The sequence below is a fragment of the Myiozetetes cayanensis genome, unplaced genomic scaffold (genome assembly GCF_022539395.1).
Source record: "Myiozetetes cayanensis isolate MyiCay16 unplaced genomic scaffold, myiCay2020 scf12, whole genome shotgun sequence".
NCBI classification, from domain to species: Eukaryota; Metazoa; Chordata; class Aves; order Passeriformes; family Tyrannidae; genus Myiozetetes; species Myiozetetes cayanensis.
In genome coordinates, this window is record NW_026086826.1 from 24,958,698 (window position 1) to 25,064,319 (window position 105,622).

Below are 105,622 nucleotides of genomic sequence, written 5' to 3' on the forward strand. Positions count from 1 at the left end.
GCCGGGGACATCCTGCTCTCCTCTGCTCCTCCCCGGGGAACAACCAGTGCCAGGAAACGCTGGAGATTGGAATATGTGGCAACCACACCCATCAGGCTCCTTCCATGGAGAGATGGAAGCCACATCCTGAGAGACCTTCACTGCAGAGGGAGCGTGGCAGTGCTGGGGGCACAGCAAGGAGCTGTTCCAATGCTTTCCTCCTGCTTCCCCTCGGCACACCCGTGTCCGTGTCCGTGCGCTCCCGTCACATCCTGCAGCGCTGCACCAATCACAGAGCACCCGGGGCTTTATTTAGAGAATACTTTATTAGTTTCTGTAATCAAACCCATGTAAATAAGACCGTACATATTTCATACAGTGCGTTACCCCTGTACAAATGGAAAAAAAATTAAGTTTAACATTTCTAGACCAATATGGCTGTTAATTTCTGTACAATGCCAACTCACACTACAAGTGGGATACTTTTTTCCAAAGTTGACATCACAGCTAGAGTTTCCAAAAATTCAAATTATATATATATTTATATAAAAAGATAACCAATAGCAATTCACTAGGCATCAATAGCAGCAACAGCCTTTCCAGCTTCTGCAGTCATTTGAACAAAATTATACACATTAGACTTTCAACTCTTCCTTCCAAAAAATGTAAAAAAAAAAAAAAAAAAAAAAGGAAAAAAAAGAAAAAAAATCCCAGAAAAAACCAGCAAATTCTGCTACTGATGTGGTACCTGGTGCTTTTTATTAGCTTTTTCAATCATTGTCTGGAAAAAAAACCTCTAGAATAACATTATTAAAAACAGCTCCAGTATAGCACAGTCACTACTACATATCATAAGCAGGTACAGGATATCTTACATTCACAGAAGTATCATACAGTACTGTCCTACAGCTAGAATACTAGAGGATACAATTAAAAAGGCATTTATTTGACTTGATTCTACTTTCCAGCACACTGTGGGCAAGGAGGTGGTGCGACTCAGCTCTGATATGAAAATGCACCTTTGAGATAAACTCTCGTTAATCAGTAAGGTTTCTGTAATTCTCGTGGCACAGTGTAAGTGCTCGTTGCTGGATCACAGACAGAAACTGGAACCGTTTAGAGACCACTCGCATCATAGAAAGACACCTGGACAGGGGTGAACGGAACAAACCTGACTATCGATGCAACGAACCTTTCAACTCCAGGGCTGAGAGCCACTGAGGGGGCAGCGGGTGGAGAGGACACAGGTGGCCAAGTAGCGTTTTCATATGGTGATCTAAATGCAGAATATTGTCATCCAAGCAGCAGCAGCCAGCAAAGCACTGCCTCCAGAGGGAAATCCAACACCACCAGCATCACTGTGTTACGTGAGGTTTGACCTCACGTGGCCAAGGCAATGTCGCCAGCCATGGATCCCTCTGTTTGTTACAAGATAGAAGCTTCTTAAGTCACTAAAAACTTAACACACATTACTTGGCCCAGCACCATCTTCAGAACTGCATGTTCTCCTACTCATGGGTTTATAAAAAGATAAATAGCAGCTGAAGATCAGAGCCTGAAGAAAATAAGAGAAGTCATCGTGTCAGCCAGGAACATGCCTCCCCACCACCTTCTTCCCTGCCGTTGCCACTTCTCCGTGTTTCTCACTGTGGGAAGCAGAAGGTGTGTAAGCCAAACCACGCGCACGTGTGGAACGTGCACACAGAGCAGCCTTCATGCTGAGAGAGGAGACACGAGCCCCCAGAGCCCAGGAGCTCAGCTGGGCACCCAGCACTTTGCACCTGGAACTGCTGATGGCTCCCGACCCCTTCAGGCTGCTCGGAGCCCCCAGGGAGAGCAGGCTGCTGCCTCGGCCTTCAGGCCACAAACTCATGCTGCTGACACCTCGCCCACCCTCCCCTCTCCCCCCTCCACGGGAACACAGCCTCTAAGATTTAGTTTCCTCGGTTTTGATTGCCTGAGGTTTGATTGGTCCAGTTCTGACAGGTTTCGGTGTGGCAGCGGGTGCAGGCGTGGGCTTCTCCTCTGTTTTGTCCTGGCAGACTCCTGAGGAGTCAGCAATTGCCTCGGGGGCTTTGCTCCCGTTCTCCTCCACTTTCTGGGCTTTGCCTCCTATGGGTTTGCTCTGTTGCTGCTGCTGCTCAGAAAAGAATCTCTGGGTGGACTGAAGTACCTCTGCTCTCTGCTTTGCCTTAAGAGAGGGAGAAAATAAGTTTACTGAAGAGAGAGCGCACTGGAATAAGAGTGACTTCACAAAAGTATTTCCTAAACAAAAGGGAAAGGACTGACCACAGTGGCCAGACTTTCCTAGAAAGGCACTGTCCATCCAGTTGCTTTCCAGATGTCACCATGGGTGCTTGGCTCCTCAGCAGTAGCTTAACTTTGTGCCTAGGCTTCCCTTCCTCTTCCTAATCCTGCCCCCAGGAAAAGAGGATCAAGAACAAGGGTCTGAAGCATTATCTAACATCTTTTTACGCCACTACTGTTGCAGAAGTATAAACAGTGCTGCCAGCAGGCTCCAACTGCAGCTCCCCCCTCAGCACAGGTCAGACGAGGGTGTGTGCAGGACACTCCCAGGGCACTCCAGCTGTCCCTGCTCCTGCACCTCGGAGTGCAGGGGCTCTCACAGCACCACGACCTGCTCTGAGCACACAGATTTTCCCTCTCCTGTGGCTCTGAACACAGACTTCAGGCTGCAGTGGGGATGCAAGAGAACAAGGCTGTGTTATATGTAAGCTGAAGCCTTATCTTCTCCCACTCCAAGCAGGCACTCATCCCAGGCAGCACAAATTACTGCCTGGCTTCCTTCAAATCTCTCCTCTGAATCCGGCCAGTAACCCTGCCCTGTGACATGTTCCAGTTCCCCTGTGCAGACCAGACCCTTCACACCAAGCACTTGGCTTTCCTGCCCACACTTGGGCAAAGCAGGAGTTCCAGAGTTCAATCTTTCAGAAGCTGCACAATGAAGCCCAATGCAGTCAAACACCTTTTCTTAAATTAAAAAGGTGTATCTTAACACAAGGAACCCCAACTGCACTACAGGCACTAAGCCATGTACCTCTCCAAGTATTTTATGTTGGGTTTTTTTTTTCAGAAAATGGAGTTGGGAAACACAGACACAACAACAGGGGGAGGACAAAACAGCAAAAGCCTGGAACAAGAGACCTTGGCTCTCACACTGTGTAGTTGCTCCAAGTAACTCAAGCAGCAACAGAACAGAAAACAAACCTGTGAACTCTGGTGTGCAAGACTGCAGCAACAGCCTCATTTTACTGGAGCCAGGTGGACACCTGAAATCTTTAGCCCAGATTTGAGCCATCCCCTGAGGTTAAGGCTGGATGACTTGATCACAAGTAACCAAGTGTGACAGAGTAACTCTCACTCCTTTCCACAGTGTTTGCAGAGAGGCTCAGGAAAGCAGAACTGTGTATTAATATTTGCTGAGACTGGCCAGATTCAATTGACAAGACAGAGCCAGGACAACACACTAAGCATCACCTGGTAAGTCTTTGCATGAACTGATGGTAGAAACTAAATGGACCAACTACCTACAGTTTAAGGGGCAATGAATTCTCCTACAGCCATGCATAACCAGGAACACCACATTCTCTTGCTTTTATACAACAGTGCATGTGTTACAGTGAATGGCAGTAGATGAAGGAGCTCCTCAGTACCATCTACTCAAGCAACTCACTCTGCAGCAAATAGGCTGAGTGTCCAATGGTGTCCCTACAGATGTCCCACACTGCAGCTGCCTTGGGAAGAAGAATTTGCCTCGACCTGAAGGGTCCCGAAGTGCTGTAACAAGTCTGGTGACTGTCATCACCTGCCACTGAAATGCAGCCCCCTGTTCTGTGCAGTGCTCCATGTACTGCATTCTTCCACAGAGAATTAACCACAGGCATTCCAAACCACCGGGAAACGACTCTTCAGAGTCCCCAAGCAGGGAGGCTGGCTGGAACAGGAGCGTCCACAGTCCACAGTGCTGCTGAGAGCTGGGGTGTGAAATGACAGGCAACAGCCAGGGGTGAGGCTTTATTGCCCATTCAAAAAAAAATCCAGGCTCTTGACACCTCATCGTCACATTGCCTCGGACAGCAGTTGCAGGTCTACAGCTGCGAGGACAGGACCACCTGAGAAAGGAAGCTCCCTACAAGATGAACAACAGGGCTGAAAGAAGGTCTGTGTTCAGCCCTTAAAAGCCCAGCTTTGTGTCCAGAGGCCTTTTCCTGAAGCCCTGATTTGCAGACACGTCCCTGCCCTAGAGCTGTCAGACTGAGCTGGTGGCAGCAGCTCTGCTGTTCACATACTGACCTTCACGTCTCGTTCAGCCTTCAGCGCAGCCTGGGCCTGACTGCCTCTGGCTCCAGGTACTGATCCACAAGGACCTCTGGCCACACGTGGTAACTGAGGGTGGCTCATAAGGCCTGTGGTCATCTGAGACGGCATCTGACTATGCAGTGCTACTGGCAGCCTCTGAACAGGCGCTGGGAAGGTGTTAGTATATGGGGCTCCTACCAATGGAGGGAGCAGGTTAGGCTGAGAGAGGATCTAAGTGGGGGAAAAACAACAAGAAGAGACAGTTCTCCATTAGAAAATCGCCAACCAGGTTGCACGTTGGCATTACCTTAAAGGGGGGAAAGCTGCTGCTCTGCTATGAAGCTAATGCCAAGAAAACAGGCCTTTTTGTTAGGAAAAGCCACGCTTGAACTCCAAGAAAAAGCCAGCCCTGCAGTGCTGCTGTGCCTGGAAGCAGCACCAACAACTTCAACCCAGTGTGTAACAAGGGAGAAGACCCTGGAGAAGACCCTCACAAGGCAGTGGAGGAGCCACTAGAGAAGGACAGGCCCAGAAAAGGTGATGTAGTTTCTGCTAGTGGCAATCCAGAAATCAAATCCACAAGTCCTGCAGTCCAACACTCCAAGTGCTAAAAGAAAGACAGAAATATCCTACATTTTTTAGCTGCTAGGCTACATTTCCCTAGCAGCCTGGTTAGAGACACCTGTAAGAGGGATGCACCACCCTTGTGAGTTGTGCTCCCTGGAATGCCAAAGCAAATCAAACCCTTTGCCATCAGCCCTGCCTTGTATGGACTGTCTGACCTCAGAGATCTTTTCCAGCCTGAACTGCTCCTTCAGTACTTCAGAGCTGCAAATCTGCTTTGTCTTTAAACATTTAAAATGTGCACTGGGACCCTTCTGAGACACGAAGCTCCTCCCCTTCCCCAACCAAATGACCTGTTTTTGCAGGACGAGGGGCATTACAGCTGCCTGGGGAAGCCAGAACACTGTTCTACATCATTCACAACTTGGACTGAATTCCTCAGCGGGCACAGAACTCAAACACCACACAATCAGCATTACTAGTGAGCAGGATAAGAGAGAAGTACTTTTTTGCTTTGAAATCAGCTGTCTCACGCCATTTCATTTTAAGGATGCCATTTTGTATCTCTCCACGATAAAGCCTGAGGAGACACAGTCAAGTCAGTCACCAGATCATATAGAGAAAAAAAATGTGTTTGTAGGAAGCCACGAATCACCTACCTGGGGTGCAAATTGTGCAGGAAATGGCTGTGTCATTCTCACAGCAGCAGCTGCTGACTGGAACTGCTTCTGGTATACAATGCTGTTCATTTTATTGGACTGATTGTTAGGACTTGTAGAACTGGCCCTAAGGGGAAGAACTCCAGTTAGAAATCACACTGCTTTCATTCAGAGGATGTTTCTGCCTTTAGTTACAACTAGAAATTCAACACTGGAGGGGTAAAAAAAAATAAATCTCTTAGAGAAGCTGGTGTGAAGCTTCATCTATATGCAAACAAACTCAGAACTTTGGAATACAAGGAGAAACCATAATCAGAAATATTCTGGATATGGAAAGATTCCAGGGTATATCTGTGTGAAAGAGACCTTTCCCCAAAGCATTCACAACACAAATACTGAGGTTAGAAAAGTGTGTTCCCCTTCCCATCCCTGCTGGCTGACACTCAGTCCTGCCCCTTCACACTGTTTGCTCTACTGTGGCAAGTTCAGAGCTTGTCACAACAGGCAGTGAACATATGCAGCTGCTTCCACTCTGACCTGTTGTCAAACCTTCCAAAATGCACTTGAACAGATTTCAAGAATCCACAGAAAATGCTCCCCCCGCCTGTTTTACTTGGCCAAGAACGTGACCCTCCATTAAAACTTCCAAGGTGTTGAATCACCATGAATTACATGAAGTTTGGAAGATTTTCTGGGGGCAGGGCAGCAAACAGCCCTCAGAGAAAAGAAGGGCTGAACAGCCTACTTAGGAAACAGAGCTTGAGCTGCAGAGCTCCCAGGCAGCTGTGGGTGATAGAGTTACTCAAGGTAAAGTGAGCAGTGGGGCACCAGTGGCAGGGCCACCAGCTGAGCTCCACACACCCCAGCACTGTGTAAGCTTGATGGAGGCTGTCTAGCTTACTATTGTCACTTGTGAGAAGCCTGTGGATCTTGCAACAACCCCTACCCCTTTAAACAGAACTGCTGCCACAGCTGCTGTCCAAGCCTTCAGGTGCTTTTACTTAGAAGGCCACAATTAAGATAAACTTAGAGTTCATCCCAAGGTCCATGTTCCCTGCCACTTCAGTGCCCTACTGGTACAGTCCCAGGTCATTCCACGTGATGTGTTTAGTTTCATTTAATCAAAAAATGTTTTTCACATTTTCCTTCAGAGCTCTGCACTTGAGTGATGTGATGACCTACTGGAATGCTGCTTGTAAGCTAAGATTTAAGCACTGTATTTTTTATCAGTGGCCCCTCACCTCATACCTTTCACAACTGGCTGCTCATGCATGACTAGGTACATTTTCTAGCTCTGATTTCAAGGAATTTTGAGCTTAAGGCAGATTTACCGGAAGGGACTGGAGGTTGGAGTAGTACTTCTGCCAGTAACTGGTGGTGTTCCAGGTTTAACATCAATGCCACCTCCAAAGGCCTTCAGGTCCATTTCTGATATCTGAAAAACACAGCAACTGACATGTTAATTCTAATTAAAAAAATGAGGTTTGCTAAGCAGCTGTTAGCTTACCTCAAGGAAAACAGGTAATTTAAGTGGAGATGAAAGCCTCACTGCAGAATGGCCTCTGATAATTAGGGCAAGCCCAGCACCACAAGCACCCCTGTGTACAATTTTCCTGCACTATCTGGCACTTGGTAGTGGCTTTCTAACTTGATCCTCCTGCATAAGGAAAGGGGATTTGAGAGTCATTTCATCTACTTGGCTCTAAAAAAAAAAAAAAAAAGACATGTCTGGAGTTTAAATCTCATTATCTGAGATTCCCATCTCAGGAACCATATGAAAATATTTAGCAGTAAACCTGAAAAATGCTGAAAAGAAAAATGCCATAAAGTAGTCCAGTTCTATTAAAAAAAAAAACCAAAGTACAGCAAAAATGGAGCTGTCATTCAAGGAAAAAAGATCTGCAGACTAACTGGAGCAATGAATCTTGCATGCTATATTGCAGATACACTGAACAAAGTAAATTAAGTCTCTGCAATACTGTATTTCCACACAGGGTCATGAAGCATTACAGTAACAATAAATTAGTTAAAAATGAGAGGCTGTTTTAAGCTTTCTTTAGCAGGAACATGATGGAACCCTTAGAGCAGAGCAGGAGAGTCATCTAAGGACACCAACCCGCTGCAGCTCTTCCTCATTTTTTGCTGAAACGAGGGATCATTTTCCAATGACAACTGTGGCAACAAACACGCTGCTGCTTGCAAGGTGGGCTCATAACAACCACAGAGGTGGAAAGATTTGGCCAGATCCCATCAAGCTGGAAAAGTGCCCGGTGCCCCAATCACCACATACACTGTGGGGGTGACAGGCTGAACACTTCATCGGGGTGATCTCCAACTCTGGGTGCCGTTACTGCCCAAGACATGGAATTAACGCTCCAGACAGGATTTTCTTATCACAGCTGTAGATCTCTGGAACATTTTGTACTCGAGAGCACCCTAAAATCTAGGCCACAGGCTGCAGGGATTTCAGGTGCAGCTCCAGAGGCAGATTACTCCCTGAGGTGGGGAAAGACCTTGCTGTACCTGACAGAAAACTCTGGACATGAACTCAGCTAAGGTATCACCCACTGCTCACCTGTGAGTTTACTGCAACTGTCTTGTGCTGCACACTATCCAAAAATCCCAAGTGCCTGTAAATCTGTGATTCCATCTAAGACAAGAGACCCTGTGATTGCAAGCCAGCTCCATGCATGTCTTCACTGGCAACTACCTTAGCAGTTTCCCCCCTAGATATTCAAGTTTCTTGTACTGTTTCAGTGCTATTTTCTTACTAGAGCAGTCACTCAGTTTTCCTTGGCTGCCAGATCAGCTTTCTTTTTTAATTACATATCAAAGGTTCTGTCTTGCATAAATTGCTACATTTATAATATGCAGTTTACTCAATTTAATTCTGGTTTAAGGTCAGAACTGATCAGAGTCCATTGAAGCCCCCAAAACTCCATTTTGTTGCACTGGAAGCTCTTGAACTCCCTCACAACTTGCTCTGGTGTGAGTCCAGAAACAAAGCAACAAACACAAGCATGACCAGAACGAGACACCAGCCCTGACAGTCACGCTGTTTGCCAGCTGCTCTAACAATGGTTCAGCACCATTTCCTACATGGCTTCCACATGGAATGCCCTCCTGGTCCACAAAGTCACTCAAACCAGGTATTCCTGCAGTGTGAATGGATCAGGAACAAGTTGGCCACAAACCCTTGGCTAACCCTTCACAAACCACACAGACCCAGGCCCTGAGGCACTAACATTGCCTGGCTTTCCTGCCTTCCCCTCCCTACCGTTTGGAGGCAGATTTTTAGATGTCAGTCAACGTGCTGGTTGTATAAACCTGCACACGGCTGTGCTTCCCAACAATCTGTTCGGCTGTTACCTTTCCAGTGGCAGCGATCATGCTGTGCTGAGTTCCCGCTGGGATCAATCCTCGGAAGGGCTGGGTCACTTGTGCGGGCCTGCTGAGGTTCTGGGCCGGGGCCTGTGGCGGGGTGTGCTGCAGGGGGGGCTGCAAGGACTGGGGCAGGGCGATCAGCGGCTGTGCCGTGGAGCCGAAGTTGGGCAAAGAGATCTGGGATCCCGGCAGAGGTACCGTCACCTGGAAAGAACACAGAGAATCACCAGTAACACAGACACAAAGGGCATTATTGAACTTTCATTAGTAGCTCTACAACTTCAATTTTATTCAAGGCTTAATGAGTTCATACATTTACCCAGAGAGCTGCAAGTAAATAAGTTAATTTATTGTTCGCTCTGCCTTTATAATCAATTCTAATGGCATTTGGGTCTTTGCTTTTCAGAAACAAAATTGTATGATATCCATCCTTGGAACATGATTTCACTGTATGAAGAAGTAAATTTAACTCAGAAAACAAAAGCAGAACGAAATAGCCAGTTGAGGAGGGGACTGGATTGGCTCAGTTGTTTACTTAGACAATTTTAGTCATCAAAGGACACTGTTTGGGATAAAAACTAGATTTAACTTTCCAGGAGTTCCAACAACCAGCAGTCTGAAGTTAAAAACAACCCCAACAAACTGCATCCTGTCCCTTGCTTGCACTCACAGAGAGTGCTGTGGGCTGAAAACACCACAGAGTGGTAAATGTGAAAATACCACAGCAGTGGCCTGACTGGCAGGAGTCACTGCATGTCCTACTCTGACAATCCGCAACCTGCAAAATTAGATTCTGAGTATGCCTAGAAAAAAGGCTTACTGGGATTCTGCTCTGCAGGATAACAGATTAAAAGTATAGAGACAGCCAGGACTGAACAGATTATAATCACTAACCCTTCTAAAAGATACTTAAAACTTTATGCTAGATTTCCAATAGAAGGGATCCAATTTTTTAAGACTCTTCTACATTTTTGTCTTGGCAACTTTTCATGTGTATGAGGTAGGCTATTATAATAAATCAGTCCCTCAGAAGCTTCTTAAGGCCATTTAAATAAAAAAACTGAACCAGAAGATGGAAACCATTAGACAGTGTCCTGTGAACATGGCAATGTTTGCACACAGCTAATTAACAGTTCTTTCACAAAAGAATTAAAAAACCTTAAAATCACTGGAGGTGTTTTATACACCTCCTGATGCAGGGTCCTGGTTACTGCCTTGGCTGTGCTGTTTCCCTGTATCATCCCCTACTTGCTGACTTCTCAGTTATTTTCTACACATTTGTTATCACGGGGTTTCCTCTCAGTGAGATCTGGTGGTCAACCTTTAGGCTGCACAAAGCACCTGGAATTTACCCCTCTCTCCTTTCAGCATCCCTGATACCTTCCCCCCACAAAGGCAGCATGTGCCTCAATCCATCAGCAACACCACTGTGCCAATTAAACCTCTGCCCATCACTGGAAAAGGAACTGTTTAAGAGAAGGATGCCAGGGACAAATGATCAACATGAACCATGGGCCATCCAACTTCTCAGCCACTCAGTTGGTTCAGGGCTGCTACTGTAGCTCTCCTTTGCCATTAACTTGAAATTCTTGCATTTTGGAAGAATTAAGAATTTCTCAGCCCCCACCTCTACCCCCACCCCACAGACACCATCAGCATGACATGCTTGTAAGAAGAATACAATTTAGGGAATTTACCATGCCATAGTTTACCTGCTGGAGAGCACTGGGAGACTGTGCAGTGTTGTAGAAATTGCTCTGGCCAGGCTGTTGAACTTGCCCAGAGTAGAGATTTGAAGCCTGAGTGAGTGTAGCTCTGGCCTGGGGACAGCAAGAGACACCATTACCCTGAGAGCATTCAGGAGATTCCAAGGCAGTTTGGGACATCCCTCTGGACACCCAGTGCAGCAGAAACCACAGCACAGGGAGTTGACAACCTGAGGGTTTCAGTTTGTGATAAAACTCTCATTTGCAGGTGTTGAATAGCCCTTTATCATCGACCATAACAGAAACTCAACCTGAAGCTCTAATTAACGACAGAAGTGTGAGGAGCCCTGTCATTTGGGGAACAGGCCTCAATTCAGAGATTATGCTAAAGTACCTTTATGAAATTAAAAGAACATTCTCTTCCAAGTGTTAAAATTTTCCTGTCACCTTGACTATTATCACACAGGTGGGCTTATCCTGATGTCCTGTATCAAACCACTGCACGAGTCCTGCCTTGGGAGCATCTCCTACCTGCAGAATGTGTGTATCGATGAGCTGAGAGCCTCCCAGTCCCGAGGCCTGACCAAGCTGATGCTCATACAGGATGGGGATAGGCTGGGTGTTGGAAGTCTGCTGGAATGCCAGGCTGGACTGTGCCTTAGCAAGCTCCTGGTGCTGGACTGCTGGGAAGTTGTGTAAGGCTGTACCAGACAGAACCACTGGTGATGGCTGAGACAAACCACTCTGCATAAAAGCTTGCTGAGATCTGCAAGGGATTGAAGCACCAAACATAAAAATGCTGACAGAGCTCAACAACGAGCCACCAAAAATTAGCACAGCTTATGTTCTTTAAACAGAATGCTTAGCTCCACTGAACACATTTTCACGTGAGAAAGGAAGGGTTTTATTCTATTTACTCTGTGCAGAATATAATAGATGCTACTATAGGCCACGATTAGGCTTTTTATTAAAATCCTAAATTACATTTATCTATTTACATGTGCATGCTGAAAGTTCTTGGATAAGTTAAGTGTAAAATACAGAAGCAGTCAGTTGTTCATGTGCTGTAAGGTAGGATGGCAGGGAAGCACATGTGAATAGCTCCACTTAGTCATAAATAAATTGCTTTGTTCTCTTGACTCCACACAGTCCAACTTTCAATAGTTGCAGATTAAATCACTGGATGCTGACAATTGTAGCTTCCAAATGAACATTTCAGTTTCAAAAGAGACCACACACAGCCTTTAATTTTAGCCAGATATCCAATGCCTTTGTCATCAGCATGGGGAAGCTGCAGTTTGGTTAAAGAGCAAAGACCAAAGTCAGTACAGCAAAGCACCACGGACAGGTTGCCTTAAGTCCATCTGACGTATCCATCCAAATAATCGTGATTTTTTAACTAAATGTCTCCTCTCAAAGTTCTGAGGCTCAGAGAAGAGTGTTCCTGATGTACAAACATTTTCTAGTTTATTATCTGGTGTGAGCACAGCACTGGTCCCGTTGATCTGTTGCTGTGGTGGCCGTGTGTGGGTCTGACACAACCCCTGGGTTACAACACCTGGACTGGCTTTGATTTGTACCTTTCCTTAACTTCAAAACCCTCTTACAGTCCTCCTCTGAGCACTGGAGAAATCTTTCCTGATTGTATGCAGAGGATTGCCTTCAGTGTAGACAGAATTTTTTAATAGTGTTTTTTCTTTTGTCCATTTTTCACTTTTGGTTTTTTGCTGTGTGGGTTTTTTTTTTTTAAACCAGCAACTTGTACCTCTCAAAGCTTATCCCCCTCTGCCAGAAGCATTTATTTAATCTGGAGCACATGCCAAACTGACTGTACTTTTGCAATTAGCCAACTGTTTGCAACAGCTTTTGTCAGCTGTGGCAGGACAAGCAATATTTGGTCCCACAAAGTCAGCCAAGCACAAAGTCAGGATACAAATGTAGTTAATTAAAACTTTCTGTGGCTTCAGTCTTCTACATTGCAACAAGTAGTTTTTTCTACAGCCCAGGCAAAACCCTCCAATTAAACTTCCAAAGAAACTTCCTCAAAGTGAAACCAGCAGCATTTGTCAGAATAACACTGCTGTGAGTCAGTTTTGATAGGAAGTGCGAGGAAGTTTTGGAAAGGCTTACAGTGGAAGTCTGGCTACCAATGCCAATTGAGAGATGCTGGTCTTACTATTATCTTTTGTAGCAAACACAAACGTTCTGAAGCGTAGCCAGCTACCCCCACACATCTGAAATTAAGTTTTTACCATCTAAGGAGTTCAAACTAGGATTTCAAAGTGTTTCATGACTCCAGTGTTGGTTTGATTAGAAAAGTGTTGAATTAAAGGGATAGAACTTTTCTGTTCTCTTAGTATGAAATACTGATGTTTTCAGCTTTTTAGCCTGGATTTCTAAAGATACAACTATCATGCATAATTTCTACAAGCAGAATAGACACACAATCTGCATACAGAGTTCTCAGACAAACAGACAAGAGAGATTTTGGAGAAGACAGGAAGATGAGGCAGCTGTGGAGCATAGAACACAAGTCTGCAGGGAATGGAGTTCAATAAATTCTGCCACTCAAAGAAATTTGCATACCCTACCTACCTATAAGGTTGTAAGGAGGAATTGAACAACTCCTGGGCTTGGGAAACAGCTGGTGCTGCTCCTAAACTGAGCTGAGCTTGGTGCTGTCCTTGCAGAGGTGCATAGATGGGGATGGGGATCTGCTGAACTGAAGCAGGCTGCATAAAAAAAAAAAAAATACCATTAAAAAGCCATGTAGAAAAGCTACTGTTCAACATGTGATTTGTGCAGCATTATGAAAAGTAAACAGAGAGCGTCAAATCCCAAGGCTGCAAGCAGAGATAATACTGCTGCCACTAAGAAAATTACTTTCCAGTTGAATTTTGCACTTTTCCTTGTGAATAACCAGCAGAAACTGGATGAATCATTTAGATTTGTGTACAAAACAACTGCACAAGATTGCATATCATTTTGTGCTACCAAAGCTGAGCAAGGCTGCCCTAACATGACCACAAACACCCCCTGAGTATGTGCTTTCACACAGATCTGTGAGTGAAAGCTGCTTTTCTCAACTTTCATGACAAATGCTTTAATTCTCAGCAACTGCAGAGACCAAACACCACCTGAGTGCCCCAGAATGAAAGAGCAAGGGCAGGCATGACCTCATTCTTTGCCAAGTCTTTAGTCCCACCCTCCCCAATAGAACTTTAAGGGTAATTTGGACAGGGAGGGGAAAACAGAGAAGAGGAAATCCCCAAATACCTGAGAAAGCCCGGGTTGAAAGCCTTGCTGTTGGGCCAGAGAAGGTGGTGCCAAACGTGCATGTTGGGTGTTGAACAGGTGACTTGTATCCATGTAAAATGCTGGGATTTGAGCTGTAGTACCTCAGGAAGAGCAATACAGTTAGTACCTGATTCCAAACATCTCTCTGCTAGAGAGGTTTTCATCAAGAGTTAGACATGCAGCCACTTCCCAGTGTGACAGCTACCAGAGAGCTTGGGAGAACAAACACGACTGGAGAGTTGGTGATCAACCAGCTCTGGTATCTTTTCCAATTCACCTCAGAGCCTATCAATCTCACATAGGCATCTTCAATCCCACACAATTTTGTGGGAAGAACATGTTACAGTGTCATGTAATTTAGGTTAACTCATGTAGGATTTTCTTTAAAGAAAAATTGTCACAATTCTAAACTCCTGTAGCATTTTAAGAAAGAAATCAAGATAATCATTCTTGCTCCTAAATACTGATCTACAATTCTGCAACAGAAAAATGGTGCATTAAGAGACTCAAATTTACTTTCCTCAATGAACAATCACGGTACTATTTTTGTACTTACTGACAAACTTGCAGATTTAGAGCAAGACACAATTAGTGAATATTTGCTACAGAATGCTCGACATCATTCTGTCTTTACTGCAGAGAACTAAATTCAACTCTGCAGCTTCAGAGCTCCAAAAAAGCAGATATGTGGCTTCTCGGGCACAGACACCATTACCTGCTGCAGACTGGGACACGTAGACCTGGGGACTCTGCTGCTGCTGGGCAATGAGGGATGGCATGCAGCTCAGCTGGGAGAAGTGACTGGCAGATGCCAGGCTGCTTGTCTGCAGCTGCTGGGGCTTCACTTTACAGATGTTAGGAGGGTCAGAGGTGCTGGCAGTCTTTGTGCTCAGTGAAGAGGTGGTGTAAGTTCCGGCTCCTTGGAGGGGAGAAGCAGGGGACACATCAGTCAGAGATGTTTCAAAGCCTCACCGGTCAGTGGCCCAAGTTTTGGGACAGCTATGCAAGCCCAGCACAACTGGTAAAAAACACTGAAACCCAACGACCATAATGTATTTCCCTTCTCAGCTACAGGAGCCCACAGAAGTACTGCAGGAGGTATCTTGGTTAGTTATGCAACAAAACACTGCAGTGGTTGAGTCCCCTGGCTGAGAGACCCCTTCAGCTGAGATTTGGGAATGTATTCTCATATTCCAAGGCATGAAGACTTAAGCAGGGATCTTTTGTTTGCTGCCCAGAACGAAGGTGGCAACCAGCACTGTTTGTGAAGAGCAGCTGGACATTTGCTCTGCCTTTTGTGACAGGGGTTTATTATGAGTTCTTGAGGCTTTAACTCAAAAAAAAAGCACAAAGGAAAGTTGCAATTAGCTGGATATCAGAACTACCCTCTGCTCCAAAATCTACTTCGCTCTTTCCTTCATTCAGCTGAACAGAATGAAACCAATAAGGCAGCCAAGAGAAGTTCACCTCCTCTTTCAAGTCCACATAAGTAGAGGCAGAGAGACATCTCTGTATAATTTTCAGCTGACTGAAGTGAAAGAGGTGAAGTATTTCCTTGTTACTTAAAAGGTATTTGGGAGGCTGCTGTTCAGATCTGACATTCCATACTAATGTAAAACTTGTGAGCTTTGCATTTAACGACTCCAAAGGGAATCCAATCCATTGAAGAACAAGGAACAACAGGACACCACGACCTTGACACAGGGTACCTGAGAGCGAAGTTGTGGGTGTCACTGAGGCCACAGGGATAGGAGGCATTGATGCACTAGAGAAGGAGCTGTAGGTGCCACTGCTTGGCCCAGTGTTGCCGCTGCTGCTGCCGCCGCCACTGCCACCAGCGATGGGAGAGGCTGCCGAGGTCACCGGAGAACTCTTCTCCCCCATGTTCGGGGAATTCTCCCACGCTTTGCGTGCAGACTCCATCTGTTTAAAAGAAAATAAGATTCCCTTATTTATTAAGAAGTTTCAACTAGTCAAGCAGTCTTCCTCTTAACAGTTCTTGTCACTCTAAAGGTAACTTGGGCTTCATGCGAGCCTCTTTCTGAACAGGCACCGTGGTCGTGCAACTCTGTTCATGCAAAAAGCATTCAGCCTGAAGTTGGAGCTCATCATCTGTTCCAACTGCACACGTGCACAGTTCATCATCTTAACACTCAATGCTCAAGAGGGGGTTCACTCACACTAACCTGGCTTGGGTTTGTTTGACATGAAGAGCAAAGACACAGTAAGCAAAAGAAAGGTAAGAAATGACTCAAATATTTCCATTGAGTCCTTTACTTACAGGTCGCCTGGGCCATTCAAATGAACCAGCCCCTTGCTTTCTGGGTAAACCATCCCCTTTTGAGTAACCACCAAAAATATCTAATGCACACTTCAGTAAACACGACAGTAGTCAAGTTTAGATTTCCAAAGCAACTGCTGCTCAAGAAGCAATCACGAGCTGGCACAGCTTGTGCAAGCCACTTTATATTAAAGCTAAAAATGCTTCGTGCTCCTCTGCTTCTGTAATAAATATGAGCTTATGTCTGCACAGCAAGGGAGATGAAACTTAAAATATTCTATACACAATTATATTCCAACAGAAGTGGAAAGAACTATGGTTTTACTGCAGCCAATAAAATCTAATTATTGCTACATTAGACACACAATACAGAATCTAAATTAAGACACTTCTGAGGGACTACTGAAAGGGAAATATTAATGCTCAGACTACACTCCCTAATTTAAAGGCTCAAACATGCTCCATGGATTTCTGTTCAATATTCAGCTGTCTCCAGTTGAAACCGAAAATTTGCCAGCAGAGCTGGATACTGCAGGCTGGAATCACTCACTTTAAGTTTCTCAAGGCCAGGTGGTGCCTTAATGGTGCATATAAAGGGGCAAATACTCACCAACATGTCTGACCTCACTGCCTGCATCAAGAAAGTCCCCCCTAACTGGGACCTGCAGTCTCTGAAAGTCCTACTGTCAACCTACCCTGCTTTACATGAGTTAGGCACAGCCTAGACAGGCCAAAGATGGCTGAGGTTATTTGCCTGGATGCTTCAGAAGTGACAACATACCAGAGAAATATCAAAAGAAGTGGGTCACGGGTATCAACACACACCCACGTGAAAAATGGGAATTCTGTATTCCTCAAGAGAGTAAAAGGTGGGGAGGAAAACTCAGCTACACATTGAATCCTTCAGAGGCAAGTCACCTCATTTCATTGTTGGGATCGTCTTCCCCAGCAGTCATTCCCTGTTTCTCCTACACATTCTCCTCCAAATTGATTTTGATTCTTACAGACAGGGCAAACTTCACCATTTATTACTAACCTGCTGTAAATTATGTTGCTTAAGTGAACTGCACTGGCACTAAGAGAAAGTAAGTACCTGTGAATGTGTGAACAGAGGTACAGAAACTTCTGCAACGTTCAGTGAGTTTCATGATGTCCTGGAGAAACCACTGATAGTAAAAGCTACACAATGCATTTTGTTGTACACAGAGCACATAACAGAGCCCTGAGTTTTCCAACAGCTTTGCTTTCTGAGAGCTTCTCAACAACCTCTACCTTCTTAAGCCAGAAAAAAAGATGCAAGAGGGATTGGTACACTGGGAATGTCTATGCAGCACCACCTACAGACCAGACATGAAGGAGTAAGAGGCTCTAAATTAAGTGAGGCTGGGGACGGAGCTGTGATTTCACTGCTCAATCAGTTATGGAAAAAGGAGGAGATCGTGGTTGTTTGAGGCTTCTCTTTATTGCTGATCCACTGCAATAATGGTCCAGTACCTGAAACCTTCACAGGAGATAAATCCCACTGTGCATATCCTAAAGTACACCAAAGTCTAAGTGATCAGAAAGTCAAAATGTGTCAGATTCCAGACCAGATGCTTACACAGGAATCTCAGATGAAACCTCAGAACGTGGAAGGTCAGGTAGCTCAGTTTAAGATGGCTTTGGACTTTTTGTCCATTTCCTCACCTACCAATAGCCCTACCAGCCAAGCCCTCAGGAGGATGTCTCTCTGAGTGAAGGTGTCTTTAGCAAAGTCACTCCAAGGAAGTGAGACCTCAACAAGCCTTCCCATATGAGCACCTTATACCAAACCATGGAGAATGATGCCAAGCAATGGGAATGATTATGGCTGAGTTCCCCACGGAGTCTCTTCACAGACAGTTCTCTGTGACAGGGGATGGAGGAAAGAGGAGGTGCAAGGAATTTATGGAGGCAGGACCTGGAGATTTTGTTCTCTTAAGAGAAGGAAGGAAATGCTTTACTCTCTCCTGCTCCAAAAGTATCTTTTCAAAAAAGCAAGGATTATACTGAAGAGGATGCCAAAGAACAGCTCTGCTCTGCCTGGACCAGATTGCCTGTTGGGAAGGTGACAGTCTCAGTGTGTGTTTCTAAACAAGCTTATTGCCTTCAGCATTTGTAAACAGAAGGTAGAGCTCCAGTGGCTGGAATGAGGAAATCAGGGAGAAGCTGTTTCCAAATGCTTTTCTGTTAAGATTTTGTTCAGAGGGTTCTTCAAGGTAGCCTCAAAACACGGATCTTTGACATCTTTTGTTACCCCACATCCAAAACCTGTCATCCACTGAGAAACCACCAACACCAGAGCAGCAGAAAAAGAAACTGCAGGATGAATGACACGAACACCACAGTTTGCTTCCCAATGGCATGTTGTCACACTCTTTGCAGTAACATTCCCACCTGTATCCCATGTGATTCAGACCTCCAGCTGCTAAACACTCACACTGCTAGCGTAGACAGTGCTTTCAGACGCCAGAAAGTCAGATTATGCTAACTTGTTACACAAGAATGCAACAGAAAACTGAGGTTTTGTTAAACTACTTGTCCCTCTCCAGTCCTCTCTCCGTTTCTGCTGGTCTATTGTTTTAGAAAGGTGTTATACTTTTTAGGAAATGAAGCATTAACAAAAGAAAAGCAAAGATTCAACAAGAGGACGTTAATATCTACCATCTGTAGAGAACATAAGCAAGCAGTTGTCAAATGACACCAGTGAGACAAATCTCACTGGCATTGACAGGCAAGTCTCTCCAAAGTGTTAGTTCTGCATCCAATCTCTAGTTTAATTACTTCTAAAAATTTAGAGAAACTAAGTTCAAGCATCACTCTTCCTCAATACAAGAAGCACCAACAAGGCTTCTACTGGTTCAGTCACCTGCAGTCACAATCACAAAGCAGATCTAGGACACCAAAAAAAAGAAAAAGACCAACAACTTCTAAAAATACAGTAGCAAAGCTAGAGCCCAACTCTGTGTTAGTGAGTTATACAATGCAGTCCAAAAACCTAACAAAATAGGAAAACACTATTCAAAATATTCTACACACTCGCTCCGCACTGGAGAGCAGAAACAACAGAACATTTATAACACAACCAAACACGTTCCTACTCCCGATCTAACTGCCCTTCAGAGACACCAACACACCGACTACGTTTCACCATTTGGAACTCGAGCCATCCAGCTCCAAACCACGTCATCACTGCACCAAGAGCTTACAGCCAAGAACAAATCGAGCTCGGCTTACCAAGTAACTCCTTAAAGCCCTTAACACCAAACCAGGCAACTTATTTTAAGCTAAACTCTCAAAAATCCTCACTGGATTCTGATCTGCCATGAGCACCATGGTACAATGCTAAAACACTGGGATCTTGGTTTTCAGGGCAGTGGGAGCCAAGATTGGTTGAGATGCCAAGTGTTAATGCAAAACGGGGTTAGAAATTTATAATTTAAATGCATCTTTCGATAGAGTCTCGTGTTTCAGCCATCCATTTATATGCAAAAGCAGTTCAGCAGAGGAAACAAAGGAAGGCTCTAAAAAAAAGGTTCACCAGCAAGTTCTCCATTAACTTTTTCCCCTGCATGCAAGAAAACGACCCTTAGAGGGTGTGGTACATACCTTGAGGGTGAGGTCGACGGTAGCGGGAGAAACTGGAGTTAGGCTGGAGCTCTGTTGTAAAGTCTCCCTCCTAGGGAGGGGAAGGGTGTGGGGCAGGGGCACCTGAAAGGCAGGCAACACACATCACATTCTAACTACGTCTACTAGAAAAGCCCCAGAAAGCAAAGCTCAAGCTTTATCAAGTGAGCTACAATTTCTTCAAGGCTTGAGCATTTGGCAGGGAGATTCTGATCAAATAAGGTGAAAATTTGGTAGGCAGGGAGAGGCCCTTCAGCAGGTGTCAAGATGCTTCTCATCTCTTTAAGAGGTTGAAGACTAAGGTTCTAAGGTGTTCATGTCCTCTGCATAAACAAACACCAATCGTCTGTGTTGGGATTTCATTTCCAGTACCATTTCAGTTTACTGATACGCAAAAATCCTCCCCAAGCCAAATCTGTCCTTTGTTGTACCAATACAGTACGTGGGGCTTCAGGACCTTGAGTTCTGAGATGTAGCTTGTGAAAAGAGGAAGCTTTTATAGACCTGCAAAGTCACAGGACCATGAAACAAACTAAACCAGATTTGCCATCCAATAACTTGAACTCGGTTATTTTCTCTTTCAGAAGATGAAAGATGTGATACTTGGGGAAATAAACTTGACATCATGCTATTGCTATCTTTGCCTACAAAAACACCAATGCATTTCCCAGAAGGTTCAAAGGAAATGAATCAAAAATACTGCAGTGGCCACTCTATTACTTCTAGCCATTCCTTCCTCCATTCCTAGCACAGCTAATGGCCTTCCACTGGATGAGATAAGGCTAATCCAAAAGACAGATACTGAAGCTTTGAAGCAGGGGATGGCACAGATCCTTTGTGGCCAGGAGTCCCTTAATTCCTGTGTTAGAAATTCAACTCCCACATCCACAGGAATAGGATATCATTAACACAAAAGAATTCGGTCTTGCACACTAACCACCAAAGGCACAGACCACAACACTACCACAACAGCCAGCAGAAGAGTAAGAAGTTCAACCAGTAACGCTTCAAAATGATGCTGCAGTAAGCTGAAAAGCATTTTCAGATGGAATTCACAAGACATCCTCATAAAAAACTGAGATCCTACTGTATGATTCTTCTTTCCCCAGGCTGTGTGACTCTCAGCTAATTCTATTTCTGCTACTCAAGCAACAAAAATCACAAGATTCAAGCTCCCTGATGTCCCAGCACACTCAAGTCACAACCCAGCTGGCTCTCTCAATCACTATGCCATGCTCACACAGTCAGGATCACTGGCTTTGAGGACTGCAAACATCTCACCTCCCCAGCAGCTGAACACCTGAAAGCCTCCTGTCTGCTTTCACAGACCATCCAGCTGCTCCCTTTACGTGCAGTTGCTGTGATTTCAGGCTACAGTTCAAAACTGCCCTGTTTGTAAAAGCCTTTTTTCAACCTCAGCTACAGAACTTTGCTACTGGTACCAGGGGTCAAGTCCCAGCTGCTGCCAAGAACACACTCCCTCATCATGCTTATCTTTGCTTTTTTAGAATTGTCCCTGCGAACATCTCCACTTTCTGTGCTCTTTAGCTCACTGTGATTGTTCAAAAGACAAGAAAATACCTGTAGAGTTCATGAGCAGGTACTAATCAACCCAAATGTCCTTCAGAGCAAGATTACTGGGTAACACAGAGCTAGTTCACATGAAAGGAACCTGTTGACTTGTTTACTGAAGGCACTTTTTTGGTGCTTTAAAGAAGTGTGAAAATATTTTCTTGTCTTCAAAGTCAAGATGATCACTGCAATAAGACTTACGTTCGTCACCAAAGTCTCCTCCATTTTTGTAGTGCTAGTAGCCACTGTGTTAGGATGAGAAGAAGGTGTAGTGTAGTCTGTTACAGACTCCTGTGAAGAAAAACAATTCCATTAAAATATCTCCCTTACCTAAATTAAGATTTAAATTTCTTGGACAGGTGGCAGCCTTCCCACAGGAGCTGTTCACCAAGCAACAGAAGATTAGAACCTCACACCATTTTTTTCTTTTTTTTTTTTTTCTCAGAAGGCATGTCTGGCAATCCTTATTGCTGACTTGCTACTGAGGTCAGAAGAATTCTTGGGAGATTACAGTTTGCCTCATGACCTCACAATGTACATCTGGAGACAAGTCAAAACACAGTCTGTAAAGCAAGAACATTCAGAGCAATGTACTGCCTGGGCACTTTAATACTGAAGTCTGGTGGTGCAACCACTGATCACTTGTCACCCAAGATGCTTTAGCCATCTGTGGGCACTTTTAGCCTACTTTGAAAGTAAAATATATTGGCTGAAAGCTTTCTGTAGCTTTAAATAAATACAGAAATTTCTTACTATGACAAGCAAGGCGCTCCAGATTAAAAAGAACACAAAAGGATGGTTGCAATTTGCAAAACAATTTTCTTTTTTCCTCTGAGTCTTGTCTCAGAAAGTCTCAAGATTCTCTGGATGGTGCAGGCTACCTCCTGACTTCTACACTGGGCAGTGACTTCAAAGAACAAAAGGACTGAGGTTTCCAGGCTACCCAGAGGTTCTCCTTGAAGCTGCTCTGTCACAGTGAAGTGGAGCCTCCTGTCCACAGTCCTGACCCTGCTGCAGGCAGTGACAAGTTGAAGATACGAGGAAAGGGCCTCCTTGAACACTGCCAGCCCTCAGAGAACGACCAACAGTGAACCCAGAGGGCACTGGCACTTCTGTGAGCCTGCTCAGGACTGGTCTGCAGTTCTCATCACTGTCACCTACTGAGCATGTTCTGGACAGGAAAAGAGGTGTTGGCACAACCTGACCCAGAGATTGTGACAGAGACATGGTGTGATCCTGGACTGGCCAAGATTAGCTCTCTACCAAGCACTGCAAACTGCAAAGTTTGACACGTCTGAAGCTCAGGAAAGGCTCTATCATCCCTTCAGAACTAAACACTGCAAAGGAACTGAAGGACAAATTAGCAGCAGAACTATTACTGAGTGCCTGGACTTGCCAGTACAGAATGATATTGAAGGCAAAACCTACATAATGCTTGTTTAATTGTATCCAACCGGTATGACAATAAGTTATTAAAACTGTGCACACTCAATTTACTCCTCAAGCCTACAGTAACGTTCCCTAAAAAGCAATTAAAGCACTGAGATACTGACAAATAACAAAGAATCTTCCTTAAAAGGATGAGCTCGTTTTGGTAAATGACCAGGACAAGCCAAACCATAACGGGGTGAGAGAGGACACAACATGAACATCAACTTACTTTTGTGTTCCTGAAGAGAACAGAGAACTATTTTCTCCATTTAGTTACTCCCTTTACTTGTTAAACTGGTGAAATGCAAGGAATATGATGCTTCCCACAATCCCAGCTACCAAACTGCAAGTTGCACATTTGTACCGAATTCCAACAGGCAACCTTAGATTGCATAAAACAAAGCAAGCACACCAAGCTGCTTTAATCACAAGGGCCTTCTAATGAGGTAATTAATTAACTGGTTTCTTGTTTTTTTTTAGGATGCGCTCCTGTGTTAAGAAAGAGGACGTTTCTACTGGAACATTGTTAAAGTTCCTTCAGGGTTTGGATGCCGTTTTTACAGGGTCTCAGCACTAAAGTTCCTTACAAAAGAAATCAGATCAAGACTAATGGCAGCTTTCTCACTTTGCAAACTCACAGCACAAAAACCCCTTCTTCACTAGAATTAATCCCAAAGCAGTGTAGCAGCTCTGGTGCCCTCGAAAGTGCATCCTATCCATCCTCTAAGGGTGTTCTGCAGGCTGAACACACAGATCAGACAATGCTTCAGCTGTAAGAACACCACTCCACACTCTGTAAGTTAATAACATCCTTCATGTCCTGGTACATTCAGTCCAGGAATCTGTTAGATATGGCTTAACACTACAAGCTTTTGTAATTCAATTAAAGTGATTCTCTTGTAGAACTTTTTGACTGAAAACCCCAACTGATTAATTCATTATAAACTACTAACAGGTAGAGCAAAAAGCTGTTCATGCTTTTTTTTGGAGTAATTTGCAAGTTATTTATATCTGAAGGAAAAGAACAGGCAAACCTTTTATAACTACCTACTTTTCTCTTAAGAAGATCACAAAACCTCAAGTGACCTGATGAACAAAGGACAAGGTAGATCTCAGAGTTGACCTTGCTGGAAAGGATCAGAGTATTCCACAGGATTAATTAGCTATTTGATTTGCTCCTGATTTGCATGAATCACCCAAACTACAGCTTGAAAGATACTCAAGATATTCATAAAAACAGCCTGTGTCCTTTTAGACCCGATCTCTGTAAGACACAACTACCTGTGAAGATGGTTCATTGGGGCCCACAGCCAGGGATTTGTCACTCCTGGGATCTGGAAACCTCAGATCTTTAGACATGGACAGGTGGGGAAAGGCAAGGGGTGAGGGGTGTTTTCAATTTAGAAATGTCCACATCAGATTGCCTTTACTACAAAAACACTGCAGAATCCAAGAGGAACGGCTGCAATTGCTCTGGAGCATCACACTCGTGTTCTAAACAAACCTCTCCCCAGTAGGAGCTGAGTTATATTTATAGTTTCTAAGGTAAAACAGTCCTGCATGTTTGTTTTGGAATGGGGCCCTCTTACAGAGCTTCTGAAAGGAGACAGCTGGCTTTTACAGACATTTAAATCATCAAATACCCCAAGTGTGCCTTCCTAGAAGCTGAGCAGTCATCTCTGGGAAGGATGTTAAAGAGCATCAAAAGAGAAGGTTTGCTAAAACTTCAACACCTGACACTGAAACAACAGGTTAAAGATGTCAAACTTCTTCCATCATTAATGAGCAACAGAAAGAGTACAAAGGTAAGAAAAAGCAGTTGCAATACACAAGAACTCCAAGGTCAGAACAGTATTTGAAACCCTTTTAAAAGCCACTTAAAGTAGCAAGGTTTACTGCAGGTTTACTCCTGCATAATCTAGATGAAAGTTACCTTATCCAATAAATTTGCAGGTTGTTGGATCAACTTCCAGAGAATTAAATATAAAATATTACTTCTTTCCTAGGAAAAAACCAATTTACTGATGCTCCAGGAACTACTCAAGACATAGGAATTCAAAAGAAAACAAACCTGGTGCTGTTAAGACTAGAATATTTAGGCCAATTGTTACAGGTTTCTTTTAGCAAAGAACTGATGAGGAAAAATTACTGGAAATTTTCATATACAACACAAACTGGAAAGTTTCCTTTCACTCTGGTCCTCCTTCCAGAAGACAGAATCTTGGTGCTTTAATTCTGGGGTAGTTCAAAGAACCTTGGCAAGCCATGTTTAACTAAGACTAGACAGGCAAAAAATCCTGACTCTCCTTCTGAATAACTCATGCTTTAAAAATACAATTGTAGAGAGTAAATTCTGCTGATTTTAGTAGAGTTACTCGATTATATTGAGTTAGCCTGCAGCAATCAAAGATATGTCTCCAATTCTGTGTGTGGCTTAGAAAAAGCATCTCCTCCCATGCTGGGCTCTGGTGGAAAGACAGTAAGAAAGCACAGGATGCAGACAAACAGCCTTCCCACCAAACACCACAGCAAGCTGCTGTTCACTGCTCTACACTTCTGATTCTCATACAAGATGGGCACTTTGTCCTTTTCTGGTATGAACATAAACCACTCAATCTACTTACAAGACAGAAACTGGTAGGAAGGATGAGAAATCCCAGTGCTGAATTTTCTCGAGTATTTGCCATTCCACTCAAAAATCAAGTTCACAGCTACCATGTTTGGACACAATTATCCTCCCTAACACTGTAACAACACTTCCTTGAGAGAACACAGCATCTTCTGCTTGCATGGCACCTTGGCAAAAAGCTGCCAAAGCTGCCCTGTGCTTTTGGTTTTTTCCAGCTGCGGGTGACAAAGATCAGTTGTGAGTGGTCCACATTTCAGATTCTTCAACTTGGAAAGGAACCTTTGCAGGGAATCAGTTTTCCTTAATGGCATCAGAAGATTTCTGATTAAGACTAAAATGACTGACAGAGCATGCAACAACCAAAACTGCTTTTTAAACAAATAAGCAGCATTCTTCCTTTACCAAAGAAGGTGTAACTGTTAACCAGTAGCTACTCAAGTGTGTGGCTCTTTTACATTTGAGAGATGACAGCCACAGCTCTTGCTCAGGACACAATGCTGCAGTCCCCACACAGGCCCTTGGGCAGAAAGGACAGCACCTCTGGGGATGTTTTTCAGCCAGTGCTATCAGTGCACACAGCTCAGAGCTGGGCTGTAGAGCAGTGAATACTGAGAGCAAGTCTCCATCTCGCTGCTGAACAGTTATAAAGAAGTCAGGGTAGTTCTGTGCAGACAACTACGATGAGTCCTCAGCATCCTGAAGGAGTTCTGCCAGGGATACCTTGACAGTGTCCAAGCCAAGAGGACCTGAAGAACAGACCCTTTAGGTAAACCGAACAAGCCTTATCTGATGCTTTAGCACTTTCCTAGCTTAGAGGTTTGTTTTTTCACAGAACAGAGCACTTACTTCACAGCTTCAAGTCATCCACGCACTCAACCAGCAATCACTCACACTACTGCACTCCAGTTCTCTGCTGGAAGTCATCCTGCATCCATCACATTTATCTGAGCTTACAAGCTCTGCCTACACCAGGCTTCAGTGGCACCACCACTGAGTGCTGGGATGGGAATCCATGTGGCAGGAGGACAGTGTGAAACCTCCCCAGCTGGGCTCTGCACAGGCTGTGACAGACAGCACATTTCCTACTGCTCTTGCAGAGCTTTATTCAAGCAGTACCAATAGGTCATATCTGCGGTTCAGCAGGCTCTGCTGTCCAGGTAACTACCACCAAGTTACAATTACCTCACTGCAATCACATTCTACACATAGTGCTCAGTAATTTGTCAATAGTTTCCTTACCTTTGTGTTTGTTCCAAACTCTGGAGCAGATACAGATATCATCGTTCCTATTTCCGTGCTCAGTTCACTCGTCGCTTTGGTTTCCTTTGTAGTGACAGGTTCTGGGCTTCTGACAGAGGTGGGAGATGGCTTCTCCTGTCCTTCAGGCTCTCCCTGCTGGGCATCCTTCACCTTCCTGTTCTTTAAAGAACGCTCCTTCCCAATAGGACCAGGCTTATACTCTTTGTTTTCTACTGGACTCAAGTCTGGAAGCTAAGTTAGTGTTAACTTGTCAGTGATGTTTTCCCTGCTATGTCCTAGTCAACAATACTCTGACATGCTTAAACTAAGTGTTTAAATATAACAAAGCTTTCCTGAAGGGCAAGCATTTTCTAACAGAAAAATCATTTTACACTACGTTGGCAATACGTCCCTCAAATGTGTTAATTTTAAACAGCAGGAATTTAAACCCTTGTTTTCGAGCAATACATTTTTTAACGTGAAGTGGTAGAGTTCAACTAAAATAAGATCTAGTTAAAATCTACACAGGAAAGTCAGCTTGACTGTCCTTACAAGGCAAACACACAAAAAAATACAGAAAAGCACAAAATACAGAAAAGCACCAAAAAAATACAGAAGCCACATGACTGTGTATACACACAGGTTATTTTCATTTCAGAGAATCAGGAATTTACGGGGCCCCAAGGAAACCAGAACCGAAGACCCTACCTTCATTTAGAGTTATCCTGACATATGGATGTTGGCAGCATTTTCCCCTGGGAACTGATCACTAAGGGGATATCCAGAAAAAATAAAACACCTACGCACAAGTGTTGCCTTCCATCGCAGACGGCACAGCTGGAATCGCTGCTGCAATTCCAGAGTTCCTTTCTGTGCAGCTAAACTAAAGCAGAATGAAGGGCCTCAGGGAGCCTGAATGCTCTGCTGTTTCAATAGCCATGTCCTTTCTGACTTCGCTTCACTACTGAGCAGAACAAGAATTCCTTAAAGGCAGTCCTTAAAATCCTATTCCGTCAGCTTTGCTAGTGGACAGGCAGAAGCTGCTGGTATTGTGTCTATAAACACAAAGCAGCTGTCTCAGCAGTAGATGAAGGCTCTCTACACTGTGATGGCTTTGGCAGGGTAGAGTTTCCCAAAGGCTTTGGGTACCCTCGGGAGGCCAGCAGAGACTGGCTTTGGGGGGGAGGAAGGAAACAAAGCAGGAGCAAATGCCTGAGCTCTGAAATGCTGCAAACAGGAACATCAGGCCACCTCACCCAAACAATTTTTGTCCTAATAAGTTTACAGAGGCTGAAATACTTCCAGGCACTTTAAGGTCACACTTAGAACGGTAAATTGCTTTGTTTCAAGTATGATCCTCCTACATTGCCCATATTAATTCAATGCCAACCTCCAATCCTGAGCATAAGCTTGTATTTAGGCTTCACAGCAAACAATATCACCACAGGGTGTGATGGGTGTGTAGGAAATGTTTGTTTGTTGGGACTTTTTTTGCCATCAAGACAGTCAAAGGACTACAGCCCCCTCATTCAAAAGTGCAAAGAAATGTTAACCTCCAATTAATTTACCATTTAGTCACACATGTCTTTCAATAAAACCTGCAGGGTTCTTGATATCTATAACCAAAAGCAGGAAAAAAAGGAACTTTCTACACCGTGCAGACTCCTTAATTAATTTTAGAGTCCAGTATCTGTAAGTGATTTTATGTGGGCAGTTTTAGGCAGGCTGCGGTAAATCTGAGATATGGGTTACTGCAATTCAGCAGCAGTTTTAACTACTGCATATTCTCTGCTGTATGGGTTTTATAGTTTGCAATAAAAGCCATTAACTGCACCATCCCACTCAGGGTCTCATCCAGCAGAAGATAAATTCATTCTGTGTGTGATCACACTTGCAGATTTCAGCTCTTTTCTGGGATGGGGGGAAAAAAAACAACCAACCACCAAAAACCAAACAAGCAACACAAAGAAACACCCAGTCTTCTCAGAAGACAAAAGGGCTTTAATTACACCAGGACTGCTGCCAACCCTCAGAAACCAAGAGGGACTGAAATGGTTGATTCTAAAAGTCACCAGCCAAGTTTAGCTGCTGTAACCATCTCTTTAGAGTTAGAAGCTGGTGCTGAGTGGTGGTGATGCCCAGATTACTGTGCACTGGAGGTGCAAATAACAGAAATGTAGGTTTCATGAACATGGAAGATCCCTGTTAGTGTAATCTAAATGACAAAAGGAGAAAGTATTCCTCCTTACGGGGGGTAATAATGGAAATGTAAGATGGTGATGATCAAATGGAACCCCTACACCTATGGAAGGGCAACCAACAACTTTTTTTTTTAAACCGACATAAGTCTGATTACCTAATTAGTATTATTCAGTTTTAGGAAAGATAAAAAGAGAATGCAATTTTTATGGGTCTAGTCCTAACTGAATTAATGTTCTGTTATTTGTAATCTCCTTTTGGCTGAACTTCCCTAAGTTTACAAGTTCGTACTGAAATTATGACCTTTTACCTTTTGTGCTTTGATGGGTCCAGCCCGAGGTTGTTTCTGTCTTTGCTCTTTGGGTTCTGGTAACTTGTCCGTGGACTTCTCAGAAAGTACAGGGCCAATTTCATTGTCACTGCCACTGGAAGCTGGGGCTCCAAACTGAATAGTTTCTATACCAAGATCCACTCCACCTTCTTGTCCAGGTTTTGTCCCCTAGTTGAAAGGTAAACATTTAACTCATCATGAAAAATTTCTGTATCAATACAATGACTGCAGTTCAGAAAAGGGCACAAAGAATGCTCAGCTGAAAACCACTAAAAGGGTACTTTTATCTTCTGCCAGCAAAAGTATTGTTTGTGACTGCAACAGATTTGCAAGAATAAACAATGTCTGAATGTACACTTCCTCCTCCTCAAGTACTGTATTGTTTATACAAGCTCAAGAAAAAAAACAGTGAAGAAATATGTAAACACGATCAAGAGGCACAAGTAGAGTATCAAAACATGCAGAGTCGGGTTCACAACATTCTCCTGGAAGTTCAAAACTTAATGCTCAATTCCAGAGGAACAGTAGTAAATTTAAAAATATTTCCAGATCTGCTATGCAGTTAAAATGGTCTCCTAAGACAGCTGTCTCACATTCCTGCAGTTTTTAACAATTAAGACCAAGAAAGTAAAACCACAGCACTTTCAATGTAAAATTTAGGACTATGCAAACTCCATGGGATAAGAAAAGATAATACAGTTATAAAGCATTTACTGCTTTTTGCATCTCCAATTTAAGGAACACAACAACATTTAGTTCCTTGGAGACATCCTGTTTGTCTACACTACCGAACTCTACACAAGTGTTCACATGCAAACTACACAGTGTTTTTCCTCAAAAAAATGCACTGAATAACAGCTATCAATAAAATCTGGGAAAGGCTGGATTTTTATCAACAGAACACTTTTCCCATGCACCAGCCTGTATCCCATGTTTCTGTGCTATCCCCTGACTGCATGGAATTTGACACATACAAGGCACACCTGAGTAAACTGACAATCTGTACCCAATCCCAGTGAGATATAACTTGGGTGAGCTTCACACACAGTTACTCTTCTTCCCTTCCTTCTTACCTCTGGAGATGTAGCTGAACCAAAAGATGTCAGAGGTTTGTTCCAGGCACTGACTGAAGGTGGCTGAGGTGGGCTAATGGGCCCCACTGACAAATTAAGAAAAGAAAGTTAAGCCCCCCCTCAGTGTTTCCAGATACATTCAACTAAAGCTATCAACTGACTGAGAATTAAATTACAGATGTCTTGATTAAATAAGCTTTAATTAACCTATTCAACAGTTAACTATATGCTACCAATTTAGCTGCTTTCAAGTGGGGCAATCATCATGTTTGGAAGCATGACCAAGCCTGACAAAACAGACTCCTGAAGGGAGTGACAGTTTGCTCACTGCTTGTGAATGAAGAACATGGTAACATAAAATACTGAGTAATATTATACTGCAAAACCCTCTTTTCAGCTGTTACCAAGCTGCACGTGGGAATGCTGCCCTCTATTCTCTGTGCAAAATACATCTGCAGGTAAAAACACACCCGGAGAGACAGGTGGCAATCAGCTTTCTCTAACTACAATGTTTGTCCCACGCCCCCACTCCCCCAAATCCAGAAGACACCACTTACATTTCTTGGAGATGTCATTCAGCACTGCTGTAGGAGGCACTTTGTTGTCCCACAGTTCAGTTCCCAGACCGTTGTGGGTCTGGGTGTTCTGCAGGACCTTGCCCGACACGGTGTACTCCGTGCTGGCTGTCCCTGCCGCAGCCTGGCTTTGTGTCGGAACAGGAGCCTGGGGCTGAGCTGGAGACTGTGCTGGACACGGGGGCTGTGTCTGGGCTTGAGTCTGAGCTTGTGCCTGCTGTGCAGCTGCAGCTGCTGCCTGTTGCTGCTGCTTTTTGGCAAATCTGGGTGGGAGCTTGGAATTCTGACCTCGGCCTTTTTCGCTCGATCCTTTCTTGGTCCAAACCTGTAAGCAGAAGCCCATTTCATTCTTACAGTTGACAGTCTGCACAGACACCAACTGCTCATCGCAAAAAGCAAACTGATTACCCCAATCTTAAGGAAGTTTATTTTTTTAGGAGTATTTAATCACAGTAACAACGATTTCTCATCCATTTTCCTTTTGGAATCAACCAATATACAAACAATAGGATAGATCTTCATCACAGTACGAAAAGCGGTGGTTTCAGTTTGCCAATTCCACCTGCCCGACAGTGCCCCCATCAAAAAGTACAGAATCTCAAGATGGTTAAATAAACATTAATTTTATTTACTAGATCCGAACAATTTTAATATTAAATGTAACTGTTTAGGTATATTTATATGGAGAAAATACAGTTTCTTTGGAAGGAAGATTCTGCACACTTTAACAACATTCCCAGTACTGCGAGTAGCATTTTCCCCACTATAAATGCTGGTCTTGTACCTGCACTGTTTGTTCTTCCTTCTTTCTGCGCTCTTCATCTTGCAAGCGTTTTTGCTGCTTCTTAGACACCACTTCTGTGAAACCATCATCATTCAAGTTAGATTGGGAGTCTTCAACTACTGTCACTTCAGGGTGATCATCAATGATCACAACACCTATAGGAAAAGGAAAGGTATAGATGCTGCTGTTTTAACAGCTTCAGGTGCAACGCACCAGGCCAAAATTGGCTTTGGAGTGGAAGCTACTGCCCCACAGACACAGATGGGAGCCCTGATCAATGGCAAACTTCTGCTTGCCAAGTGCTCTGCTGCTGAGCTTGAAGACAAGGAGTTAATATTTAAGAACTTGAAAACTAGAGGTTCCAGTACTAGATTCTCCAGGGAATATAAACTAAAACATAACAATGAATAATGAAAAACCTTCCTGGATATTGGCTCTAAGCTTATCGGTGACATCCCACTGCCTTTACTTAAGAAGGTTAACTAAATTATGAGAAGGTGGTGAACGGTACGAATGACGAAGTTAAGATTAGATGATTGTACAAAATTGTTTTTATCTGTACATAACAACATACAATGACATTTGCCAACTCTTAGAGGCACACATATTAATTAGATATGACAAAGCTAGCAATGCTCAAGTGTACAATTACTTTGGTGGTTTAAAAAAATCACCTTTTTTGTTAAGTTTTCAAACATTTAGCTCTAAATGCAACAAAACTAGCAAGGACTACCAAAAATCATCAGCATATTAGCAATACATACTTGCGTAATTATTAAGATCAAACTGAGACAAGGCATCCACTTTTTCCTTCGGTTTCTTTGGACCAGCCTTCGGTTCTTCTCTCTTTTTGCCACTTGCATCCTTGGTGCTCTTTTGTCCTGCAGCAGCAGCACTTCCATCCTCCTGATGTACAGAGTTGCCATTGGCGGGGTCAACACCAGCCACAGGGGCTGCCTGCTCTTCAAATGGCCTGTTTCAGGAAAGAAATTCAAAAATTAAGCCACAGGGAACACTCAGGAAGGACCCAACAGTCTAATTCAGATCCCTCTGTAGGCCTGTAAGAGTCTACTGTGCAACTTCTTAGTAGGATCCAGATTTTTACTTTCAGCTCCTCAACGAGAAGCTCAACAACAAAAGCTGTTTTGGGGAAATATCAAATGCCCTGTCAAACTTCCCATCAAAATCAGCACACAGGACAATAAAGTTTAACCTAAATGACGAGCATTTCTCAACATGCTTGTCTGTGTTAGGTGATTGAACTGAAGTGCAATGCAGCAATTCATATATTAACTGCAAAACTGCTCACATGAACATTTCTGCTTTCATCCAAATCTTGAGAACCATAGCTCAAGTCAGAAACAGCACTGCCATTTTTTTAATTAGGCATTTACAGCATTGTGCATACGAGAACACTGCTCTCAGCTTCAGGTTCCAAGTGTCTGTATACAAACAGAAAAAATAGAAAAGTACAGAGCCATGGGTGCATGTGTTAACCTTACTCTTTTTTCTACCATTCTACAAATCTAAATGAACTGCTTATGATTTGAAACCACAAGAAGTCAACAGAAGACCATGACCACGTGTGCCTCCTCACAGCAGCTGGTACTCACCCTCTTTTTCCACTTCTGGGAGGAGGACCACTCCGCCTTTCACTCCTGGGCCCTGAGAAATTCCTCCCTGGTTTAGCTGGCCCATTGTTGCCCCGTCTGTTTTGACGGTCTATTCCCGGTCGCTGACTAGAGAAGCTTCTCTTGGCTATTTCCCTTTTCGGAGCTCCAGCGTTTTCTCCCGCCTTGGCAGCCACCTGTGCTGCCGCGTCTGCCGTCTTCTTCTCATCCCTCTCCCGCCGCTCATTGAAGTCGCTGCTTTCCGAGGCTGTTTCCCACTCTTCATTTGCCTGATCTGAGGAATTCTGGTTGGACAAGTCTGGTGTCTTACTTCCTGACACATCCAGAGCAGGGTTGGAGGGCTCATTAACTGCACTGGTAACTGTGGCATTTGTTGACGAGCTGGTTACCACCTCACTTATCTTGGATGCGGCCTCTCTCTCCTTTAGACGCCTGAAGCGTGGTGGTTTATCTTGCCTTGGAGGCCGAGCAGGTCTTTGTCTTCGTGGCCTCTCTCTATTTGGATCAAACTTTCTCTCAAATTTTGGAGGTCTTTTATCAATTGGTATAGGACCGTAATGCTCATTCCGTCTTGGAGGTTCCCCATCTTCTGGTTTAATGACCTCTGTTTGCCTTGGGTTCCACTGATTGTCTCTGTAGGCTGGTCTCCTTATTGTGGATGGGCGTGGAGGACGCCCACCCGGATCCCGGCCACCACGTCTGTACATTCCCCCTCTGCCCCGTCTAGAAGGTTCCCCTTTAGGGAGAAATCCTGGTTTGGGTTTGTTGTCATCATCTCTTATGTATGTTTTCTCCAGAGATCTGTTGTCTACTCTGATATTGTTCTCAGGTTTGAATGACAGGGGCTTTGGAGGTTTCTTGCCATCAGCTCTTTCTTCTCTCTTTGGGTGCTTGCCCTTGATGACACTGTCTTTGTCTGACAGCAGAGTGTCACTTGCGCTCTCGTGCACCTCGCTGTCAGAGTCCGTCTCTGAACCGTGCTGGCGCCGCCGCTTCGGGATTACCTCAAAGTCAGAGCTCTCACTACGAGTTTCACTCTCTTCTCTTTGCCTGACAGGCCCTGAAGGCACATGGTCTGTTCTAGGCTTAGGATCTCTGTAGTGTGGGTACTCTCTATTATGGCCTCTACTGCCCCGACCACGCCCCCCGTAAGAACCCCTATAGCTACGGCCTCTGGAGTAATACTCGCCGCGACCTCTGCCTCTGTACCCCTGATCTGGGAACCAGTCTCTATCCCTGGCCTCTTTCCAGTATGTCCTAGGTGGTAAGCCAGGCTCTCTCTTTACTGGCCTGGTTTCTAAGCGTGGTTTCTCCACAACCTCCTTGCTGACCACCTTCTCAGGCTGCTTCTCCTCCTTCCCGGCAGGAGCGGGTGGCTGCGGGTGGGGCTGTGGCTGTGCTGCCAGCGGGGCGGGCAGGGGGGCAGGGATGGCCGGGGGAAGCTGGGGAGTGGCTGGCTGGGCAGCTGGGAGTTGCTGCTGGACTGGAGCTGTGGGGGGCTGCACCACAGCCTTAGCTGCAGGCTCGGGCTGACTGCCCTCCTGGTTCGCTGGGGTCGGAGCAGCATCCTGGGTTATCTTCTTAGCCAGAGGAGCGCTGCTGGAGGCAGATCTCTCTGGTTCAGCCTGTGGCAGTGGCACTTGAGGTGCTTCCTTTTTGTCACTTTTTTCAGGTTTGCTTGGTTTGTCACTAGCTGTCTTTTCTCCTTCTTTTTCCTTTCTCTGCTCACGCTCTTCTCTCTGTTCACGCTCTTCCTTCATATCTCTAAGCACAGGCTTTTTAATAGGACCTGATCTTCTGACTGGTCTATCACCACCCTCGTCTCTCCTGCCATAGCCTGGCCTAGGACCCCATCTTGTTTCAGACTTAGGTTTGAAAGTTTTCTCAGGTTTTGGTCCTTCTGATGTTCTATTACTGATCAAAATTTCTTTTTTCGGTTTGATTTCCAGTCTCTCAATTGTCTCCTTTGTCTCAATAGGCCTGTTATTTAATTTAGGGATATTTGCCACTGTTTCATTCCTCTGATCTTCTGATTTTAGAGAGTGACTTGAACCATGGGAAATGCTTCTCTTCAGTGAAGAGTGACTTTCCCCCACAGGCATCAATTCTTCTGGAGAGCTACGTGTAGTTTTCTCATTCACTCCTTCAAAGTTAACTGCTGTGTTAGGTGTGTCAGTTGGGAGAGGTTGTACGTCTTCCAAAGGCCTGCTTGGGAACTTCTGTACCTCCACCTCTCCTGATTCTCTGAAGAATTCTGTCTTTGGATGAGAGTCCAACTGGTTGTGTTCTACAGGATAAGCACTGGCAGGGACAGCAACTCGTTCTTGCTCCAAGTGTGTTTCAGGCCTAAGCAGAAAGCAATTAAGAACGTTAGTGTGGGGGGAAAAAAAATTATTCAACATATACTCACAAATCAAATAACTTTCTGTTCAGGAATCGTTCTAGGAAGTAACAGGCAATAATTTTAAATGAAGCTCCCAAGTATTGCCCAGACAGCAACAGCGCAAAAAGAATTTTTGAATACTTTTAAGACATAGAAGAAAAGCCTTCCTGACCATCCATCAAATAGGAAAGGTCAGAAGTGACTGTCTCGCTTTATACCACTTGAACTGAACACACCACTTTTGAAACAAATACACATCAGACAGAAGTTCTCTAATACGGGGTGAACTGAGAGCAGATGGAGAAAAGGACGACACTGCAGGAGTGTTCTACAAAACTGAAAATTCTAAATATGGCAGTGACCATTCATGAGATTAGGCTAAGGGTCCTAAACAAGAGATAAACTGTCTTTCTACACCACACTACAGAGCAGGGGTGTCTTCTGTTTCACACAACAGCATCAACTGCACTGCATCCCCCAGTCACAACTCCCCTCTCAAGCTGTGTGTGAAGAGCAGCCACAACCCAGTCAGATCAAACTGTGCTTTTACACAGCCAAGCGTGCGAGTCTGTGTGACTCAGGGGCAGTGGCACCCAACTCGGGCTTTACCTCAAGTCATCAGGTTCTTCCAGCACTTTGGGAGGAGAAGTGGATTGCTGAGAGTCGGTGTGGGGGTAGGGGTCTGACCCCCACATCATGCGGGGCTCTGACAGAGGGACCGTGTGCTCCCGTGCCGAGCGAGCCATGTGTTCAAAGGAATCCGAACCAGCTGCTGACCCCTCCATCTGGTCTCTTCTCATCAGTGGCTTGGGAGGCATAATTCCTGAGGCAGAGTTAAGTTCAACAATTGGAACAAGTTTAACAATAGCAAAGAAACCTACCTCAATACAAACACAGCCTATCAGGAGGTACAAAGCAATGCTATTCTCTCCCCTCCGCTCTCCTTTCCTGACCCTCCAGTGTCAAAACCAAATGTCTATTCTCTGCCAGCTGACCTCGGAATGACTAAATCATACTCCACACTCACACCCCATGCACCAACAAAAGGAAAAATCTGTCTGCTTTCATTGTAATGGGGAGAATCAGCTCTGCAGACCTTCATGGATGAAGTTTCTGCTTTAAGTTCTCAATGGCAAAAGGCAAGATGGGTGTATGCAGAGGTGATTTTTTGTACTCCATTAAGGACTCCAGCTCTCTTTCTTTTGTAACATTTTAAAGACATTCTGTAGCTTTAACTGACTTGGCTTAGCCTGCCATTTCCTCTGTTCACTCCCTGCACTCACTGAGGATATCCATTCCCTTGGTCATTAGCTGGGCAGGTATCTGTTACATTACATGATAGACTTCTATTATTTATGCCAAACAGCTTTCCGAACTGCAAATCAGATGGCCATTCCACAAATTAAAACAGACTTTTTAGTGCCAGGAATTTGAAATCATGAACTTATTAGGACTACAGAGTTGCCAGTATGTCATATAAAAGTAACAAAATTGTATGGGTTTTTTTAGAAAGAAAGCAATGTACTGCCAAGTGCTAACATGTAATGGAACACAAATGGTAAACACACTATTTCTCTCAGTTCAACCTAACTCATGCCAGCTTTGCTATCTGTAACAAAGTAAGGTTTATGCTGACATTCTGAATCATCTTAACTGTCACTAACGTGGCTGCAGTGTGATAGCTGTGATTTTACTTTACAGTCAAAGGGATACATTCTCATAGGACTACCATTTTAGCCACATATGATTAAAATCTATTTTGTCTCAAACAATAAAATAATGTAGGTTTCTTCTTAGAAACCAACCCATTCACTAAAGAAAGTGTGGTTAGGGAAAGGCTCCTATTTCAAACCCAAGTAAATTCAACAGTCGAAGAAATGCTTCCAGATTTACCAGGATGAAGAGGAGGCATGTCCATTGCAGGTCTCCCTGACATCATCCGGGGGTCCATGTAGGATTGCATCATGAGCCACCGTGGATCAAAGCCCATGGAAGCCAAATGCTGAGGATGTGGCTGCATGGGCTGGTAAAGGGGTCTGTGCTGGGGAGGTGGGACAGGGCCACTGGAAGGCTGGGAGGGAGCAGACTGTGGAAGGACACTTTGCTGCTGCTGCTGCCACTGCTGCTGCTTCATTTGCTCCTGCACATGAGAAAACAGTATTACAGGACTCTCTGTTAAGATGAAAGACACAAGCAGAACTCAAATAACCCTTGTAAACAAGTAGTACAATTATCTCTAGGACACTAAGCATTCTGAGTTAATTGCAAACATTTATCAGGATGAACCAGGAGAAAAGGGAGAAAACCAGACTGGATGATTTAAAACAGCTACAGCTTTACTGGTGTCCAGCTGAGACACAGAACAAACTGTACTTCATGCATGTCATTAATGCAAAGGGCTCTTCAGACCACAGGACCCAAGTTCAACTCACATTTGTGAGTGTCAAATCCTTCTAGGAAAATTGCAGAAACAGTGATCAGTCATCAGATCCCTGGTTTCACAGGCAACCACAGGACAATGTCAGTGTGGGACAGTTTTGCCTTCTGCTCACTTTTGTATCTTGGAAGTTTCAAGAAGCGTTTCATGCAATTCCTGCCAATACTATGGATGTTACAGAAGTTGGAAACCAACAACTTAAAGCTTTCTGAAACTCCTGTGGTCATGTTCTTACTGAGAATGAAGCAGAAGACATTCTTTAAATGAGTTTCCATCTTTTAATGAACTGGTTCATTACCTGCTGCCTCTGAAATCTTGGTGGCAGTGACTTCTGGAACTGTTTAGAATAGCCTGAGGAAACAGCAGGACGAGGTTGAGATCCCGAATCCGGCTCACTCTCATGAGCCACCTGTGACACCTCTTTCTCATTCCGACCACTGTCTTGTCGAGTAAAGACTGTTTGGTCTTCTGAAAAACAACAAAAACCCAACACGTGGGAGACAAGAATGAATCTTAAAACTATGACAACTTTACCACAATGTCAGATAAAGAATGTTGTCCTAAAATGTCTGCCTTCTCTAACCTCACAGGCTCAGTTTCTAAAATCAACAAAGGTAAAATAAAAAAGGTATGAACAACCCCTCAAAAGAGACCACTATTGTTAACAGATCTCTCAGTGTCCCTTTTAAACTCAAATACACTGGGTAATCAATCACTGACTGACATTTAGGTTGGAACTGTAACCTGATTTAGGAAGTCGTGTATTAATGATATCACAGTGCATTTGAATCAATTTTTTTTTTACAAACCAAGGCTTGGCTTAGAATTCATTTTATCCATTTAAAGGATAACATAACCTTACTAAGCACAGTCTAACGGATCTCTTGTGGCATTCAAGTTCCACTACAAAAAATGCACCATGTTTAAATAGCTGCCCTTTTGTGTCTACTTCTCTTGGCTTGCTGAAAGAACAAAATAGCTGAAATAATCTGCACTGCTTTTGAAGCAGCACGAGTGGTTGACCCTTCTTTAGGAAGAGAAGAAAGCCTGCTTTTCTTTCTGTATTCCTCAAAGTCCAGCCTAAATCACAGAACCTATTTTAATTTCCTAATCTTTTGAGGAGCTGGGCAAACAGGTCTAGCTCAAAGGACAGTTATCAGCTGTAATGTGCTGGGAAAATAAATGGTCTAGATGCACTAAGTTAATTAGTTAAGAAAATTAAGACTTCTAGACTACAACTAAGCTCTGTGACTCAGCTTAAGAAGGACAACTCCCACTTGTGTGCAAGGATACCTTTTTCTTCCTTGTTATTCTTGGTTTCACTTTCTTGTTTTTCTACTGCAGGTGTTGCCACAGGTTCTGCAGGCTCAGGAACCTCATGTGCTGGTTTCTCCTCTTCTTTCTCTTTCTCATCCTCCTTCTCTTCTTTCTCCATCTCTTTTTCTTTCTCTTTCTCCACTTCTTGTTCTTTTGCCTTATCCAGTTTTTCTTTTTCTTCTTTTTCTTTTTCCTTCTCCCTTTCCCTCTCTTTTTCCTTTTCTTTCTCCCTCTCTTTTTCTCGCTCTCTCTCCCGCTCCCTCTCCTTTTCCCTCTCCCTCTCTCTTTCCCTTTCCCTCTCCCGCTCCCTCTCTCTCTCCCTTTCTCTCTCCCTCTCTCTCTCCTTCAGAGGGTCTTCCCGGGAGGGTTTTGTCGCGCAGCCGAATTTCTCGTTTAACCGTTTGAGCTTTTCCGCACACGCCGCTTTCCGCTGTTCTTCCATCCTCCTTTCCTCCTCCTCCCTCCGCTTACGGGCGCGCTCAACCGCAGCCGAGATCTCGGACTGCTGCCTTCTCCTCTGCTTCCAGATCTCATCTTCATCTGGTACAGGTTTAGGGGGAAAGGGTCCCTGCCTTCCCATCTGGCGATCAGGGGGAGGAGGGTGCTGCAATATGAAAACCAGTGAAGTTGAACACGTGTTACGCCAACAGCCAGCTGAAATGTTACACTTCAACTACCTGTCAGCACATGTATCTGCATGGCACCTTTAAAAGTAAGAGCTGGAAGAAAAAGCAAAAGCAAGCCCCCACCTTCCTGATCCAGTTCAGACTCTCACAACCTGAGCTCAGAAGGGAGAGGTAAAGATTCAGTTGGGCTCATGTCACCCCTCCTCACCATCACCAAGGCAAAGCAGCAGTAAAGACGACAAACATCTTTTAGATTTGGTTACAGGCTGCTCTAAATCTCAGAGACTCGGCAGATGTCAGACAAAAATCCCCCAAGGAGCCAAAGAATTTCAAGGTAGCTCAGGATAACAGAGATTTTAGCTCACATTTCATTTGGGACTTCATCTCCCCACCTGTCTTGGCAGTCAGCCCTCAGCAACGTTCCCATTCTCCTGTCCTCTCTAGTTCCCAAATGGGGCTGGATAACTAAAAGCTTTTGAAATTCCTGTGCATTTCACATGCCACTTACAAGATGGGGTTGTTCCTCACAATCAGCAGCATGGCTCTGCTAGGGTCTCATTCCTACTGTCCCCAAGCACTATCATCATTTTACTTGTTAAAGGAAAGGTTTACTATTATTGGAGGTATTTTTTTACATTCCTTAGTCTAAATCTCTCTGCCACAGCGTTTAAGAATTTAACTCAAGGAAATAAGGACAGTTTCAACCTTCCTTACCGGTGGTAGAATAGATTTTGGAGGAAGAGCAGGGCCACCTCTTTCATGTATAGAAGGCTGTGGTGGACCTCGATCCTGTGGGATCAAACAGGTACCAGGGTTAAGCAGGTTCCTAACCCCAGCCATGCTGGCAAATTTTACACTTATTGTTTTCTACTGCTTTAAGATACTACACCTAAGAAGGTATCTGCATTCAAAAGAAATCTGCCTGCAAAACAAAGGCAAAACCACTTTCACTTTATGTGCTGAGAGCTAAACAACTTAAGAATTCACATATCCAAATGTCAAGAGTTTATGTTAGTGCACCATTTTTCCTCAGATTCAATGTAGCATCAACCCTTAAAAAACAATGTGATCTTTATACAGAGAGAAAATGCAAGTAAACCCAATCCCACAACCTCCATCTTCATTATTACTCTTGTCAAAAAGAAATATTTCTAGGAAATTTTCAAAGTCAACAGTAGCTTTTCCTGGTGCTGCGAAATGAGTGTTTTAAGGTGCTTTGAGGGACCTTGAAACACTCATTTCAAGACACCTGGGGAAAGAAATTAAAATAGGGCTGTAGCAGGCAGAAACCAAGGTGGTTGCCAATCTTCCCCTACCAGAGGAAACCAAAATGGGTGAGCTGATGAATTCTGCATGGTCTGTATAAAACCTACTGGCCTGAGATGGGAGAAGTGATCTCACATTCCAGCAAAGTTGCCTTCACTCATGTTCATAACCTTAACTGACCTGACAGTTTGGAAAGACACCTGAGTTGGGCTCTCCTGACGAGGCTGCTGCCAGAAGAGCTGAGGAGAAGAAGAGCACACAAACCTGATCAAGCTTGCCATAAGACCCTTTGGCTGGTGCTGTGGAAACCTGGGCAGCAGGTTTAGCACTTGTCTGTTCTTCTGCTTCCTTCTGGTCATCAGGACTCTTGGAATCTTTTGATGGTGTTTGTTCATCACTACGTGCAAAGAAATAACAAAAATGCAATGTGCACTCCACACAGGTATTTAGTGATTTATCTTCCAGCCTCGGTGGTTGCCCACAGCAGGGATAATTCCTACTACACACCCAGCTGACTGGAGTCTGCAGGTAGCCATGCAATTTAATACAGTATTAAATTACTGGAATAAATGTTACTGCAACGAGTACCTGCACTAGTTTCATTCAGTCTTTCCAAAAGCTAGGCTAGTTAAGTGGTATTTCACATCCAATTGGCAACACCAACTCACCCACTTTCCTTCTCTTTTTGACTACTTCCTTGCTCATCGTCATCACTGAAGTTCAGCTGCTCGGTGTAATCCACCTCACTCTGAGCACCTGATGCATATATAGATGTTCAATTAATCCTTCAGAAACACTCAGTGTACAAATAGCAGAGCATTAATCTGATGTTCTTACCTGCCCAACCTTCATCAGCCTCGGCATCCAGATTATCAAATTTATCAAGTTCTTTGAGTTCACTAGCACTGAGAATGGATGGGCGCTCGATGGGTTCTGAACACCAGGAGGGTGGGCCTCTTCCCCTTGGGCCTCTGAGAAAAGGACACAGAAACAAAGGCCACTGTTTATTCACAAATGACTAGAGAAAAGGTCAACTTGTATGACAGTTATTTGGAATATACAGTACTGTTCTCTCAAACACAGTATAAATGAGAACTCTCCTTTACATGTGTGACCACCACAGTTCAGATGACATCTACACCATCAGACAGTTCTTTATGGAAGAGGAGCACTGGCTGCTATGGCCTTGCCTGCACACTCCACAAACACCTCAAACATCGGCTGACAGCACAAAACCACACGCCCTGTAGCTTTCAAACAACACACTGCACACATCTGGCATCCTTTTCAACACCCATTTATCCACCCTGGAGATATTTCTTTATACTTTTCATGCTTTCCCACTGTCAGGGATTCTGTACCATCTTCCTACTCCTATACTCCAGTTCTCCCAGTCATCCCTCTCAACCCTTCTATCCTCCTCCTCATCCCAATCACGGATCAACTGTCAGTTTGTACCCTCCTGCCCAGCAGATCCCCTATTTCCTCATGCACGTGCACAGTCCTCCTCAGCTATGGAAAAATGCACAAAAAGAAGGAAAACTAATTTTGTAATGCATTAGATTTGAGAACCAGGAATTAACTCCTTTCACTGTAACAATGGAAGAGTCCTTTGACAGGCAAAATACTGGTTGAAGTTTCAAACTTATCCCTAAATGACTCCTGCTCTTCCAAATCAAAAACCCCCGTAATGTGCAGAATTTCCTCAAGTTCTGCAGTTGAGTTGTCAAGCACAAATCACTCCATGTGCTCGCTCCACACAAGCCAAACTGGGGAGACTAATCAGTGCCAGTTCTTTTTTCAGTGTATAATCATCACTGGGACAGTGCAAATTTCTTTATTTTTTTAAAACTAAGTCCCAGAGTTCATACCCACACAGCAAACACTTGCAAGGTTTCTTACCTGCTAGGCTCTGAATTGGGGAATCTTGTTGGACCTTGCATGGAAGGAGGATATGCCATTCTAGGATACTGACTAAACATCTATAAAAGGTTTAAAAATAGGAGCCATTCATTAAAAAAAGTATAATTGCATTAAGCATACTGAGAGTATAAAAAGAATCCCAATGGAAGTAAAGCAGGACTGTTCACTCAAAAGAGAGTTTGCTGAATTTCAGAAGTGTGTGACATCAAGGCACCAAGGTGAAGTGATTACAAGTGTTAATGAAGTCCTGGTAAGTTCAAACTTGGCACAGCAGGAGCAGCAACAGGTACCACATCCTCTGAGGTGCTGGTTTCAATCCCACCCTTCCAGCAGAGCTGCTGAGCATTTCAAGGAGGGAAGAGAAAGGGGCATAAGGAAATCACACCAGCCAATAATCAACTCCTGCTGCTTAAAACTGTTCATGCAGCCATCACTTACATAAGGTGGCATCATTGCTCTGTACTGAGATGAGAGGGGTGGCTGCTGCTGCCCATTCAGCTTGGGCTGAGGGACCTGTGGCAACCGCACATCCCTCTTGTCTCCTGCCTTCTGGCCATCGCTTTGTTCTGCTGCTGTAGCACTGCCATCTTCCTTAGCTTCTTGATCTGTTGGAGAACCAGGAGAGTTGTTCTTAGTACCCCCTTCTCTCCAACCAGTAGCATCTGCATGGGCAAAATCAGTACCAGAAAATACCAGAGCAGACTTTGTATTACAGATTTACAGACAGGGATGATGAGAAACACACTGTTCCCATCCAGTTCTCAGTGGCACAGCCATCTGTGCAGACACACCTTCACACCTAGTACTGAAACAAGCAATGGCCACTTGAGGAAACAGAAGCTGCTCCTCATCCTCCTCAGCCCTACATCCAGCTGTGCTCCTGAAGGATCAGTGCTAAATTCATGGACTGCTCTAGTTGTCCCTCTCTACCTTCCAAAACACAGAGCCATTTACGAAGGATTCTGATTATAGCACAAGGGGGAAAACAGATTTAGCTGTGCTAAGTGGGCCGCTGTTGACTCAGTGTGAAGATGCAGTCAAGGCAAAGATTAAGCCTCCTAAGCAGCAAAGGCCTACAGGAAACTCTTGAGCAGCTCAAAAAGAAAGATAACACACAGGTATATGCCAAAGTGAAACCAGATATCCAGTCTGGCTTGTATCTCTGCCCGATAAGAATGGAATAGAAGTGATTAGGGTTGTACTTCTGCGTGTGAACGTCTAGCAGAAAGTCCAGGAAAAGTAAGGGATTTTAATGACCTATCACTTGTTCCAGGCAGTCCATCCTTTTAGTAGTTTCTGCCTACAGACTACGGGGTCAGGACAGAAAAAAACACAGAGTACTCAGCCGTAGTTCCCAGATCCATGAGAACCAAAGGAAATTCAGACACACACTGTAAATAGTATTCCTTTAGAGGCACAAACCCTTTAAGGAGTGATAAACTATGCTTCTAAGTATCCATTACAGTTCCTGCACTTATCTTTGCTGGGGAGCACAGCTGCTAAAGGGGCAGAACCAGCCAAGTCATTTAGCTCTCTGCTGTCAGACATGAAAGAAGGGCTTAATATAGCATGTACAGTGCTGCCCAAAACTGTAACTGCCTGCAGGAGGCTGGGACTGACACGCAGAGCTGTTCTCCTCATTTGGTGTTGGACACATCTCAAATTTCCTGACAATGTATTCTTTATACCAAAATCCAACAAGGACCTGAACAGGCACATGGCCCCAGTCTGCAGGACCTGACAAACACATGAAGGAAAAGCAGGGCATGTAACGTGGAAAGGAGTTAAGGGTTCCCTGAGAGCCCAAACCCTCTAAAAGCAGTTCACCTTGTGCCTTGTACTGGTACAAGACAGTCCCTCCCACAGTGCAGGACAGGACCCTCAGTCCATCAAACCTCATCAAAAACAAACTTCTGAGGGAGAAAGGAATCTTGTTTTCCACTGGTAACAAGCACAATCCCAAATGCCTCCCCGTTATGAGGATCTGGGGAAGCAATACGTGTTTCTTCCCTGAGACCTCTAAACCCAACAGTGTTCTGGGTTGTTTTCCCTACATCCAGCTGGTCAGAGCACTGCAGCCATGAACCAAAGATGCCAATGCCTTTCAAAGCACAATCCACACTTTGGGTATTTTGTACATTAAGCTTCCACTTCAGGATTTTTTCAGGCTCCCCTCTTATGAGTACTAACCATTTGGGGACAACCCTAATGATGACTTATATAATTATTAATATTACAAGAGCTCCTTAAATACATATTTCAGCTGTTGTGACATCTAGCAGCTGAAAGGAAGAAAAATGCCAGTACTGTGCAACTAACAAACGTTCCTCATCTCAGAGCACAACTGGGAGTGCTGACTAGACTGGGAAAATGGGAAGTGAAAGGATTAAACACACCATCCTCCTCACCTTGGGAACACAGTAAAGCAGAGTAAAGCCTGGAATATCCATTTCTTCAGTGCAGGAGGGTGTTGGTTAAAACAATACATTCATCAGTGTTGTACAGGGCCCCAGTAACCCTCTAATATGTTCCACACCCATCCAAGCAGTCACACCAAAATCTGCAGCACACACTTACTTTGTGGTCGTAGGTTGGGGCCTGATCCATGGAGATCTTCAGGTGAATCTTTATCTTTACCTGACTTTTCCTGATCCCCAGCTGCCGGCAGACTGGGAAATTCTTGCTGGAAGTAACTATTTACTGGAAGAGGTGGACCTACACAGCAAGATATTCACAAAGTCACAACTTTCTGTAGTCAAAACAGTTCAGAGAGCAACAGAAGCTTGCGCATCCTTCAAAAGTGAATGTTAAAGCCACATTCGTTTACTGTAATGTAATTCACATAAATAACGAGCAATCCTCATAAAGCGTTCACGTTTGCTACCAGAGTTGTTAAATTTACTAGACCAATTATCACAGCTGTTGGGGCTGAGAGATGCAGAGGCACCAGACAGCAATAAAGGACAATGGAACAAGACTTAACACGGGGAGTAGCTGAAGTTCCTCAGCTCTGTAAACACTTTCCCCCACTCCTTCCAGACAAAGGTTTCCTCCTTTTTATTCTACAACTGTAGTGCACCCAAGAATGGGTAACTATGTTACTGCAATGCTTGATTAACTGCTGTTCTAATAATAAATCTTCAGGACTTTAAAAGGCCACAGTTTTTACCTTATGAGAGAAGTACCAAAACTGAACTATTCCTGATTTCTAAAAACCCTTGACATTTTAACTCAAGACTGGAATTTAAGACTTGTTGTACCTGGTATGGAAGTCAAATATACAGGTTGTTTTCCTCTGTAGGAGGTTTTGTTGGCATCTACTTTGCACCAATTTCTTCACCTCCCCATTCACATAATGGACAGACCTGTATCAACAGCACTGTAGTGCCCAATCATTGATTATCTTATTGAGGGGAAATTCCTGTTCCAACAGCCTGAATAACAGCCTGTTCCTACACCTGTCTTTACTACTGGCTGCTAAGACAGACATGGTATCAGCCTACAGAGACTACTGGGCAGACTCACAGACAGGGATCTGAACACAGGCCATCCAAAAGCCCCCATTCTCCAAGCTGTGCTTTCTTTAACCACCGGAAAAGCTTCTGTTCCCTCCACTCTGAAGGAATCATTCCTAACAATAAAATGCAGGGATCCCAATGGACTTTGGTTGGGTTTTTTTCACTATTAGGAATCAAGCACAGGATAAATTCCTCACTCTGTACTTTGTAAAGGTGTGACAGTAAATGCCACTGTTTATCCTGGGGCCTACAAACTGCCTTGAGATCTTTCAATTTTCATTGACTTCACAGACTACAGATCACATTAACCTGTCTTTTGTGAATGGACACTGAATGTCCATGTTCCCATGAGCTGCTCCCACCCAAAGACTTGCTCTGAACAGGACTGAAAAGCACTCACACTAACCAGATGGGCTGCCAGGCAAGGGAGCCCCTTCCCAGATCGCAGGCCATGCAACATCCATGGGTTTTAATCAATCTCCAAAAATGTTTTCTGCTCAAGTCTACACTGCAAACAGCAACGTTTGAATGGCAAAGTAACAGCATCAGTGATCTCCTTGATGGTGTTTAAGCTCTTAATCTGAAACAGCCAGAATGTCAGCCAGTTCTTCAGAAAGGACTTAAAGAATTCCAAGATATTTTGGCAGCATTTGACATCAACTTTCAGCCAATGTGTGAGCTGAAGAATTCATGCTGCTGTTACATTTCAGAAGTCTTTCCTTTCTGCATGGCCACAGACAGGATCAGAGAAGGGTTTAGTGTTGCCTCACTCAAGTTTTACAAGAGCACGAGGCAGTGGTTGAGTGGCTGCTGGAACACTCACAAGGCACCTGAAAAACGACAGGTTCTAAGAGCCAACTGCAGCTCAGGAGAGCACGAGCTCAACAGGTGTATCATCCTGAGTTTCAAACCAGAGGACAGCGAGCAGCTGGTGCCAATTCACAGTCAGTATTTCCTCTGGAAACAGCAAACCCGCTGCTGCATTAACTGAATGAAATGAGGGTGCCATCTGGGCTTGGCACACAAGCTGCCATGGTAACTATGAAATAATTAGCTAAATGCATTTGGAAGGCACTGAGCCGAATCACTATTTCCTGTGTCATGGAGATGATCTTATCAGCGCATGCAGAGAGGCTGGCGTGCAGATCACTTTGCATCAGCGTGGATTCCACAGAAATCTTGTAAAAGCTTAAAGGAGAAAAGTTCCTACATTTGACAATGAAAGAAGCACTGAACATCAGAGAGGAGAGCAAGAAATGAAGAATGTAGGATTGTCACTTCTAATACTTAGTGTAAAAAGACCCCCAAATCATTAGATATGTGATGTTAAACTATATAATGTCTAACAAGTGACCTCCATGCAATTCAGATTTTACTATTTTACAATCTCTATTCAGAAGAGAATCCACTTCTTCAACTTGAAAGCCTAAACTCCATTTTATAGCCACAGACAGTCTGCAATGCTCAAATTTAAGAAACAAAACACATTGCAGGGTATTTTTCAAAATGGAGACACAGGAATTCTAAGTAACCTCTCACTCTACAGGCATTTAAAAAAAATCTGCTGAAGATTCAGTTCTGATCTTACATCTGTAATGTAAGATTAAGCCAAGATTCACACCAATGGAAACAAGTTCTCCATCCTTTCATACAATTATGGATAAACAAACCTTTAACCTTTTCCCCAGAAAAAAACTACTTGAACACTATCACTGATCCTAAAATAACCAAGGAGTCTATAAAATGAAGGCAAAAGTATTGCTGCAGCACGTGTTTAAACAGAAACACAACTACACATACTTGGCACAAAATGATGATCAGGATGACCACCAAGTGTTTATGGCTCTCCTTCCCACGCCCAAAACTGTAGATATTGCAGGAACTGACTGCTTCTCCCCCCTCACCACAGTGATTTCTGAGGTTTTACACTGCCACCACCACTTCCCTGTCAATTCAGAAGAGGTGGCTACCCCAACCCTTCACAAAGCAGCCACACCTGCTGATAAACCCCGCTGGAGCTAGAGCGACCAGGCACGGGCTCACCTTCCAGCTTGGGAAGGTGCTTCCACAACTTTCCCCAGTCCCACCTGGCCTGGTCAGGCCTCAAAGGACTGTTGGGTGTGGAGGTCTCTCCCAGCAGCATTCACAGCCTGCTGGGCCAGGCAGGAACCCTCCACCTGAGCAGCACTTACCGTCCTGTCCACCTGGCTTGGTGTTGGCCCAGGATTTGGCAACAGGAGCTGCTTCTGGAGGAGCAGGAACAGCAGGTTTTGGCTGTGTCTGCGGCACGTCGGGCTGTCTGCAGGGAAGAGCAAAGGTACTTGTGAATACAAGAAGGTGAGCACAGAACAAGCTCGTCAGGACTGCAAACAAGTGAATGAAATGAGGGAGCTGAGCAGCTGAACAACCAAGAACTACTTTTCTGCAGAAAAAGTATTTTCTTACATAAAAGAAGTTGTTATAGTAACAGTTCAAAAAAAATTGAATTAATTAGCTAGTTCTTTCAAGAGTCCACTTCCCAAAGTGGAGAGGAATGAATGAAAATGGCTGGGCAGAAAATACAGTCAGGCATGAACTGAATTATAACTTTTAAAGTAGTGTATTGGACAATCAAAAAACCATCCATCTACAACCATCGAGGACATTATTTGGAATAATGTTCCCTTGCCTCAGGAATTACTAGAGGAAAGCACTTCAAGACCACCATGAACTGAGAGAAGGCAAATACGTGCCAGAAACTAGGAACTAAGAGGAACTGATAAGGAAAGCTAAAGACATCATGAAAAGCTGCAGGAGTACCAGGAACTGGGGCCGAGAAGTTGAAGCCTTAAGAAATGGTCTCGGTCTCAGCACCTTAACAGTGAAGAGGCATAAGCAATCTTTTGGTCCAGTGTAAAAAAAGCAGGCACGTGAGACCTTTCCAGTCTGCAGATTCAGTGATATTGTTTAACTTCCTTCAATAAAAGCTCTTTCTGAAATCTGCATATTCAGGTAACAGAGGACCCATAGCATTTGTGTGTACAAGTCAAGACCTCCAGCTCATCAGTAGTGACTTTTGATAAAACAGGAACTATGAGGCAAATCCTGCAGTCTAAAATCACTTTACTATGCCAGTAACGAGATAACTAGTGCAGTACCATGTCAGGTAACTCACAGGAAGGAATTGTTTTTTAAGCAGATCCTAAAGTAATCCTAAATTTCTGAGGGCTGAGAAGTCAGTTCCATTTGGGTTCTGCACAGTAGCCTGAGAACTGACAGAGAAGTAAACATCATTTAGGAAAATCATTACTGGGGAGAAACACACAGGCTTCTCACAAGGATAACTGAACACATTTTTAATTTGTTTCCAAAGATTACTGTAATAAAAAAAAAAAAACCAACACTCCTTTCTTTCCCCTGTTTTCACTTAGTTGTACTTTCTTACAGCTGCACATTTTCTAAGCAGATTTTGGGGAAGTTGTAGCTTCCACGGCTATACTTTTATCACACACAAGGGAAAAAAGGAACATAACTGTTAAAGAAACTATTCCTTGCATTCCTACCCTGTTTCAAAGCCAAGCCACTTAGAATTTTAGTTATCCAAGCACTGTCCTATAGGTGTGGGTATGGAGGAGGGAAAGAGCTAAATTAATCCCATCAATCCACAGCAGACTGCACTGTCCAGGAGCAAGGGACCGAGGGAATGCCCTCAGAATGAGTCACAACTCAGGAAAGCAGCAAAAACCCCTCATTTTCCTAATTACAGGGAACACCTCAGTCATGTGAACTCCGACACAGTGAATAGGAGACTAAAGCAAGCAAACATCTTACCAAGATGTTCCCTTTATCCACAAGGCTTGTGAGAGAAACAATAAAACACTCCACATGTGAACTGCAGCACTTCAAGCATGTTGAAATGCCACAGAAACACAGGAGTAGTTACACAAGTGGCCTGAAGAGTTGAGCAAACACTTCAGATGGTCCAAATTAGGAGAATCTCCTCCTGGCCTGGGCATACACACCTGTTCCTGGGAGCAAATCCCTCCCCCTCCTAGTTTGACTTGCATGTGGACTTCAAGGCCTTTATCAGAATAATACACAAAGGCCAAACACTTCCAGCTGCAGATAAGGGACAGCCACTTATTTTTAAACACACCACCAACTCCTGGAATACACTTACAACACATGCAGGAGGCCATGGAAAAGCAAAGATGCAGGAAAAAAAATGTGTTTTAGTCAAACAAGCTGCAGATTTAACAGGACAAAGTGCGAGTGACCTTGCAGTACAGGAAGATGTTGTTGAAGTACCAAACAAAACACGAGGCAGAAAACTGTAAATCTGTAGTTTCAAAAGCTTAAAATAATAAAAGGCTGAACACAACACCGTATTCCTGGAGTCTAATAGCTTTTCAAAGAGGTGTCAAAACCTGACATTTAAATGTAAGAAAGTACACAAAGAGAAATAAAGGGATAGCAAGATGGGGAAGAAAAGCTTTAAACTTCATCTTTTGCTTCTGCAAGTGCTAAAAACAGTCAGTGCCTCAAGCTTCAAGTGTTTCTCAGAACAATTTGTATGATAAAGAATAAACATTTAAACCTTGCTTCTACTTATGTGGTGAGAATCACATCCTATTTTAAGATTACATGGCAAAATAACGGCTTTGTAATACTTCCCAAGTAGAAGGTGAAAAGTTTTAGTTTCTATTTTCTTCAGCTATACAAATGTGAAACTAATTTAGCAGATGAAACTGCACTGAGCATGGGAAAGTTGTATCATAACACAGCGTAAAGTGCATCAACATTGCCATCACTTTTGTTTTTATCACATACTGGAGGAGTGTGAAACAATAGTGTCGTTTAAGACAGAAAATCTTTTAAGTCTGTAGAATTTATGGCATTCTAGCAAAAAAACCTTAAGTGCAAATATCAAGAACCATTAGAAAAATAGAGATTCAAATAAACACACACAAATCAAGAATTTCTGAGTTTTCTGTGCCATAGCTCAGCACAATCACAATTAAACAGATTTTTGCCTACTTTCATGAACTTGCATATTATTATTGAACTTGTGTGCATCTCCTAGAGCTTCAAGAGAATTTTATTAAAGGTGGTTACACTTACCTTACAAAAATATTTCCTTTAAGCAGACATCAAAACTTACACACTACACCATGTGGCTAAAAGAAATACTCTTCCCTCATATAGAACTTTTAGGTAGACCACTTCCATTTTAACTGTGAGGGTTTTTTTGTACATGGGTTGTTTTATTTTTTAGCTATCCCCCTGATAGCAAGATTCTTTCTCACAAAAGTTAGTAGTGGTGCTATTTCCTCTCTGGCAGCTCCCCTGAGGACTTGATCAAATTCTGGGCCCCTCAGTTCAGGAAGGACATTGAGGGGCTGGAGCAGCTCCAGAGAAGAGCCACGAGGCTGGTGAAGGGACCCAAACACAAGTCCTATGAGGAGAGGCTGAGGGAGCTGGGGTTGTTCAGCCTGGAGAAGAGGTTGAGGGGAGACCTCATCACTCCCTACAAATACCTGAGAGGAGGTTGTAGCCAAGTGGGGGTCGGTCTCTTCTCCCAGGCAATCAGCAGTAGGACAGGAGGGCATGGGCTTAAGCTGTGCCAGGGGAGGTTTAAGTTGGATATCAGAAAGAAATTCTTTACAGAGAGAGTGATCAGACATTGGAATGGGCTGCTCAGGGAAGTGGTGGATTCACCATCCTTGGAGGTTTTTAAGATGAGACTGGATGTGGCATCAGTGCCATGGCCTAGTAACCACGGATCAAAGGTTGGACTTAACGATCTGAGGTATTTTCCAACCCAGCTGATTCTATGATTCTAAGTTTAGCCAATTCCTCCCCAGGCCTTGCCCACCCCTGGTTTTGGGGAAACCTGAGAGACCCGGCACAGCAAATGAAGGCAGAGCTCACTGGTCCCTTACTTTTCCTCTTCGTGCTGTTCTTGTTTTGAAGCCCATCCTGTGCCGTCTTTAGGCACAATGTTCACGTTGGGGTCATTGCCTTTGTTTTCTGCTTTGAGACTGGGCAGGTTGGCTGGGGGAGGCATCCTCCTGGAAATAGCAACTTTTCCAAGGCTCTGTAATCCATGGCGTGCGGCAACTGCGGGGCAAAGCAGAGAGGGCAAGTCAGGGGGCTGCTCAGCAGACAGGGCTTGTGCAAAGCTACACAGGAACGTTCCGTGGGGAAGTCAGCAAAGTTCCAGAGTACAAGAAAGAGAAGTTCAAAAATGCTTCCTAACTGAGTTTTTTAAAAAGGCAATTGGAAATACTTGGTTTGGGAGAACTTGAGTGCTCTTTGAACAGCCATTATTCCAGATTAAAAAGGACACATGGCCCCACCTTTCTACACAACAGTGACAGAAAGCCATAGAAGCCACTTAAAATATGATGCCAATGTCTTAATATCCTGCAGTATTTTGTCAAGCATAATTCTCTGGCTCCTTGTGGAACTTAGTGTACATTGATGGGTCCAGGAATACCCACGTGGGTCAAAGCCAAGTTCTTTTTTGCTGCCAATTCCAGCTGGCAGATGTTGCCCTCGCACAAATATTCGTACAAAGTGCATTTACTCCAGACTACAAGCATAAAAAAGCAGAACAAAGATAATGCACCACACAGGACACTCAACCCACCAAGTAATCAGCTCAGGTTACTGCCCTGGGCAAGTTGTAGCATCACAAACAACTCAGTTTCAACCTTTAAAAATAATATTGTGGCAAACTTTAACAAAGTTACAAAAGAACTTACTTTCCCTTTTTTACCCTCAACCTAGGCTACTATGTCAAATCAAATTCAAACCCTTCAGAATGTCATTTTCCCCTGGTTCTCAATTCCATCAATCACAAAGAGCAGGCTCAGTCACCTTATGTCAGTGCAAGTTTCACCCGGTGTTTGTTCACAAAACAGACAAAGCACCCGACATGAAAGTGAGCGTTGCCTTCTCCTTAATCAAACACTTCCAGTACCCTAAACCTCACTGCAGTGAAAAGCACAGCTGGGGAATGGTATCTCATCTGCTGATAACAAATGGAGCCACAGCTATAAAACCGTTTTTATTTACCTACATTCTGCTTCCTACTAGACTGCAAATGCTGTCTCTGAACTATATACTGTTGTTTACAGCTCACCAGGAACTATAATGAATGCTGCTTTCCACAATCCCACCACTTCACTGCTGGACCAAGCAGGTAAGAATAAATCTTGCTGTGGTTAAGTGCTCATATACTTTGCACTCTTAATTAGCACTGCAGTGATGATGAAACTGGAAGAATGAAACACTGCAGACAGTTCGCTCACCTGTGGTTTTCTGAGTTTCCAGTGACTTTCCCTTGTAGGTATTAAACAGACTGAGCGTTGCATACTTTGTTTTTCCATCCTTTGCTTTTGTACTCTGGCCTGACTTTTCCGACATTTCGCTGGAAACTCATCTAGTCTGGTACCTCCTGTTCACTCCTCAAAGTCTGCCTGCAAAGAAAACAGAAAAGTAAAGCAGTTTGAATCTGAGCCAGCACTTAAGTCAGAGTTCACAGGGCAGAAGTGGACAGCATATTTAACACCACTAATGCTGTTTCATTTCAGCATGCTGGAGATGCCAAAAAATGCATTAACTCCAGAAACCCCTATCCTTATGTAACACCAGGAATTCTGAACTATTTCCACCTCTACAATTTGAACATCGCAAAATCAGGAGGGTCAGCATTTAATTAATATAAAAAACGTCAGAAGTGGTAAATACCATCCATGATTTCACTACAAAACAAAGAAATAAAACCCAATCCCAAGCCCCACAAACACGCAAAGTTTCCACCAGTAGCTATTTCTCCACTGGGGAAGCTCAATGACTTCACCCGCTCCTGAAGCCAAGTGCTGAGATACCAATAACTGCAGCACAGTATTTCTGGAATTTGCTTTTTTCCCAATTAAAACCATCACAAACAAAGCAGCCAGAGAAACTGAACACACAGGGTAAGAATTTTTTGTTTATCAAAAGCAGGAACACAGTATGATCAGACAGGGAGGGTGAGAATTTCTCAAACCAAGAGTTCCACTGTTCTTCCTGCAGCAGTGAATTACAGGGCTGTTAGAGCAGGTCATCTCTTTCATCTGTTCATCACCAGGCAGGAACACAAGGAGCACTCACTTCACCAGAACGTTACTACACAGTTAGTTTAACACTCCAAAAATCCTGCTAAGCCTCTTTACAACAGCAATTTTTTATACATTTCCACCTGAATTCCGGAATAGTTATGTATGCTCAAACACTCCTGTGTTCTGTTCTAAAGCAGGCAGCAAGAAGTAAGACATCCTGCTCAAATCCTCTGGTGATCAATCAGCAAGCTCCAGTGTCAGACTCAGAGCTGCAGAAAATCTTCAAAAGGAACTCGATTCACATTCAAGGTGCTCAAGGATTAAGAAGAGTCTGCAAGGAGAAGCAGTCTAAAGAACAAAGCCCTCACTTAGTCATGACAGACATTAAGTAATGTCAAAAGACCATGGAAATATTAAACAATGTCAAAAGACCGTGGAAATTTTTTATATATAGGAACGATAACATTCCCATCCTCCTCTGCCTTCTACTTCAATTTACAAGCCATGATTGAAAAGATAAAAAAATTAAGATGGCAAATAACCTTGGGATGGTTCAGCTTCAGCAAAACTTGGGCCAGATGCTTTTCTACAACACTGCAGCTGTTGCAAAGGGGACACTCTTCAGCTTTCTATGGGGCCACATGCATGGCTAAGAAACATATTCTCCCCTCACAGAAAGAGAGTTAACTCCCAGATTTTTGATTCCAGATTAGTCAGCATTTGGCTATTTCAGCAGCAAGTGTTACACCAACAGTCACTCTTCATGTCATCCAAAACCGTGAAACACAGGATGGAAGTAAGGTGAACCCAGCCCACCAAGCAGCTGTGGCTGTTAGGTCAAAAAAACCCCCGTGGACACTGCAAGGTTTCACTGGAAGCCACAGCTCACCACTCAAACACCATTACAGGGGCAGGGAAGGAAAAACCCACCCAGCCTGATACACGAATTCAACAAGCTTATCTTTGGAGTTATCAGCCCAGCATATTTCAAGCAACCATTCCCTCTGCAGGCTGCCTCAATACTAATTTGCAATTCAACAACATGTCAAGCTTTGCCCATCAGGATTATTCATGGCCACACAGCTGCTTTCAGCCAGTCTGGAGACCTGAATCCAGGCAGACTAGTTTATCAGGCTGGAGTCTACATCAGACATCAGGCTACTCTTCCACCAGGAAACTCACTTTATCATAAGGTCTTCAGTAAAGTGGCTGTGAATGATCCTGGCAGATTCATCCCTTCATTTCTCCTGTTACTCTCTGATCCCAGACTTGTATTTAGGGTGAAGAGTCCACCACAATCATCCTGGAGCATCAGAGGAGGCACTGGGCAGATAATTAGCAGGAACACAGGGTGGCAAACAAGCTTTCAGGTGAGCATATAACCCATGTCCTACACTGTAATCGCTTTGCTCACACGTCCTTTCAAGTGCCAACAATTCATACACAGCTTTCATTTGCAGCACAAGACTCATCCCAGCCAAGGAGTTTGTAAACATGAAGTAGCTTCACAACTGTGAATAATCTGGAAGCTGGTAAACAAAACAAACCAACAACCAAACCAAAAAAAAAAAAAAAAAAAAAAAGGAAATAAACCCACAAATCAGGTCATTTCTTACCTCTCAAATTTATAAAGCCCTAACAGATGCAGACAGAGCAGAAAGCAGTTTGAGAATGGTTTAAGATAATGTTTTGTCATATTTTCCAAAGCCTGCACCTCTGGTAGAGATGAAACATGGAAAATCTTAATCATAACTCTTCTTTGCAGAGCAAGACAGACTTCACAGCTGGGCAGACCTTAATTGTAACAACTGTTCTTTCTACATTTAAGAGCTTAAAAGAACAGGAGACATAACCACATTCCCCAATAACGCCTTTCTATGTTACATTTACAAAAACTAGCCTGCTCACTGCAGCTGAGCTCTATGCCTTTGACACTGCTAAAATTCATACTTTTGACAAGTTTTCCCAAACTTATACCACAAAGACAAATAAACTGAATATTTCATAATGATTAAAACATTTATAATGATTACACACTCCTCAGTAATGTGACTTGCAGAACTAAATCAAGCACCACACACAGTGTCTTTTCAATTAGGCAGGTCAATATATTCAGATTTAAATTTAGACTCAATACTGGTTGCCAAAGAAGATATTCTTGCAAAATTAGACTTTAGACCAGGTACTCAAGCCAGGGATGACAAATCCTCCCTCAGAAGAGCCTATGTGTCCCTCTACAAACATTCCTGCCAAGTCACACATTAAACAAGCACCCAGTGCCATTCAACAACAGTTACAAAGAGATAATTGCATGGGTTTGAGCCACACAGAACTATCCATCTCCAAGAGCTCTGCCTTTTCATCCAAACTTCAGCTGTACATGCTCATTCCCATACCAGAGCACTGGAATCACTCCTGGAGAACAACCTACAAGTGTTTTAACACAGGACATGTTTCACTTGTGCACACAATACACTGGTAAGTACCAGGCTCACCAAGTGACTCTTCATTTGCCCTAACACTGACACATTTTCTCAGTAAGGCCTGGACTCTCTTAGTCCGATCCCTACAGGTGCTGCTGTGCACCGGGTTGGACTCGCTGTGCTGGAAGAACAGGAGGCAGCTGCTCACACCTCTGAACAGCAGCCACACGGCAGGGATGTCAGAGCTCCTCAGCAAAGTTAAACAACCCCCAACAGGGACCAGAAGGACAGGGAATAGTCCAGGCAGTAAAGGCAGCTGGCAGAGCTCACTGCACTATTAAGAAATCCAGGCAAGTCAGCTGTTCATTTGAATGACTGCAGTTACTATTATGCATAATTACAGGCGGCACAATGCTCCCAAAATTCTAGAGCAAAGATTACCTTTCAGCTGCTCTGCCCCGTTATCAAATGAGTTAACTGACCTTCGCTGTGGCCTGAAGATTTTAAGGTTAAAATTGTTACTGTAATTTCTGTACCAGACTGTTTTTTCAGACTCCACCTGGCTGGCTTATTTTGATCCCACAATGAACTTGGAAGCTCGTGTACAGAAAATAGCACACTAAGTAGCTGCCACAAATTCTGGATATCCTGGTCTCCACTAAGGAATATTTACTTGTGCCCTCTTACATACTGAGAGTTGGTGCAGAGCAAACTGGATGTGGTGTAATTCACACTGCACAATTGTATTTTTAAAATACCATAAAACCCCATCAAACAACCCTCCCACACATTTAACAGACCTTTTCCACTGGCTCTCCTGATCACTTCAGATTTCCTCAAAATTACTTGGTTTTGAGGTCACTTTTGAGGACTGGAGTGATGAGAAGTTTAAAATACCAAACGATTTCACTCAGCAATTCCTGTCTGCGTTCGGTCCTTCTCTGCCACCGCGTCCATTTCAGTATTTTCAGCTGTGTATGAAATGAGTTTTACACACATGCAGAGCAGAACAGCATTCTGTGTAAGCTACAGTATTTTCATCTTGGTGAAGTAGATGTGACAGACATGAAAGGGGGAAGAAAACCGTGTAAAGGCTCAGGTAGAAAGTCTACTTCTTTCTCCATGTTTTTTTTGGCAGGGACAGATCCACTCTTACTACTACCATGGGAAATAACTATATTCTCTTTGCTAGAGTTCTTCCAGTTCCTTCATTTCTGCCTGTGTCTGAGACACAGCACCTACCATTCCTCCTCAACTTTGGGAGAAAGATGACCACATTCTGCATTTTTCAGACGCGCTGTCCCAGCTGGTGGGAGCACAGACAACCAGGTGACAAACTCTCTCCATCCACATTTCATACACTGTGTTTTTAAACCTCCAGACAAAAGAAGCCTGTATTTTTTACACAAGTGTAACACGTGAAGACACCTCTTCAGCAATGTCACAGTGGCTTTTAATGCAGTCCTATCTCCTTGAACCCCCATCCCACACCTACTGAGCCTACAAGGACACAATCAGTCAGGACAGGCAACCTGTGCATGAGCTTCCCAGAATTTCAGTCTTAAAAACATTAAGGAAATACTGGAATAATTCCCACAGTCCCTATGCAATCACAGGAGGATAACCAGTACCTGTCACCTCCACTCCTATGGTTGTATTTTGGATAAATTTGGAGAAGGATGAACCAGAATGACAAGGCAAAGAATATCATTCAAAACTCAAACCTGCTACAGATTTCCTAGAACTTTCAACTCTCAGAGCCTCAAATGCCCATCTGTGAAGTGGGAAACATCAGAAAAACCGCTACATGAAAGTTTATTCATAACTGGGACACATTAGCACCTCTCTCAAAACAGAAACCAAGAAACAAATCCAGACAGACTCTATTTTAAGCACAGTAAAAGTGGCTAAGGGGCAAAAAACATCATATACAAATCTGTTATTTGCATCCAGCCAGAACTCCACTTTCCTAAGAATAGCTTTGTTTCTGGGACACTGAAGAATGTGGTTCTGGTAAATTCTGAAACTAAATACAACAACTTAAAAAAAAAAAAAGGAACTTTTTAACCATATATTTGGGCAGATGCTCCCAAATCAGTGTTAGTAATATCAAAAGAACTTCACTGCACACAAAAATGGGGCATTACAAATTTCAGCCAGAAAGGAAAGATTTCATTTCAACTCTAAGTCTGGCATATTTAGATTCTAGAACTGCAAAACCCAAGGATAATCTGCAGTTAGATATGAAATTTCGAAAACCAACCGTGGATCTTCAGAAAACAGACTAATTTAAATCAATTACAGAAACATGAAATACTGGATTCATCATACTTGGAACCCAAGAAAGCCGCCTTCATGCTTTTTGTAACCCATTATCAAGGAAGCCTATTATTTTAAATGAACACTCAAAAATACTGTGCAATTTTTGAACACATTTTTTCTGTACGTGGTTTTTTATTTAGAAACATAACAACGAAACAAATCAACAAAAAAATGTGGCCATTTCTCCCATTATTAAGAGTTCTTGAGAACTTCAGCACTGGTCAGCTTAATGCAACACCAGCACACGCTTCAATAACCTTCTGTAACACTTCAGGAGCAAAAGTCTCTGTCAAATCCAAGTACCTAATAAAGCCTCCAAGGTCAGGATTTCCCTCCCCCTCAAGAGTAATCTGCACCAAGGTTCCTTGACAAGGAGATTTGCTGCTAAGCAGGCTGAAAACTGCAGTAAAACTTTGAGGACTCCTGAGCTTTTATTTCATGGAGCTCGGATGAGAATAGAAGCTCTCCAGATCTTCAGAGAGCTCTGGGCAGATCTCACTACAACTCATTCTTGAACAAGAGCTACACTAAGTTTAAATTTCCTTAGAAAGCCTTGCTAATACACTTTCCCACCCCTAGATTTTGGGGTTTGGCTGGCTTGCAGCAGAGCTTGGAATGGGGTACACAATGCATTGGTTCTATACAGTCTGTGAAGATAAGGCCGAGTAGGAAAAGAAAACCCTTTAATCACCATCTCTCTCCTGCACCCATCACCTCAGCAGGAAAACTGCAGCACAGGGTGATCCCTGGGGCACTAGACAACCTAGAGAGGAACACTGTTAGTAGCCACCAAATGGAAAAATCAAAGTTAATTTTGCTCTTTAGAACCAAGACAAAGCTGCACCAAAACAGGCTTTGCAAGTTCAATCATTCTACAAATTACTCCCCTTTAAAGCCCAAGAAAATATTTCCAAAACACTACCAGAACTAAGTATGTCAGGTGGAAAACGGATCGTGACACAAGAGAGCCATTTTAGGGAATTATCCCACGGATGCCTCTTACAAAAATGGAGTTTGTGGATGCCAGAAAGGAGCATCCCCAAACACGTCTGCATCGCTTCCAACAGACATCCAACAACGGCCTAAATAGAACTACTAAGCTAAGCAACGAGAAACAACCCAAATTAGCCACTCACAAGAAAAGTCTACACAGAAACCAACTTCACCACAAAGCATGTTAATCTGAACCAGCCATCCATGGAGCAAGGAAATCTGCTGCTGCCTTAGACCAGGAAGCAGCTCGCTGAACCAACTCTTTGGGAGAAAGACCAGTCATCTAAAACCTGACCTTCCAGCAGGACAGCCAGCGACAAACCACGACAGTTCAAGGAACTTTTGAGAGGAGTGGTTTAAGTCTAACACAGCACTAAGAGCAGCAACATTTTTTAAACAAACTTTTTCTTTCCACTGCATTGTTGAACAAAAGAATTAATGATACCCCCCCTCCCCCGATCAGCAAACTTCTGATTTGTTTTTGGGTTTATATGCATATTTTAACTACATGTGCATGAATAGTTCATTAAGGTGCACAGAAATCATATTCCTGCCAAAAGCAGCTTCACCTGCAGCATCAACCACGATCAGTGTGACATTTCAGATGTGCCCACACAGTAAGGGATTAAAAAGCCACAGACAGGATAAACCCACTCTGGCAATAAAACTGTCAAAAATGGACTAAATATTTTCATGTGTCACAACAGCTGCTTCCTTTCAGCTAAGATCCTTTCTGATACCTGTACTGTCTAGGAAATAATCTCCTTTTGAAGTGACCTCAGGTAACTGAGAGATTACGGATCCCCCCCTCACTGGCAGAAAGATGCCAGAGCAGCTATTCAAGAACAGGGGAAAAAGGACAGTTTTCATTTCATTTAGTTTGAGTAAAATTGTTTTTCATTTTTATATTCAGAGTATCAAATAAAGCTGTCCAATTTTTTGACAAGTACTATCTAAATATTACCTACAGCAATACAACTACCCAGGGATTCGATGCTTTCAATGTTTACATATGTCATTTTCTTCCATGGTTTACACCAGTGGCCTAATTTTGGTCTCCAGTTTTCTACTGGATAAGTTCCTGAACACAGCTCTTGGATTTACTTTTGTCTTTTACAAGGAAAGAGGGAGACAACGCAGAGGGGCACTCCAGAATAAATACAGCCATTCTTATGAAGCAAATGTTGAAATTAGTAAATACCTCCCCAAAAACTGTATTCACTTCTCACCTACTAGACATGCAGAGGGTATAATCCCTCTGTCTGCTTTAGCTTTACAATTACACTTTCAGTACTCTTCTTTGTATTTTAATGGCAACTTTACAATTAAAATTGATACTTTTAAAAATCTGTTTCTATTATCAAAGTCGAGTATCAAACAAGTTCAAATTAAGAAACTCCCTTCAATGTATTTTGTGTCTGGTAATTCTTTGGATTCCCAGAGGTTATAGTGAAAAATAGTACAAGTGTCATCAGACAGTTTTAACAAAAACTCCTCTGCTGCTGCCTACAAGTGTGGAATATCAAGAGACATCACCTCCACGTTCCACCATTCATGCAGAGCAAAGCCACGCACAGTTTCCCCCTGAACACCTCAAGTACAGTTAAGTAAAATTAAGAACTATACAGCTTGTGACTAAAATACACCAGCTCCCTAGAAGCCATTCTGCTGGGAATATTTACATCACAATTCTGAACTGAATATCCGACATCTGCCGTGCCCAGACTTTAGAAGACTGCTCATTTTTTCAAAGTGCTTTGCACCACGAGGGACAGTTCCTTAGGCTGACACGCTGCATTTGCACACAATCAAACACCAAAGAGAACAGACTCCAAGGTTAAGCTGCACACCACAGCAGCAGGTACCACAGCACCACAAAATCAGGAGAACCACAAACCCACTACCTGCCACTAACCCAAAGGCTCACTGGGTTCGGTATTGCCCCCTCCTGGATCTCGGTACAAACACACCAGCCTCAACACCGATCCAGCAGATCTTACTCAGTTTTTGGGTTTGGAAGGTTGTGTTTGTCCCAGTTTGTTCCCACTGCTGATGGGAGCGAACAAGGAGTCGTGCTTGAAGAAATGCTTCCCCAAATGTCTGCCTGCAAACTCTCAGGGAAACAACTGACGGGCTGGTGGAACGAGCTCACCGCGCTTTCCAGAGCAATTCCCAGTTCAGGCTGAGGCACAACAAGGCAGCGATGCAAAACAGGTCTTATTTCTCACCGACACATGAAGAAAAAGAATCCAGGGGCTGAAAAGACTACAATCTGTATGACAGGAGAACACCACAGTGACTACACTAAAATGTCACCCGTGGGGCAGAGCGACCAGGCAAACACAGCACGGCCTTCCCTGGTATTGCAAGTGTCCAGTTCATTTATTCATCTGTTCTACGGGAACCAGACCAGTGGAAAGAAACTTAATGCCACAACCACAGCTCGAGTGAAAACAACAAACAGGAATAACCACCAAGAACTGTACCAGGAGCTTTCCTTCCAGTACCAGCCCATTTTTAAGTTATCCAAGTACAGCTTCTTTGGCAGAAAGGGTTTTTCAAGATACTCCAGCAGAGACTGGCAGTGTGTGTCACACCTAAGTCAGAACCAGCACACCACAAAGCTCCTGCACTAACCCAACACGGCTATTCTGCCCATGTGCTGATAATCCTCCAACATAAAGCACAATGTAGATGTTTTGCTACATTACTGAATGTGTTTCAAAGGAAAATGTATCATTTTCTGCAGACATAAGATCCAAAACTTCTTTGCAGGTCACTTTTAAGGCAGGCTATTTTCTTCCTTCTTAGACCGACAATGTCTTGCCAAGTGATTTTTGACTTCTTTGTCACTAAGCGTTTAGCAAATTTTTTGCAAGACAGATTTTTTATTTTCCAGCTTCATGCAGTTGATTAAGAAACTTTTTAAAATTGTAAATTTTTAATTGAGGCAGGAGTTTTGGAGTTCTGGAAGGAAGCCAGGACCAAAAAAAGAAACAAAAAGAACAGTTTCTATAGAATTAAAGAGAGCATCATAATGATATGCATTCTCATTACTTCTGGGAACAGAACAATGTAAGTGCTTTCATCCAATTAGCTTTTCAACTTGCAGATGCCAAATGAGACTTATTTTCAAGATTTGCAAAACCATTTATTAAAGAAATTTCCATTATTTGGAAGAATGAGAAAACTTCAAAGCTCACGAAACTGAATTGCTGCCTATTTGAGCAAAAGATAAGGGAATAAATTAAGGTAAATTCTTGCAGAAACAAGCCGTGTACCTGCTATCAAAGTACAGGATTCAAACAGCAGGTTGGCAGGCACCACTTTTCTCTGAATACAGGAGACTAATGTGACCTGTCTTACCTATCAGAAGTATTTTTTTAACTGAAAAAATTACAACTATCCACCAGGCTTCCTAATAACTAATTTAGGTCAGTTTATCCAGACCCACAGCAGCTCTCTGGAAAGGCATCTGTTAATGATTAAGATCACAAACAGTTCCTTAAAAAAATTTACACACTTAGCATGCTGTGACAAGAACCACTTTGTTTCTTGCTCATCTGCACCACCCCATCCAGCCTGGATGGTTTTGCCTGGAAAGGCAAAGCCATGAGCAAAGCACTGTCCCTGCACACAGCAAGGGAGGGGGGACTGTCCCCTCATGACATCCTGAGCAGGGGTTGCTGTGTCGGGCTGAGCACAGGGCAGCAAAGAGAAGTCCACAGCAGCTTCCCGGCTGATGACACAGCTGACCCCAGTGCAGGCTGAGCAGTGCTGGGGATCTGCTCCTCTGCTGCCTGGGGTAAGTTACCAGAAACAACCGCTGAGGTGAACCAGAGCTGACTCCTCCAGTTGGTCTCAGTGTTAAGTCGGTGCAAAACACTTCCTTTTAGGCAGCTGATGAAAGAAAATCAATGAGTACATGAAAACAGACCAGATTCCCAACAGATGAGCAGCAGAAGTTGCAGGCACTTACAGCCAATACCCATCTCCCCACCGTTCCATTTTCCCCTTTCACTTTAGCTCTCCTACAGTGAAAGCCTTTGCACTTTCCTACAAACTCTCCAACAATGCCATCTGCACTGGTGGACTATTTTCAACCCTCCCCACACACCCATGCTGACTTGGACAGTGAAGGAGGGCAGGACAGATAAAAGAGACAAACCTGAAATCATTCCTTGCTGTGAATAACTTGAGAAATCTCTTTAAAGACTTCCATTTCCTGCTCCTTTACCACAATTTCCAAGTCCGACTGTAATAATTAACATTTCTTGACAGAGGAAGTGACACCTTTTTTTCCAGAGTTCTTCCCAATGAACCACAGCTCTGAGCAGTGGATTTCTCTCCACATCATCCACAACCTTTAAAGTACCCCTGACTTCAGATGCAAATAAGTAAAACTTTTATACAGAACCTGTTCTTCCAAAGCTCCTATTCATAGGTTAGCCCTTAATTAACATAAATAATTACATCTAAGTTTTTGACTTCAGAAATTTCTTAGAAGTTCCTTTGAAATAATGTCCAGGTAAGCCACTCTCTTCATGAGCTCCTTCAGAATACTTTGGAAGAGAACAAGAACCACTCCAGGGCTACATTATTAAGAATTTCCATTCCTCTTTAGAAGAGATGTGCCAAAATTAATTCCTTCTTCTCTAGCATTTTTCCCCCTGTTTATCTGCTCAAGATATTTTTGGTGTTGAAGGGTCCAACCTGATGGAAATATTCATCAACAGTAGGAATCTACAGAATAAACAGTTTTATACCAAGTCCTGTACAGTCTTAACATGACAAAAAATTGTTCAAAGTTACTCTAATTATTTCTGTAATAACTTCAGCTATTTGTCCCCACTTTGCCCAAATTCTGTGTTGCCTGTAACTCCTGCCATAATCCCAACCAGACTCACGTACTTCAAAAATAAACATAATTTCTCCTCTGCATTTCCCTGATGTTTCAGCATATTTTTAAGGCTTTTAAGGCACTCCCACTGTGCCAGTGGGATCCACGGTTGCCAAATGCACCGGCTTTTAAAACACCACTGACAGTACCAATTAAAAACTGTCACTCTGGGGCACGCAGAGGTGGCAGAATCTGCTCCTTGGTGTGGTCCAGCCTGCAGAGCTCAGAGCTGCTCTCAGCCTCCTCTCCCTGCTGCCCGGCATCCTCTGGATCTCTGGCTGCACAACCCTGTGACTCACTGGTTTCCTGGAGCAGAGACATCTCCCTGTTCACGAGGAATGCTCAGGATGGGAAAGATGCAGCTGCCGACACCACACAGACAACAGTTCTGAACAACAGTGGGTAATCACACTGAGGGTCAACTCCTGCCCTCTGCTTTACCCCGGATTCAACCGTGTCTTGTTGGAAAAAAGAGAGGAAAAAAAAGATGAGAAGCTAAATTAGAAAAGCCTTATCAGCACACCCAGCTTTATGTATCTGCCTTTCAGCATTACAGAACTCATTTTCCATGGAAGTTAACTTGCATCTGCCAAATGGCTGCAGATGAAGTTTAACATCTTCACTTACTCTCAGTTCTCTGTTTATTCTGCTTAGGGAAAAAAAAAACCAAACCATGTGTCCCTTGATACTTTGCTTTCAAGATGCAGTAAATAATTCAGGCTCAGCACATTATCAAAATACTTACCAAGAAACTTCTCCTTACCCAAAGCTCTGTTCATGCTCAGAGCTTCATCTGTGACATGAAGAACATCTCCTAACCCAGGTGACTGCAGCCAGTTGACCACGCAGATTGCCATAGGCCAAAGGCACATTTTTCTTACCAGAGACATCTTTCCTACAGATTATTTACAGCCATTGCAAAGGGAAAATCTTATTGATCCCCATCATTAGAGGACTCCTGCTGGGCACCTGTACCTGGTATCTTGTACAGGAAGCACACACTGCCCTAAACACTCCTATAAAACAAGTCCCGTAAATACATTAATTTCAACTTTTTTTTTTTTTTGCAAAGTGAAAGCATGGATGTATTGATATTTTAAGCCCATGAGGTCCTTCCATGGTTATTTGTTTACTCTGGAACAGAAGAAATATTAAGTCCTAAAGCAGCATATCAAGTCTTCAGCTGGGAGAAAATCACTGGCTTCTCAAACAAAATGAAGATGTTCCTGCACTTAGAAGAAGATTCAGATTCAGCTTAGAAGATTCCACCTTAGAAGAAGATTCAAAACAGTTTAAGCATAACTTACACCCTTACTCCTGCAAACATTCTTTTAAAATTATGACTGTAGACTTAAATTGCAAGTAAAAATTTAAAACCAATAAAACCTCGGAATGGTCATATGCCTACAAAATATTAATTTTAAACCAAGGTATAGTTCACATGATTTCAGGAGGACAGACTGAAAAGGGCTGCTTTTCTAAGCAGAGCAAGTTTGATTTGCCAGCTTAAGCAAGCAGTACAGCAAAAAACAGACAGGTCAGTCACTGCTGGAATACAAGTTACAGCCTAACTAACCCAAAATCGAGCAAGGCTGCCATTTCACTTAGGAATGAGCTGACTTAAATACATATTTAATGACCCCTCCTCCCTCAGTTACCCAGCCCTGGGTGATGCCAGTTCTTCAGCAGTACTTGTGCATTTGATGCACCTGAATGCAAAGAGCAGTAATTCCTGTTTCTGATGCTCTAAGCCCCTGAAAACATAACTCACGTTATTTTCAAGTACACATCAGTTCAAATTATCCCCACCACACTTCAGATTGAGGACATGTAATGTTGAATCCGCACTATAATTTTACTGTTAATCAAGACAGTGTCAGATAATTTAAAACATGAACAATGTGAATGTTAAACAGCTTCTCCCTTCAGTATGTGTTTGCAATCTGTAACAGCCTAGCTCGTTAGCATTTACTTAGAATGTTATGTAATGGCTGAGGTATTTGTAATAAAAACAGTCTATTTCTGTTAGCCTGTTCTTCATAGACATAAAAGCTGTCTTCATCTGATTTTTATTAGGACTTCATCTTCCTCTGCTCTTTATGCATTTTTTAAGACTCCTGCGCACTCCATTTTCATTCCACCAGTACTCACACAGCATTATTTTCTCCCACCTCCCCACACAAATTTCAGCCTTTATTTTTACATCTGCTTTCAGCCATAAGCTCCTACCAAGTTTGGGAAACCCAAATCCAAAAAAACAATGAGGGCATGAGGCTGAGCAAAGAAAAAATTTCCTGCAGGAGATGAACTGGTTCTTCCAGTAAAACACCACTGGCAGTCCCGTCATTACAAGCCCAACATCCATCCTCACTAGTGGAAAGGTGGTGCATTTTCAGGGCGGAGTTTTTTTCCCCTCAAAACCTTCCACTACTGCAAGTGCCTCTGAAAATGTCCAACTCCTTCTCCAGAGTAAGGAAGAAGAGTGGTTTTCCTTCTCTCACATCCCCAGTCCACCACGGGAGTGTTTACTCCTCTGCAAGGGCGCACACTGTGCAAGGTTTTAATTCTTCTGCAAGATTTTTATCTCCACATTTTATCCACAGCACCCTTATATGGTATTCAGTCTACACTTTCCACCCTCTCTCCACTTTCACGTTGCTCCCGTTACTTAGGCTGGAAAACAGGCTGGAACAAAGGGCTTGCACTTCCAGCCAGGCAGGACACCTGGCTGAAGTCAACTCCATCCCGTGTAATTGCTGCTTTGACTCACATTCTTTCCCTTAACTGACACACCACATTCATTCAGACAGCCAAAGGGAGCTCCCTTCTGAATTGCATCATCCTCCCCTTGCTCACTGTGGCCTGTTTCACTTTCCCTAGTGGACTCCAGGATGTGGGGAAACAGGGCCTAAGGAAGAGTCCTGGAAATCTACCACTCAACAAGGAGCCCAAGTTAAAACTGGACACTATTCTGATCTACAAAAAAACAGGGTTCCCATTATGGAAAGGCTAAATGAGAGTAAAGAAATTATAAACTGCTACTAACCGGCCAAGACACAGAGTATTTATATTAGCAAGGCTCACAGAAGCAACTGTACATTGATTTACAGATATTTCATAGGCTCTTCTTTACAGAAGAAAAGAACTTCACACATGAAACATATACAGACACCAAGGCAGAGTTTTAGGTGTCAGACTCAGAGGTCACAGTTCTGGTCTCCACACACACTGCGACTGACCTATGAGGGAACCAAATTCTCACTTCACTCCAGACAGCCACCTCTCAAGCATACACCTCCACCAAACTGCCTTTCTACTGAACTCACCAAGTTCAAACAACTCCCAAAACTTATTCCTTAGATCCAAGGAGACTGTTGCAGAGTTGCAACAAAACACCACAAAAATTAACACAGAACAATTCCCTAGACTACATAATTCAAAGAAAAGCGACAGCCACATCCAGCTCCTGACAGTCAGTATTTAAGGGTAATCCTTTTGTTTCTCACCCCTGGACAAATGAGATCATGTCCTGTTTTCTCCCCCTCCAAAAGCAGTTTCTTGCCTGAGCAGAGCTCTTTAAGACTGGACAGTGGTAGGACTGGTGCCTCACTGCAGAGGAGGCAGAGCCACCAAAAATTAGAGCCCTGTTCCTTCTTTGGAAATAAAGCTCATTTCCACTAACTACACACCTGACTCCACTAACCAGAGAGTAATGAGGAAAAATGGTCCTTCACCGGTGATACAGAGTTCAAGACCTCTCACAGAGGAGCAAATTTACAAAACACACGTGTAAGACACAAAACGAGGCAGAAAACCCACGATGTTCCATTCAACACCCAGCACCACGTTCTCATGCACGCTCCCCTTCCCCACAAAGAGGGCGTGAACTGGAAACTGTCTGGGCCATTTTTAGCCCCAAAATGTTCAATCCCTGCATCCCTCGCCGATGGCTCCCACCGCCCACTGCGTTATGGCCACTGCAGCCCAGCGGCCTGAATCAGCCGTGTCATTTCCCCACGCTCTCATCATCCTTACAACGCTACCAGCGAGAACACCCCCGGCTCTGACCACCCCCTCCCTACAGATCCTGCCCCTGGGAGCACAAACAATGCCTGCCCCGAGCGCCGCTCCGCTCAGCCCGACATCAAACAGCCCAGGAACCGCCTTTTACGGGGGGCGAGCAGGGAAAGAACCATGGATGCGTATTTCCGAGTGGGAAAACCCAGGCGCCGCGCCGTGCGTGTGCCCCCAGCGCCCCGCGAGGAAGGGCTGCTCTGCCCCGAGGTACCGCAGGAGGAATCACGGACAGAGTGAGCGCGGAGGGCCCGGCGCGCTCCTCGAGGAGCGCCCGGAGAAGGAGAGAAAGAGAGGGAAAGAGATAGATATAGGGCGGTAGGGAGACCTGGAGCCGTTAAAAGAAGGGGGGCGCAGGAGGTAGGAGAAGGCAGCAGCTCCCCCGCGGGAGCGGCCCCACCGCAGCCGCCCCTCCCGGGCGCGGCCCGGGCTGTGCCCGGCGGGGCGCGGCCGCCCCGGGCGCCCATGCGGGGCTGCCCAGCGCCCCCGGCCCGGCCGCCCGCCCTGCTCCGCCCGCCCGCGGTGCGGTCCCGGGGCGCCCCTCACCGCGGCCGCCCCTCACCCGCGGGCCCGCCCGGCGGAAGCCGCCCCCGCCCGGGGCCATGCGGCGCAGGCCGCCCGCCCGCTCCCGCCGGCGCCGTGCCTCGCCGCGGCCCCGTGGCCGCGCGGCGGTGCTGCGGAGGGGCGCGGGCGCTTACCGGGCGCGCAGCGCGGCGCTCGGCTGTGCCGGTGCCGGTGTCGGTGGGGCCGCTGCCGCTCCCGGCGCCGCCGCCTCGGCCGCTTCCACACAGGGGCCAAGATGGCGGGCGGCCAAGCCGGGCGCCAACGACGTCTGACGTCACCGCGCACGGCGCGCACGGCCCGGCCCCGCCCCTCGCGCCGCCGGGTCACGTGGCCGTGCCGTGCCGCAGTCGGGCGGGAGCGGGGGACGGGGGCGCCCCCTGGCGGAGCGGGGCCGAGGGCGGGACCCGTTTGGGTCCCCATTCGGGTCCCTTTTGGGTCCCCAGCCCCGTCCTCATCCTGGTCCTCATCCCGGTCCCCTTTTGGGTGCTCATTCCCGTCTCCATTCCCGTCCCGGGGCCCCATCCCTTGTCCCGTCCCCTTTCCAGTCGCCATCCTGGTCCCCGTTCCGGTCTCCGTCCCCGTCCTGGTCCCAGTCCCCAGACCCAGCCCCGTCCTCATCCTGGTCCCCACTGCCATCCCCGTCCTCGTCCCCATGCCCAACCTCATCCCGGTCCTCCTTTGGGTCCCCCTTCCCTTCTGGTTCCCGTCCCACTCCCCATCCTAGTCCCAGCCCCTGTCTCCCTTTGGGTCCCCATCTCTGTCCCCTCCCTGCTCCCCATCCCGGTCCCTATGCCCTGCCCCATCCCCGGCCCCACACGCGGGACCAGCAGCACCCCACAGGAGCTCCACTGCGATGGGATGGGGGACAAATGGGGACGTGCTTTCCCCTGGGGAAGTGGCTGCAGCCTGAGGGCAAGTATGCAGCAAAACCCCCGGATGGAGGCACCCATGGGTGCGTGGGAAGGCTCTGCCTTCTGCCCACTGATAATCTGTTAATGAAACTGCCAGAGAAGACCCAAATCTGTGAGGTTTATTTGTGGCTCCCTTCTTTGTGTCCCAAAAGTTACCAGACAAATAAAAAGCTATCTACAGTTCCTGTTTCAGAAAATCTCAAGGTGTTGTGGGTCTTGCTGAAATTTTAAGGAGGAAGCTCTGGGTGAGCTGGGGGAGGGAGGAAGGCTGGCCTTGTGCCCACCGGTTCATCCCAAAGCAGCTCTTCCAAAAAGCCCTCTGGAGATCCAGCCTGGTGTTGGTGTGGAGCACAGCAGGTTTGGGATGAACGCTCCATACAGCCCTCGGTGGGTGTGAAACCTCAGCAGGAGGTGATGGACACCAGACATTCCTGGCACCCAGGCTCCCACCAGTGCCAGCAGTGACACAGCTTTGCACCAGTCCCCGGGGACTGGGGCTTACCAGGTTTCTCCTACAGCCAGGGGCCTGCCCAGGGCCTACAGCCCAGTTGGGGGCGTTTAGAAAGGAGCAAACCTGCGGTGAGAGCCACAGGCAGGGCCAGGAGGCACATCCAGCACCAGCCGACTGAGTGGTCGGAATCTTCATCCGCCACGCGGGTCCTCAGGGGCTTCAGTGTGCGCTGCCACTGAGCCAGGATGGCAGCCCTGGCCCCGCTCCACGCCCCCCGGCCCACCAGCCGGTACTGGTAGGGCGTGCAGGGCCCGAAGAAGATGGCCAGGGCCAGCCGGGGGTCTGTCAGGAGCAGTCTCAGCACGCTGGGCTTCACCCCAGCACAGGCAGCGATTTCATCCGTGTAGCCGATAAAACTCATCTTCAGGTTCTCCCTCTCCGATGGATTCCTTCAGTGGGACATAAAAAAACAAAAATCAAATGGCAGCATCCCACCTCAGTGCCCAGCTCCACGGAAAGCAAAAGCTTCGGGCTCAGAGAGATTCAAGCCCCAGTCTCCGGGGTCGAGCTCCCTCAGCCCCAAATAAAGCTAAAGGCGCTGCAGGAGCTTCTCTGGGGTTGGTCCCAGCAGTACCTGGGACAGGGAACAGGCAGGAGCTTCTTTTGTCTCTACTTCTGGCCTCAAAACCAGTCCTAGCTGAATACTACCTTTACTTTGCAATGCTGTGTCCTTCCTTAAGGTTCACAGAGCTGATTTTGAGAAGCAGAGATGCAGATTTTCAGAGATAAGAATGTCAGGGGGTCTGGGAAAATCTGGGAGATGCAGAAAGATTCCCATTCTGGAAGGGACCTCCAGGACTTTTCTGCTTGAGGCCTCACATCCCTCTCAGGAGGGAGGACGTGCTGAATCAGCTTCAGCAATTTTGGGACACCCTGAAGGTTGTCTCCCTTGTACCTCAGGCTCCCATATTTCTGTGTGACATCGTTGTGGTGCAGTTACTGGGGCTCCCGGTCATAATCCCTGCGGCTCTGTTTTGTCCCAGCTTTTCATCAGTCCCATGAACCAGCCCTGCCCTGCTGGCAGACCCAACCCAGCCTGCACCCCGTGATCCTCTCCTTGCTCCCAAAAACTGCTGCAAGGCAGGCAGCACCTCCATCATCACCCATCCCACATCCTTAAGAGCACATCTCAACCTCCTGTAAAATCCCAGTGCCAACAAGGCAGGATGATAGCTCCCACATACACAACAACCTTGTCAATTATTTGTCTTGACCTGCCAAAAACTGACACAAACTGTCCCCCACCCACATTGCCTGACTCCAGTGGGGTTTCTGGGTGGGGCTTGACCCCGAACCCAGTGCTCTCCACTGCTTGGATTTGGGAGGAAAAAGCCACGAGATGGCACCCTCAGTCTGGAGGAAACCAAACCTCCATCTTACTATGCTAAGAATAAGGACATGGCTTGGAGGCCTGGCAGAGGGGACCTGCAGGTCCTGGGTCTTGTCATAAAATGCTTCAGAGCAGCTTCTGGTGTCTTGGTTACCCATAAAGGTGCCGCAAGAGCATTTCCCCACCTCTCTGCAGGTTCTGAGGTAATAAATGCACCCAAGAAGAGTTGTGTGTCCTATGCAGGTCGCTCCCATGACTGCCACAGAGCCCTGCCTTTCCCTGGGGTTATCCTGGCACACAGCACCCATCACATCTGGACCACAGGAGCATCACATACCTTTTGACCGGAGGCTTCTTCTTCAAAACATCAGCCATCATCCTGCTGGCAGGAGGGAGCTTATTCCAGCCTGAGAACAGAGAAACCAGAGACCAGCAGCACTTCAAGCTGAAAGGTTCAAGCCCTTCCCAAGCTGCTAGCACCCTTCCCCAGAGTGCTCATGCTTGCTGGTCACAGCAATACGGCTGGAGCAGCAGGGATACAGGGATGCAGTTGGCGGACAGAGGCTACAACACCACTGATGCTCAGGGAGCTGAAATGTGCCCCAGGCTCTGTGGACAGCAGCTCAGGCTGCCCCAAACCTCCCACCCCAGCAGACCCCCCGTTTCCTACCTGCAAAGATCCCTGTCACCCAGCGAGCCTGCATTTCTGATCCCACCATGATTGAGCCGGTCAGCTGGACCAAGCCGATGATGGCCAGCGTCGGCTTTTCCAGCTGGGGAGGGAAGATGCATTTATAGAGGGACCGGTTATTGTCAATGTGGCTGCGAACTGACTCTTCAAGGAAGGAAAATGAAAAGATGTAGCCCGTGGCAAAGAGCACCACGTCAATGTTTTCTTCTGTTGTCCCGTCTTCAAAAACAACGGAGCTTTCTGTGAACTCCTTCACGCTTGGCTTCAACACAACAGTCCCAGAGAGGAGGCAGAATGGCAGCTCTTCATTGATAATCATCTTAAATTTAGAGCTTGCAGAGGGAAAAGAAGGTTTAGTACCCGGGCAGGACCTGAAACAGCTTTTATAGTCAGAGTTGCCCTCCAATGGTTTGCTATTCCACAAATGCACCCCAAAATTAAAAATCGAGCATTTCACATTATCAAGAGCCCCCAACCAATCAACAAAACAATCAAAAAAAACCACCTTTTGGTGGAAGCCAACCCATAGTTTGTGTGGTTAAACCACGAATTTAACTTCCGAAACCGGATCCTCCTTGTGAGGGCTGACGGGAGAAGCCAGTCGAGAAAGTGGTTGAAGCGGGTGGTGCTGAGCATGTCGAAGGGGAGGCCGTGCTTCGAGATCCGGCTGATCACCCACGTGTTGCTCCTGGCACTGAGGAACACCTGGGAGAGAAGGCAGGTCTCAGCCTCCTGTCCAGGAATCTTGCTGTTGGTTTTGCTCTTAATGGTAAATCTCATCTCAGCACTTGGGAGCCGAGAGGGTTATCCTGAGGGAAAGGAGATGGCATTCAGATCAATCAAACAGCTTGTGGCAACTTCTACAAAGTTCCCACAGCTGCTGAGTGGGCACTCCTCAGGTAGCCCAAACTCTCCAGGAATTGCAAAGCTTTTTAAAAAAAGCTTTTCTTATTATTGAAAAAATTAAAAATTGGGGTAACCTAAACCCCTGGCTCTCCTGGCCCCTGGCTGAGCTCCGCACCGCTGCAGAGCTGTACCTTGGCAGCCACGTGGCTCAGCTCCACGGAGACGTCACCGCCGGTGTTGCCAGTGCCGACCACCAGGACCCGCTTTCCCCGGAAAGCCTCCACATCTTTGTATTCCTGGCTGTGGAGGTACTGGCCCTTGAAGCGAGTGTCAATGCCTAGGCAGAGAGGGGGGAGCTTCTCCTTCTGCCAGATACATTTAACTGTCCCAGACCCTCTGGAGCCCTCACCCCTCTACCTCCCACCTCTGCTTGCAGCTGAAAAGCCCATGGAAGTCCTGGCTACCTGGGTGGTGCCACCCCCCAGCACCTCCTCTGCTCCGTCTTGCTTTGCAAATCCTCATTCAGAGGCCTGGATGCACCTTTACTAGGTGTTTTTCTCATTCCTGGGAATGGCCCTCACCATTCCAACAGGGCGAGGGTCCCACTTTTCCCAGTGTAAGGGCTTTGTGGAGCAGACAGGCTTTAAGAGGAAAATGCAGCTGAGAAACCCATGGGTGCTGGGCAAAACCTCAGGGGGCAGCTGTAACACCCCTCCCCCCGCCACTGCTGGGCCAGGGCTTACCTGGGAAAGAATCCAGTGGTAAGTAAGGCCCCTGGTAATGGCCGGTGCAAACCATGACAGCATCGAAGACATGGGACTCACGGACACCGTCGGTCTCGGTGACCACTTCCCACTGGCCAGAGGTGGCAAAGTCTGGGCGCTTTCTCACACTGAGAGCTGTTGTCTTGCACCAAAGCCCAACAAAACAGCAGTCAGAGACCACACTGTGCTTTGGAGATATGCCTGTGAAGGGCTGGGGCTGCTGGGGGCAGGCTGGGTCCCCAGGGAGCCACATGTCACCCCTGACACTGTCAAATCCCTCCCCTGCACCTTTTCCCTGGTGATGGATTTGAGGGGACACATGCAGCCCATGTTTAAGCAGCCTTTAAAACACGAAGCTAAAGGCTGCATTCAGGATGCAGAAGGCACATAGTCCTCGTGGGATGGCACCTGGCATTGTCCCGTCCCACCTGGGTGATACCCTGGTATCTGCAGCTACTGGTGGGTCTTCTGCCCATGGTGTTTGGGGTCCCTGCTCACCTTGAAGCGTATGTGCCTCAGGAGGTCAAAGTGACGAGCGTACATTCGAAAGTACTCCAGGAGGAGGCTGTGGGGTAGGTAACTGGGAAAATCCTCCGGGAAGGGGAAGTCACTGAAGCAGGACATCTCCTTAGAGGTGTTGGTAATGACAGAGCGGTACACACTGATTCTCGTACCATCCGTGGAGTCCTGTGTGAAGACAGTGGTGCTGTTTGAAGGTGTGCAGAGAAAGACTTTCTCTCCCCAAAGCATTTGAGTGTTTCTGTCCTCCTTGTATTTGATTATAAAAAATTAACCAGGACAAGCACCTGGTGACCATGGTTTCTGCTCCCTCCGTTTTCCTTCTCTAACTTGGAGTCAGGGGCAGACCTGTGCCTGGGACAGGGACAGTCCCTGAGGGCATGGCCACGGTTTTCTCTTTGCTGCAGGCAAAGCGTATCCGAGGGAGGGGACAACCGCGGGGACAAGCCTCCCCGCGCAGGCAGCGCTCACTGACCGTGTACCGCCAGACCCCCCCGATGTCCTCGCTCCTCTCGAAGCAGGTGGGCTCCAGCCCCTCCTCCAGGCAGCACTTGACAGAGGCCAAGCCAGCGACCCCGGCGCCGATGACGGCCACGCGCAGCACCATTGCTGTCCTGCGGCCGGGAACGGGCCCGTGGGCGAGCGGCTGCAAACCAAACAGCCCAGGAATTAGCAGAAACACCAATCCCTTCCTCCCGTCCCTAGAAAAACACCCCTGGTCTTCCCTGGCTGCAGGTGTCCACGTGGAAAACTGTTCCTGGAGAAAGCCGTGGCCAGCTCTTGACTCAAGCACTATGGACAGATGCTGCTCGTTACCCTTCCTGCCGTGCTAAGCCCACTCAGAGGGTACAACAATTCTCCTCCGTCATGCGGGGGAAAAGACACTTTTAAACCTCGCTGTGCTGCTGTTTCATTTTATTCCATTTCCAAGCCCAAACCAGGGTACGCAAAGGAGGGGAAGGGGCTCGCAGCTTCTGCCCACACAAAGCGATCCTCCCGAAACCTTTGCAAGAAACAGTTTCAGCTAAGACGGCTCATTTTCACGCTTTCCTTTTTATTTTCCCGTTAAAGAGTAATCTCTTGAAAACAAAAAGGGCTTAAAAAAAGAGGAAAAAAAAGCGATGCTTGAATGAGCTGCAGCTATTCACAAATTAGACAGCACCGTGAAAGCGCGGCTGGGATTACAGAGCACACAAAAGGTAAGAAACCCGGGAAACGCGGGGTATAAAGGCGAGGAACTCAGGGCCCCCGGGGTGTGTAAACGAGCTGCACCGAGTTTGACTGGAAAGCAAAGAAACTGGGGAAAATGAACCCACGTGAACTTTGATTAGATAACAAACACTCCCACTACAGAAACTGCAGAAAGGGTAATTTATAGCCTTTTTCTATCAGTTTTGTGCCAAAAAGTAAGTTAACATAAACAGGAATGGGAGGAAACTGCAGAAAGACAGGGAAAAATGAAGGAGGTGCAAAAAAACCCCATCAGGATCCAAAAGCCCAGACTGAGCCACTCCCTGATCTGCATGAACAGGGTAGGACACGCCAACAGCTGCCTGTCCCCTGTTTCTGGAGCCTCCTTTGGTTTTGGAAAGAGGTAGAGACATGCTAAAATCAGCCTTCTTTTCCAGTGCTGGACACAGACAGTTTTACTCCAGAGGGTCCCTGCAACACCCCTCTCCCCCCGCCAGCAGGGAGGCAAAGCCGGTGGCAAATTCCAAAACCCTGGAGAGCCGTGTGTCCCCTTTGGAAGCCTGCAAAGCCCCTGTGGAGAGAAGCGAGGAGCAAACCTTGCAGGACAGTGCCGCGCCTTCGCTGCTCAGGCTTCGGCCGAACTCTGCTTCAAGTTTCTCCTGCCGCGGATTTGAAGGGAAGGCTGAAGTCCAAGCACGTCGCCACGGCTCTTGCACCACTGACCTTTACACCTGCACTGTCCCACCCCGTGTGTTTAAAAGCACTGGAAGAAAGGTCTCCAAACCCCGCGGCGGCGCTGGATGAAAATCCAGACGATAATCCCAAAGGGAACGTGCTTGCAAGGACTCCCACACTGCAGCTGGCCACCGGCCCAGCCCAGGCAGCAGCCTGGGGTTGTGCTGATCCATCCCCTCCCGCAATGCCTGTGCCTGGCAGGCGTTCACTTGGCACGCCCAGGAAATCAGCAAAACACACTCCCTTTGCCAGCTGACAGTCCGGATGGGGGACATGGAGCACAGTGCAGACTAATTTTGGGGGGTCAGTGATAGCCCTCCCAGCCTCAACCTTGTGAGCTGCCCGTGGCACAGCCCCAAATAACACAGACCCTCCCAGCTCTTTCCCTGCACACAAGGAGACGACAGGGAGGCACCTGCAGCAGGCTCCTGACACTGCTGATAAAATTTTATTCATTTAAAGTCTCCACACACACAAAAAACCCCCTAAGATTATCCAGTGATGGGGAATGAAGGAAAACAAAGCCAGGAGTGCTCAGTCCCAGTTTCAGTGGTGACAAACCACAACCAGGGCCCCTTCATTGGAAACATGCACCAATTCAATCCAAACTGGGATTTTGGGGTGACAGATTTTAAGTTTGGGAGAAGAGACAGCCTGACCTGCATATCCAGCCCAGATAACCCCTTGCTGGACTAAAGACCCTGGTTCTCAGGTGTGTTGGGGCAGGGCTAGTCTTGTCCTTGATGCATCCTGGTGTGATCCACACACAGTTATGCCATAAAGCCATGCTCTGCTCCCAGCAGTGGGCAGGAGAGCAGGAGGGCAGCAGACACTAGGGGAAGGCTGCCATTTCCAGCAGCAGTCTGCAAAGCTGTGCTTTAGGGGTGAGCTGGGGCAGAGAAAGGTTTGTGCCGCAGGTTGCAGCATAAAATTTGTTCCATCTGCTGAAATCCTTTTCCCCCCATCCCACAGCACACTGTGGAGATGTCTGACCTGAGATAACAACCCCTGTGACAAGAACAAAAAATTAACAGGCTCTAAAAGCCGAAGATGATGGCAGCCAGGAGCAGGAGGAACCCCACCACAATCAGGAGAGAGGGGAAAGAGCTGGAGGAGCCAGGAGGGACTCGTGTTCTTGTGGGCTTCAGAATCCGGTCCCACTGGGTGAGGATGGCCTGGCGTGCCCTCTCCCAGTGCCCAGGACCCCCAGTCGGTACTGGTAGGGGGAGCAGGGGCCGAAGAAAATGGTGAGGGCCAGCCAGGGATCTCTGCAGAGCAGCCCCAGCACGCTGGGCTTGGCACCGATGAAGGAGGCGAGTGTGTCCATGTAGACCAGACAATCGGTTTTGAGGACTTCGTCAAAGGACAGACCAAACCTTAATGAATCAGAGAGGAAAGAGAGGCAGGAGAAACATTGGTGTTGACAGGGCTGAGAGGAACTGGAGTGCAAGTCCTCTGCATCCCTTTTGTTATGGCATTCGAATGCAAGTGGGTTCTTTTTAGGAAAGGACCAGGTGTACATGGAGTGGGAACCTCAGCCTGTCTGGACCCAAATCCTGTCCCTTCCACAGCACATTTAAAGGGGTGCTGGCTCATGTCAATCAGTCTTTCACTTCATTAGCCCCAAGTTGCACCTATTCCCCCCTCCTTCATCTTGGTGGATCTTTGTTAAAAGACTTTGTCCAACCAGATCTGGGTTTTTTTGGAATCTAGTTTTCCCTTTGCTCTCTGCAGGGAAGTCGTGTGCAGCATGAGAAAGGCAGCGCCCTTTAGTTTCCCTCACATTCATTTCCATCAAGTATTGCAAGAACATATGGTGAACTGGAGAACTGAAGAACAGCAGAATTCAGAGTTTTCTGTCCCTCCTTTGGTGGGCTGAAAAAAGGCTGTGTGAGTTTAAGCTTGTATCGTAGAGCAATTGTTCTGGGCCATTCTGTATTTCACCTTTCTATCCCTTTTCTCCTACAGTGATGTAGGTGAACTATGGATTAATATATCACCCACTTTCCTGGGTTTATCTCATTCATCCCCTGATATTTTTTAGCCCTTTACCTGCCTGGGCACCACACACTGGTGTGTTTAGATACCTGTTCACAGTGAGTCAGGTCTCCATCCTGAGAGATGAGACAATTTGTATGGACACCTCAGGTTGGATTTTTCCCCCTTCCCAGTTGAATTATTTTGCATTTATTACCATTAATTTCTCTGCCATTTTATCTCTCAGTCCCTGGGGACCCTGGCACGCTTCCCCAACTCCCAAGCAAGCTTTAGGCTTAAGTACCCCAAATTAATTTCTTCCTGTCACCAATAGGCAAAATACCAGCATCAAATCAATGGTTACACTGGCTCAAGCGAGCAAAGGGGAGGCTGGGTCTGGGCATCCCCCCTCGCCTCTGCCATACACACAGGGAGCAGCTGCAGACTCTGAGCCTGTGTGTTGCTGCCCCTAAAACTCCAGGGATTTTTCAATCCACAAAAAAACCCTTTTGGGGCTCTGGGGGATGACTTACCATTTCACTTGGTTTTTCTTCTTCTCATTTACTTCCTTCTCCATGACAGACTGAGGAGGCAACCGACACAAGCCTGGAAGAGAGAGGAGAATGTTCCTCCAGAGTTTTAACTCCTGGGGAGACTTGTGAACTCATTCACTGATGCATAACATGAGAATCCCTAGCCCTGGAGGGCAGGAAAACCCCATTGCTCAGATTTAGGTTGGCATTGGCAATTCTGCCAGAGAGCAGTCCTCCACAGTGGTGCAAATTCACCCTCACCTTTTCCTGCTCTTACAGATTTGTGCTGTCAGGGCACAGGCAGGTGACAAGGGGTGAGAAAGGGTGTGCAAGTCCCAGAGAGGATCATCCCAAAGAGAAAACACAGAGCTTCCCCTGGCTCTGTGGAGAAGCCTTGGAGAAGCCCTCCCCATGAGCCCAGTGGGAGGTTGTTATTATTATTTTTATTAATAAAAGAAACAACCCCCAGTGGGTTTCTTTCCTCACTCAAGTTGCTGCAGCTTAGCAGAAGTGAAGTAACTTGGGAAGTCTGAGCCCTGAAAATGCCCCCTGTCCGCTCTGAAATGAGCTTCTTAGATCTCCAAGGACAGAAATCCATCTTGGTAGAGGGACGTGTCCCATCTGAACTGTACCCTGGTACCCAGGAGAACTCCCATCAGCTCTCCTACCTTTGAAGACACGGGTCACCCAGCGTGCTTGCATCTCTGTCACGGGCATGATGGCTCCCAAGGGCTTAATCAGCCCAATGACAGCCAGGGTGTGCTTCTGCAGGTTCGTTGGGAACACGTATTTGTAGAGGGACGCGTGCTTGTTTTCCACCTTGACCACTGATTCTTCCAGGAACGGGAAGGAGACATCGTAGCCTGTGCAGAAGACAACAGTATCAACAGGCTCCTCTTCAGGGCAGTTGTGGAAAACAACAGAGTTGGCCTTGAACTCCTTCACGCCCGGCTTGATGGTGATCCTTCCTGTCAGGATGTAGCTTGGAAGGTCGTCGCTCATCACAGGCTCTCGCACCAGGCAGCTGTGGAGAGCAGAGGGGCTCTGAGAACGGGACACCATGAACAGGCCCTGCCACTGCCCTTGCTCCTCCTTCCCTTGGGCCCATCAGCTCACGACCTCCCAGTGTCATTTGCTCTAAGCAAACAGCCCTGCCTCCCCCTCTCCAAACACTGATGTGTTCAACCCATGCACCAGTGTCACTGTGTCCCATAGCATGTGAGTCCTGGACAGTTCCTGCCTTCTTTCTCCACTCGATTACTCTTTAAGCCATCTCTTTTCAGAGCTGATCCATGCTTTAAGCCTTTCTTCTCCTCTTTCAGCAGGGAGTCTCATGAGGAAAACTCCTCTGGTCTTTCCTGGGCTTTTCCAGCATGCTCAATCTATCACCACCTAAGGGGGTACAGCTTATCTTCTCCTGCTGGGCTGCAAACTACAGTCTGGGCACTGGTTGATGTTGGTTGCTGAAGATCTCCCCCTGCCCACACCATCAGTCCATCTGCACGTGTTGACAACCAACAAGTACCTCTTCTCTGGCTGAAGGCCATAGTTTTCATGGTTGAGCCGCTGGTTCATCTTGTAATTAACCAATCGCCAGGAAAGGGGCCCAGGGAGGTTGTTTCTGATCAGGCTCATGAGGCGAGTGTTGAAAACCATGTCCCATGGGTAGCCGTGGTCATACACACGGCTGAGCAGCCAGGCACCCCGACGGGTGCAAATGGTCACCTGGGAGAGAGCAGGGAACCAATGACTTGGCTGATCAGTTTGCACGCCGTGTCCCTGCGGTGACAGTAAACTGAGCTACTGCTCCCAGCACCTCCCTCCCCACCCTCCTGGGGTGACCGGGTGGTGGTACCTTGGCAGCTACACGGCTGGCCTCCACGGCAATGTCCACTCCGGAATTGCCCATGCCCACCACGAGGACACGCTTCCCCTGGAACACGTCGGGATGCTTGTACTGGCGGCTGTGAAAGTACTGGCCTTGAAACTTCTCGATGCCTTGGGGAGAAAGAAACGAAGCTCTTAAGGGTTTGAGCACTTGTGGGTTCTGTTGGGAGAACTGGCGTAGAAACTAATCCAGATGGTAGGAGTAAGGGAGTGCAGTCACTGGCCACCCGGGACTCGGGGGGGTCCAGCCCTCCATCCCATGCACACAGAATTGGTGCTTCCTCTCCAAAGTGGGGCCTCACAGACAAAGCTGCTGAAGCACCAGGACGTATTGCTGTTTGTACCAGGAGGTTTGGAAAGCAGAATCAAGCAAAGGAAGGAAGAAAGTGTTTTCCCTGAGGAATCTCTAAATCTCCCCCCAGCCCCTGGAAGCAGGTAACTGCAGGCACCCCTATACTGTACCAGGAAAACAGTGCAGGGGGAGGGATGGCTCGGAGAAATTGCCACTGCAAACCATAACAGCATCAAAGACATGCGATGCCTGCTTCCCATTCTCCTCTGTGACCACGTTCCACTGGCCCGTGGTGGCAAAGTCGGGGTGTTTCCGGATGCTGACAACAGTGGTCTGAGACATGGAAGTGAAGCAAGGTCACCACTGGCACCCAGAGTGCGTGGGGAGCGGGGCAGTGCTGGGGCGCCCATCACTCACCCTGAATTTGATGTGCTCCCGGAGGCTGAAGCGCTCGGCGTAGCACCGGAGGTAGTCCAGGAGCCGGGCATTGGGCAGGAACACCGGGAAGTCCTCGGGGTAGGGAAAGTCAGAGAATGCTGACATCTCCTTGGAGGTGTTGCTGATGACTGACGGGTAGAGGCTGGGCCGGCCGGCCTCGATGTGCTCCTGGCACAGCACCCTGGGTGTGTCAGCCCTGTGCCCGCAGTGGGGACTGTCCCCCACCTCCCCTTCCTCTGCTCTCAGAGAGTGCAGCTGGGAGAGGTCAGCACCCAGCAAGCTCTCACCCCCCCTCCTCACCCACTGGAGCCCAGCTCAGCCCGCTCCCCACCTGCAGAGCTGCAGCTCCCGAGGGAAGGAGGACGGGCACCGATGGCTCACCGTGTAGCGCCAGAGCCCCCCGATGTCCTGGCTCTGCTCGAAGCAGGTGGGCTCCAGCCCCTCGTCCAGGCAGCATTTGGTGGCTGCCAGCCCACTGACACCAGCGCCCACCACGGCCACTCTCATCCCTGCCACCTCCACTGGGATTCCAGGCTGTGAACAGGGAGAAACCCCACCGACAGTCATCACACTCCCAGGGAGCAGCTCCTGGCATATCCTCTGTAGGGGATTTCTCTATATGCCACCCCCAAATCTTCATTTCCTTTACCAGCATTCTGGGCTCTTCATATCTTCATATAGAAGTGAGATTAAATATCTTTAAATCTTCATTTTCTCTTTTTTTTTTTTTTTGTTTTTTTTTTAAAATTTAATAAATCCATCTACTTTTACAGTGTACTCACGAGGCTGATTCCAAACTCTGACAGTTTTCCTGGAAACTGGCTTTGAAAGTATGTAGTTAAGCCACGATTCGCTGCCAATTTTTGTTTACAAGCTGTGTTTAAACTATCCTGCCTTATCAGTCTTGCAAATACTTTTACTTCATCTTTGGATATTGACCCTGCCTTTCTCAGGGAAAAAAAAAAAGTTCAGTGGGACTATTCAGTCTCTGCATGTCTGACAGGGTCCTGTCCCCCATCACCACGAAAGGTGCTGCTGACCTTGACAGACCACTGAGGCTGATGGAGGGGCTGCAGATGTAGCACACCTTGGATTTAGGATGCTTTTGTGCCTGCTGCAGAGCTCCCAGCAGCTCCACCCTGGGGCTTGAAAGGCAGCAGCCCCTGAATGGACATCCAGCCCTACAGGGCTCCCAGGGATGCAGTGGGGATGATGGATCCAAATCCTTCTTGATAGTGCCAGGCAATAAAACAAGGGATGATGGCCAAGCTCCATGGCTTGGGCTGGATGTTGCCAGAGCAGGGACCCCCACACTGTGCTGCTGCAGCCTCTGGTTTAACCCCAGTGCTGGTAGGGAGCACCCTGCTCCACTGAGTGATTAATTCAGCACATCAGGATGTCATTATGGGTGGCACTGGCCTCTCTGCACAGAGAAGTGCTTTCAGCTTCCACGAGACACAGAGGACAGGGCATTCATCAGAAAAAAACCCAAAACCCAAGAGTCTTCATTAAAAAAACGGGGTTAGGCACAGTGTTTTCTAAAAACCACCATGTTTCCCAGAACAATTTCAACTTTCAGTCATAAGGCAACACCTAATGAATACTCTGCTTCTCAAAGCTGGAATAAAAGCTGGACTTGTTGCTCTGTAAATGAAGAAAGCACTAGCATGAGATGCTTGCTGTTAACTGTTTTGGGGAAGGCTTTTTTTTTGCACAGTGGGAGTTACCTTATATCACAGACACCTCCCAGCTACCTATTCTATTTGATTCCCTGCCTTCTTGCAGAGAAGGTGGAAATTATACCCAGGAAACATTGTCTCTGCTCCCCTGTGCCCCTTTCTGCCACGCTTTCCAATCTGTCCCTCCAAATGTCCATAGCAGCCGACCTCAGAAGCGGGGTAGGGAGGGAAGAGAAGGCTTCTCAGGCCCCCAGGGACACACTTACCTCCCAGCCTCAGCCACTTGTGCTTCCTTCTTACCTCTGCCGCAGGGAGAGAGCCCTCCTGGTCCTGATTTATAGGCAGAACTTGGCACTTTGGCAGAGGCAGAGGAGGAGGGCAGGCAGTTGCGTAACCAGGGTTTGCAGCGGGAAGAGTGGTTGGGCTGTCCTGCTGTCCCACGTGTGGAGCGAGCTGGACAGCCCAGCTGATGAGCCCTGAGGGGGATTGAGTGGGTGGGAGGCAGCAGAGCAGTCCAGGTGTCCCACGGTCATGCCAGGAGGATTGTGTGCAGGGGCGGCTCCAGCTGCGGGATGTTTTCGCTTGCACCACCTCCCTTCCGAAAGGGAGCTGAAGAGGCTGACAAACAGCAGGGTTTAGGCAGGACTTTGCACCCAGGGCACCACTGAGTTAAAAGAGCTGGTTTTGTGGTCACTGCTCACAGGACACAGAGGGTGCATCGTGCCATCAGCCAGATGTGCAACTGCTGGTGGGCAAGAGACTCCCCGTGACAGCTGTGGGTTCTGCAGATGGATGGCAGTGCAGGCAGCTGCACTCCTGACAATGCCCTGGCACAGGAGTAGGAAATCCTGTTCCTCCACGAACCAAACATGTTTTCTTTGAGTGCCTGGGTCTGCCACAGAGCTCAGCAGACTTTTCCTGTGGCTAACTACCTTCCTTCTTACCAATGTGCATCTTATTTCCACTTACCATTTCAGCTCCCGGCTGTGAGCCCATCTCACATCTCTGCAGATCAAAACGCTGGGTCAGAGCAGACATCAGCCTTCTCGGGCTTCCCTGCCCCAGGATCTGTTTCCACACAGTGCCTGGCTCCAGGGTTTGCCCCCAGGAGCACATCAGGTTCAGAGCATGTGCCCATTCTGGGATGGCTGTGCCAGTCACGCTCCAGCACAGCTCAGTGAGTGGTATCTGAGAGCGCTTGCAGGGGGTGGAGCCTGTGAAATCAAACTCATTCCTTTGAGTTCAGTTCTCAGACCCTTCTCATCAGCATGAAGAAACATCCAGATTTGCTCTCCCAGGCTAATGGGACATGGTTACCGAGGCAAATGGGCAACAAGTCTTGCACACCTTTGCACAGGTTCTATCTCCCAGCTTTCCCTCACACTGGACCCTTCTCCAAGATGCACAAAACCTTGCACCTGCAAAGATGCTTGCCAGCAGTCAGCAAAAAAGAGTAGGGAATCCACAAAGGCAGATATTTTGTTCTTTATATGCTCCTGCTTTTCTGAGTTTCCCAGGAGGCATTCAGGTGACTCTCAGTTAGAAGGACACCATTGCAGCTCCCAGAAGTGCTGTTACTGCTTTTAGGAAGGCAGTTCAGGGAAGCTCACTAAAAGAATAAGTTGTATTTTGGAGAAGATAAGCTACTGGCACAGAAATGGGGCCAGATGCCTTTGCTGCAGCTCTTACAGTAGGGGTGGCTCTGATGAGGAATCCAGTTCAGAGGTGTGAGATGAGGTGCAGATGAGATGCAGTGAGTGATACCACATGAGTCAAGGGTAGAAATACCTCCAAGGCTCAGTGATCTGCTTCAGGACTGTGACGTTTCCCACCATAAATACCCATGGCAATGGTCTGGCCCAGGTGTGCAGAACAAAGCATTAGTACAGATGGACACTTGATAGCAGGGAGGCAATTACAGTAATTATGCACGGGCTTGCCCAGGGCCCTGAGAAACCTTTGGCAGGGAAATGTAGGAAAACTCTGATTGCTTTACTCACCTCTGCTGCTGGCATGGCAGAGGATAGTATTCTGGGATGCCCAGACAGAGCCATAGAGATCCCTGTCCCCATTTCTGAGGGGAGGGGAAGATCTGCTGCCACCCCACTGGGGGCAGAAGAGGGACCCTGCCAGTACCATTGCCCAGAGAAACTGCTGGGGAAAATGGGCTTTCTCCAAGGGTTGGAGTGAGGCCAAGTGAAGGCACAAAATTCAAGGAACTGTTTTGCCACCTTCCCTCTACCCAGCTTGGGACACCAAACAGTTGGGTTTGTCCACATCCTCACATGCTGGGGACACAAGCCCCATTAGCTACCAGGGGTGTATCCATCATGGGGGATCATAGGGAATGCTGGGAGCAGTAAATATCCAGTGGTGGCTTAGGATGAGAGCTGGGAATGGGATATTCACACCTGTCAATGGAGAAACCCCTTTTCCCCTTGAGGAGCAAAAGTGCCCGGCCCTATGGAGAAAATAAATAGATCCATTAACTCTTAATCAGATGGGAAAACTCACCTTCTCTGAAAAACTCTGGCACCAGTATTACAATCTCTGTTTAAAATAACACTGTAAGCCAAGGAAGGGCAAACCTATGTAGAAACAAGTCTTAGCATGGCCTGCTTTGCTGTTTTCTAGGTTCCTGTCAGCTGCTTTTGGCATGTGTCATAGTGAAGGGGGGAAAGAGCAAGGGGAAAACAGTGGAGTTTCTTGTTAAGCCAGTCTCCAAGCAAAGTGGGGTGCTCTCCACTGAGAGCTGCCACTGCCACTCACACTCAGAACCGATGGAATGTGGCATCTGGGCTCACCAGTGAAACACCTAATCTTCCCCTCTCCAGTATTATCACTGCCTCCCCTTACTGAGCAGAGGCTTTAATTGACTTTTCTTCACTGTACCTGGAGGTGAGGCTGCCCCAGAGGCAGCTGCTGCCTCCCGCTGCTCCCTGCGAGGCTGTGGATACAGCCACCCATGAGGTGAGCGGGGGCTGCAAGCAGCTGCTGGTGAAAAAATGTGTCCCCCACTTCTTAGAGCCTGGATTCTGGCCTCAAAAAAGCTTTTGTTTCACCTCCAAGGCCAAAAGACAATTTCCTGCTTAAAAACACAGAGACAACCCCCTCCCCAAGCAGCAGGGGCTGTTGATTTATATTTAGTTACTAATTCCAGTACATAGGGGATAATCCCAGAGACAAATGCTGGTAGGACACTTAGAAATCTAGAACTAGGAATGTTTTAATCAGAACTAGGAATGTTCAATATCTTGAACTACTCCTGACACCCCTCAGAAACACCACTGTTAAGGAGACCCAAGGATGTGTTGGAGCACACATGGGCTGTGGCAGTGACTGTGGGAGAGGGATTTGCTTGCTAAGCAAGGAGGTCTCTGCATGGAGGGTGCAAGTGTTTTGCTCCAACACACTTGGCAAAGTTTAACCTGATTTAATAAGTCACCACATTCCTTAGGCATGTAACCTTGGAATTTGTCAAGAGAAGACCGCTGCCCTTGTTTAATCTCTTGTGTTAATAAAGCCTAGAGAGCTGCAGTTTTCAACTTCTTAGGTTTGGAGGTTTCAAAACCTACATTTAAGAGCTTCCCCAGGCAGCTGCTCAAAACCTTCACAAGAACAACCCTGATGGACACAGACACCCTCCACTGGTCACCACATCCTTGTGCCAGGACTCAAAGTGGATAAACACATTTGGTCCCCAAGTGCCATGGGAGATGCATCCAAAGAACACGCAGCACTAGGAAGGACTTCAGACTCTCCTCAGCTCTTCTGCACCAAACCTCACTGTTAAGAGATCTGTGTCTGTCATTTCATGGGTAATAAAACACAACTGCTGCAGAGACTGCCAGAGCAAATAGGACTTATGGGTAAGGTAACTTGTGAGCAAAACAATCCTAAGGAGGAGCTGTTGCTGTCTGGAGAGCACATGGTTCAGTCATGCACAGCCCGACCAGAAGGCGCCTTCTGACCACCACCACGTGAAGTCATCCATCAGCCCTCAAGCTTTCAAAAATTCTCTCAGTGCAGGTGACCCCTGTCTGTAAATATTGATCAAGCTCCCAGTCCAGGCACTTTGAATGCTTTCAATTCCTACCACCTCTCCAAGAGCATCTCCAGCTGATGTGTGCCTGTGGCTGGCATTCCCATCCCTCAGCATGGGGACATGGTAGCACACCTAATCCAGGCAGAGATGTGCCCCTGCACCACCTCAACCTCTTACCTACGAGAACTTTTGTGAATTTATTCCCAGAAATCAGGGGTTTTAAGATGACAAAACCCCCAACACTAAGCAGGGCTCTACAACCAGACCCTCAGAGGTTCCAAATTTGCAGCACAGGCAATGTCTGAGTCTGTTGGATCACACTGGCTGACAGACCTTCTTTCACCTCCAGTGGCTTCACTGGTCCCTAGGAGGAGGATGGGAAGGAACCTCAGGAACATCTGATCCATCTCCTCCAAAAGCAGCTCTAACTGACCCGTACCACCCTGTTTCCTTCCTCTTTTAAAAACTCCTGGTTATGGAGACTCCAGCACCTCCCACACAACCTCACACTTGCTTTTGGTGGGGCCACCAAGTTTTCTTTTCTCCCCACACCACACACAAGCTGTTAGCTGACATTTGGGGATAATTAAAAGACTTTGCAGCATCATCCCTCCATCAGTTTAAACGGGAACTGATTGATGTGACAGAGGAGCTCTGACTGGCTCATGCCTTGGCTTGCTAATTGCTCTGAAAAGCTGCTGAGCACTCACAGGTGGTCCTGGGCTGTTGGGGGTGTCAACACCATTGAAGATTAGCCCCTCTGGCTGATATTTCCTATTTATAGCCTGGAGGAGGATTTCTATTAATTCAAACATTTGCCCAAAAACAACACCAGGAGTGATGCAAAGCATGAGAGCACACCAGCACACCCTGGCATGGGGATAGAAAAGGTCAACCCAGGGCAGAAGAAGGGGAATAAAGGTGGAGGAAGAGTTAATAATTTACCTGGAGTGACACAGATACCAACCAACTAAAAGAGGAAAATGCCATGGACTTCTTGACTCATCATTTCCCACCTGCCATTTTCCTCAAAAGAGAAAAAAAAACCAGGTAAGCAAGAAAAGAGTGTGCACAACATCCAAAAGAGCATGAACAGTTGGGAAAGAGCAGTCTCACCTACAAAGTCCTGCCTTGTTCCAGCCTGAAGCTGCCTCTCAGCAGTGGCACGGCTGAGGCTGCTTCCCTGCCATGCTCAGAGGGGGTCACAGCACAATAGGAATCCTGCCGGGGATCACCTGCGGTGACAGGAGCCACAAGAGGTCGATGGCACAGCTTGCCTCGGTGTGTGCCGTGCCCGAAGGCCCGTGCCCAGCTCTCTGTCAGCTCTGTGTGTCCTGGCTGCCGTCGGGGCTGCTGCACCGGGACAGTGCATTCCTTAGCGCAGGGCAGCTGGTGCATAGGGGCCATTGGCCACCACAGCCTGTCCCTGTGCAGCCACGTCAAAGCTCCTGCCGGCAGCAGCAGCAAAGCAGAGAGGGAAAAATCCGGTTTTGATGCCTTTGCTGCCTGCACGGTCTCCCCGAGGCAGGAGCCAGAGGGATGCTCGGCACACAGCCCGTCTGCAAGGCTGGGCAGGGGCTTGCCCAAGTGCCAGGCTGCTCATGCTTTGGCTGGACCTGGCTCTGCCAGACCGTGGCTGCGGCACAACACCCGCAGCAGGGGCCAGATGCTTCCCCAGGGAAGCGTTCCTGCTGAAACAGCTGAAAACAGACGGATTCCTCACCGTCCCAGAAAGGCATAAACCTCAGCACAGAGCCTTGGCCATAGAGCTGCAGCTGGGCTCGCCGCTCCTTTGGCAGCCAGGGATGAACCGAGGTTGCCGGAGGCGCCGCTGGCCCAGCCAGGGAGCAGTGGGGCCCCCGCGCCCCACAGACGCCCACGACTCCCATGGGGCCAGCGATCATCCTGTCCTCCCGCATCCCCCGGGCTCCGCTCAGCCCTTTGATGTGCAGCTACATTGTTCCACCATCTTTGAAGTCTGAAATGAGAAACACCCTGCGCAGAGGCTGGGCAGAGCCTCCGGAGCTGCCGGCAGCGCCGCAGCAGCCTCGGCTGATCGGGGGACAATAAATCCGCAGCTGGAGCGGCACAAAGCGGGGCCGCGCACAGGGACCGTCACCTCGCATTGGCTCGGCACTAATTGCATTGAAGCGCTGTCCCGGCCCTTGTTTCTCTTGGAGCAGCTGAAGGTCCATTTTTCATTTGCTTTTCCACACCCTTCTCCCCCATTTCTGTTTGTGAGCAAAATCCTCCCAGGAAAGGGCTGCAGGACCATTCCCGGTTAGGTTTGGGCTGATGAATGGAGCACCCTAAGGGAAGCTAATGCCTTTTGACGAGGAGCAAATGTAACAACATCTCTTAACTCTCCTTAACCCTCCATCAGACCTGAAAGTTGGTTTTTCCCTAGGGATCTGTTCTGAGCCGCAGCCTTTTAGTGGAGGTGGGAGCTCCAAGGGCATCACTCACCCTCAGCTTCACAGCTCACAAGTCATCTTCTCAGACAAGGACAAATCAACCATACTTGCCATGAATTTTTTTTTAGGCACAGCATTTGCAACGGGATAACACATCTCACTGCACCCATCTCAAAGACATCTCTTCACCTTCTCCCCCTACACTGCCACCCAATCTTGGAGCTTGGTGTCCTCAGTCCATCTCCACAAGCTCTCTGGGATTCCTCCTTCAGGCAGAGCCTCTGTCTGTCCTCCCTCTTTTTTCCTCCATGTGTTGTTTCTTAGAGGTGCTGCCTGGATGCAGGCAAGACCCTCTTAGAGCCCCAGAAACTGCTGAGAGCATCAGATGAAGCCTCATGGGAAGCCACAGCCACCCCATTGCAGTGTAAGCTGCTCCAGGCAGCTGTTGTGGCTGTCAGGACACAAGCAGGGAGAAGCAGAGACCACAGGGACAGGTGGCTGAAATGCCTTCACTGCATTTCACCCCTGGTGAAGCACAGCCCTGGTCAGCAATGCACAGGCCATGCCCAGGGCTGCTGCTGTGCTTGCAGCAAATGCTGCAGCTCTCCTGGGCCCAGAGGGGTTACAGACATGGAGAACCCACGGGAGCTGCTCATAAAAGCAGGAAACTGTCCCAAGGGTTACTCTTCCCTCACAAAAACCCCTGTCCCACTTCTGCTACCCATGCCCTGCCAGTAGTTTGCCAAGGACCTCCCTAGGGAAAGAGCTGTCCTGTATCACCAACATGCAAGTCTTCCTTGGAGCCCCAAGTCTCGTGGTGAGGTCCCAGACTGGGATTTCAAGGTTTGGTCTGTATTTTTTGTTTTTGGGTTTTGTTTGCTATTATTTTTGGTTTCACATTTTTCTTTTTTCTTGTTTGTTTTGTTTTGGTGATTTTTTGGTGGGATTTTTTTTGTTTGTTTAAGTTTTTGTTTGGTTTTGGTGGTCTGTTTTTTTTTTTTTTTTTTTTTTTTCCCCATGAGGAACAAACACAGCCTTTGTTCAGCAACAGGACACCAGCAGCTCAAGTTTTAGCACAAAACTGCTCCAGGGTGCTTTGTGACCACACCTGCCCGGGACAGGTTTTTCGGATTTAACAATCACATAATTCCTGCTAATTAACTGTGCTTTCTCTTTTGTCCTTGGGAGTGAGGCAGAAGGCACCAGCTTAATCCCCCAAGTTCTGGGGGCAGGGCCTAACCCCAGAGCAAACCTCCAGCTGCACACACATCCTCACCTCTCGCCTTCCAGCCCTGGGGGCATGGATGAGTTCCAGGTTGCCACCCATGGGTTGAACCCCCGCGTTTGCTCATGTGCCTCGTGGTAAGGCAGAGGTCCCCTCCTTGCTTCAGCAGAGACATTTTCTTAGAACATTCAGTGGGATGAAGGCTGCAGAAGAAGGAAGGCTGGTCAAGCACCTCCAGCGCTGCTATTCCATGTGGGCAGCTCTTGTCCCATCTCCTCCAGTAGAGATGAGACCCAGGGTGCTGACTGGAGCAAAGCCAGCATTTCCAAGCCCTCCACGTGACACCGAGGGCTGGCAGGATGAGGGGGTGCTCAGGAGCCAGAGGAGATGGACTCTTGCAAGCTGGACATCTTCAATGCTTGCCTGGCTGCTTCCTCCAAGGCAGAGAAGGAGCAGAATGTCCCAGCCAGGTCCTCATGCTTGGCCTCCTCAGGGCACAGCACAAGCTCCTTTTTCTCTTTGCAGACCACCGCTCCCCAGAAGCAGGGAGTCAAGTTGCCTCATTATGGTTTTAGGGTGGCTAATTGTCAATTTGCAAGAAACCCATCTGAAGAAGACAATGTCCTTTCTGCTGTCTCAAAGGCTGCTACAGCCCCGGGATATGCTCAGTGGATGGTCTCTGGGTGCAGCAACCTGGCTCCCCAGCACCCACTCAAGCTGCAGGCAGAGGGTTTTCAACGATTTCTCCTCCCTGAGCACAGATTGGTCACGGACATGGTCATTTGTGAGAGACACCAAGGCAGAAGGATGTGGGTGGAATCACTCCGCAGTTCCCCCCCAGACCACACTCCAAGGTCTCAGTCTGCTCCCTTTTGGGAAGGTTAGAGAGGTGCTCCCCACACCGAGAACTCCTGACCAAGCTGGTGAGAAGGCTCTGGCAGCCACAAGAGTTGCCTGGGAGCACGAGCCAGGGAAAGCAGGCTCCCTTAAAAATCAACCCACAAGTCATAGTCCTGGGCAGGCAGATACTCAGAGCTTTGTTGGCAGATGATTTTTGAAATAGAAGGGAGAAAAAGCTTCCCACCATGGAAAACAGCTCTGGAGAGAGATGGTCCTGCTGCCTCAAGTGGGGCTGCTCAAGCCCCAGCTTCGGGGGGGAGAGCTGTTAAAAAGGAGCATCAACTTTCTTTGGAGTGGAGCTTTCCATCCTTTATGCCTATCGTGAAGGTAAAAAAGTTGGAAAAAAAATCGACCCTCTTACACCTTAAAGAAAAGCCTAAAGTTCAACTCGAGCTCCCTCTTGTGACTCCTGTGTTCAGGCTGCTCTAAGCCTGGCCTGGATCAAGCTCTGCTAGGCGGTATCCTACTGTCACTGTGAGAATATTTATAGCTCCCAGTCATATATTAAAATTACTTAAAACACATTTAAAGCAGAATGTATCCAGATGTTTAAACGGGCATTGGCATCGCACACATGATCCAGTTTGTCCTCTTTCTGTGCCAGGAAACCTGGGAGGAACTCTGAATCAACAGGTGAAATGCTACTGCCTTTTCCATTCAAAGCCCAGATCTTATCACACAATAGTGCACCTTGCACTCAGGTTTTCCCATCCCCACTCTCAGTCTGGCTGACTCTGCCCTTTCAGGATGCTAAATCACTGCTGCCTCAGGGAAAGCACCCCGAAGGAGCTTCCCCCACTAGCCTACAATTTATGCACCCTGTAGATTGCTTCCTCCAAGCTCTGTTTGGTCACATACCACATAACTGTGTGAGCTGGTTTATGTATTTCTGTATTTTATAACTCCCCCATATCACATATTCAAAAGCAATATCCCTACTGCTAGGATGTCTTTAGGCTTGTGTTATTTACTCTGCTCACCTCTGCAACCACAGCTAGTCTAGAATTCACATTCCTCATTCCCAGACAGTCCTAAGGATCAGGTGGTTTTGAAGCAAGAGCACTGAATTCCTCATGGTACAAAACAAAACCCTTTGACCAGCAATGGGTGCAACACAGCCCCCGTTGGTTTTGGGACCTGCACTTCAACACAGCTACATCTGCCCTTTTTTTCTCCACTGCAGATCTAACGAGGCAGGAGCTGGGAGTTTTTAGGTGGAGAGGACCCTGGGGCTGTCACTTCTCCCTTTGTGCCTCCCCACAAGCAGACCTCAGCTCCATGAACTCATAAGTCCCTTGCAGCCCAGGAAGATGGAAAAAAACCATCTCTGCATAGCAAACCACCACTGGGGCTGTTCCCCTGTGGTTTGTTGCTCCAAGAGCTCCCCTGTTCCCAGATGGATGAGCAATTCTGTTGGCTGAGCCCATCCCAAGCCCCAGATCAGTGAGACTGGCTTCCTTCCATACCAGTGCCCTTTCCCATTGTTTTCCTGCCATTGCCCTGCCTGTTGAGCAAAGCTTGCAGAAAAAACCTCAGAACAGTTCCTGGCCTTTTTGCTGTCGGGATATTGCTAAATCATATTATCCTTGCTGTCATGCTAGAAAAAAAATTATCCACTTCACTACAACCATTAACAATAATTAGTGCTCAGTTGCACACAGCCTGGAATGGGGGATCTGATTTTCTGCTCCCAGCCAATAAATCTCTCCAAGTGCACAGGGAGCAGACAGCAAAGTGAGCAATCACTCATTTCTGCTCCTGTAACTACTTTTAAATGCCCTGCCAACAAGCTTGCAAGAGTATTTTCCCCAGTTCCCTGTACCAGCACTTTCTGTTCACAGCCAATATCTCCTGCTGTTGGATTTCCCTGGGTCACCAGCTTGGGAGACTAAGACCCAGGCACTCTGGGAGCCTTGACAGATGCAGCCCCAAAATATTTGGGTACCTAAGGTAGAAAACCCCAAGTCTCACAGTGGAATGCTCCTGACCCAGCCCCAGCCTGCTGGGTGTGTGTAACACCATGTCTGGGATCCAGTTTGTGCTGGATCCAAAGCATCTTCTGCTACTGAGGCTGCTCCCTTCCCAGCAGATCCTTTACATCTCTGGCTACTCAGCAGCCATCCAAAAAACCCCCCCAAATTTAACCCCCTCCTTCTAAAGCCTCTCACAGCTGTACAGGAGTTTGTTCCCAGTGCTTGGCTCTCCCGTGGTTCCTGCCGCTCCCAGCCCTGCAGGCAGCACCAGGCAGTGTGGCACCACTACCTGCTGCCACACAGCGATGGGTTTGTCCTCTGCAGGGGTTTTAAGGAGCTGGTGGAAGGTGTTGTCTCGAGGTTTGAGTTAATTTGCATTGAGATATCGATTAACTTACCTGTGGAATTTTTAAGTCTGCCTCTGGACTCAGAAAGAGCCTGGAGCACTCCATGAGAGATGCAGAATTTGTCCTTTGTGGGTTGCTCTTCTCACACCACCTCTGCAGGGGTAAGTCAAGGGACATGTAACAGGACAGCGGGGTCTGCTGGTGTCTTTCCAGGTTAGTACAGCTGCTGGGTCTGCAGGCGTTCAGGCTTGGCCAGAACAGCACTGCAGCACAGCCCACTCTAGCAGGAGCCATCCAGCTGGAATTTACTCAAAAATCCCAGCTCACTTACCCTGGCTTAGGGAGACATCCTATCCCTGAGAAGAAACAAACCCCAAACTCAGTAGAAAGAGTGTCAAAATGGACCCTTCTACTCAAAATTAAGTACAGAATTGAATTTGGGCTTGAGAAAACACTCAGGAAAAAGGTGAATGTCTGAGCCTCAGCTTAAATGGAGCTCCTGGGCCTTGGCAGTGGATGGGGGGTCCCAGGTGAGTCTGTTTGGGGCAATTAAAGGCCATCAGTGCCCTCAAGGGTCTCAACGCTTGGATTGATGAGGTCAGTGCCTCCCTGAAGCTGGTGCAGGTTAAAGAGTAGGTGAGAAGTATTTTGGTGAAATAATCCATCCCCTCTCCTGCTGCCCAGATGTAGCAAAGGATGTGTATGGCAGGAAGGATGATCAGCCCCAGACTCATTTCAGCATGGAAGCAGCCACCTCTCTGTCCCAGCTCCCGGCTCAAAGGGCACAGTGATCCAGGGCATGTCCAGGCTTCTCAGTGCCCACAGCCGTGATTTTGAGTGAGCCCAGAGCTGTGGGGTGCAGACTGGAGGGAAACCTGGCAGCTCTGCCCTAAATCTCACCCCATGCACAGCCCAGGCAGCAAACAGGGGTGGATGGAAAGCACTGGAGCAGACACACCCCATTCCCCTCCTTCCTCCACCTGCAGGCTCCAAGCACCAGGCACTGGCTGGGTACCAGCTTCTCCAGCAGCACCCCCAGACCCATGTCGGTGTCTCAGCACCCTACAACCCACCTGGGGAGATGTGATGGCACCTAACTCACCCCAATTTGCTCTTCAGCCCCTGTCTCTTGCTCCAGGGGCTGAGGTTTTGCTGAGCTGCCTGTGGTCCAGCACAGAGCTGCCATCCCTGGGCTTGTGCCAGGGTGGGAGGAGTGGGGTGTGCCACCCCCACACTGGCTGAACACCTGAAGCCAGCACCCCAGAAACTGTGGGACAACCCCATGTCCCCCTGGGTGACATCATCACCCACCATCTCTGGGAAGTCAAGGCTCATCAGCATCACCCTCTGAGCCGCCTGGAAGCGCCCCAGCTCCAAGGTGGGGGAAGAAATCTCGAGGAGATGTTTCTGGGCTGATTAAAGTTAATTAGCTCAAATGATGCCTCCAAGGGGAAATGTTTCTTATTTTGGGTTCCTGCCGACTTGGGCCCAAGCCTGGTTTTCATAAGACCAGTAAGTGCAAACAGATAGGGAGGGCCTGTCATTGGAAACAGGCAGTGCAGGATATAATTAAAGAAGTATGCACTGGCATGGCAGGGAACCGTTTTCAATTACTGCCATTTCAAGAGGATTAAGGGGAAATATTTTAAATAAGACCACTGCAAAAATAGATTTTGTTTGTCATTAGCTTTGAAATAATATTTGACTTCAGGGCTGAAATTTCCATGTGCCAGGTCTGCCTCTGGCAGCACTTTCTCCTGGGGCTGGGAAGAGGGTGATTCACAGTGGCATGGGAGCTGGGAGCAAAGGTCCCTGTGTATGGCCCTATTTGCATATGGGAAATAGCCTCCTTTTTCCCTCTGGCCAGTTTTCTCTCTGTGCCAGCCTGGAAGTGATGCACAGGGCAGCTTTAGAAGTGAGGGAACACTGCAAAGGACTTATTTAGCTACCAGAACTACACTGGGGTGCTCTGGGGACACATTGCCACTGCCTTGGGATGGGAATGTCCTCCCACAGAGGGAGTGGTGGCTCCGTTGGTCCATGTGCTTTCCTTGGCCAGGCTGGCTGTACCTCTGACCCAGCACTTTGCTGCTCTATCTCTGCACAGCATGAGCTCCTGGGTGTGAATTTGGGTCGGCCTGTTTTGCCAGTGGCCACCCAGGTGGCCTGGAAGATGCTGCCACTGTCACAAATTGTAGTGCAGCCCAACCTCCCTCCAGCTCTGCCTCTCCCAGCTCAGGGTGTACCTTCAGCAAGGGGAGGGAACTGGAGCTAATCCCAGGAGTGGAGCAGCATCCCTGACCCTTGCTGGGAGCCCTTCTCTGGGTACAGTTGTAAAGCTCTGCACAGGGCTGGAATTGGGGCCAGAAAGGCTAAGATGGGTTTGCTCTGCTTTCCCTCCCCAATTTTCCTGACATGTGGACAAGACACATGCCTGGGTGAGTGAGACCTGTGATCATGTGGAGCTGAAGAGAGAGGCAGTCACACTGTAAGCACTGTCACGTTTCCAGGTAGGACAGGGACCACCTCACCCCACCACAGACCTCTTGGTGCCAGCATTTATTGAACACCTTCTGAGACACCTGTCATAGGACAGACAATCAGGAGTCAGCTGCTGTCCATATGAAAGGATCCCAGGGTCATGCCTACAGGATCAACACCTGATCATCAGGCAGTTCACTGAAGGTCTCCAAGCTTAGTCTGGCATGTGCAGAGCAGGCATGTTCTCCCTGCAGGGCTTGCCTTCCCAGAGAAAGGGCTGTTTCTCACAGCACCTGGGCCAGTTGGGTTTCTGGCTCCCCAGGGGCTCCCTAAGGGCCTGTGTGAAGTTGACAGCATGGGAAGGTCTGGCCACAGCGTGGTGAGAAGGGCTCTGCTGACATTTGCCCAGGGAGCTTATGAGGCTCAAGCAACAGCAACACTGGTCCGAGCAGGATCATGAGAAATCATTCCTCTGCGCTATTTACAGCAACCAAGGACATATTTTTCCATCTGAAAACACTGCAAGGAGGATGTTTCTCATGGCTGTTTGAGAAAGAGGGGTTCACCTTGGGGAATAGCATGGGTTGGGGTGTGTAGGCTTGGGGCAGTGAGGCAACACATCAAAGAGAGAGCCAGGGACACCAAAAAGGGAATTTGGCCACTTCCATGTCAGAGTGCAGGGCTGCTGGCACCAGCTCAGACTCTTGTACGCGAGAGGAGCGTCAACAGACTGCAGAGATGTCTAAGGAGCAGAGGCACCAAAAGATGGATCGTCTCCAGAGGCATTTCCAAACACATGGCCATTGGCTCCAGAGCACACACAACAGCTTCACTGTCACATGAAAAAACCAACAGGCAACGATGGGCACCCTGTAAGAGGAGGGCTTCCTGCAGTGCCAGTGGAGCCAAATAACCCAAAGGGGTACCCAAAGTGCTTCACATCCCCAGAGCTGCAGGCTTCCTGCAGCACAAGAGGCTCAGGGGGCTCCATCTTGTCCACAAAGCTCCAAACACGCTGCAAGAGCTGGTGAAAATGAGACAAAAGCACACCAATCCAGACTGGGGCAAACAAGCCTGGATGCACAGAAATTTCACGCTGTTGGCAGCTCTTTGGTGGCTCTTGGGCTAAAAGCACTTGGGAGGAAGCCATCAGCCCTGGGAAACAGTGACCAGGAGATGCACCTTCTGCTGTAAGCTCCGAGCAAAAGCATAGCTAACAGAGACATGCACAAATAATGAGGGTGTGTGTCTGCAAAGCTGGGGGAAAAATGGGTAGTTCAAAAAGAGCAGCATGGGCAGAAGGCTGAGAAATACCTCCTTTTCACATGCAGCGTTCCTGTCCCTGTAAAATCCAAAGATTTAATTGTTAGTGCCATCAATTCTCCTGCAGGTTATTCAGCATATTTTCATGGAGACCCCGATGACATTTCCAGGGGCTCCAGGTCAGCCCTGTGCCCACAACAGCAGGCAGTGAATCCCAGAGAAGGGATACAGCAGGATGGCAGCTGGCACCCTCCTAACACACACCTTCCTCCTGCACCACTGGGTGCCACCCCACCCCATCAGTCCCTCCTACCTGCTGGTTTCCAGCACAGCAACAAGCTTCAGGTGGTGGTTCTGTGGTTCCCACTTCTGTTGCCCTCTCCCAGGTGTGCATGGGTATAGTGTCATCCCTGTCCCCATTTCCTCATCTCCATCCTCAACCCATTCTCCATCTCCTCTCCCAAGAGGCTTTTTTTTTTGTTTGACCTTTTTCCTCCCAGCCCTCCTGTGCTTCACCAGCCATTCCCACCGTCCACAGCCTTTCATCACCCCTTTTGGGGCAAGGCAGAACCAAGGCTGCAGGACCAGCCTCAGGCATCCCAGCTCCAGGCACTAGCTCAGGATCCTGCATCAAATCCCAGGGGGTCAACCAGTAGCAGAGGAGGAGAGGACACAGCCAGGCAGGAGAAGTCTTGCCTTCCCTCCCCCCCTGCCCACCTTCCTCCCCTCTTGCACCACAGCTCCTGTGCCTCTCTGTGTCACTACCAGGCATTGACCAGCCAGTGGATGTGTTCTGTGCTATCCCTGGCACAGGCTGAGGCAGTTCTGGTGCTTCCCAGCTGTTTACAGGACCACAGAGCATCACCACGACCCGCCCCAGCACCAATTCCTCCTGCCGTGGGGTCAGGCAGCCCTCTCAGAACTCCTGTGAACCCTCCAGGAAATATCCCGTGGAGAACAAAATGAGATGTCAAAGAGCAGGAGGATTTCAGCTCTGGCTGACCTCTGGCAGGTCCCCAAATCTGGGAAGGAGAAAAGTGTTATGAAAACACTCATCAGAAGGTGGTGAGAAATTAAACAGAGTTCACTTGAACCCCAGCCCTGAGGAAAGGGGTCAAGCCCACAGGGTAAAGCCCAGCTGGCTGGGAGGAAGCCAGCAGAGTTTTTTGGAGGAGGAACTGCTGGGGATAACAGGCTGGACCCAGTGCTGGATCCTGCTCAGTAGGGCCAGCAGTGCCTCTCCTGCCAACCCCAAGGAGCAGCTCATGCCTGGGTGCAATGCTTAGATTTTGGGTACAGATTTTGCCTCCCAGCTGCAGCTGTCAGGTGGTTTTACCAGACAGGGCACAAGAGTTTCTTGCCCATAAAACGCAAACAGCTTGGGCATTAACAGCATGGGCCAGCCCAGGAGATGGGAGTGTGGGTCTGCTCTGAGCAACTGGCAGTAGGATGTGAATCTCCTTTTAACACATATTTTCAGGCTTCTGGAGTAATTTTCTGACTGCCATTTGACAGATGCCCAGCTTCCACTCTCATAAGCAATTGATTTTTGGTTGTCTCAAAGGGACTTTATCTCCCAAGAGAAACTTCCTTTGAAAACAGTCTCCCAGAGCCCCTGGGGCACTTGCAAGATGCTTCACTTTTACACCATAACCTTTAAAGAGCCTTTAAAGGAGGACATGAGGCAATGGAGAGGCAATGGATAGGACCCCATGAGCACATTAAGTGAGCAGCAGTCCTTGTGTTTATTTTTTCTTCTGAGGAAAGAAGTCCTTTTTCCCTTTCAAGCACTGTGAGTGGCTGCTTGCACCAACCGAGGTCACAAAATGTTTTCATTACCTGGTTGTGCATATTTTGGATGTGCTACTGAGCAGGTTAACTGGCGGGCTGACCTCTTGAGATCTTCCAATAACGTTGCAAATATTTTTTTGAGAGGAGCACGGCGTCAGTGGAGATGAAAAAGAAGTATTTATTGGGTCTGATGGCTTACACATGTGAGTGCTCACTTTGAAATAGTGGCCTTTTGGGGATGGGATATGTTGACTCCTAATGGGATGCTGCTTTCGACCCTGAGACATCCCAAGCAGGTGTTTGGACCACTCCTGAATCCAGCCCTGGGGACGCTCCAAAGACAGCACCTTCTTGTACCTCCCCCCGGAGGTCGCTCCATCCAGGTCCGCGCAGCACTGACGTGCAGGTGAGTTTGTTCTCCCTCTGCTTCCAGCTCCAGCTTATCTGGAAAGATCAGCATCCTTGTGAGAGCTACTTGGGAGATTTATGGCTCAGCTGGTCGGCCAAAGGCAGTTCAGAGTTTACATAAACGCTGGGCACGGGCCCAGCTCCGGGTGCTGACTCAGCACCCGCCCGTGCGACGCTCCCACGTCACCGGATCACATGGACCACACGGAGCAGCCGGGCTGACATTTCACACTGTCACGGAGTGTAACAGTCGCTGGAGCAGCCAAATCATGGAGCTTCACATCCTGGAGGGAAGGGGCTTTAAATCTTCTCCTCCCCAGCCCCTGACCTCAAGCAAACACGGGGTAATTGGGTCGTCCCAGTTGGCGACGGGCTTGATTAACTTTCCTGAACGGAGATCTCTCCGGATGGTTGCACAAGGAGGCTCTGCAGTCCTGGCTCAGCTTCCAGTGCCTGCAGAACAAACAGCTCCTGGGAAACCCCACCACAGCCTGTGAGCACCCACCAGGCACCACCGGCACCCAGGACACTGTCATGGGTGATGGTGGGTCGAAAGGCTGATGCAAAGTCAGTCTCACCTGCACTTCATGGGGGAAAAAAACATTCTCCACTCAAGTAAAAGTAAAGTGTGAGAAGCCAGGGAGACTCCCAAGATGAGGGAGAAGAATACCCTTGCTGCAGCTGCTGAATGAGAGGGTAACAGGAAGGAGATGCTGTAAATCCATGCTCTTGGCTCTGTGGGCAGATTCACGACTATTCTAGCTCAAGACAGGGATTCGTTTGCAGCCTGGGATGCTGAAACACAGCAAGGAAAGACTTTTTTTCTTTTTCCCCCCTAAGCTGTCAAAAAGCCCCATTATTTGTTACTTCCCCATAACAATACATGGTTTTTCACCTTGTACCTCACCATGTTTTCTGAGCTGCCTGCTTCTCACAATCCCACCCCCCTTCCCAAGCATAGGTATCTCTACTCCCCTCCTGGAAAGCTCCCTTCTCTCCACTGAGAAGTGGAAGCTGCAAATGCCATAGCACCATCTGGCTGCAGTAGAAGAATGGTCCTTTCTGCAGCAATTAGGCTGATGCCCCAACTCCCCACCCCACACCTGAGCAGACACTCCTGAATCTGCTCTTCCTGGCCATGTTTCCATTCCTGGAAATTTAAGGCACAGCCAAAAGCCATAGACCTGTTTAGGACTTGTTGTACAAATATGATAAAACATCTCTGCTGCTCCTCATGTGCTCCTTGCCTGCATTTTAATGAGCTGATGCTTGGGAATAGTCAAGCAGCTGCCTTGACTCGTTTCACTCGATAGCCACAGACGTTTCACCGAGCTGATGTGGGATCTGTGTCTCAATAATGCAATAAGGTTTGGTAAGCACTGTGGGTTTGGGTAGATTTATGTCCCATCAGCAATCTGAAAGGGATTTACGGAGTCTGTCAGAGGTAGGGTTAGAGGAAGTGCCAGCAGGGCAGCAGAGATCCCTGCATCTTCCCGCCCTCGGACAATGCCCTGGAGAGGCCAAGTTCTGGAGTGTTGTAACCTGCTGACATATTGCCCTGCTAAGAGTTTTCATTAATAAAACTAAACACGAGGGCTAAGGGAGCTGCCTGGTGATGGAAAGCAGGAGAGCAAACCTTCTGGCACCATTAGTGGTCTATGATGGGGTGGGGTTTTTTTTTTTTTTTTTTTTTTTTTTTTTTTTTTTTTTTTTTTTTTTTTTTTTTTTTTTTTTTTTTTTTTGGTTTTTGATTAGGAAAGTAATAACTTTGCTGGTTTTTCTATTCCAATCCTGTTCTATTCTGGGTAATGGCTCTTGTTGTAACAAACAGAATTGCAGCCTGGACTCGAAGGCTCGTGACTGTTGATATTTCGTTTCGTAACAGGGGCTGCAGCCAGCAAAGCACGAGAACATTTTTTTTTTTTGTTTCAGGAACATGGGAGATGCTATTTTTAACTGTTCTCCCCTGTATTTCTGGTGCTTGGATAAGAGATGGGCCAGTTGAAACACGTTGCAGCAACGTGCACCCGTTAACTCCATCTGCGCCGTGCAGTGAGGGCGTGCAGGGCTCTGGGTGGGGGGCAGTGGGATGGCCACGCTCTCTGTAGGCTGACATCCTTCTGCAGCTTTACAGCACCCCACACCAAGGCCATCATCAGCAGGACATGACATGGCACCCCGTGCACTGACACACAGCCCCAAAACACACCTTTTGGTGCCGGCCCTGGGCCAGCAGTGGGGTGAGAGCAGGGTTTGTTTATGCTGAGCGCTGTAGACATGCAGAGATGGACGCGAGAGCCTGGGCACAGCAAGAGGCGGGTATAAGCTGCCCAGGTGTCACTCAATGCATCCCCCCATTTGTTGGCATCCTTCTGCCCCCACTGGGAGGGTCCCTCCCCTCGAACAGGGAGCAGAACTCATGCTCACCTTGCCTCCTTCAGGATTATAAAGCCCCATTCAGTGTCATGGCTTCCATTCCTTAGGGCAGCACAAATCCACTGAAAAAAGAGAACTGAGGAGGCTGGAGAGGCTCTGACACGAGGCTGCAGGTAAGTCTAAGGACTCCCAGCCAGGGCACCAGAGATTTTGCAAACCCAACAGCATTAACTCAAACAGAAGTGGCCTTTAAGTGCATAGTTGGTCGAAACCACGTTCCTCCATGTCCAACAAAAATACATTCTTAACAGGCGTGGAGCTAAGTGGAGTCACCCAGAGTTATGATTTCCTTTCAGCAGACATTTAATCTTCAGGCTGTCACTTTCTCTCAGGCCATGATTAAAACAACAAACCCCAGAGAAGCCACCCTGCCCCCTGTCAACAGCTGCTTCTCCTCCATGCACTGTGATGGAAGCCGTTCATCCCTGAAAAAAGAGGGGGGGAATTAAAGACAGATTATTATTATTTATTATTCAAAGATGCCATGTTTGGCCAGCAAGCTTTCCTTGGTACAGTGAGGCTGGGCACAGCAGATGCTGAGTGGGGAGGGAGAAGTCACCCTGCGGTGCAGGGGATGCACCGCTGCTGCATGTGCTTGGTGCCTCCAGGACCTTCAGCTCTGGTTTCGTGTGACAGGCAAGTCACTGTATTGAAAGGAATCCCCCATTTGCCTCTGAAAATCCTCTTGGACATTTGCATTCCATCAGTGAAACCCCACCTTGACAAATGGTTTGCAAAGGGGGGGAAAAAAGAAACAACCCAAGTATCATGCGTTGCCAAAATAAGCAGTAACCACAACCCTGTAACTCCCAGCCCTGATTTCTGTGATTTTGGGCAGTCCATTCTCCTGGGTTTCTGGCCTTCATGCCCCAAGTCTCAGTCTGGGTGGCACTGTGGCATCCTCATGACCTTAAAAGAACCAGATGATGGGGAAGGAGAAGGCACATGGATTATCCTTTGAATCTGCGAGGCAGTTTTGTCTGGGCACACATTCATTGTGGACATGACATGACAGGCAAGACCCATCCCCCTGGGCTGACCCCAGGGCTCACTGGCAGTCTGAGGAGACACCTAGAACTGGCCCACGACAGAGATGCTGGAGGAAAGAGCCCATGTCCTGCCAAGCTCAGGATGTGGAGCATCCCACTTGGACATTTCACTTAGGGCACAAAGACAGGCATTGCCAAAATGCAACAGTTTTCTTGGAGTGGGTTTTCCAAAAGCTCAACATGTTCCACTTCAGTAAGGCTGGAAAATCTATCGTGTCAGCTTCTCCTGCCATGCCTGCACATATTTGCATTTTCCTGGCAGTATATTTAGAGATTTCCACTCCTCGGCCTGATTTGGGATGAAGTCAAATATGTGAAATCTTGGAAGCTGCCACAGGAAAAGAAACTCCATTTTTCAACCAGCTTTAGATACAACCTTCAGCCACGGTGATAAATCTTCTGCCAGCCTGGAGAGCTGTACTTGCTTCTTAGATCAGGCCTTAACATGGTCCAGAAGGTCTTTGTCCTGCAGCCAGTTCAGGGAGGTGCTGCTGTCCCACCCCTCTGAGATGGGCTGAAGATTCCCACAAGATGATGCTTTGCTGATGGGAGGCAGCAGCAAGAGAGGGCATGTGGCAGAGCTCCCTGTCCCACCCAGCCCTCACGAGCCAGAGGAGCAAAGAGCTCAACTTTCCTCCAGATACCCCTGTTCCCTGAGGGTCCCATATCTACAAGACTCACATCTCTTTGCTGAGGCAAGGGGGGCTGATGGGGCTGACTTGGAAGAAGTTCAGTTCCCAGTTCTACAACAGGACCAGCCTCAGCTCAGTCACATCCACCCATGTGTCCACTGAAGACTCCAGCACAGCTCCTCTAGAAACTATTTCTACCAGCACTGCTACAACAGTCAGGCA

General features: G+C 46.8%; 3 protein-coding genes across 11 annotated transcripts; all 3 read right to left on the minus strand.

The window, feature by feature from the left end:
* Positions 1-286: 286 nt before the first annotated feature.
* On the minus strand, positions 287-70,388 carry PRRC2C (proline rich coiled-coil 2C). 6 transcript variants are annotated; one of them, XM_050306317.1, is made up of 35 exons: positions 70,267-70,388; positions 54,065-54,232; positions 52,691-52,868; positions 48,962-49,068; positions 45,829-45,966; positions 43,690-43,856; positions 43,231-43,310; positions 42,166-42,299; positions 41,997-42,084; positions 41,593-41,725; positions 40,777-40,851; positions 39,413-40,040; positions 38,418-38,587; positions 37,576-37,822; positions 36,292-36,505; positions 33,282-35,645; positions 32,433-32,641; positions 31,669-31,823; positions 30,867-31,209; positions 30,310-30,395; positions 29,216-29,404; positions 26,707-26,958; positions 21,609-21,698; positions 19,818-19,919; positions 15,619-15,832; positions 14,625-14,828; positions 13,889-14,001; positions 13,208-13,344; positions 11,144-11,378; positions 10,619-10,726; positions 8,892-9,110; positions 6,854-6,957; positions 5,523-5,649; positions 4,294-4,530; positions 287-2,170 (listed from the first exon to the last, which is right to left on the minus strand). In XM_050306317.1, the coding sequence occupies exons 2-35, from the start codon at positions 54,177-54,179 to the stop codon at positions 1,907-1,909; spliced, it is 8,226 nt and encodes a 2,741-aa protein (XP_050162274.1). In that variant the 5' UTR covers positions 54,180-54,232; positions 70,267-70,388; the 3' UTR covers positions 287-1,906. The 6 variants fall into 6 exon arrangements, with proteins under 6 accessions (XP_050162274.1, XP_050162269.1, XP_050162270.1 ...); XM_050306312.1 differs by lacking the exon at positions 4,294-4,530 and having other exon boundaries at positions 38,418-38,584; XM_050306313.1 differs by lacking the exon at positions 4,294-4,530 and having other exon boundaries at positions 31,669-31,742.
* Positions 70,389-71,141: 753 nt separating this feature from the next.
* Positions 71,142-77,757, minus strand: LOC126635689 (dimethylaniline monooxygenase [N-oxide-forming] 4-like). Of its 4 annotated transcripts, none has more exons than XM_050307130.1 (9): positions 77,492-77,757; positions 76,180-76,350; positions 75,684-75,872; positions 75,165-75,327; positions 74,613-74,758; positions 74,081-74,280; positions 73,555-73,907; positions 73,222-73,291; positions 71,142-71,943 (listed from the first exon to the last, which is right to left on the minus strand). In XM_050307130.1, exons 2-9 carry the CDS (start codon positions 76,309-76,311, stop codon positions 71,556-71,558), a joined length of 1,641 nt encoding a protein of 546 aa, XP_050163087.1. In that variant the 5' UTR covers positions 76,312-76,350; positions 77,492-77,757; the 3' UTR covers positions 71,142-71,555. The 4 variants fall into 4 exon arrangements, with proteins under 4 accessions (XP_050163087.1, XP_050163091.1, XP_050163090.1 ...); XM_050307134.1 differs by lacking the exon at positions 77,492-77,757 and adding an exon at positions 75,992-76,058 and having other exon boundaries at positions 76,180-76,347; XM_050307133.1 differs by lacking the exon at positions 76,180-76,350.
* Positions 77,758-78,056: 299 nt separating this feature from the next.
* FMO1 (flavin containing dimethylaniline monoxygenase 1) lies at positions 78,057-83,425 on the minus strand. The gene is given in 10 exon segments (XM_050307129.1): positions 78,057-78,837; positions 78,840-79,006; positions 80,141-80,213; positions 80,809-81,164; positions 81,666-81,865; positions 81,996-82,138; positions 82,490-82,652; positions 82,737-82,925; positions 83,139-83,291; positions 83,407-83,425. Coding segments are annotated over 10 exon segments (1,620 nt in total). The 5' UTR covers positions 83,413-83,425; the 3' UTR covers positions 78,057-78,667.
* Positions 83,426-105,622: the final 22,197 nt, after the last annotated feature.

Excerpts from the sequence above, each read along its gene's own strand:
- PRRC2C (XM_050306317.1), bottom strand. The coding sequence starts at position 54,179 with ATGTCGGAAAAGTCAGGCCAGAGTACAAAAGCAAAGGATGGAAAAACA. Across the intron at positions 35,646-36,291 it reads GAAGAACCTGATGACTTGAG|GCCTGAAACACACTTGGAGC; the intron begins GTAAAGCCCGAG and ends CTTTCTGCTTAG. Across the intron at positions 19,920-21,608 it reads AGGAGACTTTGGTGACGAAC|GTGCCCCTGCCCCACACCCT; the intron begins GTAAGTCTTATT and ends CCTGCCTTTCAG.
- LOC126635689 (XM_050307130.1), bottom strand. The coding sequence starts at position 76,311 with ATGGTGCTGCGCGTGGCCGTCATCGGCGCCGGGGTCGCTGGCTTGGCC. Across the intron at positions 74,759-75,164 it reads ACCACTGGATTCTTTCCCAG|GCATTGACACTCGCTTCAAG; the intron begins GTAAGCCCTGGC and ends CTCTCTGCCTAG. Across the intron at positions 74,281-74,612 it reads TGAGCCACGTGGCTGCCAAG|GTGTTCCTCAGTGCCAGGAG; the intron begins GTACAGCTCTGC and ends CTTCTCTCCCAG.